Below are 121896 nucleotides of genomic sequence, written 5' to 3'. Positions count from 1 at the left end.
CTACTTTACCAAGTCTTGGCAGTTATCTCCCACGCAGTTGCAGGAATTCACAAAACATCACAACACTCTTCAGTGATCGTTACACTCTCTTTTTTTTAATTGAGCAAGTGAAGGTTACAGTTTAAAGCAGCAGGGTCGCATGGGATGTCTTAGTACTTGGGAAGACATCACTTGTCTTAGTGCATTTACAGCAGATCCAGGCAACAGGTAATCGTGAAACTCGGCTGTCACGCAGCTCTTCTTTATCCTCCTAGGACCTGGCATCCACATTTTGGGTTGTCTAGACCACAATACTAAATTTCGCTCTACAAGGGCCTGATATCCACTTATGAGGACAGTAGGTGGATATCAGGCCCTTGAAGAGCAAAATCAGGTAAAAAGATAATTCTTTGTTTTACATTCATCAGGTCTCAATCAGCCCAAATAGCAAAGAGAAATTAAAAAAGCATGCCATGAAAGAGTTCAGGTCTTAGGAGGTTTAAGTTCATTAAATATAAAATTTTTGGTGAAGGGTTCTCATTAGGGTCATGAAGGGAGTTTGAAAAGGACTTGGTGTTTGTGGAGTAAAAGTTGTGTAAAAAATTATTCACATGGACCTTTATTAAGGTAATGTCAATAAACAAATACGTAGAGTATTTATAGTAAAACTGTACATACATATCACATTGCAAAAGGTACAACTTATATCACAAGTTTCAAGCAAAGTCATACTTGATGGTATCTTTAACCACAGAAGAAGAAGAAGAAGAAGAAGATGATGACTTTAAAATTATATAAATATATACCAAACTGAGACTGTGACACTTGGTATTTCATGTTCTCTTTGCTGTTGTAAACTCGTCATTTATCGAAATTTGTTTCCTAAACAAAAAGACAAACAAGTATGTACTGATGTATTTCACTGACATGCTTGATTGAAAATTTTTTGATTTTGTGGCCATTTTAACTACTCCTAATGGAAAAAACCCCTCTGTGCTGTCTCACATTGTTGCATGAAGAAAATCTTTCATTTGTCTGACATTATTAACTGTTATTAAACAGAGCAACTTTGAACTGGTGCGGCTTTAAATGAAGAAGTAGCTCTCTGAAGTGTCTCCACTTTGTGCCATTTCACTCAGCTGTTTGTTTATTGAATCCTGGAGCGAGCCGAGAGAGAGTTCTAATACTGGGCTGCTGTCTGTGCTCGGAGACGCTTGTGACATCTCCAGAAGAACATCAGATGGCTCTGCATCGACTAACTGCTCCCCATCGCTAAGGCTTAGTCTATATGCGCCTTCCGCCTCTGCGGCGGCTGTTTCCTTGGCAACAGTTTCTAGGGCAACCTCCTCAGTAGGTGTGTCCTGCTCAGGTGCATCGTCCCCTGCTTTGGAGGCCTTGAGCGCGACCAGTTTCTCAATTTCCTTGAACAGTTCCTCGTTGTTCTCCTTCCAGTGACGGTACTTTGAAGGTGTCAGATCAGAGTCGTCCAGGATCTTGTTGATCTGCTGCAACTCTGCTTCTTTGGCCTGCGGAGAAAAAGCAAGTCCAGTCAGCAAACATGCACATGAATTTTAATATCACCCTCTGACCATTTGAACACAAAAATCTTTCTGAGCAAGACAGTTTCTTGATAAAGTTTCATTCATGCGTCAAGATATTTCATAAAACTTCCACAAACACTTTACTTAATCAAGGAGTCTCTGTATGCATAGATATGTAATATTCTTTTCCTATATTTAGACTTCTGCAGTGAATATTTGTATAGCCGACGCATAAGTGGCCAACACTGCTATGTCTCAGTTACCTTGTGGTTATGTGGACAGTTTTACATGTAGTGCCAGCCACAATAGAAACACATAAAATGCTGGGACTTTTTTCCCCTCCTGGGTTCCCACAGTTTGATTTAAAAACTGAAAAAACAGCAGGAAATGAACATGAAATGTGTAGTTTTTTTCCAGGGAGGTGCATGTCAGGTTACGGCGTAGGGTTTCAGAGAGGTTTGCAGTTACAATCTACCTACGGCATAGACTTACTAGAAGTATAAATCACCCGTGATACTGAGTAAGAGCAGTGTTGAGTTTGAAGGTGTTTGGATGAGACCTTCACATTTCACAACATGTGAGGCGTTTAGGGAATATCTGTCATGCATACACCATCCATCACCACCGAGTGAATTTCAAGCTGTGGGAAACAGTGTGGTGCAGTTTTAAATAGGAGTGGTTCTACCCATGTCGTCCATGTTCCCTGCGGCCAAAGCGAGTTACTAAAAGTTGAGTTTTTAATTTAGTTATATAGCTCCTGCCAGAGCAACTTCCGATAATTAAGTTGCTTGGTTAATTCACCAGCTGAGCCATTTGTCATGCACTCAGTGATAAATTTACCTGCTACTTTCACAGCAGTCGTGTGGTGTTGTGAGAAAGGACCCAAAACGTGGGCACTGGCTGTGATGCGAAGGAGCTTTGTTGTAGAAGGTGAAAACAACAAAAGCGAGGACAGAACTAAACATAAACATAAACTGGGAAAACTAAAACAAAACCCGAAACCATAACTAACGGAATGACACGCAGGGAAAAACATACGGAGGTTACACGGGGGATGGTGAGCGGCGATGACACCGAGATTCCCCAAATAACACAGACAGAGCGATAATGACCACAGCTGAAACCACACTATATAAACACACAAGGTAACAAGGGAATGACACACCAGAGGAGGACACAGCTGAACCTAATTAGACATGAGAGACACAGACCTTCAAAGTAAAACAGGAAATTTACAAACTGTTTTACAAACACAAACTCAGGGACACGAACAGAGCACCAGGGGAGGACACAGGTAGATATAACAAAACACTAAACACAAGAACCAAAACCCTAAGAACTAACAAAGACACATCAAGAAATCAAAGATTAATAATACAAAACAGAAAACACTGGGTCACCGACCCAGGACCATGACAGCTTTGTGTATCAGTTGCTGGAGTTAATGCTGAATCGCATGGCTTTCCATGCAGACACAAGGAAAGGTAAGACTGGATAAGACCTTTCCTCACCTTTAGAGTGCTTTGCAGCGCTCGGAGCGTGAGTGCCTTTTCATTGATGATGGGATTCTTGTTGCGCCGAATGAATGACTTCCTGAAGTGGTCGTGCGTGAACGGCTGCTCGTGGCCGATCAGAGAAACTCCCCCTTCCTTTAGATTGTTTAGCATCATGCCCATCTCATCTACCTGACCAGGTTCTAAGAGAAGTGAGGAAACGCACAGGAAAAAAACACCCAGTTGTTGTGAACCATCTATCCAAAACAGGATTAAAGGTGAGTAAACAACACGATTAATCTTATTTACTCTCTGAGAATATTAAAACTTAATGAGCCTTAAAATATTAACACTCATTACGCTGTGATTAAAGACATTTTTTATTACTGAGAGAGCAAGAGAGAGGCAGTGTGACATAACAAATACCTGTTCCTTTGCTGCCCTCTGTTGTAGGTCTGGGTAATGGCGCCCTGTTTTTACCCTTAGGGAGAGGCAGGGTGCTGGACTGTACCTTCTGAGACAGATAATCAAGATAAATATGAAATGAATGCAATCTGGATGTGTATGTGCACGCTTTAATGATTATTTGTGAAATATTTAACTCTCTAACCGAGCTAACCTTGTTTTTCCTGCGGGGTGAAGGAGATGCTTCGCTCTCTGATTCAGTTTCACTGTAACACTCTGTTTAAAAATGAACACAGCTGTCAGTGTAATGCCATTACCTCAAATGTGAAGTACCATGACTGCCATTTGTAAATGGGCAAAGCTACAGTAATTAACAATAATGCTCTGTGTTACTAGATAATTATGAGACTACAATTTGCTTTTTTGCTCTTATTTTTTATGGCGAAAATATCATTATATCTACCATTTATTTGCTCAAGCAGGACACATCACGATGCATTATTGCTAATACCGTAGGAAATATATGGGAAAACATGACTTGTATTGTGCACATACAATTAAGTGATTTAGAGTAAACATTTTAAAGCATAAGAGAAATGTTTCCACACCTTCCTCCCTATCTGGGCCTTTGTTGAACTTCTTGTGCTTCTGTATGGCTGTAATCAGACAGTTTATCCATCTGATGAAAAAAAAGGGATAAGCTATGTCAGCAATAGTCATGCACATTTACCTAAACACTTTATTATTAAGTACTGTACTGGTCTGTGACGAGGTTCACAGCACTCACAACTGGCCTCCAACAGTCACCTGATCTCAATTCAATAGAGCACCTTTGGGATGTAAAAAGTAAAAGGGAGTCCAGCTTGATACTTGCAGCATCTATCTAATAAAGTGTCTCGTGACAGTATGTTGAGGATAACATCTTTACACAATGCATAACAGTCTCACTAGAGGAGCCTGAAAAAAGCAACCAGCAGGGGGCAGTGAACACCACCACCTGTTACAGCTTTACCACCTCTAACATAGACTTTTAGCAAAAGATGAATGAATGACTGCATTGTGTTAGAGCTGGTGCCCGACACAACCAGCCGATTGTGACATTGTTATATCATTACACAGTATGAACTTACTTGCTCATGTCACTGACATTATCCGCTGCGAAAATAAAGTTCTGAAATTTCGGGTGGCACATTTGGAATACGCTGGTAGGGAGAAAACAGAGAGAAGGAGGGGGGGTGTCACAAACATGAAGACCTAAATATGCAGAAACACATATTCACTTGAGAAATTTGCTTTCCCTTCATGTAAGTACCAATGAGACTGCTTTACACCTTTTCTTTAAGAAATTGTACAGTTTCCTGCATAAATATAAGACAAATGCCCCACTGTGTGCATACATAATATAATTGCAGTTTTAAACCATGGCTTTCCATTATGGCACCATTATGTGACTCATCACTGGGTTCACTCTTACTATTTTCTCTTGTGCTCTCCAGCGCTCTCTATGCCATAGCTGGATATATTAAGCAACCCCTCTGCCTTCTCCTCCTGAAATACAATTGAAGAGAATTAGACATACTGACAATTAGTTGAATGCAAAATATTTTGATAGTTAATACTGCATGTGGCACTAACTCAGATAGATCATGTGCTTCAGGTATTATACGAACTAACAGCAATGACGACCTTTTTCTTGATTTTTTGCTCACCTGTTGGCTCTTGTACCAGTAAATGTGAGGCCCGTTGAGCACGAACCAGAACCGTTGCCACTTCTGTGCAATGAAGACACTGCTCTCCTTTCTTTTCTTCCAGAGCCAACCGTCGCAGTCAGGGTGACTCAAGTCACGGCAGGACACACGACGCCGACTCATAGCCGTCGTCTTTCCTGAAAGACAAATAAGGAAGAGGAGGGAGATAAGGATCATGATAAGTGAACTCAATTTTTGGGGATTTCTTGGCTTTTTTGGGACTTTTGCGATGTCTGCAGTATTAGATTCTTTTAAAACTATTCCAGGAAATATAAAAGGACAGAAAATGTAAGATTTAATATTTAAGTTGATGCAGTTTTTATTTTGGGGGAATTCGACTTGATCTTTCTTTGCAATTCCAAGCACTGAATTCATGTTATTCTTTACTGCTACATTATTGCCACAGCAACTGAACCCTCTTAATCTCTGTATCGCACAGCTGAGTTGACTTAGTATCATCCATAAAGCTTCCAACAAACTCACATTGCTTCTCACATTTGAAACTGTGTTACACAGTTCAGTAACTGCTTAACCTTACATACTGTCCGCATCAGGTTTTCCAGTAACCTTTGCAGGACAAGTTTCAGGCACTCTACAGCTTTTAAGTGGAATAAATCATCCTCAGTCAGGACTTTTTTGTTAAAGCATCATTATATTTTACCTCTTGTATCTGTTTAGGCATGTATTTCTTGGCTATTTATCTCTTCTTTCTTTTGCACTGCTTCATTTTCATTGTTTTTATTTAGTCTTAGTTGTGTTTTGGACATGCTTATCATTCTGTGACTATTTCATGTGGCACAAAATGGCAACAACAGTTGCCTCGAGGCACTTTATATTGTGAGCTAAAGATACTATAATAATAATAATAATAGAGAGAAAAACCCAGTAATTAGATGGCCCTTTGTTAGCATGTGGTTGACGACAGTGGAAAGGAAAAACTCCTTTTTAACAGGCAGAAACCTGGCACAACCAGTCCATCTGCCACGCCTGGTGAGGGAGATTTGCTGTGCTCCTGGTCTTACAGACACTCTTCTATAAGCCATAAATTACAGAAGACTTATCAGTTTGGGGCTGACTTTGGCATTACAAAGACACTCCAGTGTTTTGTTTATTTTATTGCCCTATGATAAAGAAAATCGTACCTTTAGTGGAGGTCTTCTTACCATCCTTGTTCCCCTGAAAACATAACCAGACAGCGATCATTCAGTGTTTAAAAGCTTACTTTAATAAAATCACCATTAATTGCCTGGATTGTAACAAAAACAACTGTTAGTGAATGTTCTCCATTTCCCCTCACCGTGTGTCCCACCATGTCAGGGCAGGAACTGATGCTAGATCTATCCTGTTTGGTTCTTACAGGCGAGGGCGAGCGGTCTCTCAGGCGATTTAGTGAGAGCCTTGAACCTGTCAAGCTCTCTGACCCTGCTGGGAAACAGAATGAAGTTTCTAAATAAACCCACATCTTTGCGCCTCAGTTACATTGTGGTTTCTGTGCAGAAGGTCAAACGATAGTGAAACTATTACAGTGAAACATGCCATGATAATACACTTTGTGCGTTGTAATCAACAGTTTAAAATCCTTCTGAAAAGAAAAACACAAAGTAACTAAAATATAATCAATTATAAGAAAAGGTAAAATCTTGCAAATTTGTCTTACCTGGTGCCAAAAGCGTCCCCTGTCGGCTTTGATATGAAGTGAGCCTCAGATTTTCCTCAAGCTCCTTGTCTGAGGATATTTCAGATTCTTCCTGTCCCATGGGCTGCTGTTGCACCTCTGGCGCCTGAACAGCTCGTCTGTAACAAAATATATAGAAATATCAGTCAAAGCATTTGGGTTCCACTGATGCAGCATCTGGTATTATAAAATTAAAAGTCCAAATGCATGACGGTTTACAGAAAACAAAGGTTGAGCAAAGAATAAGCAGCGAAGAAATTAACCATGTCTCAAAAATGAAGATTTTTATCTTACTTTATATTCACAGTTGCCACATGTTGCTGATATAAAGTGAAACCTCTAGCTGGAAAACACTAACAGCACATTACAAAACTACAAGTCCTTAAAGAGAGTAATTTAAAGAGATAAAATATGACTGTATTTGCCAGTTTCTCCCTTTTTTCTTAGAAGCTGTTGTATATTAGAATGTGTCTGAATTATTTACAACCACAAGGCACCATCACCGCCCACTCCATCCATTTGCTAGAGTCCGCCTGCTCTTCATCAGCTCTCGCTGTCCCTGTTTGCCTCTTCATCACTCTTTTTCCTCCCATCTACTAATTTTTTCATGCGTTTTTTAATCTTTCTTCTCATCTCTTTTTTTTAACTCATTTCCAGTCAGTCGTGTGTTGCGAGCGCGCAGTGGAATTTGTGGCATTTGCAGTGTGACCTCATGGGAAACCTGCCGGGTGCTGGCAGATGAACAAGGTCAAAAGGGTTTCAGGGATGTTCAGCTCTGCTGAGTAAATGCTGTGTAACCAGATCAGTATTCAACTTGTTCTTACTGCTTTTCTCATGCATGTATGCAAACAAAGTGATTGACAATTTAAAAAAAAACGAAAAAGAATATTTAAATTCAGAAAATATTAGACACTTGGTAAAAAATTATTATTTTTTTTAAATCAGTTTTAGACATCTGTCTACAATTTTGCATATTTTATTCAATTTTGCGTTGTTTGCATTCTTGTTTATTTATTTTTTTAATCTTTTATTCTTGTTCTCACGCATTTAGGTGATGCAATGATACCTTTCTTAAAGCATTCTCACTTGTTGGGTTGTTAAATATGGCCAAACTATTTGTGGATTGTGCCTCAGGTGTATGCACAAAACCTTTTCTTTCCATAGAGAAAAATCAGGCCCCAGGAAACAGTTTAACACATACTGGAAACCACCGAGATGTTAATGTTTAAAACATGTTTTCATGTACATCATATCTGAAAACAAAAGTTTGGATTCTTTATCCTTTTGGGGCCCTGTGCCTTAATAAAGTGTTTTAAACTTTGTTGAGCAGTGGTGACATTATTGTGTTATGCTCTAAAATAAACCCAGAAAGGTCAAACGTAGTGCAATGTCAGAAAACACCTTCAAAAACACCAAAAACAGTTGTTAAGCTGAATAAAACACAAAGAAAGTAGGAAAAAACTAAATCCCACAAAACACAGTCGAAGTGTTTTTGGCGAGACAATAATGTGACAAAAAAACAAAACGCAACAAAAACAATGCTGAAGGAAAAAGAGCCACCCGTCTGGGAGCCATTGTTACTCTGCTGACTAATGTTACAGCAATTCTTCTAAGCGATTCCTTTTTAATGTTTACTGAGGGGGCAAATGCACATGTTCTAAATAGGGAGGGAGGAAGGTTTATATTTCAGGTGGGATTCCCCATGCATCCCCTCGGAAATCTACATCTATTACTCTAACTTTAAATGGAGCTTGGATTTCTTCTTGATGTTTATTTTAGAGACAAACCCAGGTGCTGCTGTATGGTTTAGAGTATTAAACATAAGTAGCAGTTATGATCAGTTCTATCTTATTAAAGGACAAGCAAATGAACGCCCTCACCTGAAAGACAAGGACCTGACAGATGCTGCCACTCTCTCGAGTAATGAGTGCCGTGGACCCTCTTCCTCGTCCTTTTCTTCCTCCTCTGACTTCTCCTCCTTGTCCTCTTCTTCTTTCTGAAAACACAACAGCGTGTGAGTGTGTAGGTTGAACTGTCTGCATTTAGGGGTCGGCGGAGGGTTAAGAAGCTGGATGTCACGGTAGACTCTAATTGCAACCTTCTCCTAGGCTCCTCTGTGGCTTAGCAGACGAGACGGCAACGCAAACAAACACACACACAGAGACACCGCGTGCACACAATTCTACACACACAGCCGGCGAAGCTCTTGGAAAAAAAGCAGGGCATCTTCTGAGCACAATATGGAGTTTATACACTCAGCTGATTCACATCTTTTAAATGTTTTTCTCACCCTATGCCGCCAGCTAGATCTGAGATTAGCACGGTGATGGTCACAAGGGGGGTGTGAAATGCTCACAGTGCGTGCGTGCTCGTTTGTATCAGATGCAGTGTGTAATTCAGGGTGTTGTTCAAAGACAAACAACAGTTGGCATAGTGACTATTGAGAGTGTGCGAGTGTTTATGGAAACAGATCCCAAATGAGGTTAAACGGAAATCAAAGAGGGGATTCTCATAAAAGAATCCCCCTGATATAAAACAATCAGGTTTCTAAGAGAGGATTTGACGCTCGACTCTCACCCCTGGATGTAATTATCCGAAAATGAACACAGACAGCAGACGGTTGAAAGCAGAATATTGCTGCCTTTGAGGTTTCTTCTATTTAGCTTCACAAATGATTAAAAGTATGAGCATGACAGAGAGGAGAAAAATGTAATTTATTAAAAATCTTCTAGTCACCGTGAGGGCGTAAAATGTGTCATAATAAATGCTGGCATCCAGTGATTACAGACAACCTTTTCCAAGCTTCTGAGAAGATTTGCTATAAAAATGGGAAGGTTTCATGAACATGAGATTTCCCCCATGATATATCTATAGTGTATTTGCCATAAATTTCACAGCTTTAATTTTGAGACTACGTGAGGAGAATGAAATCGTGACATTTTGTGGGGTTGAGCTTTCTCACGTGTGGCAAACAAACGGCAGGGTCAGACACATTCTCCCTACTGGAAATACTCTTGTCTCATTTAGGTGAAGCTAGCGCCCGGGTAGAGCGTACAGCTGGCAGGACACGGTGACACTCGCTGGCTGTGCATTCACAGGACAATTACCTTCTCTTTTCTCGCAGAGGCTCAATCAGACCTCACACAGACTTTGTACCAGAGAGCTTGCAGGGTAAAGACCATTAAAAATATTAGATCCAACTGAGCTGGACATTTGTGTTCTCACATACAGCTTCCGCAGATGTCTAGAGACGTTCAGGGCCACTGTGTGAGTGTGAAAGTAGCTTGAGACGCCATTGTTATAGATTTTGAAGTGTTATTCACAGGCCTTAGCATCATTTTCCTGTGAAGTCTGTTTTCCAAATTTTGTGGAAAGTACAAGCATTGTATAATATATAAAAAGGTAAATACATTGTTTTTTTGAAATTCACTGACTATTTTGAAGAAAGTTAGTGAGTGGAGGAGGATTTTAATGAGCCCGGACCTGTGTAGAGATGAGCGGGACTGAGTTGTTGCGTCGCACTGATCCAGGGATCTTCTTCAAGACGAGAGTCACTCCACTGGGATTCTCACGCAGCTTCTTCACAAGGTTAACTCTGCTCCAGCCCACCTGAGGCAGCAACACCGATGGTTATTTCACCGTGAAGGTTATTGTATAAGACACTCACAGCCTTTGCAGGAGGAGAACTGTCTCAGACTAACAGGACCACACACACACACACACACAAATATATATATAGTGCACAGCAATAGGCCCTTAAGTGCTGTATGTACGGTATCACTCACCACTATCTGATCATTGACTTGGATCACTTCATCTCCAGCCAAGACCTTCACGTTGGCATCAGTAGAGGGCTGCAGAAACAGAGAAAATCAACACAATCAACACATCTATATTTGATTTTAAACAAACCAGATATAGATTTCAGCAATTACATGATTTGTTTTTCACAGACAGCAGCATAAATTTGTAATTTGCGCTTAAAGTAGTTTATTTTGTTTTTTTGTTGTGTGATTTTATTCAGCCTTTGTGAGTAGACAGTCGGGGATAGGGAGAGTTCTTTTCTTTGTTTGGATGTTAGATTAGATACAATATAGTATTATATTCTATTCTAAACTATATTATTATAGTATATATATTATACAGGTGCAGCGACACAGTGTGCATTTCTATTAATGCTTGTACTTTTATTACATATTCCCCTATCCCCCTCCCACTTTTTTATTTTGTTTTTTTTTCTGCCTGTCCTGCTTTAGGCATTGTCAGACTGTACACCCCATATAACATAATAACTTTAATAAAAGTTATAAGAAATAAACAGATAAATGCTGAATACATAATTTAAAAAAAAAAAAAGATATAAAAGATACATTTTAGTGCAAAAGTCTTAAGTTTTACAATTCTTCAACACAGCTTGTAATTTCTTCAAGCAGCCTTCTTGAAGGACATTCAAAGCTCATCTTTGGATGTTTGGATGTTTTAGTTAACTTTTCACAAATTATTTTGTGAACTAAAAAAATTAAAAAATAAAATAAAATAAAAATATAGAGGTACTATCTTTACTTTTAGTACTTGTTTATCTCGTAAAGAAATCGCAGATGAAGCTTTGACGGACCTGTTTATTGAGACTATTGAGAGTCAACTTCTTTCAAAAGGTTTAGTTTTTATTAGAATATCTGTACTAACTCAAACTAAACTGTGCCTCCTGCATATGTGCCTTCATGGAATAAAAGGCTAAAACGAACATCGAAATTAATAAAAACTCAACAAAAATTAAACATTTTCAAGCAATAAAAACTGAACTGAAACAAGCAATGCAACTCTGGAAACTAAGTCAAAGTAGAATAATAAAAACTAATTAGAAAATACAAAACCATTAAAGCTCTGATCCACAATCACAGTTGACCTGTTAACCTAATCTCCTTCTCCATAAATTTCAAACTTGCATTTATCACTCCTTAAAACCGTTGATACTGATGTTCAATCCAGCTCTTGTGTATTATGGTTTACTGTAACTTTGAAAGACCTTCAGAAAACCTAGAGAACTATTGATCAAAACCACTTTAAAAATTAGTCTGGCTCCTTGGAAGCAATCTATAAAGTACTGTATATAGTAGTTTATTTCTATTTTACCTCATCATTAGAAGAGTACCAAAATAGCAAAGTGATCATCTATGTTTCTCCTCTAACATGTGTTCAAGTAACCAGACAGAAGTTGTGTTCATGGTCTCCTATCCTGGTACATTTAATTCAATATGATGCTATCAGTTTGTGAGGAATATTTCAACAAATTTCCATAAAATAATGTTTAAGGGTGAAACAACTAGACAGAAATCTCTATATCTGGACAACCCAATAAATTAAATGCATACAGCATCATATCTGTGCAAAAATCAAGCATTGCTCACTATGACTGAATAAAACTATAAATATTGTATGTGACTGCATTCATAATATAGCAAATCTGACACTAAATTCGACATCAGACAGTCTGCTGATATTGTGAAGGTCGATATTGTGATTATAAGCCAAGGCTCTGACTGTGCAAGGCAGTGCATGGATCCTTCCCACATTCATGCAGTTTATCTGTATTTGTGGACAGTGGCCATATCTCTTATTAACCGTCAGCCACAGCAATGTTACTAGTAGCAGGGGAGCCTTTGAGGTTGACATCATGGAAAAATAACATCTTCATCTTTCTGCCCCACTGGAGATCTCTCCTCCTCATCCTTTCACAAGCCCTTCTTATTTTCACTCATAAACACTCCCTCATACATTTTATAAGCCCCCGATACAAGGGATCTTTGGCTTTCTCAGAAATTCGTTCATCTGCGGCGCATCCATTAGATGATTTCATTTTTCTCAGAGAAGCTTTTATCCACATCAAAAGCCAAATGGTTACAAAGTAAAGCTAATGAAGTCCACTTTTGTAATGTAATGCACCACATGTACCAGATCTCCCTGTTCTTGTCTCCAGTTTCCCGCTCAGCTACAGACGGTATTTAACTGAATAAATGGGAGATGACAAATACATCTGACACACATAGGAAAATCCTGTGAGTCACAATGTGTTATAAACTTGTTTACATCCAGTCTTACTTATGGTTGGAACAAGCAGCCTTGTAGAGATTTAAAAATAAACAGTATGCCAGTATTTGCAGCACGAGGACTGATATTGGTGTCAGTTTTGGCGACAGTGAAGCAAGGAAAGATAAGCCAGCAGCTAAAAATAATACCTCACACAAAGTACTTCCAAGGGGATTTCTGGCTGGTAGAGAACTAATGTTTCCACAAGAAATCGATGAAAATCTTAATTTTATACTTTAACTGTGCAGATGAGAGGATAGCCCGATTTAGCAGATTCTGCATGTGACTTAAAAAAAGGAAAAAGAGGATGGTGTAGTTTTATGAAAAAAGATAAAAGTTGATTTTTAAAAGAAGAATCAAAAACAAGAAATCAGATGACACTCATGTTTTATTTTTGCTTTTTCACAATTGGAAATATACTTCCAGTTCCTTCTAGATAAGAAAGTCAGACAGAATTGTGCTATTCTGTCCTAAGCAGAACAAAACCTTCTGATAGAAGAAGTGTAAATGAGTATGAAAGTGTCAGCTCCTGCAAAAATATCTGGCAGAGCTCAGCATAACATGACGCTAGCATAACGATCCTTTTAAAGCAATAAATCACATCTGCTAGATTTTCCTGCACTTCTAGCCAATCAGTGAGTACATATATACATGAGTACATGTTAACAGAGCTGGTTAAGAAATATAGAGGAATTGTAAAGAATCTGCACGGGGCTCTTGTAAAGAGACAAACTGTTGACAGGTTGGTTTGAAGTTCACGGTAAGTGGCTTGCTTATGAGCACTTGTGAGCCAGTGATGGTTAACAGTGTGTGGTTTGATGGCTGAGTCAACAATGAGGAAAGAAAAATAAAGGCAAGAGTCTGACCTCAGCGGCAGTTCCAGTCACGTAGTGGTTGATGGAGTTGGTGGATGTTATCTCGATGCCCTGAAAGAAAGCAAAAAAAATTTATCACTTTTCCGAGTGATAAATTTATGAACTTTGCCACACAGAATGTCAATTTTGCACATCGCTGAATCAGAATGATTCACCGTAATGGACAGATAAATTTACTGCGTCTTCTTGCCGTCATTATCAGATTATGTACATAGAGATATTGGTGTCAGCCTCCACCTGTCATCCTGCTCTGACTGATCATTTTAATATAATGGGCGTAGGGAGAGACAAATAACTGCATTCCAGAAGGCCCTGATCACATAATAAATACTTATCACGACAGAAACTGTGGAAACATGAATGGAGTTGATCCATTTTTGACTAAAAAGCTCAAAAGTGATTTAATAATTGAAAGGCACATTGGTGCTCACATAGCCCTCTTCTACTCGGTTTGAGCTTTATTACTGCAAACCTCATTCACCCATTCACTTACACATTCATAAATGTGCTTTTTTTTTAAAGCCTGTGCACTTTGAACACACTCACATGGATGCATATGGGAAAATTCTTGGTTCAGTATCTTGCAGGCTGGAAGAGGAAGGAATCAAACCACCAACCTTCTGATTGGAAGACAACCTCCTGAGTCACAACCACCCATCAATAAATCAAATTATTACATTTATAGATACATTTAATAATTAAACACACTGTAGTTGTCAGTAAATACGCTCTAAGTGTGGATGAGAGCGATGACTAAAGTATAATGAAAGTGAGAATTGCAAAACGCAGCAGTAATTACGCGCCTTTATAATCAATGAAAGCTGCAAACAGCTTCATTGTTTAATAAATGTTTTCAGTGCTTATAAGTAAATAGTCCATTTTAATAATAAGCTTTTTTAGAAAAAGCCATATTTAGTTTCTTTCTAAAGTCCAAAAAATATAAATCTACCTATAATGAACACTAGGAGCCAGACTGAGTCACTTTCTCTTAGTCATGTACTGCAAACAGTCCCCACCTGAAATGCTTTTGCGCATCTTCTTTTTATCTTCACTTCGTAACTCACGACTCGCTCTCACCTTATCTCCTTTGTGACTGACAGAAATGTGAATTTGAGAATTTATTTTTTTGTGTGTTTTGGACTCGTGCGCATGTCATGACTTGAGCGGGTATACGTCATGCTGGCTACACTGAAAGTGCACAAATCATCATTCTTCCTGTCCCTCACTTCCCCTGGTTTCTCTTTTTAGTTCTCGTTACTCTTAATCTGTCGACAGGCAGAAAGCACCATTGCTGACGTGCTCCAATCAATTTCCCTCCGCCGAGGACAATCAGTTTTTGACGCTGGCTGTTAAGCACAAATCACAAAAGGGAAGGAAATTGGTTAAACGCATTTCTCTGTAGGGATTAAAATGAAACTAAAGGGACACAAGATTACGTAAATCACAAACAAAGACGAAAGCTGCAATTTTACTACTTGACTTTGAGGAAAAAAGAGGAGAAGCAGCACAAAAAGTACACAACTGAGATAAGGGTTCTCGTGAATCTAATGGGAACAGGTACAAGGAGAACCTTGAGTTAGATGGAAGAAGTGGTGATGATGATGGAAAGCACCGGCAATGATGAAGACAGGAAATGAATACTGAAAATAAAACTGCAAGAAAAAAGTAGGACAAAAAAGTGAAGTGAAGAAATAGAGAGATGAAGTTTGAAAAGTAGGAGACATGGATGATTAGGAAAATGGACCAGAGGAAGAACTTTAGTGAGTGAGGTTTAAATTCAAGAATGAGTATAAATAACTGGATTTAATGCACTAAATCTAAAAGTCGCTCATAACTCCTTAACCCTTTTTAAACACGTACACAGAGATGTTTTCCTTTGTGTGCCATTAGAAACAATACGTCTTCTCAGGAGTTCTAAATTCAATGAAGGCAAAAATTATAAAGTTATAAAGCGAAAGATGTCTTTACCAGCTGATCACCGGGTGACACGGGGATCAGTTCGACACTCTCCAGCTGAGCGGTGTGATTGAGGAGCTCTTCGGGGCAGCAGTTCAGGATCTCGTCACAAACCGCCACCAACTGACGGCACTGAGGAAAGAAACACGATGTATAGCGTGCCATTCAGAATATCTCATTTACTTCATATAAAACAAAGGAAAGCAAAACAGGTGAAATTACTCCGAGGCACAATGAAACGGACGAACATACAAATAAGTGAGAAACTTACGACAGAGATGATGTCCTTTTCTTTTTCGTAGCCAGTGCTGTTCTGTTGGATGAAATAAAAAAAATGACATGAGCAGAAGGCTGACCGAATGACACCCTGTAGCCTATGTACGACATGCTAATGTTATTGATTTGTGGAAATGGGACAGTTTGACTAAAAACCCATGTCCCATTTCCTCTTCACAGCATGAGTCAGGAAGTGAAAGGCCTCAGGTTTCTAGAGGACACAGAAGCATCTCTGGAGATCTTTAGTGTGTTTTTTCTGGCTTTCTAAAATGAATGAATGTTTGCTCTTCACATACAGACGCGTCAGTTATCTTTGGATCAGATCTGCACAATATTCTTGAGGATTTCTTTTAGAGTCCACCTATTCTGTTGTGTCATCCAGTTTTAAGCTTTATCTAATTTTTTTCCCGTAATTTTATCCTTGAACTTGATACCACGATGGCAAACAGGCCCAAAAAGGCCCCACACTGTATACATAAATGGCACATTTTTACCACAGCAGTCTTTATGATGTATTTCTCATTCACCTATTCAGCCATACTTGGGGCTGTGATTGGTGGACAACCCGCTGAACCACATGAGCCACAGCTGCCCTGTGCCCGTGCTGATATTCAGTTCCCCTTTCTTATACTAAACGAAATGAGTTTTTTCAATATAACTGAGACTTAACAATTTAAAAGGTCCAGTACTCGTGGGTGCACAGGATGTTTTTTTTTTATTATATTATAAAATTTGTAAATGGCAGACTTACAAAAAGAGATATTAGTCAACTCCAGCTATTTATTCGGTTCACGTCAGCAGATACTTTTTGTGAGGAGAAAATTGAAAATCTCTGACAAACATCAAAGTGGCCTTGGCCTTGTTTGCACTGTTTCATTTTTCAGATTTCTTGGCGTTATTACCCAGGAGTTCACATACTGTACTAAACAGTACACATTAATACATTTCTATCCAGAGTTGGTAACACACAGATTTGTAGCTCACAACTGTCACGCAAGATGAACCCATCTTTTAAGACAAATGCTGTCGTTTACTGTACACTGAAAAAAGAAAATAGGTGAACCAACTTAATTGAATTATTTCAATTGGTAACACCTAATTTAATTAAGTTCTTTGAAATGAAGTTAATACATAGAGTAACACAACTGATTCATCTAATGTATTAACTTCATTTCAAAGGACTTAATTAAATTAGGTGTTACCAATTGAAATAATTCAATTAAGTTGGTTCTTTTTTCAGTGTACATGAAACATTGCAAACATTATAATGTTAATGTTGCAAACAGATCATCTAAACACGCAAACATGCACGCACAGACATACACACAGTCAGTGTCACAGTTACTAGAATTCATGCGATAGATGTATGTTGCCTAATCTCTGGTTTCTGGGAGGAGGGTGTTAATAACGCCTTCCTATGAGCGTTCCTGCGAGGCAGCTGAGTAGTCCCGGGAGCTAAAGAAACAAGCAGAGGCTTTGAACGACGGAGGATGATGAGGGGTTAAAGGAGAATATGGCATATGTTTGCACACCATATAATATTCACTGAATCGACTAATGCCACACACTATTACTGCCCTAAGCTAATTTGCAATGGCCAGCAATGTGATGGGTTACATAAAGGATTGCAAGGGGAAACTAATCCCTGTGAAATGTAGTAAGGGATCAACAGTGAACACGGCTGGATTTCTGGGCTAATTAAAGGCTGTGACACAAGGCTGCAGGGAGAGGTACGACGTGATTACTGGCCAGTTCAACTGGTCCGCTTGTGCTTGTGTTCTCTGTCTGCTGCTATTCCCCATGGGGATTATATATACACCAAAACAAACCTAAAAAGATTTAGATATTCAGATCTTTATTTTGATCCCTACAGAGTCTTGTTATGGCACATTGCTTGTGAGTTAGGGTGCTTAATGTGTAATAAGCTTTTAAGTTGCTCAGGCTTAAATCACAACATAAACCAAAGAAAAGATGCATAAAGCAGAACATCAATGAGCGCCTTGTCCTAAAGCACAAAAGCGGCATCATGTGTAAGTAAGATGCGAACCAAAGCATTATGATTACCATAAAAAGGCATGATAGAAGCATTAGGAAAAAATAGATGCAGCGCTAATTTAAGCCATTTGCAGAAGTTTTACATGTCCCTCAATACCATCGCAAGAGGCATCTACAGCCATGCTAGCAGGCTTGATACTTTCTGCAGAGACATTTTACAATAATCTGTATAGCATCATTATTAACAATTATATTTAAATAGTTAGAGTATTTAAAAGTAGAATGGGAGGCAGAGCCTTCAGTTTTCAGGCCCCTCTTCTGTGGAACCAGCTTCCAGTTTGGATTCAGGAGACAGACACTATCTCTACTTTCAAGATTAGGCTTAAAACTTTCCTTTTTGCTAAAGCATATAGTTAGGGCTGGACCAGGTGACCCTGAATCCTCCCTTAGTTATGCTGCAATAGACGTAGGCTGCCGGGGATTCCCATGATGCATTGAGTTTTTCCTTTCCAGTCACCTTTCTCACTCACTATGTGCTAATAGACCTCTCTGCATTGAATCATATCTGTTATTAATCTCGGTCTCTCTTCCACAGCATGTCTTTATCCTGTTTTCCTTCTTTCACCCCAACCGGTCGCAGCAGATGGCCGCCCCTCCCTGAGCCTGGTTCTGCCGGAGGTTTCTTCCTGTTAAAAGGGAGTTTTTCCTTCCCACTGTCGCCAAAGTGCTTGCTCATAGGGGGTCATATGATTGTTGGGTTTTTCTCTGTATGTATTATTGTGCGATCTACTGTACAATATAAAGCGCCTTGAGGCGACTTCTGTTGTGATTTGGCGCTATATAAATAAAATTGAATTGAATTGAATTGGCTTCAAACAAACAGACACAGCTGAGTTTTTCAGATGCTGCCTGGTCGCTCCCTTCACACTGATGCTTTCAGTTTTGTAGGTATGCTCACAAAATATGTAATATTTTACCAAAACACATCCTTATTACAAACACAAGGACTCACCACTGCATTAGCTATGATGTGGTTGGCTGGAGATTGTTCACCTTATCTCTCTAAGCTCCAATAGTTACCAGCTACGCTCCTCCAAACAGCTTTTTCATGACCAGCAGGTTTAGATGGATTTGGGGAAAACAACATTTTCTTTGCATCTTTGAAATGGGATGCTCTGCACATAGACCTAACCTTAAACAAACCTTTATCTACTGCGGAACTTAAAAGCATCATACGAAAGAATGTAGGAGGTGTGGCTGCTTTAAAAAGCTATGTGTTTTTCTTTGTTGTGGGTACTGGTACAGGATATTGTATATTGGGCAGCAAATGTTTTACATTTTTAATGTTATCTATATTCTTTCTAATTTCTCTAAGTCGTCTTCAGGAATATTTCTCCAGGCTTTTTGAAGTACATTCAAATCTCTTCTCTGGATGTTGGCTGCCTTTTTGTTTCATAACAGAGCATCCACTGTGTTTTCCAGGTGACTAGAGACTGTCTGTCTGTCTGTCTGTCTGTCTGTCTGTCTGTTGTCACTGATTTTTCTTATTTCTTAAGGACATGGTTTTCAGATATTGTTCATCTGCTGTAGATACTATAGTTTTTAAGGCCTGTCTTTTCCTCCACTTCTTGAGTTTCCTTAGATTTTTAAGGACACACAGCACACCATGCTGATCCTGATAAGCCAGATTTTCAGATAATAGCTGTGAGGGAATAACTTTGTTGGTGTAAAAATACCAAGTACAAGTACATTTCATTTGACAAGATTCCATTAAGTTTAACATTGTAAATTGTGCTTAGGTCAGCATAAATATTTTTTGTGCATATAAAGTGCATATAAATTAATGTGATTTTGCAACAAGCTGCTTGTAACAAAGTACCTAAAGATGCGATTATAAACTGATTCTCTGTTAAGTTGTCTGTATTGTGTAGACACAACATTGTCTTATCCCCTAAGTTAGGTGTCATTTTATGCTTGAATGACTTTTATGTCCATGTTGCCCAACAAAACAACACAAAACAAAGAAAAATCCTCTGAAAATCCTAGAGAACTGTTGCTCAAGAAATGCAAGAAAGTCTGCTCCTTGGAAGCAAAATATAAAGGCATTATGGATGGCTTAAGACTTTAACTTAACATATTTGGGACCCTGAGGGTCTTGACTATGTTGGTAGTGGCTTGCTGTGTAGTTGATCGTACTAACAGACAAGTCTTCACATGCTTTTTTGTTTCTACGAGTGAATTTTTAGAATGGAACAGAATAGAATAGCTCTTTATTTTCATTGTACATGTACAACAAAATTATGGTATTAGTATTGATATTATATGGTTTTGGTGTTAGTAAATCATTATTGTTTTATTGATATAATTAGCAGATATCAAGCAGATACCTGTGTCTGCGCATATACTCATAGGATTAATGAATGCACCTTTCAAATCAACCTGGCTGGCTTAGCTAGTAACCTGTAACCCAAATTGATGCTTCAACATGGTGCAGACCAGTAGATAATCGAACTTTGGCTGCATCCATCTTTAGTATGACAGCCTTAAATTTAGTGTAAACTCAGGACAGGAACTTAATTTTATTTTGTACAAAGCAATGGTGTAAATAGCAACAGTATGCGGTTCTAATTTGGTGCCACCTTTTACCACACATTATTGGTTCTGCATTTGGTTCTTTCCTGTAAAAAAAATCTCACCATAGCTTTATAGAAATGTGGTAAAAATAAAGCCAAACCCACGCCTCTGCTTTCTGTTGTATTTAAAGTCACGCCACAGGTTATTTCCCTTCAGCAATGCAGTCTGTTCTGCATTCTTTTCTAGCTCTGCCAGAATAGGAAATGACACACATCTTAGGTGGGCGACAGGTACAGTGCTGTGAAACTCAGCTGGGCGTGGTGGGAAAACAAAGACCACAAACTAACATTTCTCACTGCTGGTATCACACTACGAATCAATTACAGGCACCAAAACTGTATGCATGGGCGTGTTTGTGCGTATAGAAACAATGAATCATCCTTTCTAACATAAGTAAAGTGAGCATTGAAATGACGAATAATTATTACACATGTATAAAAAGAATATGAGAGCATGTCTGTGACCTGACAAAGAAAGAAGCAGAGGAGAGGAAATGAGATAAGAGGGAAGGGGTGAAAACATCAACGAAAACAGAACAAGATGCCCTGAAACAATGAAATTGATGCAGGTCTATAAACTGAAAGTTTGCCAACAAAACACAGCAATGGCACTCACTAACTTTTGAGCAACAACAAGTTTATTCTGCAGCCAGATTCTCAAGCCTGACCTTTAACATTACTCCAACTATAATAGTTACAGATTAGCCACAGTGTAGACATCAATAAATGGTAGACAATCCCAGTTAGGAAGAGCAGCAAACTTTAAAAAAAAGAGACACAAATCTTTCTTCATCTCACCTTTAATGAATGAGAAGAGTAGTTTGTAGCACGGACAAAAAAAGATGAAAATTACTCATTTCAATACGCCGCCGCACTGTTCTGCTGCAATACTGCGCTTAGTGCTGAGCTGTCTTGTCTTGTGGATCATGGTGTGTGTGGCCCGATCAGGTGCTGAGCTAACTTTGGAGCAACATCCTGTGCCTTAAAGCTGTTTGCTCCATAGTTGTCTAGGAAACAATGACACGCTTTTATGTGGGTGTAACATTCAGAAAAACAAGAATGGGCACAGCCATGCATGGGCACACACAATACGGGAGGCTAAAACCAACACACAAACGACAAATGAGATGACAGGAATGTACAGTATGCTCAACATGGACTGTTGATTGGAGCCTGTGTGCAACCTATTACAGATCCTTGAAATCTACCAAACTTTACATCAAAAGTCTACTCAAGATCTCTTGAGACAGACCTTTGCTGCCTCAGCGTGCATGTTTACATACTTGGACTACCCCTGTGTTAACCACCGGCTCACAGACTTGCTATAAAAAGACTGGAAGACAACTAGATTAGATCTCTTTTACTCCTGCTGCTCTTTTCCTTGTTTCTGTTTTTTTCCATACCTTTTTCCAATTCTGGTCTTTTTGGGATTTCTCTTCTACTCTTGTTTTTTAACCATAAAAATACCACAAGCTATAGTTTGACAGCTCTCATGGATGATGACTTTTCCATCCTCTTGCCAATTCATCCTGAGTCTAATTCCGGTGAGCAATACGATCCCATTGCTAATTTTAAAGATGAAGTAGTTGCGTTCTACAATTCGTTTTATATTATTATGTGCCTGCTTTAAAACACAAGAATAAAAAATAAAAATAATTAAATAGATAAAAACAAAAGGGTGTACTCTGCCTCTCGTCCTTTGACAGCTCGATAGGCTCCAGCCACCCTGCGACCCTAATAAGGGTAAGCGGAAAAGGATGGCTTAAATATCACTTAAGCAAAGATGTTTATCTGAGAAGTGCATAGTCCTTCAATGGTTAAACATTAAAATCTCTTGAGTAACACCTTCACCTTGATGTTCTCATGTGAAAGGCACTATTAAAAATCTGACTGTTGTTTTTCCAGCAGAAATGGAATTCCAGTTATATTCACGTACCTTTTTATAATGAATTTCCCCAGTTCATCGCCACCAATTTCAACTTCTCTGTCCCTCTCTCTTTGCTTGCTGCTTGGCTGCTTCAAAGCAAACTGAGCCTGTGCTACTGTGAAAATCAGACCTGACAACTTTAGTGCGGCATCTTCAATGACACCAGCTGACTACTGACCCCAAGCACCCTCAGGGTGAGAGAAAAGAAACACGTACACACTTAAATATACACAAGCACACAGGAAATAAGACTTTTTTTGGTGCGAAGGATGTGGTTTGGCTTCTTTAAAAGCCCTTCTTTAGAACAGACGTCATGCTAAAGTGTGGCCTCCTGACAGGACAGTAAATGCCACGGGGTGGGGTGTGTGATACCAGCCGAGCCTGAAGCAAAATCTTTGGAAATGCTAGTCTGTATGGATGCTTTTAGCGATGCTATGCTGCTAATGCGATTGCAGCAGTACAAGAACCTTACAATTAATCTCCCAAGAGTTTTCTATCAAAACAGTTGATATTCAGCATTTATACAGTAGATGTGGCTGATATTTAAGAAGAGGAACCTGAAACATATGTCATCCTGTTTTCTGGTTAACACATAAGCCCACTAATAATTTCCTCACATGCGTCTGACCTTACTTCACAAATTACTCTCAGCAGCTCTGAGCAGTTTTATATAAAATAACACCTAGCTTCAAAACACCTGATTATATTCAAAATTTAAAAACAGGAACAAACAAAAGCCCATCGATAACAAACGGTGATCAACCGGACAATGAAAGAAAACAACAGGGGACGACGCTGATTCACCTCATAGGATCAAAAACATCCTTTCAGAGTCAAGAATAAAAATCAATCCTAAATCCATGCTTCCTTCCTTGCCTTCTGCTCAATGAAGCCCATTAGGGCAATGTCCTGTTTTCTTCACCCCAGACATTGATTTTTAACTACACCAGCAGAAAATACACTTGCTTTTATATTTAAGCATATGAAGAAGGTATTTTAAGCATTCAAGCAGAGAAAAAAACACAAGAAAAAAGGATCAACATGTGGAGAGTTATCCAGTTAAAGAGATGAGAACTCTACCTGTCGTGATGGCCAGGTGTCCAGGAGCTTTAAATAAACCTCTCTAAATACTCAGAGTCCTCTTTCAGCCACAGCTTCTCTCTACTGCTTACTGTCTCTGTATCTCTCAAATTATCTTCCATTCATGTTATCTCTGGAGCTCCATTTTCTTTTTCTCCTCTTCTCTTCTCAACTTCTGCCAGGCTATTTATCTCTAATGTCACCACAGTGCCCAGCTAATAACTTTTCTCTGCTTGTTGCTCTTTGTAGCGCGTTTATCAATACACACTCCCTCAGGAGTCAAAAGTCATTTAGCAGCGGTGGTGCAATCCCTCTCTCAGTCTCCTCCCCTTTCTCTCCCATACCCTTTGCTTCCCACTCAGCTCTTCCCTCCCTCCTTCCTTCCCTCCCACAGGCACAACAACATATCCAGGCCTGCCTTCCCTCTACCTGCGAGCACATTTCACCCACCTTTACATGTATCCTATTCTAAATATTCCTTCTCCCCACCGCCTTTTCTCTCAATAGCACCCTGCCGGGGTAAACACAGACCAAACCAAGCCGTTCATTTTGCCAGCCCTTTTAACCTAAGCGTCTTCAAGTCACAGCTGCCTCCAAATATGCCAGGAATGTAAAGATAAAAATTGCATTACTCGGGCTAAACTGAGGAACAGGGAGTGTGTTTGTGCTTCTGGCTTTCTCGTTTGGGCTTTAGGGGCTGATTTGAAAAAATAAATAAATAAATCACACAACAGGTTACAGTTCCCCTTTGGAGGTTTATAGTGTGCATGAGAGTGCTGTTGGAAACATTGTTCAGTAGTGTTTGGTTCCTCTTAAAAGTAAACACCTTGTGTGGACTCACGAGCACATGTGCTGTGAAGTACTTGTGTTCAGTTCTCTGTATTGTAAGAGCAGACAGCTGATAAAAATATAAATTGTTTTTTTGTTTAGTTTGTTTGGTTTCTTTTACTGCAATAATGCCGTTGTAAGCCACTCACAAGCTCATGCTGAGACTTTGATGCAGTTATTTAGAAAAAATGGGCCTACCTTGTGCACAATGTCTCCCAGCTCTTTGCAGTAACTGAATATGTTCTTGGTGGTGGTGTATGAATTGAGCTGGGAAAATTGATATCTGAAAAGAAAATGATTGCAGTTTAAATAGAAAAGACTCTAAAAACCAGAATATGCTTAAGAAACAGCAGGGGACATTCCTGATTTGCAATAACTTTAAAACTTAAAAATAAAAAAAGGTTAGCTTGCTTTCTGTTTACAGACCTGTTGAGCAAAGAGAAGAGGCCTTTGGCTGAGGCGATGAGTTCCACTACGAGATGCAGAATGGTGGGAGTCAGCTTGATAGTGCGCCGTCCGTCGTAGCTGTTGAGGCGCCAGCGGCCCTGGATGCCCATCTGTAGGCTGTGAGCAACAGCGCGGAGCTTCTCTATCAGACCACGTAGGTTCTCACCGCCCATACCATAAGTCTGGACATGCACAAAAAACACACATCCAACTAGTACAGGGCCTTTTTCACTCAAAAATACACTGTGTTACATTGATGATGATATTGGATGTTTAATTCTTCGTTCCGACTGTCCCGTTACAGTTAACACAATATATTGCTTAAGATACATTTGATATAGTGTTCACAACATGTCCCTTTGACTCTGAACTGGAACCTGCTGTGTGTAGCACATCGGCCCCCCGCTCTCTCTTCATTTCCTGTCGCTTCTATTCGGTGTACTTTTGAACAAAGCCAAAAAAAATGCATCTAAAATCCTTAGAACTCAATCCCCAGCATGTCATTTCAATATAGCTGTGGGGAGAGAGTTCAGAGAATTCATTATACAGACTTTTTTCTTGGTATTGTAGCATGAATAATCAGCAAAGGCTGTGCAACCTGCACAAAATACAGCATTTCTTGTTGATGGAAAAATGTGTGTTGTTTCCTACTTTGTCTTAAGATATGTGAAAAAGTGAACATATAAATTACTGCTGCTTAACATTTACTACCAGCAGGACAATTGAATTGTTTATAACCCAATCAGACCTCTCAGGTCATCAGGTGCAGAACCTTTGACTATTCCCAGAATTAGATCCAAGTGTGGGTGCTTTCAGTTTCTGTGGTTTTGTTCTTTGGAACAAGCTGCCCGCTCATCTGACCTGAGGTCAATTACAACAGTATCTACATTCAAAGACAAACTTCAAACCTTTTATTCTCACAGGGTTACACTTCATGACTCTGTGTGTGTATATTTTATATGTAATCTTTTGTCATGGTATTGATATTGTGTTATAGCAGTTATGAAAAAATGCATAATGCAATGTCTGTTTTAGCTATTTTAGCAATTGTCTGAGCGATTATAAAGAACCATAATGAGTAATAAAAAAAAATTCCATTAAACACCTGTTTTTCATAAACTGCCCACATGGATCTAATCCACCCAGAGCAATTAAAAAGAAGCACATTATTTTATAAACAGTCTATCCTGAACCCTTAACTGCATAAATGATAAATCCTCACAGTACAATGCAATACAAGTGAAAGGGGGAAAAAACCAAATAGATTCAACTGTAACTAAGAGTAAAATCAATACATACTAACACAATCACTTTCATATGCTTGTCATCACAGTTTGCTGGCCAGCAGCATGAGACGTGACTCTTTAAAATCACTGAAGGAGGAGCATGCGATTGTTGTGACCCACTCATTGGTGGTCAAGAGGTTTGTACCGGTCAGGCTTTGTTGGTACACAACCAGCCGGAACACCGGGCCTGTCAACAAGTGGCCATGAATTTTTCATGGCCTTTTCAACACTGTAGCTGGTAATTATCTAACCGTGCGCGTGAATCTGTTTGGTCTACTCCATGTGAGTATCTGATGGGTGTTTTTATGAATGAGCGCAGTGTTAGCGCTTCACGGAGCATTAAGTCATGGAGGGAGGAGAGGAAGTGAGCACATGAAGTCACATGCACACTATAATGGAAGCTTGAAAAGTAAAGCTTTTACTAAACTGTTGCACCCTCATTCGCGCAGACTTTGGGTTTGAACTGTTCATGCTGTAATGACTAATCAGTATTAGTTATTTCAGCAGTTTAAGCAGCCTGAGTCTTAGGCTGATGTTTACAGGCTGTTACGCCACAAGAGCTGGAACCCGGCCTGGTACTGTCCTCCTCAATTAGTCCTAAGGCCATTCTGGAGTCCCCTCCACACACACACACACACACACACACACACACACACACACACACACACACACACACACACACAGAATTTAAGTCTCCTAAAACTTGCTCTTAAAATTGGACAAGCAGGGAAAATAATTATGCAGCAGAAAAAATGGGACAGAGAATCAAAGGGAATGCATAAGTGTTTTTTTTTTAGTTGACTGCACGATTTCCCTAAAATTTGCATGCAAACTATTAGGGCCAAGCTTTTGTATTCTAAATCTGCTTTGCTTACAGCTGATGCATGACTAGTCTTTTGATCTTAGCTAGAAAACCAAAGTAAGTATTTTACTGTGATATGTTGGATTGTTGTAAAAGTGACAGAAAAGTCAAGTACTGGCTGTATGTTCTGGCTAGATTTGCAACCGATTGACCGACAGCTGCTCATTCCACTGTGCAAACAAAAATAAGGTGTAAAAAACACAGCAGTGAGGCAAAATTATATCTCTGTGCTGCTGTATCAGAACATACGCACCAGAACATGATAGCATGATTACTGCACCGTTACAATCCATAGCACAGCAAAAACATGACAAAAGATACTCTGAGACACACTCAGCATCACTGTCTACATGTATTATAATATGTAATTCTCATTGCTCGCTCACCAGAGAGCACAGTTTCTCCACAGCCTCCAGTATAAGCTCCTGGTGTCCAATCTTATGGACTCCCAACTCCTCCAGGTCCTGAGAAGTCAACTGGAGCAGGTCCACACCTGATAGATGCCACTGTGCAACTGGATACTGATGCAGGGGAGCATCCAAACCTTGCCGAAGGGCACAAAAAACAACAGGCTTTAGCTGCACACATGGCAAAAGTATAAGTGGAAAAGTCCACATACTCATAAAGTCCTGTGCATGTGCAGGCTTGAAAATGGTCTTCTCCTTCTTCTCTACCACATGTTGAGTAATTAAGTGTGAAAAAGTAAAGACATGACTGTGAAACACGAGTAGTTTACTGATATCTGAACGATACACTGGCACCAAAGTAATACCAGTATTATGTGTATTAACTGTGCTATTAACTGTGTATTAAATTAAGCTATGATTTATGATCAAAACCACATCAGTAAAAAGCACAAGTCAAAAACATGACATTTAGAATTATCTCTAAAGCATGGAAATCATTGACACTTCTGTATATATATCACTATAATATATCAGTAATATGTAAGAATACTTTAATCTGCTTTTAAATACTCAAATACTGCTTTTAAATTAACACTAAAATGAAAGTATTTACAGCAAAATGTACTTTTGCTGTTAAAGCTGTATAATATATAGAGTGACTCCTTGTCAACTGTAATCCATTAAAAAAGTAATGTTTATAATTACAAAAAAAGGAGCCTACCATAAAATCAAAATATTAAAGTTAATCAATGACCTTAAAGCTGTGCTCAGTTACTTTCCACCACTACTTTAACACGTTTTAACAAACCAAATGGGTAAGCCTGTTTATATGACGAGATCTAAATAATATAAGTAGATGACAGGCATTCATGTAAACTATTGTTTCTACTTTAGTTGTTGACACTGATCAGAGCTACACTGTTTTGGCTTCTCCCTCTGCACGGGCCACTTCCTCATTCCACCTCCACCTTCCACTTCCAAGAGGATTTGTGTGGCGATTCTATTTCTAACATTACCGTGCGAGCCAATGTACCTGTGAAGTGATCAAGGCGTTAGACAAGGAAAAGCAATATGTGTCTCACCTTGGAGCCACTTGCTCACTCTCTCCTCGCTCCACGACGGTATAGGCTCCATGCTCGGAGTCCTGTTGCAGTCGCTCGTTCAGTTCCCAGCGGTCCTGGCCGATTTCTACCTCTCCGGGTGGCTGGAAGAAGAAAAAGTAGATCCTGATTCGGAATCAGACGACGACGACGACTGGCACTCCTTCTCTCAGGTACAGGTAAGAGTCTCCCACCTGCTGTCAGCCAATAACACGGAACTGTCAGCCTGCACCAGGAGCAAGACCCCTCCCACCTATCCCCCACCCCTTCCTTACCTGAAGGAATAGTGTGTTTACTGCGGCTTTAAGATTTCAGAACTTCCCTCATACTTTACTTTCATGCGCAGCTCACGTCGTCGCTCAAAAAAAAGGCGCACGACTCATGCAGCAATGTGGAAGTATGTATTGCACACAACACCTCAACAAAGGTACAATGCAATATAATAACAATGCGATAATCCTGTAATAGCCCTGCGCTACTTTTGGCTGGACCTGATTCAACCTTTTGATTTTCCACAGAAAAAAACAGCAGTTGCTGTGTAGAAAATTAGGTTTATAGAAATATTATGACACACCATTGCTGATTTCCTTTTTCTTAAAGCTCCTAAATTGCTGAAATACACAGAAACTGTAACTTGTTCACTGAGCAGCAGACTTAATCCTCTCTTCCAAGAATAACTGTTAGCCGGTTCTCCCGGGAATTTTCCGGAAATGTTTCCTTTTTTATCATTTGAACTCAGCTGACTAGTTATTTTTAGCTATGGATAGGTTTACGTGACATTGCTATAACTTTATAAATATTGTAATAATGTCCAGTAGTTTTACAGTGTCAGACATTTTCCGCTTGCTCATTTATTTATGGTATAAATAAATATATTAGAATCATCCTCCTGGAGGAAGAAATATCTTAGCTTATTTGTAAACACATTTTTGACCCACATGAAACCGCACAGATTATTATAATGCATCAAGCTGAATATATGATGCAGTTATCTATTTTAATATGGCCCCTTTGGCTTCTTATTTCTTCACCATAGGCTTCAATTCTACAGTAAATAATCTCTTACAGAAAACCGTGAGGACAAAACAGCACTGTGAGAATGTGTGCTCTAAATCAAAATGTACTTTGATCAAGTGTGCTAAAGGGCAACACCTGATGGAAAGGCTACTGGCCTCAAAGAACTGCCCTCTGATATCTGGCACCCCCTGCTGTTATGCTCTTTGAACCAAGAGAAAGAGGCAGAGGCAGAGGGAAAGCTGACCTCATATGTCAGTAGGCAAAATGGCATTGTGCCCATATCCATGTGGCATATATGATCAGTGGCCACTCAGTTAGGTACACATGTTCATCTTCTTGTTAATGCAAATATCTAATCAGCCAAAGACATGGCAACAACTAAGTGCATTTAGGTATGCAGACGTGGTCAAGAAGACCTGCTGATGTTCAAAAGCATCTAAGGATGACGAAGAAAAGTCACTGAAGTGACTTTAAAAATGACAAGTTTGTTGGTGCCAGACAGGCGGGTGTGAGTATTTCAGAAACTGCTGATTGACTGGGATGTTCCCCACACGACCATGTCTACAGTTAACAGACAATGATTTGAAGAAGAGAAAATATCCAGTGAGCATCTTGATGCATTCTCAATCATCCAGGAAAGTAAATCTCCAAAAGTTGATTCTGTTCATCTGGACGTTGCTTTTTCAGTGGGAGAAATGTTTCGTCACTCATCCAAGTGACTTCTTCAGTCTCAGCTGCCTGCAGGTTTCCCCAGTCTTTCCCCAGTCATTATGCAAATGTACTGTTTATAAGATTGGGGAAACCTGCATTCAGCTGAGACTGAAGAAGTCACTTGGATGAGTGACGAAACATTTCTCCCACTGAAAACGCAACGTCCAGATGAACAGAATCAACTTTTGGAGATATCCAGTGAGCAACAAATCTCTGGCTGAAAATGTCTTGCTGGAGAATGGCCACATCGTTTTGAAATGATAGAACAGTAATAGTAACTTAAATACCCAGTGGTTACAGCCACAGTATACCAAAGAGCATTTCCGAATGCACCAAAGTCTTGACTTTGGTAAATTTGGTTGAATTTGGCACAAATAAAAGCAAAGCAAAATGCACCCATCCTGCCTTGTATCAGCACTTCTGGCTGCTGGTGCAGCACATTTATGACCACAGTAAACCCATATTCTAATGACTGCTTCCAGGAGGATTGTCATAAAGCTCAAACCTATTGAATTAAGATCTTAAACTGGGTTCTTGAACATGACGGTGAGTTCGCTGTACTCAAATGGCCAGATAGTCACCAAATCTAATCCAATAGAGCACCTTTGGGATGGGGTAGTTTCAATCTGCAGCAACTGTGTGATCCTATCATGTCAATATGGATCAGAATTTCTTTCCTGCACCTTTCTATACCATGAATAATTAAAAGCAATTCTAAAGACAGTAGGGAATCAAATAGCAGCGTGTACCTAATAAAGTGGCCTACGGGTGTATGTTTTGTCAGTTTTTCTGGTTTTTGTATGTTTGGGGGGGTAGTAAATAAATACTTCTTCAATATGGACTCCTTATTTTAAACTGTAACTTATTACAACACCTGAAATAAATAGTTTTAAAGTAAAGGGGAAAAAAAAAAACTGCAGCCTCCCAGTGCAGCAGACATGTCGTCATTATTGCTGACTGAACCGCTGTTGTTACTGTCAGAACTGTCTGTTGTATATTCTATTACGTGCACTGATAGCAAAGAAATAACCAGAGCCAAACTACTTGTATGTGTAGACACACTTGGTCAGTACAGCTGATACAACTCTTGCTGGGTTAAGATGTTCTCAGCTGAAAATGTGAGAGGAAGAAGAAACAAACTTGTGTGTAACACATGACTCTACTAGCCTAACAAATCAAGTCTGAACTTGTCCCCAGTACTGCTCTGAGATCAAGTCCTGTAAAGGCTATCCTGTAGTGTTTTGGGGCTTTTTTATTATTATTTAGAAAGAGCACTTTTATTGGACATGGATCACTTAAGCTGTTCTTTGGCTTTCCTGTTTTCCAGTCTACAAAAACCTAATAATAGCCTTTAGCATCGTGACTTTTGACTTTAAGTGGGTTACTTGTCTCACTGAAACTGACTGACATCACAATCTTCGATAGTTGTTTGTTCGTGCTGATTTTGGTCTCTGGGATTGTTTTTGTTTATATATATATTTTTGTGAAGGCATGTCCTTGGCCCACCTACTGGCCCAGCCCAAATACCTGGGCTACAACTTCAAGCCTCAACATGCTGTTTTTTTACTCGACAGTGAAGATTTGCTGTTTGTAGACCGGAGAGGTGTACAAGCTGTTAGTGTAAAACAAAGTGTCTGTGTCATTTAACTCTATAACCTGTCTTCTCTTCTTTACTCCTCACTCTTTTCTTGGAGTAACCGTAACCCACATTATTTAGTTAGGGATTATTAAAGTATTTTGACTCTGCTTGATTCTCTTTTATACATTTCTATGTCCAATCAGTATTGCCAGTGGGCTTTATCCTTAGTCATTCTGTCCTTTTAGCTATTTCTTAATGGAAATTCCACAGATGTTTGAAATATAATAACTCTTTCTTCTCTTTGTTCATACGGCACAAAGCCAGGATGTATTTTCAGTCATTACAACTGCATCTTGTCCTTCTATAGTCATTCTGCAGAGATTGGATAATTACCCTTGCTTCACTATTGAGCAGCTAATTAATTTGTTCAGTGCTGGGCTCCTTGCACTAGCAGCTTGGTTAAAAGAAAGGAATTATTATCTCAGATTTCATGAGTACCTCGACTGAAATCTGACAGACCCGGAGTGTTACATTTAGACCTGTATATAGTGGATGCTGCTAGCAGGAATAGCAGTGTCGTTTATTGCTGCTGTGTTGTGCACTGCTGTAACACTAGTGTGCTCCTGTCTTAAAGTAATTTCCTGGTGTCTCTGTTGCACAAGCAAATGAATCGTTTGGATTAACTACCCATAAACAGAATTATACTTAACCTTAGATTGTTGCAGATCTACTCATTGTTATAAAGCTGAGCAGGAAATAAAATATAAAACGTAACTGTTTAAAATGTATTAATCTTACATATATATTGTTTGGTTATATGTAAGGTTGTTCCAACATACACACATATACAAATACAAATATACTAATACTGCTACTAATAATCTGTTGCTAACCATTTTTCCTGTGTACCTCCATGGTTTAAGAATAAAGGAGTTGTTAGAAACCCATGTGGTGTCAGTCTTGTGTAAATTAAAATAGGCTATGTCTACTGTTTAATTTATTATATGTCACATTTCGCCCTCTCCGTGAATCGCTACCTTATCGTGGTGGAGGGGTTTGTGTGTCACAGGGATCCCAGGGGCTATGTTGTCTGGGGGCTTTTGCCCCCTGGTAGGGTCTCCCATGGCAAATTGGTCCTGGGTGAGGGACCAGACAAAGAGCGATTCAGAAGACCCGTATGAAAAGAACATCGAGGGAACAGTTTACCCTGCCCGGGATAGGGTTACCGGGGCCCCGCCCTGGAGCCAGGCCCGGGAGGGTGCCCGAGGGCGAGCGGCCTGGTGGCCGGGCCTTAGTCCATGGGGCCCGGCCGGGCACAGCCCAAGAGGAGACATGGGCCCATCCTCCCGCAGGCCCACCACCCGCAGGAGGCGCCATAGGGGTCGGGTGCATTGTGTGTCGGGCGGCGGCCAGGAGCGGAGGCCCTGGCGGACCGATCCCGGCTGCCAAGACTGGCAATAGGGACATGGAATGTCACCTCTGGTGGGGAAGGAGCCTGAGTTAGTGCGTGAGGTTGAGAAGTACCGGCTAGATATAGTCGGGCTCGCCTCACGCATGGCTTGGGCTCTGGAACTAGTCTCCTGGAGAGGGCTGGACTCTGTCTCAGTCTGGAGTTGCCCCTGGTGAGAGGCGGCGGGCTGGGGTGGGTATTCTAATATCCCCGGCTTGCTGCCGGTGCGCTGGGGTTTTTCCCGGTGGATGAGAGGGTTTGTTCCCTGCGCCTCAGGGTCGGGAACGGGTCCTGACTGTCATCTGCGCTTATGCGCCGAGTGGCAGTTCAGAGTACCCAGCCTTCTTAGAGTCCCTGGGGGGTGCTGGAAGGTGCCCCACCTGGAGACTCTGTTGTCCTGCTGGGAGACTTCAATGCTCACGTGGTAACGACAGCGAGACCTGGAGGGGCGTGATTGGGAGGAACGGCCTCCCTGATCTGAACCCGAGTGGTGTTTTGTTATTGGACTTCTGTGCAAATCACAGTTTGGCCATAACGAACACCTTGTTCGAACATAAGAGTGTCCATAAGTGCACGTGGCACCAGGATGCTCTAGGGCCGCAGGTCGATGATCGATTTTGTAATCGTATCACCAGACCTGCGACCATATGTTCTGGACACTGGGTAAAGAGAGGGGCTGAGCTGTCAACTGATCACCACCTGGTGGTGAGTTGGATCAGGTGGCGGGGAAGACGCTGGACAGACCCGGTGCACCTAAACGCGTGAGTGAGGGTGTGCTGGGAACGTCTAGCAGAGGCCCCAGTCATGAGATCTTCAACGCACACCTCCGGCAGAGCTTCAACAACATTCCGAGGGAGACTGGGGACATTGAGTCCGAATGGACCATGTTCAGCGTCTCCATTGCCGGGCTGCTGCATTGAGCTGCGGCCGCAAGGTGGTTGGTGCCTGCCGTGGTGGTAATCCCCAACCAAATGGTGGACACCAGAGGTGAAGGGAGCCACCAGGCTGAAGAAGGAGTCCTATCGGGCTTGGTTAGCCTGTGGGACTCCAGAGGCAGCTGACAGGTATCGACAGGCCAAGCGGAATGCGGCTCGGGCAGTGGCTGAAGCAAAAACTCGGGTGTGGGAGGAGTTCGGAGAGGCCATGGAAAAAGACTTTCGGACTGCCTCGAAGAGATTCTGGCAAACCGTCAGGCGTCTCGGGAGGGGAAAGCGGTGCTCTACCTGCACTGTGTATAGTGCTGGCGGTGCGCTGCTGACGCCGACTGAGAAAATTGTCAGACGGTGGAAGGAATACTGAGGACCTCCTTAATCCCACTGACACGTCTTCCGAGGAGGAAGCAGAGTCTGGGGATGAGGGAATGACCCGCCAATTTCTGGGGTCGAGGTCACTGAGGCAGTTAAACAACTCCTCGGTGGCAGAGCCCCTGGTGTTGATGAGGTCCGCCCGAGTTCCTGAAGGCTCTGGACGCTGTAGGGCTGTCCTGGCTGACACGCCTCTACAATGTTGCGTGGAGATCAGGGCAGTACCCTGGACTGGCAGACCGGGGTGGTGGTCCCCATCTTTAAGAAGGGAGACCGGAGGGTGTGTTCCAACTACAGGGGATCACACTCCTCAGCCTCCCTGTTAAAGTCTATGCCAGGGTGTTGGAAAGGAGAGTTCGTCCGTTAGTCGAACCTCGGATACAGGAGGAACAATGCGGTTTTCGTCCTGGTCGCGGAACACTGGACCAGCTCTTTATCCTCTCAAGGATACTTGAGGGTGCATGGGAGTTTGCCCAACCAGTCTACATGTGTTTTGTGGACTTGGAGAAGGCATTCACCGTGTCCCTCGGGTGTCCTGTGGGAGGTGTTGCAGGAGTATGGGGTGTCTGGCCCATTGCTACGGGCCATTCGATCCCTATACAACCGCTGTAAGAGTTTGGTTCGCATTGCCGGCAATAAGTCGGACTCGCTTCCGGTGGGTGATGGGCTCCGCCAGGGCTGCCCTTTATCACCGATTCTGTTCATAATTTTATGGACAGGATTTCTAGGCGCAGCCAAGTGGCGGAGGGCTTTCACTTGTGGCCTCAGAATCTCATCTCTGCTTTTTGCGGATGATGTGGTTCTGTTGGCTTCATCGGGTGAGGGCCTCCAGCTCGCACTGGAACGGTTCGCAGCCGAGTGTGAAGCAGCGGGAATGAGGATCAGCACCTCCAAATCTGAGGCCATGGTTCTCAGCCGGAAAAGGGTGGAGTGCCCACTCCGGTCGGGATGAGTTCCTGCCCCAATGGAGGAGTTTAAGTATCTCGGGGTCTTGTTCGCGAGTGATGGGAGAAGGGAGCCGGAGATCGACAGACGGATTGGTGCTGCGGCTGCAGTGATGCGGACGCTGCACCGGTCCGTCAGGTGAAGAGGGAGCTGAGTGTAAAAGCGAAGCTCCCAATTTACCGGTCGATCTACGTCCCGACCCTCACCTATGGCCACGAGCTGTGGGTAGTGACCGAAAGAACGAGATCGCGGATACAAGCGGCAGAAATGAGCTTCCTCCGAAGGGTGGCTGGCCTCTCCCTTAGATATAGGGTGAGAAGTTCGGCCATCCGGGAGGGGCTCAGAGTAGAGCCGCTGCTCCTCCACATCGAAAGGAGCCAGTTGAGGTGGTTCGGGCATCTGATAAGGATGCCCCTGGGCGCCTCCTGGGTGAGGTGTTCGGCATGTCCCACCGGGAGGAGGCCCCGGGGCAGACCCAGGACGCGCTGGAGAGATTATATCTCTCGGCTGGCCTGGGAACGCCTTGGTGTTCCCCCGGATGAGCTGGAGGAGGTGGCTGGGGAGAGGGAGGTCTGGGCTTCTCTGCTTAGGCTGCTGCCCCCGACCCGATCTCGGATAAAGCGGATGAGGATGGATGGATGGAGGGACATTTCGACAGCAGAAAAAAAGTTTAATAAATGCTGAAATACAGTAAACACAGACAAAGTGCTTGATTCACTCAGCTGATGTTAAAGAAGCACAACTGTACACTGGGAAATACAGATGAAAAATTGATATACATCTATGGCACAATAATAATGTAAACAATACGTAAAAGTAAAAGAGCAATAGAAATAATAAATCAGAGAAAAGCAAAGGCAATAGATAAGCAGATTTATTTTGAGACGCTTTTTCGAGACCGACTGCCACTTCACAATTGGAGTATCCATGTATTTGCATTTTAATTGCCCTGTTTACAGGGACTTACATAACACGATTCATTGTTTCTCCTTCTGCACGCTCGGTCTCGCTCTCTCTCCTTTTTACCTCTGTGATTTCAGCTCAAAATGAAAATGAGGTTAATCAACAAGGTCAGGTTTGCATCCGTTTGTCTACTTTGCAGGCAGCCCTTTAGGGGGACTGAACAAGCCATCTACTTTGCTGCTTCTTGGCTTCAACAGCTCAACAAACACACTTTAGTCATCTTTCCAATACACTAGTCTTGCTCCGCACGTCTGTCTGCACGTGCATATGAAGCTGTATAGAGTCATATTGCCCATTTCCCGTTGAAGGTGGGGGTAGGGCATCCCCAGAGTCACTGGATGGGAATGGGAAACACCTCTGAGTCATCTGTGTAAGATGTGATGTCACCAGAGCATCATGAACAGAATAAGAGATTCCTTCTAGTTAGTATAGCAGTGGACTGCACTTCTAACACAAAGACAGCCTCGACTTTCATTTGTTAGGTTATTTATTTTATCAGGTTTGCCTCCTTTGTGGCTTATAATTTGCACTTTACATTGTATTGATTTTTGGTGAGCCGCACTCTTCCTAAATCTCTTGATTTGACCTTTCAACCCTCTAAATAATCACTTTATTTCCTCCTATAAATTGCCTTTATTTACACCCCTCGCTTCCACTGAAGGCTTACACCAAAAATGTCATATAACACAGGATGAGCCTTGCACAGTGGCAAACCATCAGCATCATTCGACTGGTATCCTTGTAGAGGTGCAGAGAGAGAAAGAGGAGAGAGCGACACTTGCCCAGCACATAATGGACAAGGAATAATGAGGAGAGGGAGGATGAGAGATGATGAAAAGAAAAGGATGGTCTGTCATATGGCTTCACTGACAAACACCATTACGAGGTGCCATGAGCTTTCCCTTAGCAGCTCTTTTTTACCACGGGAGACAAATCAATGGGTTAATGCAATCTCTGGGTGAGCTGTGACTTTCTATAGTGCATACAATGTGAGCATGATGCATAATACTCCACTTAGGAAGGGTGATGTCAGCCTTTGGTCACCCAGTGATGGTATGAATTTGTTACAGGATAAATAGGCTACACATAAACACTGTGATATTTGAAGGGAAAAGGAAAGTCAGCATATTCCCTCCCCCCCCTTTCAAACCCCTGTGTGTGGCAATGTTCGTCTGGGTATATGCATGTGTATTTTTTTGTCGTAGTTGTTGTTTTATAGTATGAATATTAATACAAAACTGCAGTAACCCTTGAGACATTAATTAGTGTGGCAGTTTTTCTTGAGTAAACAGAAGAGGTGCTGCCAACAGGTTAGAAACAAAGTGCGGCTACACAAGAGAAGAAGCGCTTCCCTCTCTAGTTCATTTCTTTTGTGTTTAACATCTTACAGCGCTCAGATAAACAGGCTACATCAATGCAGCAGTAGAATTTTAGACCTAGATAACACCGCCACTGAAAGAAAGGTGCCAAATTGTGAGCAATTTTCCATTCCACTTAGTTTTTCATTTGTGTTTCTGTGAATGCAATGCCTTCCCCATCTTGGGTTGAATCAAAAATTTATCAGATCCACAACACAAGGCGTTTTTTATGCCCTCCAGTTGCCAATAGTAACCAAAGCTGGCCAAGAGCAAAATCCACTTAGCAGTGAATGAAGCGGAGAAGTGTTGAGGGTGGAGGGCTGTATTATATCGCTGAAGATTACAAGGACCTTCACAAGAGCTGTTGTCAATGAAGAGAATGCTGCATCAGAGTAACGTCCGGAAAGAATAAAACACGACCTTTGATTCTAGTCTCTTCTGCTCCCTTCTCTTGAATTCTTTACATCATTGTGTAATCACAAATGTTATGTAATGTTTGCAATGGTGCATGTCATTTTTAGACCCAGAGGAAGTGATGATGCAGGGCCAAAAGCCAGTGTGCACTAAATATAATTTCATTGAATTAAAAATTTGAGAGGCCTGGCTGAGGAAAGCAGTGCCATTCTGGGTAGGAGAACTCTATTGGACTCTGCACTGGCTAGTCCATCTGTGATCAGTATATTGTGCTATCCAATATTCCTCCAATGCTTTTAGCTGATGGTGATTTAAAGGTTCCTCTTTGAAAGGCCAAGGATCTTTACTCCTCTGATGCACCTGCTGCACCACTTCATCAAAGAAAAGAGGCCGTTCCATGGGCAGCAGGCTCCCGGTACGCATTACGTAGTTGCAGACCCATTCTCTACCAGATGATGGCGCGATCAGACGGGCGGAACAAGCACAGAAGGGGGCTGGATAAAATCCTGCCGGAGCCTGCCAATAACAGCTCAAGTTGCATCCCCGCTCGTACTACAGAGCCACACTGAGGTCTCTGCGCGTATCGCATAGCGTTGGGAAGCTGGCGGACAGAGAGAAGTCTTCCCGTTCTGACTGGATGAATTCACGAGCGCACAAGAAGACGTAAATAAAGATCCGATACGGCGTCGATTGCAAGGACAGCCCGGGCTCTGGCTAATTCCTTTAGGTGGCATTAGACTCCCGCACAGCCTCATTAAAGGAGCTTGGATCAGTGTTGCTCTCTGCGCTCTTCTCTCCCGCTTGTCAAACCAAAATCCCGAGCAAGCCAACGCGCTTACCTGAAAGGACACGCTTGCTTGGGGTGTGTGTTTGTGCTGTTTCCACCAGGATAATCACTTTCAACAAATACGCACGAGTGACCCACCGTCGCCGAAGTCAAATCACGGGGATTACGTTTGTTTGCAAAGCTCTTGACCGCAGAGACCGTATGTGTGTCCTCTCCGCTCTGTAGAGAGCAAAGTGCTGATAAATCTCCTGTGACTGGACTCGGGACCTGAGTGAGGAGCTTCTCGGAACTGCACTTGACAGGAGCGGTTCGGACGAACCAGGAGTGACCAAAATTCGCACTTGAGCAGCTGAGGGGGAAACTGAAAATCCGGCAAAAATGCCTCTTGCACAAATCGCGGAGCCATGGCCCACGATGGAACTAGTGCAGCTCGAAACGGAGGTAAAGAGAGGTGACAGTGTTGGCACTGGGTGCATGGCTTGGGCGGATTTTTTTGTGCGTTTTTGCGCATTTTGTTTTCAGATTAAAATAGCCAACATTGCATGTGCTTTTTCACGAACAACCCCACATCCACCAGTCACCACTTTCTAGAAAAAGTGATTGAGAGTAAAGTTACTTGAAACGACTGAGTAGGCGCCTTTTAGAAGCGACACCGGCTTGTTGTATAAATGATAATCTGTCAATCTACACAAATAAAACGTATATTTGTAATTGGGGTAACACAAGTTTTGCAATCAGACTGACTTGTCCATTCAAAAATCTTCACTGATATTCAGGTTTTGGGAGGGGTAAAAGAACCAATCCAAAGCTTTGCCGGGCTCCCTTAACCAATAGAAAAATGCTTCATTATTATCACTTCATTTGAGAGCTTTGAATTTCCCTAAAGGTAGCTTAAAGACCCCCCAGTTTAATTCACCTTCTAGCAGTCACTGAAGCTCACCATCAACTCATTTGCAAAGCTCAAAGCCACAGGGTAGACCAGTTTGTCATGTTGCGTAAAGGCTCACCATCACACTCTCTCACTGTTATCACGTCTATAGTGGCTTCTATAGATCGCTGTTTGTAGTATCATGTAAGGTAATCACAGTGGGAGAAGCTGCAGCCTGATTATGGGTGATAGATTTCAAGTCTAAGTTTGACTCTTATAATTTAATGCTAATGAGTTGCAGATTAAACTGTAAACATTTGTCAGGCACAGTTCACAGAAACAACCAGCTTACACGAAGGAGGATGCCTGGTATCAGATTTGAATGCTATCTGGTGTTCATCTGTAAGCCCTAGGGAGGTGCACCCAATATAAAACGAGCTAAAAAGTGCACAGTACACACCCAAGATGCATGTAAAGCAATATAATCAAAACTGCATGCATATCAGTGTTAAGCATGCTTTGCAATGTTTTTTCCTCATATTTCACTTCAGAACTTATAGAATTAGGGAAATAGTGAGAGAGATTTGTAGCCACAGTGTTGTCCACCCTCCCGTAATTGTGTTGTTGCATTATTATTCATGAGCACTTCAGGTGCTGCTTGCAAGCTACCACATTTATGGTTATGAAGGGAAAAAAAATCAGACTGCAATCTAGTCTAGTCTCTCTAGTTGCTGTGTTTTAAAACAAAACCTGGCTTGTAGTAATAATACTGACAGTAGGCGCTGTCTAGTTGTTAGGATTTGCTTTTTTTAATTACCCCTCCAATTAGGTGGGTAAAGTGAGCATGTGATGCTCCTGTTTCAGGTGCCTGATCTCTACAATGAATAGCTTTGTGCACACTACTGTAAGTCTCCTCAATCAGCTTTGCGAGATCTGTGATTTAGAAATGAAGTTCATTTTTCTACCTCCCAGCCTGCGTAATCATTCTGATGTGATAGCAGTGGGAATTTAACTTGGTTAGAGAAAATGTGAAATTGTCTAAATTTGCTCTATGAACGTAACCGTAACTCAAGAAATATCCCAGACAGCTTAACAAGTCTTCACAAATTAGACCCCTGCAGTTAATATGAAGATTTGGAAATTGAAACATCTCCGCCTACAGATTCAGTTGCGGCAGTTACTGTTGGAGGAGAGAAATGTGAGTCTAAGTGTATGATGAATGGAAAGAAAAGTCTTTGGTTAACATTCAAACAGAGTCATCTTGACATCGTTTGTTCAAGCAAGCTCCACTATTGACAGTATTCTGCAGCATGTGAGTTGGCTGAGTAGCATATCACAGCTGAACAGATGGTGGTGCAGAGCCTGTGAAGAGTGCTAAGTTTAACGCTGTGAAAATGCCCTGCCTTTGGAACGTGCAATAGTTACAACTCTGTGAATCAAATCTGTGCAATTCCTGGTTTAAAAAAAAAAAGTGTGTGTGTAAAATATCAGGATATATGATATTTATAAATTTGATATGTATATCTATATATTTTGTTTTGTTTTTTCTATTGTATGTCAGCGTTGGTTACTGAAATCCAAGATCTGTTATTGGTTAGATCAGACAAACACTGCCAGTCAGGATGGGATCTCTGCCATTTATCTCCACCAACCTACCAACCAGCTGCACACTTTGGTTTCAAATAGCTTTGGGATCAGATTGATTGAGCAGAAAGCTTGAGTTTTAGACAGGAGGCCGTGCCAGTGAACATGCGAGTCATATGGGCAGATGGAACAGACAGAGATACACACTTTTGGATGATTTAGAAAAAAAGAAAAGGGGGGAAAAAAACCACACAGAGAATGATGTGCTCTGATACACCAACTGATGGGAAGTCTGTTTTCCCCTCGTCACTCATAATGAAAGTACTTGTGTTTGGAGGCCATCACCGTGCCATAAATGGAAATCGGTTAAATTCGCTTTTGTGCTTTATTCTGCGACAAAGCAAGCAAGAGAGAAACGTCTAAAGTGAGCGATTTGGGGAAAAAAAGTGTTTGATTGAGACCTTTTATGCCATATCTGTTGTGAATGAACTTCAGTGATTCATCCCTGATAAAGGCACTTTAACAAATATGCTCATGCTGTCCCAGCTGAGTCACTAGCACCTGCATGAGCCCCTGTCACTACTACGTTGAGGCAGGTCCACCAAAAGTTCTGAGTCATGCTTATGTCAGTATTTAGTAATTGTAGATTTCAAATAGAGGAAAAACTACGCAGATCCAAATTAGTAAATTCCTCCACTCATATTCAACATTTTTTCCACATCAGCCTTTTGTTTCGTTTAATTTAAATTTTTATGTTCACAAGTTTTCCCTTTCGCTCCTGTGTCTGCTCAGGTTTAAAAGCTCATAAGTGCGGTGAGATGGTGGCAGAAAGCTGTCACATACAAGTTGGCCCTGTTAGGTTGGGTTAGAATGTATTTCAGTCCCGATCTGGGCCCACATCTGTTGGCTTAAAATTAAAATGTAAACATGCGTGGTTTATTTATAAGAACTACTCAAGCCTTGGCTTACAGAGCAGGATTCCACAAGCTTATGTGGCGAAGGAGGTTAAAATAAGTAAGATTGATAGATGGAATGTGTGCTGTTTCCCAGCAAGGTGTGGTCAGCAGTGTGCTGTCAGGTTCTTGAGTGTGCACGAGTTCATTTCACATTCATGCTTTGCTCTGTGGGTGTATATATGTGTGTGTGTGTATGTTCGCACTGGCAGGCTTGGCTGTAGCTAATCTGGGTGTGATCTGTGGAACACCTGAGCACCTGGGAGTGGAGGAAGGCATGTGATAACACAACCCTCAGCTTGATAGGTTCAAAGAAAGATTGAGTTCTAATACCTTTTTGGTTTTTAGAGGTAAATATTAATCTAAAGTCACTAAAGCTTGAAGTGTACATTGCACAGCCTCAGCCATACCTGTAGGCAGTAGTGCTGCTCTCTATCCTTTTAAGGTTGCCGACTTGTGAAAGGAGCTACTTGGCTCACAGTTAAAAGGAGAAACACCTATTGTCCTTTTTCTGGAACTGACTAGAAGCTGTCAATATTCACTGATGAGATTACGAGAAATTCTGTCAGATAGTATTACAGGCATAGAGAATAAGTGGTTATTGTATTTCTTAGTTGCCTAGTTACAGGGCCGTACTGCTCACACTGTAAAACGTGGACTTATCTATCAAACTCACACAGACCACCAGTGCTCTGAGATTGTTTAATTTGCCTAATCATACAGAGCCCTGTGAGGAAAATTTGAATTTCTGCTGTCTGGCTCAGACTTGCTTAACACGTTGGTCTTTAAATCTGTTTACAGCATGCTTGTGGTCTGAAAATTTCTCCCATTGTGCATTTTTTTGCTTCCATGTTTGTATTTAAACAGCACACTTTGAGCATATTTATATGCCCCTTTTTTTTGTGTGCCTGTGCTCTCGCTAAGGAAACCCACTGGGGGGGAAAAGCACCATTAACTGGGCCACTTGGATCAGCCATGCAGTGCTAATGAGGTTGAAATGTGTTGAGCAGCAACGTCAGAAAGACGATGTGAACCGCAGACACAAACTTGCACAGTTACATTCACACAAATAGAATCCCCACTCCTGGTACAAAAAAAGCTAGCCACACCGACACAGGGAATACCAGAGGGTAAAGTAAGGCTGGGAGAGGTGTCTATTGCACCAACAGACTCTGCACTTCCTCAGGATTTCCTTTATCATTCCTTAAACACATCTGGGCCTAACTTTAGACTGTACCTCGTCATTAAATTGCTTCCATTTTTCAGTTTTCTACCCCATCCCCTCACATTACGGCTGTTAAAACCTTTATGACTGGTGCAGTATGGCTAAATTAAATCCCCGGATCATGATTAAAGTTCAACTTGTAAAAGCGCCTGGAAGTGTACAGAGCTGTACTATCCCTGCAATTTAGAAGTACTACTAGAATAAAACTCAAAGCAGAAAATAAGCCAGTTCATACGGTCGGCAGGCACATCCAGTCTTACAGAACGGGAGCGAATGTGTTATGAGGTATTACAGCGACAGTAAACTAAATCCACAGTCTGCGTGCTTTCTGTCAGAGGGACTTTTTTTTTCCCCTTCAGCAAACGAGAGTAGCAAAGCTGCTCTGCTGTCGCTGCCTGTGCCTATGTCTATATCTTAAAATCAAGCTCTATTAATCAGCACACGCAAGAAATTTCCCCTACTGCACTCAACGTTTCTATACAGGAACAGCCAGAAGAGATAAGTAAAAGTAAAACAAAGCTGTAAGTTTTGTACTTTACTGTTAAGTATGTAAGGAATAATTGTCTGTTTTGTCCCCTTTTGCAGTTTTTTCTCTATCTTTAAAAGTCAACCAGTAGGAAGCAAATAAAGATTATTTGTCAAGCCCAAGAATAAAAACACCTAAATACCTAAATTGTCTAATGCATGTATACATATATGCTGTTTAAGTCTACAGTTAACAAAACAATGTATTTAAACATTATACAGTATTGGGCAAAAGTCCTGAGTCACTCCTAATTTTTTAATATTTTTCTAGGATACTGGTAAATATGTGTGTAGCCATACATGGAAATACAGTATATAAGACATAAGCAGTTTGCACAATTCTAATAAACTTGAAAGTAAATCTTTGTTATGACTGCCTTCATTCTTCAACCCAACGTGAACTTTCTTAGACAAGCTTTCTGGTACTTTCTTTAAGTAGTCTTCAGGAATAGTTCTCCAGGCTTCTTTAAGGATATATCAACACTGTCCTTTGGATGTTGGCTTTCTTTTCTTCTATTGCCTGTAAAGATGATCCCATACTGCCTCAATAATGTTGAGGTCTGGGCTCTGGGGAGGCCAATCCATGACTGATCTCCAGGTATGCTGTTACTGCATTGGCAATGTGTTTGAGATCATAGTCATGCTAAAACTCATCAAGCAATCACATGCTTTCCAGCTGGTATTGCATGGTGGATCAAAATCTTTTGGGACTTTTCTGTGTTCATAATTACATCATTTTTCATCAGGTCGCCACCACAGGCTGAAATGCAGGCCCAAACCATGTCAGAGCCTCTACATATGGCTGTAGACACTGTTGTACCTCTGTACAACAAAAAAAACCCAAACATATTTGGACTCGTGACTCTGACCGGTTTCCACTGATTTTCAGTGCAGTTTGTGTGTGATTTGGGATGACTCAGCATTGTTTTCCTGTTTCCCTTCCTTAAGAATGGCTTTTTGACAGCCACCCTTCCACTGAGATCATTTCTGATGAGGATTTGCAGAACAGATGGATGAACTGAAGGGCCAGGTGTATCTCTCAGGTTCTGTTTCAGGTCTGGGTTTTCAGGACTTAATCTTCAGTCCTGCTGTTGTGGCTCGAAATGAACATAAACCAACACAGCTTGGTGAGTAATTAGCTTGGGCTTAATTATAATGGGAGAAATGAAATTTGGTCTATAAACCAGCCCTGCACTAGATAATGAGTCAAATGATTATCAGAGTAGGCGCCTATAGAAAGAAACTCCCAGGGTTGTTCATTTCAATACTTTCTGTTTATTGCTTGTCATTGTGTTGACTCCCTGTTGAGTTTTCTGCAGTCTGAGGGAAGAGGAAGACAGCATCAAGGAAGTGAACAGTCTCATTCTGAAATGGGAAAAACAAAGCTTAAAACGGAAGGGGAGTGGGGAGTTTTTTTTAAGTCCTCACTCATGTGTTTCCTTAATCACTGAAAGCATTCAGTTATAAGGAATCTCAAAAAGTAGAGTTTAAAGTACACAGGCCCTGAGCATGAAGGGTGGATCTGATGAAAGAGTGGGATCATGCAAGAAACTGAAGTCAGGTTATTTGAACCTAGCAGTGCAGTGTCACATTAAACAGAACTTAACAGAACTTGCCTTTGAGATAGCCCTCGCTTTTAATGCAAAATGTAGAAGCTAGGAGACACATTTTCTGACGAGACAGCCTCTGATGAACATTAGTAATGCCAGAGTGCACCGTTAACTGCTTATGCCATTAAAATGAAGTTTGTGCCTATTGTGGGTTTTAAGCTATATCAAAACAGTTTTAAATAATAACCCATTTCATACGGGTCTTTCATTTTTGCTAAATTGCACTGACTTCTTCTAGAATGCAAAAAAATAATATGGACATATTTGTGTAGATATTGCCATAATGTCAAGATGTTATGAGTCGTAACTTTGCATTAATGCAGTTCAGTTGTTAAACTTGCATACAGTTGCAACAAATCTTAGACTGGTGTTGTGCACCTCAGGCCTGGATACCTGAGATAAAGATGAAAGAGTTTAAAAACACTATTCTGTGTTTTGAAGAGGTGTTTGAACCTCATGCAAGCTCTTATTAAATGTCTAAATGCTCTTAGCCGGCCAGACAGTCGGTCTTCGTCTGTCTGGCCTCTCTGACCCATGATCCTGATTTGGACTGACATCATCGCAGCCCCTGCTATGTAAAAATTACATCACTCGCCTCTTTTTATCGTTCTGCTGTTGCTTTTTCTGTCTCTTTTTTTGTTTAACCCTTTGTTTGCAGCGGAATGAGATCCACATCTAATCAACTAATCTGTCTGAAATCCCACCATATTTTCAAAGTTAGTCACTCACTTCTTCCGCGGGAACAGCATGTTGAGTTTCACAATAGCTACCATTGAATCATTGTTTTCCAAATACCAATGATTACCCTTTTCAGTGAGACTTACCTACTGAGGATATGCAATTGTGTGTTGGCTTTACATTATTAGGTTTGCTAGTGAAGGAGCAAAGTGCTGGATACAGTGGACTGCTGCCGCCCACACAGCCTTGCAAATATCGCCGTGCCTCGCTTTCTCCCTCCTTTAGACCCATCCAGACACATGTGATATATTCACTTAACATCCACACTGACCAACTTTTTCTCATCTGCTTTTCTTGACAGAATGGACAGAGCACTACAGAGGATGGAGTCACAACTGCTGTCAAGGTAGGTGGTGTTTCTGGAACAATGACACGCACTCGCACAAACATGCACAAATGTGACTCAATATTCATGCAGCTTAACGTCCAGTAAATTACAGCGAGAACTTGGACGCAAGTCTTGTTTTGAATTCTTGGCTTTTGCGCGCGCTCTTCTGTGAAGACGAGCAGCAGAAGGCGAAATTCCATCAAAGGGCAAATTTTTGTGCGAATCTTCATTTTGAACCGTTTCCATCTCTGTAGCAAAAAAGAAAGCCGTGGCGCTCTCTCACGTGTCAGGCTTTTGCAAGTGTGTGACTGTGCGTCGATTTATTCATTTAGCAGTTGCACTGACAGCCCTGAGAGGGTATTAGCTGGCTCAAGTTTGATGTGTTGAATATTCCCTGAGTGAGGCTGATTGAGCAGCAGTCTGGCTAATGGGTATAGTGATGAGTCTGGTTCACTAGAATAGAAAGGCCACGTAGTGTTACACATAGTGCACATCTTGATCTGGCCCGCATACATGCCAACATGTCATACAGGGACAAACGCACATCAGCTCGCACATACAGAAACTCGGTGAAAAACCACTGCGTCAGCCCTTTGTGCCTCCTGGTTGGCCTCTGCCCCGTATTGTCCGGCTCTGAAATATGATCCCGCTTCCCCCTGCACTCTTACTGTTCAGTCATGTAGCAGAGGACAAGGAAATGTTTGTTCTTGCGTAGCTAGCCTCTTTTTTGTGGCCTCACTCTCAAGGGGAAGAGCCTCTAAAGAGCGTGTCGTCTTTTCTTTCAGTGCAGAACAATGTGCTGTGACTGTGGAAGAGCTGAGTAAGAAAGGTTTTCTCTTTAGGAGTCCATGCACATATGCCACACTGGGCAAGGCAATTAACGTCTGAGGACAAGAATTTAAAAGAACAAAGGATTGTTCTTTTATCGATGAATTTTACTGCTACGTGAACAAGGATTGGGGATTTTTTTTGTGTGTGTGTTTATGAATACATTTAAATGGCAAATCTATGCAAATTTACCCCCCCAAAAATCATCTTTGTGCTCTAACCACTCTGTTCTGCTCCTGTGAACTACATGAGGACAGATTTGTCAAACCATTTTGTCAACTGATTTTTCATTTTATCTCCAACTTCCTTTAAATAATTAACTTGGAAATGATCATGCACACTGTGGATATTATCTTTGTACCTCACTGAACTTGTAATAATAGCAACCCAGACACCAAAAATGAAACCAGATTTGTCATGTCATAGCACATCTGGCCACATGAAGTCATTATTGGAAATTGTACCAATCCAGCATATTAGATTTCACATCCCTAATCATATAATGTCAATATGAGTCTCCAAAAAGTGGCTGATATTCAATTATGACTCAGTCCTGGTAAGCACTGTGATAATTTACATTACATGTTATGCTAATTAACCAGTGCATTCCAGTAATCTGATCAATTATGTAATCTCTTTAATTAGGCTGCTGGATTTTTCTCTCCTCTGACTCTGCAGCAGTGCTATCTTGTGGTTCTTACACACCATGATAGATGATCATGGGTTTTTGGTAATATGCTGAGAATAATGGACCACTATATTAGGAACTCAACCTGCACTCGCTCTTACCTAGGATGCCCAGCCGATACCTATTTGTCTCCTTGATGCCTTGAGCTGTCTTTGATGCTTCAGACATGGTTACATGTCTCATCCTCCTGGTGGCATAGTGAATTCGGGTCCTTGTCGAGCTCCTGATTGCCTTAGATAAGTGTTCATCTAAAGCTGGCGTAGTGCCTTCTGGATCTCTGGTTATTGTTAGTGTTCTCATTGTAGTTTTTCTAACTTGGTGGAGTATTTAGGAGATGGGTTTGTTAGCCCCATGTAGGGTTGGGCAGTATAGCCTCAAAATTATATCACGATATCTCATGATGTAGGGAAAAAAACAGCTTCTGAATGCAGCAGCATTTGCAAGTGTAAGGACGTAAAATACATTTTCCATCCTTTTCTCTAATGAGCTACTGTCAGCTGTCAGTGCTGACATACTACTTAATTAAAATGTTAATCTATTGGGGGCCAGAACAAGGGGCCAGAAATAGTGACCCAAGAGGAGTCAAATGTGAGTACAAAAGTATTTTAATTAAAAGTATAAACTGCTTAACACTGGAGTTCAACAATAACTAAATTAACTTGACCTTGTAGCTCGACAGGAACCTTAACAATGTTGTCCGATAATAAAACTGAAAAATATTTTTTTTTTTACCTAATTTAATATTTTCTTTATCTTGGGCTTTGGGGCTTGAGCTTTTTGTATCCACACAAGTAATTTCCATCCATGTTTGCTCTTCCTGTCATATGGAGTGTAACCAGCTGGTGCAGCTAGCGATGCCTGGCTGAGTCATTTGTGTACATTTAGGTTACACATCACAAGCTGCTAGTATCTCATCCTCCGTCAAGTATAAACAGGCTACGGTGTTCATTTTTTATCATTATTATTTTTCTTTTGAAACAAATGGGGGTTTTTTTCCCACGTTAGGTTTGTATTTCTTAGTAAACTCTGCTTTGTTGGAGCTTGTTGAAGTAGCTCTTTAAGTACTAATCATCATCAGAGGCACTCTTGCTCTCAGACGTGCCTGGGCTTGTCTTACTGTTACCCTTACTTGAGAATTGGTATATAGCGTTAGTATAGCAATGATATCGCTGTTTGCCTGCCGTGGTTGACCCTACCAGGGCTAAATCTCCACCAGTACGGCTTCCAGAATTCAAAGACTTTCCTCAAGCCTACCCACCATAACATGGTAACAGCACATGGCCAGGAACTAAAGATGAAGAGGCTAAAATGGCTTGGCTGTGTTTTATGGATTCAGAGAATTTCAAATGCTGTCTTGAGAAGGGGCAGTGTTGGAAAGTGAAAGAGGCCGAAGACCATCTGGTGAAGGATATAGATGGCAGAGTTGGAGGAGATTGGATTTTCACAAGGTGAAGTAAGTGCTCAAGCCCAAAACGGTTTCAAGTGGAGAAAAAATATTGCAGCCATATGCCCCACCAGGGATAACCTGATCTACTCCAGCATATTAGGAAGACTTGGAAAGCTTTTCCAGTTTCATGAATGATAGGATTGGGAAAATATTAGGAATGCTGTTTTATGTGATCATTTAGGTGATCATTTGACTAAAGGTTTTATTGCAGTCAACAAAGCTAAAAATGTAATTAGTATGTAAATAATGAATCACACCGTGAAATGCTAGATGTTGGTGGGGTTGAAGGTAGACCTCATACCCAGACTGTTGTAGCACCGCGCAGGCAGAGCAGTTGTAACCAGGCGCTACAGCGATCAATACTGAGCTGCTCTTTTAATGCTGGGAATCTGATAATGGTGGCTGTTATCTACTCTAGCCATGGGAGTTACCTGGCTCCAGCAGACCTAATAGAGGAATGGATGGTGTGAGAGAGGCAGGGTTTAGAGGCAACAACTGAGAAAGAGAGAGCACAGTGTTGGGAAAGAGAGCACCTGTCCTTGTCGTTCAATGATGTTAAAACCTAAAACAGGCTTTAAACAATAACGTGATGGTCCTCAGCATTAAGCCGTGAGTGTTTGGGTCTGGGGGTGGTGAGCTCAACTCAGTCCTCTCTCTAATGAGCGATCTGCTCTCTCCTTTGTCTCGTTGTGTAAAAGCTGAGCGACATATGATTCTTGCCTAGTAGAGCTTCCCAAGCTATTTTTGGACCTATTAAACTAATAGTAATGATGATCAATATCTGTCTCTCTTGTTGAAGTGAGATGAAACTCATTTCTTCTTCACACTGACACAGATAATCAGTTTCTTTATTTACAAGTGGAATGCTATTAAGTAGATTGAATTAATCCTGGAGGCCATAAGATGATTAATAATAGTTAATGAGAGCAAAGAAAATTGCGACGCACTTTTGTTCAACCATCAGTCTACAGTGTACCAGCGTAATGATATCAAGGAGAAAAGAAAGGAACGCAGCAAATCCTCATATCTGAGATTCCAAAGAGAAATAATATTTTGCTACCTAATTGACATAAACGATACATTATCTCAATTGCTACATTAGGGGAAAACAACTCTTATGAATAATGAATAGATTATTTAGCCTATAATATCAGCACTGGCCTTCTCTGTTTCATTACTTTCAGTCAAAGCAGTAGAAGATATTTCTTGTCTTATTGCATATGCTTTAGACCAGCTAAAACTAAGAATTCCAATACTTTGATGCGACATTAGAATGGCAGTTAAAAAGACAGCCTTTGTATTGGTGTGATGATATCAGACAGCTGTGGACAGTCACCTGAGAAAGGAGGGTACTTAGTCCTGTCGTCGCAAGGGGATGATCTTACCCAGCAATTTGGTGCCTGGCAGGGTGCCAGGCTTTCAGTGATCTGCTACCACAGAAGTGATGCATTTGGCCTATTTCTAGCAACAGATCACATCAACTCCATTGCCCTTGAGGATGCCATTGAGGAAGATTTGTTCGAAGAGCTGAAACAATGAATAAGACAATAACAACCTCAAACAGAGAAATTGAAAAAGGCATCACATACTGTGCCGTGAGTGATGAGAGGTCTGCCACAGGGCTGTCAAAAGAAGATGAAAACTAATTAGCCTGCTGGGCACACAATAGGTCACCAAATCCATTTCAAGGAAAAAACCAACCATGCTCTGTTTCCACCTTCTCCAGTGTGATATTTTGTTTTCTAGAAGTGTAAGGAAAGTAACAAGAATCTCCCGTTTTTAACGGCGTTCCTCTATTAGAGAAGCTGATTTACTTGCTGTGTGTGTGTGTGTCCGCTTAACCCTCCTAAGCTCATAACTGTTTTATCGGGGATTTGTGGGTGTGCTTTGATTGATAGGAGCCTGAAATTGTCAGCAAACAACCCACAGACTGCCATTAGATTTGGACTCCGATGTTGGGAAATCGTGATTGGTGCTGGGCATCATGATCTTTTCACAAACTTTATCTCAACTCTGCCGGCTTCAAACTAGTGACACAAAAAGGCCGTACTGCTTAATATTTTTCCAAATCAAACAACTTCAATTACAGGGGAAGCTTTTGGGGATATGCTGAAATACTTTAACAGTGACCTGTCATTAAAATATATTTATATGTATATTTAAAAAACCTTTTTTAGGTTTTATATTTTATTACCACGACAATAAATCACTCTGACCTCAAGAAGTTGTTATTCTCCACGAGTGTAACCCAAAGCAAATGACAGCCAGCCCAGCTGAGTGACAAGTGGATAACTCATAATTTTCTGCATTCTTCTAAATGGAGGACATGTTCTGAGATAGTTATTACAGCCACAGAATTTTTAATTATAACCAAAATCACAGTGGGAGTGACCTGGGGGGGTAAAAGATGAAAGGAAACTACTTCAAGGACGGAAAAAAATGTTACTGCCTGCAGCAAGGTGGGATGTCAGTGTCTTGTTGACATTTTGGGTCAGCGTGATTGAAGTGCAACAAAGGAGTGGCGTCGTCACACCTTAGTCGAAATTTGACTTGTAATTAAACTCGTGGGCATGACATTTAAATGTGCACATCTGAGGAATGCACTGTGTGGTTTTCTGTTTTCTGACATTCAAAATGAGCTGTTTGAAGATGTTTCCCGGGTGTTTTATTGAAACAGTCATGCGTGGGCAAATGCAGAGTAACATTCACTATATGGTCAGGTGTGTGTCTGTGTGTGCACTTTTTTTGTCTGACTTCCACTTCAGTATGAACTCCCACCTACCAAGCCCGAGGGCAGCAAAGCAGTAAAAGGTATTGCTTTTTCCATTGGTGTCAGTGACACTTTTTGTTGTCCCTAATGTAGGTAATGACTTTTTACTGCAGCTAGGCGCTGAGCGAGTGGTATTTGTGCTTCAGTGGCCGAGGGACAAGAGGACGTAGCGGAGCGCAAGCGGGAGCGAGGGAGATGTCAAGAGCGTGAGAAGAGAGGGAACGGAGGGAGGAGAAAACCGCATAGGACTGCAGAAGTGGAGTGCAGAGAGGAGAGGAAAGAGGGGAGGAAACAGGAGGCAGCTCCTGCATAGCTCTTCTTCCAGTCAGTCAGCTGTGGTTCCAGACACAGTCATAGTTCTGAGCTTTGCAACTAAAGAAAGACTCAGCGTGCAGTAAACTCAAAAGGAATCAGTGGCAGTAACTCGGCATATCAAACACACTCTCCGGGTCTTTTGGGAAATAAATGCACACACACTCAGACATCTCCTTGTTGCAGTGTGCATTGGTGCATTGCGATCCAGTGTACCTGCGGCTAATTTGCCCTTTGTTGGATAACCACAAGCGTGCACATGCAATGCTTCTTTGCTAATATAATTATTTGTGTCTTAATAAGATGGACATCATGTAGCAATGGTGTTAAAATGTGTTCAAGACTGATTAAATATTTACCAGTGAGAGTGTGTAGGCAGGGATTGCAGCTTACATGATTTGTATTTTGACCTCTGGGCTACTGTAGAGCTCAGCTGGGCTGGCGAGTCAGGAAATGGAAAGATGACTGATGGCTGCGTAGCCTTGTGGCATGTGTTTGTATAACTGTGAGACTCTGTTTGCACATGCATGTTGTAGGCATGGCAACTGCTCTCCCCATTTTTTTTTTTTTTTTTGCAAAGCTGACCTTGGACTTGATTTACGTGGCTCTGCCTGTCCCCCCGCATCGAAACACACCAAGCTCACCTCAACAATTCCTACACAATAAGTATAACAGATTTACTGCCGTATTTTAATTAACAATGAAATACTACAGGCAGTCAGACTGGTGAAGACTTAACCAAGATCCCAGAACTGCAGTGTATATGAACTGCATTGCACTGTGCTTGGATTTATGTAAGGGTAAAACATGTGCAAATCCCTGCCTCTTTGTTGTAGATGAATAGTTGTTGTTGCTACTGTCAGTCACATTAATTAAGACAATAGAAGATTCTTGTGGTAGTTGGAGCCATATATAAGCTTGGGTGCAGGGAAAAAAAGAGAGGAAGTGGGAAGGGAAGGAAACATAATGGGAGACAAAAAAAGAGGATGGAGAGACTAAACTATACCACTCTTTCCTTTTACAGCAAAGAAGGGAGTTCATTTTGTAGTGTGGCACTTAGAACTACAGAAAGGTTCAATTCTTTAAAATCTCACCAACACTTGTTCGTTATGGGTGGGAGAAATAGATTGAATGGGTTCAGCTGGTTCACTAAAAGTAAGAGCATATGTTGCAGTGTAGGATAAAACGAAACAAAAATGATAAGAACTATGGAATAGACTGCAGTAAGACCGTCATGACCACTTCCTCTTTATGCTAAATATGAAGCTATTATCAGCTCAAGTTAGCATAAAGATTATAAACAAGTAAACCACAATTGTTCGTTTTACTGTTTGATATTGAGATGTAAGGGTTTAATTAGCAAGCTGCTGCAGAGCCAGGCTGAATGCTGATTACCGTTTTTAGCCTCTAAGCTAAGATAAGATGAGATAAGCTATAATAAGCTAACCAGTTGTAAGCTAAAGCTTCATATTTCTGTGTTCTTTGAAAGTCTCAACACAAAAAGAGACTGGGCATATTTCGCAAATGCAAAACTGCTTTCACTTTAAGTGAAAAGTTTTCATATAGAGTTTCTCTTCTTGACTTCTTATTTATACTCTTTTATGGGGGACATTTTTAGTAGCCATGCCGTTCCTTTGAGGGCTTTCAGTCTGGAAAATTCACTTGACTCTCATCAGAGGGTGCAAATACAAAGGAGAAAGAAAAGGTAACAGCATTCCTTTTCTTAGTTGCTTGTCTGTTTCTATCTTGCTACTTTAGATGTCTCCCTTTCTCCTGGGATGGCATCCCTGCAGGGGCTGTCTGCATTATATTCTCTCATTGAGATGCATGCTATCTTTTTAAACTGCTCTACTTCCTTTGGGATTTGGTGACTGGGATTTATGTTAAGAAAAAAACAAAAAAAACACACATGGCCATGTGGTGTTTTGCAGAAGAGGTCTCAATTTTACCCCAGGCTCCTATTGGATTTTATTTTCACATCTGAATGCTGTGTTGCATTTCTGTTAAACTCCATGTAGTGCTAGATAGTGGAAAATTGCAACATGGAGCACATGTCAGTTTCCTTGTGTTAATTAATAACACAACCCTGTCTTCATAAAACTCTGCAACCATCTGTTCCATGTGTTCTTGTTTGCCAACTGATAATAAAGGCAAACAATTATTTGCAGATACAGCAGACCTCTCATCCTGCATTTGAAAATGTCTGATTTTTGAGCTCCTTATTTCTTTTTCCAACTCTGTGTTGTTAGCATGTCTTGTCTCGTCCCCTGTTACCCTTTTTACCTTGAGAAAGAGCAGTGCTTTATTCAGCTGTCCAATAAGAATGCAGAATTTTGACTTGCATAAGTCTGCTAAAAAAAAAAAAAAAAAAAAGGGGAAAAAGCCATGATGGTTTGTTATTTTTCTTGGCCTTTCCAGGTTTGGAACATAAACGCCATGAAATATGTAAGAAACACCATAAATACTTAATAAAATGGGCAATTAGGACAGCAGATGGCTACTGAGCTGTACCTCCAGCTAGAACCTGTGTTTGCTGTGTTAAATTTTTCAGAGCTCGAAATGCGCATCACAAAGAGATCGAAAAAACCTTTAATTTAGTGCTTTTCTATATGGGCAAAGTTTGACATTTCTTAGAAAACTTGAGCACCATCTTGCAGAGCGCATGAAATTTTGCCAGAGGAGCAATGCATTATACCGGCATCTGCTTGGCTATGATCCCCAGTGAGCAGAGGCCTGTATTAACAAGGTTTGGACAAGCCTTGGAGCTGCGCAGAACTAAACACTTCACATTCCACTGCAGGGTTTGAAGGAGGGGTTATTAACAGGGAAGTGTGGGTGGGTTGGGAGGGGGACTGGGACTGATTATATCACACTCTGCTTCGGGACGTAGCCTGAAATGCACACCTGATGCTTTAGTGTGGCTCTGTAGGTAAATTTGCGACACTTTAGTCCTGAAATCAGATGAACTTTACTGATATTTGCTTTTAAATCAACTATGTACTCTCATCTTCCTATTGCCAAATAAACCCTAAAATGTTGCAGCTTTCTGGATTTATTCCTTTCTGTTGAACTGTAAATCTACTTTGTGGGTATTTGTGCAAATGTGGGGTGTTAAGATGCGCATTTTCCAAAATTTGTGTTTCATCTGAAGGATGCGACAACGGAAAGAATAAAAATTGTCCAGGTTTACATTTTATTTGGAGAAACTGTTGATGGCAGCATTGTGACTCAGGCTCAGAGGTAACGTTGGTTCCCATCACAAATGTTGCTCAGGCACACACTATATGTACACACACACACACACACACACACACACACACACACACACACACACACACACACACACACACACACACACACACACACACACACTTAACAACCAGGGCTGTGTGTGCATATTTGGTTTGCATGTTTATAGCACTGTTTTGCTGACAGCTCTGTCATTACATCATTCAGTAGTTCGAGAGCACTGTCACACTTTGTGATAGGACATCTAGGTGGAAGCCTTCAGCCATGCACACACTCATACACATGCATTGATATAGCACAGGCACCGACACTGTGCTGTTTGTCTGCTTCTAGTGGAATATTTTATTCTTTTTGTTTGTTTCCGTTGGACTGCTCATCCTTTTCTTGTTTCTTGATGCCAGATTGTTTCCCGTTCATACGTGACTCACAGAGTTAACAGGCCTCTTGAGTGATTATTAGCTGACAGAACTTATTGCTCTTTCCAGTCCTGCTCTGCTTCACTTTATTTTATTTCCTTGAAATTATAATTTTTTACTCATCATATCTCCTCCCGCCTACACCAACAGTACAACATAGCACACCACCACTTAAACTGACTAGAATAAAGCACTCTCTGGGTGGGAAGCTCGCTTCCTTGACTCTCCTCTATCGAGATTTTTGCCTCCATACCCTAGCCATCTTAATTGCTTTCACTTCCAGCTTCTGCTACACCACTACTGATGATGTGCGACGTAGCAAAAACAGAATTGAAACATGGGATTGAAGTCAACAGACGGCCTCTGTAGATGGATCGTCTCTGGGGCCAGCTTTTCAAGTCAGGATACAATACTTCAATCTAAATACATAATCTCTACATCACTGTATGTAAAAAGCATGTGTAGAAACGTATATAAATATAACTAGCAGTTGAGAAGTGGTAGCACATAATTTGGGATTTTTAAAAAATATATATTTATATTTGTGTTTTATATGTGCAAGACCAAAATTAGAGGGAAAGGCCCAAATTTCTGTAAAATAAGCTAAGGCTTCTTGTCTTTACTGTACGCACACTGACTGTGTGTACCACCGTTTACCTGAGGCCCATTCAGCAAAACTCTCATATTATGTTAATTAGCCATGTGGTTGTTGCTTAGCTAATCCTTGTGAAGCTGTGGTGAATCAAGCATGGCTGAATCATGCTGATGTGGTAAAAGCTGTAATGTGTAACTGAATAGTGAACTGGAAATGCATATTATTAATAATGATGATGATGATGATGATGATAATAATACTACATCTGTCTCCTTTTTCAGTCAGTTAAAAATTAAATTAATGGGTATATAAGAAAAAGATTATTTTACTTAATAATCTTCAAATTGTAAACACTGCTGGTTTAGTAGTTGAACATGATTGGTGAGGATGGTGTCAGTATAAGATGTCCTGTCTTATACTGACAAGTATGAAATAGATGCTGAAATAAACAAAACTTCTACAGTATATGTTAAACATTAGTATCATTAGTGTACAGAGACTAATCTCCAGACTCTTTATTAGCTACGCCTTTCCAGTACCAGGTTGGATGCTCTTTTGCCTTCAGAATTGCTGTAATTTTTTGTGGCATGGATTCAACAAACTGGTTGAAACATCGCATCACACCACCACATAATTGCTGCAGATTTACCAGCTGCACATCCATGATGCGAGTCTCCTGTTCCATCACATCAGAAAAGTGCAATTTCATGTTCAAAAACCCACTTTGAGATGATTTGAGCTTTGTGGCATGGCATGTTATCCTGCTAGAAGCAGTCATCAAAATATGTATATGCTATAGTCATAAAGGTCATATACCATTGATAAAGGGCAATGTAGATTCATGGATTGAGACTCATCGTATTAGCAATATATTTAAAATCTTCTCCAAATTTTAGTGACTTCTTGCAATTTGTAGCCTCAGTTTCCTGTCCTGTCTGTCACCTGGTGTGCTCTTTAGCTGCTATAGCACATTTGCTTCAAGGTTCAACGTATTTTTCATTCAGCAATGCTCTTTTGCTAGGCATGGCTGAGTTACTGTTGCCTTCCTGTCAAGGTATTTTTACCCAGAGAACTTTACTCAGACCTACCCATCTGGCACCAACAACCAAAGTTACATAAATCACCTTTCGTTCCCCGTCTTGATGCTCAGTTTGAACAGCATGTGTCTTTTTTGTGTGTCTCTTCTTTTTTGTGTGTCTCTTCTTTTTTGTGTGTCTCTTCTTTTTTAGGCTTTTTAAAGCTTTTTATTTGGATTTCACCATAATTAGCTGTTGGTGAATAACAAGTGAAACAGCCAAATATTTGGGTGACATCAAAAGAATAAGCCATTAAGCTTACATTAGAGCAGTAGGAACTAGTCACATGAAGCACATAAAAATTAGATGAAGCCTCTTTTTTTTTTTTTTGTCATGTTTTGTTATTGTTGGCGATATGGTAGTTATGCATGGGCTATTGTGCTTTAAAAACACCATTTGATTTCCTTCAGTGTCGCTTGAACCTGTAGGTGTGAGGTCATCTCATGTAAATTAATAACGTAAAGTGCACTTGAGGAAATATATTCCAAAACTCCCATCAGTTTAATGTTATTTGGTTGTTTTTATTTTTTTATTTATTTTACCAGAAGGGGTTAAAATGCTGGACTTTGACTTTAATTTATGGTAGCTCTTTTAAAGGGCTTTTCGGCCAGAGACTGCATTGAGATGGAGGCATCACATACTGTGCTCCTTTCTGTTCCTGCTTTTAGCGACAAAATCAGCACACTCCCAAAAGATTTATGCATCCTGTCACCCTGCTTTGCCAAGGTCCTCAAATAAAACGAACCAGCCAGCATTTTCTAACTCGCTTTGAATATCCATAACTGAATATGATGAGGCTCGATAGGCTTCTGAATGGATGCAGAAGTCCCATTCAGTTTACCTTGTCGCATTGTTGTGACCTTTCGCAAAAGATTTGTTTGTTTGTAAGACGCTGAATGCTAACACTTCTTTTCTTTTTTTTCCTTTTTCTTTTTTCAGGCCAGCGTGTGATTGCTTTGTGTGTATTTGCATAAATGTGACAATAGGCCTGTGAATTTCTTTGCATACTTTCTATAACTTAGTTATTCTTTACTCATTCATTGTAACAACGCTTAGGTTGACCTGCTGTCCTTTCTGCTCTCACAGGACTCAGTGTGAATGAATGGAAACAATATTTCATTATGTTGTTGTTTCTCATCTATTCTTCTTTTTCATTTGGCTTATTTCTAGGTGTTTAATTACCTTGGTGATATGATTTCATGTCATCTGTTGTGTCACTGTAGAGTCGGTATAAAAATGCTGGCATAAAGTTGCACAGTAACGATGATACTCGTCAATAAACATCTTATTGATACTATAGAAATACTCTATACATAAATGACAACATCAGTATTATCAGCACATGATTTTTCAATTTTATCATTTTATTTCTGCAGTGGAAGTCACGAACACATGACTTCCATATCTTGCAACACCATTTTTCATATTCCATTTCATGCGTGATTATGATATGAGATTTCCGTCCTAATTGAACATTCATTTTAGACACAGCTGAAAGATAAAGGCGCAGCAGATAGATGAAACACCACAATACAGAAGCTTCAGTTAGTGTTGCTCAACTGTAAAGCGGCTCTGCCTAGACTCTGAAGTACGAAATACTGCAATTGCATAAAGGGGAAAGCTAAAAACCGAAGATTCAAATAATAAATTGGGTCTTTGAGGAGGGGAGTTTTGTGTGAGCGCTGGGATAGACTCGATGCGAAGACATTAAGATATATATGATGAGATATTTTCATGCGACGGCAATCGAGTAAGACGTCAAAATAAATATGCTGCAACAGTTTCTGTAATTATATCAACCTAATGTTACTCAGTTGCTGAAAAGCTCTAATCAACCTTTTCCGAACCATGAAATTAAGTCAACTTTATGCTGAAGAACCACTTCAGCTCGGGAAACCTCTTTAAAGGCGGTCGATATGATTGCTATTTTGTAGACGAGCGGAGCCGATGGCTCTGGCTGAGGTTCCGCAATTGTCTGTACTTCACAAGTAAGCCACATCCTGAAAGTTGATGTCAAAGTCTGAGACAAGACTTTAAGCAGTTGTTGTTCCTGTGTGTTAATAGAAAGTAGCTCGGGCCTATGAGAGGCACAACAAGTGACCTTTACGAGAAAAGAGGGGTTGAAAAGCCTGGATTATGGAATGGAAATTAAAGGATTAGTAAGTGAGCTGCATCTTGATTCTTTATTTTTGAAGTATTTAGTTCTGATTTATTCTTTAACTGTGTGTACACACAAATTATTTGATTAATTAAAATTAGTTGTGTTTTTTGGGGTTTTTTTCCCCTTTCTTGAAGAACACCCTTCAAGAAAGCAACTTCCTACTACTTTCATATACTATGTATAATATATAATTATGCATGCTATTGCTGGTATATTTAAGATAGGCGACCACAGACGTGCAATAAATTGCCGCAGTGTGCTGCAGATTCACTGTGGTCATGCGTGCAGGCAGCAGGCACACTGATTGCTCACTTTAAAACAGAAGGTACAGTGTTGCATGGTTTGGTGTCTTTATCTAAAGTGCATTGCTTCTCTGGAAGTTAATTACAGCTCCTCCTTCAAGCATCTGTTCTGCAGTCGATCCCATTAAACTGCGTGAAAAAGCTCTCTAAGTGGTTGGGAATAATGTAGCTCGAATTATGATTTGTCATTGTCCAGAAAGGAAACGCACATGTTTCCTTCTTGTTTTTTCCAGAAAACAATTGTGTAAAAACCTTCTTATCACAAAGACTTGATCTTATCAGGCTGCCCTTGTGGGTGTTGGCCTGGAAATGTCGACTTTCTTTTCTTTCCCGTGCTCTCAATCTGTTTGATTTTCCCTGTTTCCTATTTGTCTCTCCACCTCGTCACATCGCACATAGAAATGCGATTGTAGGTGTCATTTTCAGAGGCAACAAAGTCTGGCTTATTTGATTATTTCACCAGCAGGCTGACGTTGAACAACCAGACCTGTCAATTGCCTTCATTGCTAGTTTCGTCAGGCGATTTGAAAAGTCACTGTGACGATAACAAGTGGAAACAGCCTCTGGATTCTGTTAAAGTGGGCTCTGCTGTTCTAACGACGCTCTGGATGATATAAGGAAGGGAACCCTGATGACGCACACACACACGTGTGCGCATGGACAAACGCACACAGCCCTGCTAAATGAGAAAAGCACTGAGGCTTGAAGATGCCCTCCTTCATTCTCTCTCTTACTCTGCCCTTCATCATTTACCTGGTACATTCCAGTACATCATCCCCTTCCTCTCTTCCTCATCCCTGTCTTCCATCACTACTTCTCTGCACTCCTTAGCAAAGTGTAATTCATCATCATGCCTTGTAGTTCAGATAAAGGCCGACCCTAATGATTTGTTAAGCATTTGTCCTTGACTCATCTCCGTTTAATCCGACTTACTTTACGAAGTTTCTCAGTCTAACTTCTTCTCTATGAAGTTGGTTGTTTTCAAGGCTGTTTTTTTTTTTTTTTTTTTTTTTTTTTTTTTTAAGTGACTATGTCTAGAAGTCCTTTCTGTGACTATGAATCCTTTTTTTTTTTTTTCTTTCTCTCTCTTCTTGAACAAGGTCATCCAAAGTCTTACAGAAAGGATGTTTGGCATTGATGAGCCCGATTGAATAGGTTCAGGTAAACTTATAGCTTTCCGTGAGTGGTAAGAGCGACGTCTGGCTCATCTGTTATGCATAAACTACTCTTGGTGTTCCTTTTTTCATGGCAAGTTAGTCAGTTAACAAGATTCTTTAATGGAAAATCGACTTCATTACGCAAGATGGACTTTGTGTGCAAGGCTGTGTCTCAGCACAGTCTTCAGGTACAATAAAAAATGATCTATTAGCAAGGCTTATCCACACACAGGCCCACGCAGACAAAAGTAAACACGCAAAAACACACCATCATTCACGTCTTATCAAGTCCCAGTCATGCAGTTGTTTATGCAGCAGGTTAATTGAGCCTCTCCAGAAGGTTTTAATACAAATTAAAATGCCCCTCTATTCTTTGTAGTAGCTAACAGACGCTGTTATGATTGCATGTGCAGACCCAAGCGGGAGGTGTGGTTTGTGTGTGTGTGTACGTGTGTGTTTGTGTCAACCGGGTATCCTCTTATCTGAGTTTGTCATCAGCAGTAACAGATGTAGATTGCAGTTTCAGTTTAGGTGCGTTAGAGATCTGATGAGCATATAAACAGACACACACACACAAACAGAGACACTAGGAGATGTCATATGCAGTCCAATTACCCAGCCTGCCTCTGTTTTAAAAGGGGGCTCTAAATCTTTGGATTTTGTCATACACATGGTAATCTCTGTTACCCTCTCCCTCTTCTTGATTTGCAACTATATAGCTGATCTGATTGCTCGGTTTTCATAGGATAGTGTTACACAAAAGTGTTCAAGGTCCAATTTTGCCAAGAAAAAGAAGCCGTGAAAAACAGCTAAATGTTTTTGGAAGTTCAGCATATGTTACCTGAAAATTAATATTAAATATATATTAGAGGCCTCTGTCTGCCTAATGCCACAAAAAAGTTGTTTATGTACATGCATTGCAGCCTTGAACTTTTGTAGGCATTACCCGATGGAGGTGCAGGTGAGAAACCAAATGTGCGTTGCAGTCACATTAGGCATTAAACAGTAATTTGACCTGTATGATTCCAGGTGCAAGTCCACGTGATGTCTGATTGTGCCCATGAGGAAATAATCTATTCGACCAGTGAATTCATATCGAATGATTAGGCATTCTGTGCCTAAGTGAGAACGCGACCAACCTGGTGAACCACATGTCTAATGTGCAAAAATGGCTTAAAGTGCACTACTAACTTTGCAATCAATTTGAGAAGTGTAAATGTAGTGATTCATCAAAATCACTTGTTATTTTTTATGGAATTTATACTTATCTTTTGGCAACGTTATGTATGTGTTTTACTGGCACATTGTGTTACCTAATGCAAGTTTTTTTTTTTTTTATGATAAAGGATTAACTGATCATTTAAAAAAATGCAAGCCTGTTCTAAACTGTAAGGATGTGACAATTAGGCATCTAGATCTTTACAGTAGAACAATAGTTGGATAAGGGCTGGATTTCCTCAAAAGAGGGAGAAAAATCACATTTGATGTGTAGAGATGAGGAAGGGGCGATGAGATATTTTCAAAGGTAAGCACTGCTCAGAAAGAGATACTTGATTAAAATGGAAATCTACCTAAACTTTTAACGCCTTACATCCAATTTAGAGTTTAAAGTGTTTTTAGATGTGCATCTAATCTATATAGGTTGTCTTGCTGAAGTTGTGTTTTTTCTATATTGTGAAACCTCTTGAAAAGCAGTGTACCAATTTTGTTATTGGTTATTAAAAATTGCATGAAAATAAAGGCAGTCTTGGTGAGTTTAGTGCATGCTACACTGGTTAGTTTTCATTATTGTCGAGAAGTAATGCGACATGTTGGAATGAGCAGACTGTGGTGTTCATGGTCAACACACACACACACACACACACACACACACACACACACACACACACACACACACACACACACACACACACACACACACACACACACACACACACACACACACACAATGAAGAGAATAGACACCCCACATTTCCTCAGCTGGCTTCATTAAATGGTAGAGCAGGATCGTGCTGGTATGTGAAGAGTGTAGTACACTGTTTTTTGGCAGTTTCCCTCATGAAATCACATCTATTTCTTTAAACAAGGCATCCATCCATCTTTTCTGGTCCTTTTATCCAATTCAGGTTTGCGGGGGGATGGGGCTAGAGCCTATCCCAGTTATCATGGGACAAGAGGTGGGGTACACCCTGGACAGGTCACAAATATGATGCAGTTAACAATGGATTTTAGAAAAAACTTCCTTTTTCTATGGAGAGTATAAGCTTCTGTATATCTACAAGCATATTCTGCTAAAATCTTAAATGATTTCTGAATTAATTCATTCATCATGAACTGTTATTTAAAACATTTCTAATTATTTTTAGTGACGTATTAGATGTGCTTTCTTTCAAAAACAATGTCGTTTCTAACTTTTTGGTAGTGTAGGTCAAAGCTGAATCAGAATTTCCATTTCCTTATCTTTCAACTTGTTTCTCCCTCTTCAACAATCTTGCCTGACCTGAAAGGTTATCATGTATTGTTGCTGTTTCCCTCCCTGTTGATCTATACGAATGACAAAACAGATTTGGGGGGGGGGGGTTGTCTCAACTTGAAGCAGATGCCCCTCAGAAGCTTGAGCCATCCATCTATTCACTTCATCCCCTCTGCCATCCATTCATGTCTGCTATTGGCCTAGTCGTCATGGTTACTGTGCCCTCGGCGTCACTAAGCCGCGATTGTGACTTGTGCTGCCAGGAGGAGAATGATAATGCATATAAACACAAGATCAGACTCACACAAACGTATACTTTCATAAATTGTAATGGGTGTGCTCATTGGGATTTTCATTCATATACCAGTTGGGCTTTAAATGCACACACAGAGAGAAAGGGACAGTCTGTTTCTCTCTTTCTATCACATTCAGACATGGTCATGGTAATGATTACCCAGGGATGCTCTGACAGAAAGTCAGCTCCATTAATCATCCAGTCTGTGTGTGCACTCTGATAAGTCTGTGTGTTCTGAAAGGTCTCTGATATTAGAGTCTCAAGCTACATAACCTTTAAAGGCCATCATCATATATTACCTCCAAAATAAACATAGTATAATCCATTTCATGCTGCATGGGTGATAAGTAGAAGACATTTCTGGCATCAGATTCCAAACTGAAGTAGAGTGTGAACAGAAGTGCTCCATTTGTGAAGATGGAGGCTGGCAAGTGTTACCTGGAAGCACCATCTAAAAAAATGTTTCCTATGTGAATGGCCTTGCCTCTGAAACTACCTCTTGTCTTGCAAAGAGGATGCTGGGAGACGGAGACAGCAAAAACGCAGTTGCCATAGTTTCACACTTCTGCCTCTGAGGGTCGATTAAGGAAAACGTTCCGACCATTTCCACTCATCCTTTATAGTTCTCATTAATATGGATGCTGATTGTGTCGTCTCCATGCTCTGCCCTTTTGCTCCTCTCTCTCTATCAAGTTAACAAAAAACTATCCTTTTTTCTGTCAGTTTATCTTTTCAAGTTAAAGTCTTGTATTGGTGTCCCTCTGTTCCTGCATTCAATACCTACAATACAAAAAAAAAGGTTATATGCATTTGCTAGTATTTTATGTCTGTATGTGAATTTTGGGGGTTTATTTGGCATTTAGTTGAGCGGATTTCTAAAGGGGAAAAACCTGGGAGAAAAAGAGAGTAAGCAGGAAGAGCACATTGAGTAACACTTGAAGTTGCTATTTTAGATGTTGTGGAAATGTTTGTGTGTTGACACACAAATTATAGATGAGTGACAAAAGTACTCTTTATTTTTTACATATATATGCAACCGGCTCTAGAGTGCTACACATTTCCACCGCAGCCATGCAGCTTAGCTTTAACATCGATGACCTCATTGTGTATATTCACTCTTCCGTCTCTCATTTATCCTTCTATCCCGCCCCTTTGTTCTCTCTAAATCATTTCTGCCATTTCTTTTCATTCTTTTCTTAATGTATTTATTGACCAAAGCTCCCACTGTGGATATTACACAAGGCCATTTTAACCCGATGTCAACTGGCCCATTGAACTGCCAATCATCTTACGGCTATCCATGCTGCTGCTATAAATATTACAGATGCCATGACAGGATTTCCTGTAGTATCTGTGCTAATCCTATACTCCTGCTGGGCCATTTCCTCTGGCCTCAACATTCCACTTGTTCATGTGATTAGTTTTTTAAAAAGTCTATACAATGCTTCTCCTTTTTTTACACATTTGCTGTTCTATTGTTACAAAAACTGCATCCGTACAGGAAGCAACATGGCGACCTAAAACCACAAAAAGGGAAAGACATTCAGCGACTTCATTTGAGCTGAATTGATGATGAGCAATTGAAGAGACTACCAGTGAGATTGCAGGATACTATTGACTGACCTATAACCTGGTAGTAAATACGTTATAGGGTTACTTAGGCAACTGGAGGCTGGAATGTCCACAAGAGACTGATCGTCAGCTTGATAAGCAAATCGCCTTCAGTGTGGATGCAAATTTAATGATGCCATGATGTGTAGTGTACTCTGAATTTGGTTCCTAATTACAAATCTCTCTCGAGTAAATAAACAAATAAATACATAACTTAAATAAGTGCCTAATTTTGGTAAACTTTCCCTTTGTAGTAGGCTTCCTGGGCTGCGCTATGATTTTCTTGTGTTTTTAGCATGCACTGGATCTTGTCCACTTTATCAAAACTGCAACCCTTCAACTTCCTTTATGTGGACAGACTAACACTCGGGGACGATTCGCAGTGCAAAATCCAGTGGATTCCAGAAAAACAGATTCTTCTGGTAGCACTAATGACCTGATCTGCTGCCTTTAGGACTGAACACTTCTGCCTCTTTAACTAAGATCTGCTCTTTAGGCTCTAGAGACCTAACTCTCATCACTAATGATGATGCTGTGAAAATTTGATTAGTTTGCAGAAATTAATGTTCAGTCATGCAAAGTTTAAGACGCGTGCAAGTGGTCAGAATGGGCAGGACTTCACAGGGTCGCTATTTGTTTTTGTTTTTTTTAATTATTATTATCACTTTTATGAATGGAGTTGCAGAATGTCATTGCACTGTGTAAAAGTGTAAAAAGACAGTAACAATTTTCCAACTCCACAGTTAGGGTCATCGCTAATTAACCATCGCAGCTGTGCATTGCAAATAAACTTATCCTTACATGCATGCTTTCAAAATTGGTTTAAAGATTTTTTTTTTAAACTTCCTCAGAAAGCTTGGCTCAGCTAACACATAAGTAGTGTCCCTGCAGTTAGTTACAGTCAGTAAAGCAGTGCCTTCACTTGTCCGTCCTAGCTGTCACTTAATCCTCCTGATGTGGCTCCGTCACATAATCCTTCTCCTGTTTCTGTGTTTACAATGTGCGTCTCTAAAACATAATGTTAAAGCTTTGAATAGCAACATGATGAGATCTGAATAGTTGTGTAATGTGCACTTCAGAGTATGAATTCAGTGTCAACTTCTAGGCAGTTACTTACCTAAAAACCTAATGTATTTTGGATGTGGAAACAGATGGCTCAGTCTGCTAAGGGATGGATATTAACCCCGGAAGTCCCCTTCACCAGCAAAACAAATGTCAAAGCATGAAACATGTTGTGAAACACCCGATGGCTTTGTCATGCGTTCTTTTTTTTCTTTTCTTTTTTTTTTAAAGCAAGAAGAGGTCTTATGCAGCACAGATTTACTTATTTATTCTTTTTAAAGTGACAATTTTAATTAAGAATAAGTTATCCTTCTAAGATTGTTTCCCCTACCGATTTTCCCAGTGCGGGACTGTGGATGAAGGCTTGATCCTCCACCTTTCTGCTGGACAAAGGCAGAGATATTCATGTTAAGTGTTGAGGGTTTAAGGCTATTTACCTTATGTTGTCAATAAGCCTTTGGGTTCAACCAAGGAGACTAAACCAATCTTTTCTCCAGTGGTATCCTGTGGTGGTAGTGCCTGCCCCAGGCTCAGCTAGTATTAAAGCATCACGATGGGATGACTAAGGATTTGACTGGAGCCAGGTGAACGTCCATTTTCCAACCTTCCTTCACCCTCTTCCCTTTTTTGTACCAGCCTGTCAGTCTCGGCTGTTAGCAGGTGTTGGTGGAGGTCATAGAGAACAAATGGGACATGGGAGAGGACAAAATGAAGGAGAGCAGACGGAGAGGCTTAAAAATGTGAAAAGAAGGTGTGCTGAAGGAACAGCCTGTCCATCAAAGGTGTTAAATTGAAAGGAACTAGTTGAATGATTTCCCTGCCCTCCAAAATATAGTCCCGTTCTTTGGTGCCCACCTTCAGATATTAAAGAGGAGAAGGAAGATACTTTGGCTGATTTAAAAACAGAGAGCCACTTTCTAGCCCGAGTTCATGATGTGATTGTCGGATACAAAACTCTTTTAGACCTCCTGCATTGAAATCCCGCATGAGTGCATATGCATAGTTACACTGTAGAGCTCTGAATATCTCACTTTAAACAGTGTTTATGCATTTCTTCTTTCTCAAAACATGCCAGGCTATTGAACATCTGTAATTTTCGTGCAAAACAGTTGACAAACAGAAAACCACTTTTAAAAGTGGTTAATAATTCATTTATTAATGATATGTAATTCTCTTCAAGGCTATGGGCATGAAAACCAGTAATTGGTATAAAACAGTTGGGATTTGATGAAAAGGGAGCCATCGTCATCGTTTCGTATCATTTATCATTTTCAACACAAAAGTGCTGCTTAGCACTTAGGCAAGAGCCCTTTTATGGAAAAATGTGGAAGGAAAAATGAGTTTTGTGTAATCATTTGTGAAACCCAATATATCTGTTTGCAAGTCATGGGAAGTTGCTTATGAGGGTTAAAATTCGGGTCCAGATGAAAGTCAGAACAGACAGTATGTGTCGCACTTAAGGGGCGTTTTAAGTGGTCATGATTTTAGATTGTGGCTTGAATTCTGATGGTTTAAGTCTTCCTCCTTAAATAAGCAATAAATGATGAAGCGAGAGCAAAAAATGTCTTCTCATTAATGACCCATAGAGGGTTGTACACTAAGATTTGAACTGAATGATTAGTTAATCATGTGCAAGTGATGGGAATATTTGCCAATATTACTAAGACATGAGTTTTAAATGAAACTAGTTCTACATTCACATACATATTACTCAGCTTTAAGTACCAGTGTTTGACAATTTTTAGACATTTTATACATTAAAAGTTGATTTAATCTCAATCATAACTGATTATGCAGCTGCAGATTTAAATGAGGGTGCAACATTTCAGTATAGGGACTTTTATTAGACATTAATAAAAGTAGCAGTTCCTGCTTATAATAACCTTAAAGCATTTTTATTAGAAATGCCTAAAAATATGATCCATGCTGCCTACAGTCTCTTTTTGTCTTCTTATATAATCTCAGAATCTTTCGTCATTGTGAGGGTACCGCTGCAGTGTGTTTTTTACTCCTCTGAGTGCGTTTGCTCTTGCAGGCAAAGTCTAGTGTGGGTATTTGTTTTTACAGATGAATGTTTAGACTGCTCTGTCTCCCTCTCTGGACCTTCCCGCTTTCACTCGTCATCCTCTGTCCGAGCAGTCGGAGCTGTCTTGCAGTTGAAAACGTACAGGTGCTTGCGCTTCATTTTCCAGGAAGGAGGAGAAGCTACAGTGCAAGACACAAACACTAAGAGAGCAACAGCCTAAATTAACTCCTTCTTCCAGGCTCAAGCACCATTTGACCAGTGACTTCTCTTTTCCTCTTGTCTCTTCCTCTTGTCTTATTTTTTGTAATGATTCTCTCCTCTGAACTTTGCCATCATTTCGAGCTTTGGTGCGTTGCTTTGATGCAAGACGTGACTGTTGTAGGGTTTAAACTGGTGTGACCTCTGCTGCTGTGAATGGACAGTGTTTGGACAGCACTCCAGCCTATCACCTCCCACATGTTTCCTTTCTGTCCCACTTTGTCTCCCTTACTGTAATTGGTGTCAGAGCCAACACTGGGATTTGGATGAGGCATGAGCTAACAATGTGAGCATGCCCTTACTTGGCTAAAGCTCCTTCTTATGACATCCTTCTTTGGAACACCTACCAGTGGACCGACTGCAGACCTGCACTGGCCCCTTGTGTTAATGAAAGGGCATTACACCATATCTGTCTCTCACAGTCGATGCATCTGTTCTCTAGCAGTCTGAAAAGGTTATCAAATGTTGCATAAGCGGACTCAGAGAAGCATTTGTGTTAGCTCGTTTAAGCTTTGATTCAACCAAAGATTATCATGACTGTAGGATTCTCTTATTGTTAAACTTTTACTCTGCCCTTTTTCAGGCTTTGTTGGACTGTTAGTCAGATGAGGTGTCAACGGAAATTGAAAACCTTGCATGATTGCTATCTTGAATCTCAAACTGAAGCAAAAGCATGAAGTCGGTTTCCCCACTTTTTGCCTAAAATGACACAGAAGATTCAAGTTCTTCTCATTGTCTCCATAAACCTGTCCTTGTAGCTGTTGTATAGACTTGTGATTCATTTTCCCATTGAGAAAGAGCTATTGCCTGCTTGAGTTGAGCCTTTTCCTTCTATGCTGTCCACAGCTAATCGGTCCCCTGCTCGTATGCATTTTTTTATAACTTCACTTCCCATTTTGCTTAGCATACAGGAAGGTTGTATCTGTTGCGGTATTGCATACAGAGTTGTTGGCTAACTGACACAAGCTGACACAGAAGCAAGTGTCTAAGTGTGACTGTCACAGAGGTTCACTGACACCCAGTGACAGCATCAGTGACATGGAAGTATCTGGACACAGACATGTGGAGGTTCTTATTCCGCACCAAAAACCGCATGCCAGAGGCAAGTAGATGCTTTTATTTCATGTGTGCATGTTATAAACCTCCGCTTGTTGTGAAGTGGGCAGCTGCGTGTGAGTGTGGTTGGGTGAAGAATGTGCTGGGGACTTGCCGAAAGCTTTAGGGAGTGCTTGGCGTGTGTGTGCGCGCGTGCGTGCGAGTGTGTTGTGTGATATTTTGGGAGGGGATGAAGGGGTTTCCTCTGTGAGGGTGGATGTGAGAGTTTGCATCTTCCCAGCTGTGAAATGACAGGAAACAAAGGAGGATGTGAATGGAGGATCTTCCACCTCCTCCACCCTCAAAAATCGTAAAAAATGTTATTTTTAATGCTGCTTCACGGAAGATCCTGCCTTTTCACTCAACCGGTGTTGCAAATTTAAAAGGTAGATGCTCTGTTTTTCCGTCTTTGCGTTTTGGCAAAGTCATGGTATTAATGCAATCAAACTGAAACTGATCTGCAAAACCACAAAAAATGAGTGTGAGGCCATGAAGTGTGAATACTCTTTTCTTTTTAATTTTTTTAATCTCCCACACACCATGTGACTTACTTTCAAAAGACAGCTGTTCCTGAGTACTCTAGATTCCAGATAACACGAGAACCTTTATATATATAGTTAGTCATAACGCTGAATTTCAGCTTCTTCTCTGCAACAGCTGTCATGCTTGTAAACTCAGCTCTCCTGTGTAGTTGGTTATCTAGTTATCGAGCAGGAAGGATGTGAGATCAGTTCAAGAAAAGAGGAAGTGAGAAGTAGGAGGGAAGAGAAGTTTCCTGTCACTAATGTGGCCCTATTCTACCCTCTTCTCTGTGTGTGTGTGATTGTGTGTTAATGAGGTGTACCTGCAGCAAATCTGTATGAACAGGTACGAATGTACCTGTTGCAAAACCCGTCATGTTTTATGTAACTCATGTTAACTGCTCCATTCAAACACTTCCTAGAACGAGTCTCATATCTCCTGGATAGAGAGGGACTATGCCACTATTAGAGCCCAGGTAAGCTCTCCCCACCTGTGTACTGTTGCTTTTAAATCGATTCATTCTGCAGCTCCTCCCTCGCTAAACAAACATTACTTCTGCATCCTGCTTCATCCATGTCAGATTGTATGTTCTTTTTCTTTTTTTTCTCGTCTCCCCACCCTCTGGAAAATGTACTCTCATCACAAAATTGTTAAGCAAATAACCTTTTCTGAGCACAGGCTGCAGTGCAGGTTCGCTGCCAGCCAAGTAACGCTGCTCTTTGGTCAAGAGGAGTTGACTCATGCTCTATATACAGGCGCGTAATGGCTTATTCTCTCAGGTTAAAGAAGTATTTGCCGTATAAACAGCAATAAAGTGAGCAATGGAGGAAAGTAAGAGGATCTCAAGACCACTTTTCGAGCAGCGAGAGCTGTGTTAGGAGACAGGATGAGCAGGAACGGGACTGTTAAGAGGGGGAAGAGAGGAACATGCCTGGCCACAGACAGGAAAATCTCTGTCATCCAGAGGCAGTGAGTTGTCTGAATCCTCTCTGGTGTGTTGACACCGAGAGGGGACACATCATCCTCTCTCTGCCATCCTCCTCCACGCTGGCCTCTGTGTTGAATTATGGGTAAAGGGAAGTGGCACAGAGTTGGGTTCTTAAGTCTGTGAAATTACTGATAATGCAAGCAAATAAAGCATTGGGTTATTTTAATCACATTTATTCAGGAAAGCATTTAATCGGCATTTTCTTTTTTCCTTTTTCTTTATCTCTTTCTCTGTTTTGTGCGTCTTTTGAGTTTCAGTGTACTCCTGTTGCTCGCTTGCTCTCTCTCTTTTTCTCTCTCGTTCTCGCTCTCTCTCTCTTTCAGCCGCACACATGTGTGTGTTTGTGTGAGTGTGACAAGAAGTTGGGTGCAGGACTGTGAGAATACAGCAGGCTCTTCCTTCCTGCTCGCTTCGGTTCCAGTTCATTTCAGCTGCAGTCATTCACCGAAGGCACACCGGTCTAATCAGACAGACACAGAGGCAGGGAGAGAGCAAGGACCGGAGACAGAATGGAAGAGAACATGAAGATGAAGCACTGAAAGAAATGTAGCAGAAGGCCTCTGCAGTCGACAAAAGGGCAGAGGCTGAGAGACTTTTCTATATTTACCTGCAGTCCACACAACGAATCCTAACATGAAAGCACAAACGAGCCTAAAGTGTGCTCTCGGTGAGATGAGGTGAGATTTGAGATGATTATATGAGAGGTAGAAGAGTGTGTACCTTGTTATGGATGAAGGTAGGATGATACAACACTCTGGGAAATGCTGAGATGGAGAAGGACAAGAGAAAGTTCAACCTGACTCGCATGCTGTCCATCTACCTATTCAAAAAGAACAAATCCTTGACTGGCAGCCCTGCTCACTGTAACACCTACAGACCCACGGCGGCAACGGACAAGGACACTGGCACTTTACCTCCACCGCGGAACCACTGGACGGTAAAGTGACACCTCCTGATATTGACATCTCGATCAACTTTGAGTAGTTAAGTCGTCGACAGAGCGTTCAGTGGCATCGTCTTAATGAAACTGAGTTTTAAGAAAATGAGGAGAAAAGAGGGATTCATCAGCACAGCAAAGTGCAAACGAGGTTTTGTATTCGCTCTTGTCGTGGTTGCTCAGAAAACAAGGTGCAACTGAAAGCCTGCTGTGTTCAGCCAACTCTGGTTTCCTGTTGTCAAATAAAGTCCCGGGCTGCAGTGGTCTGTGGTGATGGCGGTGGCTGTTGTTTTGTAGAAACTTTTAAAAAGCTGAAAGAAGAGACTGCTGAAAATATATATCTTTCGTCACTTCTTTGAAATATTGATTATGCAACGGTCAGCTGATTGCGCTTTATTATTTTTTGTTTGCTTTTCAAATAACTTGTAATTACCAAATGTAGCTTTATTCAGGATCCATGGTAATAGTGTAAACCTGAACATGCCTATAAAGGAGAAATTAGGAGCAGGAGAGCCCGGATGTTCTGCTTTCTGATCCCTGAGATTTGGATTTCATAGGCAGAAGTGGGGAAAAAGTCTTTCCCCTGAAACTGCACTGGTGAGTCTAAAATTCTCCCAGCAGGGTACCTACTGTACTTTGCTTCATCACAGGGCCCGAGGTGTGAAATTAAAGGAAGATTATCAAGGGAGGGGAAAACTCTTCTCTGCATCGTTGTTGTTGTTGTTGAGTTTTGGGTGAGGCTGACACCAGGTCAGCTGCGCGTGTTCATGTGGTGGAGCTGTGAGCGGTGCCAGCTGGGCTCCACCCAGTTGTAAGAGTGCGCTTGCTGTGAACTTGCTTTTACACAGATCTACTTCCACTGAACGTTTACACCACCAGTTCCAGTATGCTAAAAGCACATAAACGCATCGATAAGCAATTGTTTGTGCTCACATGCACATCTCACTTCTTACCATGCTTCCTCTTTTTTTGAAATGTTTTGAATTGATGTGGTGCTATTTACAGCAGGAGGCACCTCCACAGGACAACTGTTATCTTTGCATAAGCAAGCGGCTTGTGACATTTTCTGAGGTTTTTTTGCAGCTGTGCAGCATTGCTGTCGTTCTGTGATCACTGACTGCTCTCCCTCCATCCGTTTTTTTTTTCACTCTTTAGGAAGATGGAGACATCAAAGAGATCAACATCACCCATGTGGTCAAGGAGGGCTCAGAGAAAGCTGATGCCTCTCAGTTTGAACTGCTCAAAGTCCTGGGACAGGGATCCTTTGGCAAGGTAATTCGCTTTTACTCTTTCGGTTTCTTTCTATTTTGACTGCATGTCTATTTTTCTCTTCCTCCTTTGCTACTCTTACTCCCCAACCTATAAAAATCGTTGCATCTTTAACAGTGTTTTTGGTGTTTATGTTTTTGGGGGGGAAATTAAAAAAAAAAAAAAATTTTCTTTTGCAGGTGTTCCTGGTACGAAAGGTGACTCCTCCCGATGCCAACCAGCTCTATGCCATGAAGGTCCTTAAGAAGGCCACACTAAAAGGTACAGCAGCGTCGGGCTTGGATGTGGTCGTGAAATTTTAATTGCTGCTTTTTTCTGTTTTGGCTTTTGGCTTCATTGACAGGAAAAAAACCCCCAAAGAAAAGTGAGTGAGGTTTTTTTTTTTTTTTTTGTAGAGCTGCACCTTTCACCTTTCCGGTAATGTTGATTTGAAAAGGCTTCGTGTTTGGCAACTTCATTTTTCAAGTGGTTGTTTAGTTTCATATAAAAGGGTGTATGAATTTCCTGTAACACAAAGACAGCTATGACATGCAGTGGTATGTGTGCATAGTAAGACCACCACTGCTTTCAGTGGGTTCCTATGAACAGGTGCTGTGGTCTCACCTTCTGCAAACATCGGGGCATCAGATTTCTTCTCATCGTCTCCCAAAATCACGTGGGTGGTTCTGTGCAGCTTTGCAAATTTAATGGGGACCTTTTACTCTCATTTAAAGCTCCGCGTTTTTATTCTTTAACAGCTTTTCATGACTCACAGGTCAAATTCGTCATTACTCGCCTTATTCTGGGTGCAGCTCCTAAGGTCACCCTCTGTCTGAAAATTGCTATTTTACATTCCTTCCCTTTTGCTTGAAGTCAGCTTTCTTCTGATTGGCTGCCCATGGTGAACAGAAGTTTTTAAGCAGCAGCTGAGTTAATCTACTGTGCTCAGAGTCGCAGTTGCATGCACAAAATCCCCAAATTTAGGTCATCATTAACATTCAGCACTGACCCCATTATTTAAAAGTTTGGCTATGCTTTAATTTGAGGATCCTCTCCTATTGCAGCCTAATGAGTCCAAGTTGAATTGTACTCTCATCAGTACCAGCATTTGGTGTGTTGTAGTACATTTACCATACTCTGTGCTTATGTACAGTATGCAGTATGACACAGTATGCATTAAAGATTCATAGCATCACACTAACCCTCAATCATTGGCCTTCAGTCAGAGACCGTGTGAGGACCAAGATGGAGCGAGACATCCTGGCAGACGTCAATCACCCATTTGTTGTCAAACTGCACTATGGTGAGTCAGCCTGATGCTTTTATAAGACTCTGCTTCCCTTGCTTCCCTTCCCTCTTATTAATGCTATTTGATGTACTGACTTGATTTACTGTTTTATTACTTCACATTCCAGAAACTTTACTCATGCTTCCTGATTTACAGTTGAACTAAATGTGAATTTATGCATCTGTAGCATTCCAGACTGAAGGGAAGTTGTACTTGATCCTGGACTTTCTCAGAGGAGGGGATCTTTTTACTAGACTCTCCAAAGAGGTAAAAAAAAAAAAAAAGAAAAGAGGAAAAAAAAAGAAGTGACTACTTAGATTGTGTTGTTATGCTGACCTGAGGTCAGGCTCAGTCCTATGACCACTAATTTATCCTTTAAACTGCTATGTGCTTACCCATTTATTCTACATTGTGTCGCTCTGCGGTGTTATGCTCTCTTATTGTCTCATTTTCCTTTTCTCTGTGTGTCACATCCTCTCTCTTCTTTGTCTCCTTTGCCCCTCAGGTGATGTTCACAGAGGAGGATGTGAAGTTTTACCTAGCAGAACTGGCATTAGGACTGGACCACCTTCATAGCTTGGGTATCATTTACAGGGACCTCAAACCTGAAAAGTAAGAGAGGAAAACCAAGCGTTTTGCATGCCATGCTGCAGGAAATGTATAATGACAAATGTATATAAAAAATATACACACAGTGCATCAGTCATAAACGTCTCCTCGTTGGATAAATCCAGAAGAACAACATGCATTTCAGTGAGTGTGGGAAAAGTGTCTTCCCTGCTGCAGACCTGTAGCCACAACCCCAGACAGCAGTGATGACTTCAAAGTGCAACAATTTCCTCCTCTCATATTTCTATTGCACTCACTGCAAAGTATTTTTTACTTGTTGAACCCTGCACCGTTTTCATTAGCTTGTGTTCCCTGACTCTCTGCCGTAATTGGCACATCGGTACTTGTTATGGTACATTGCTGCCACCAGCTGTCGATGTTTGTTCCTCAGCGTGTGCTGTGCACAACACTCGATCTCATAGTATGCATGTAAGACCCTACACCGCCGCTAATTTAAAGAACCGGTGATTCATTTATGTGTTGCTTTTTTAAATTTTGGTGCTTTTGAATGCTAACATGTTGTATTGAAACTGAAACATGTTTTTATAACTTTGACCACCACATACGGACTGCTATGTTAGACTTCAGTTGTTTTTAATGGTACCTAATGATCCGGCAGCCGAATGTACTTTGACACCAAGACATAATACAACTGAGCAAAGCATACAGCAAAGGAAAGTTGGGTAAAATGTTCAGACCCTGTAAGATTTTAGTTTCTCTGATATGTGACATTGTTTTCTCCTAGCATTCTTCTGGATGAGGAGGGACACATCAAACTCACAGGTGAGCCTCCTTGTTTCTTCTTTTACATCTACCTCTCACTATTCATTTTACACACACACTTTCCTTTCCTCTACCACATTGACCTTGATTCACAGCAGTGACGGCTTTATCTCGCTGACTCATGTCTCCATAACATCCTGTATATGTTCCCCAAGTTAATTCTAATACTTTATCGTGAATATCTGTGATAAACCTCTTTAGAATCTCTTAACCTCAACCAGAGTAAACTAATGATAACTAAGAAGTCGCCTTAACAGAGCTCTTGGGGGGAAACTGCTTCATGTTAAAGCTTTTTGTAGCTATTGTGCAGCTCTATAATGTGTATGATGCGGGTCAGTGGTTAATGTCTTGTTGTGTGTTTTCAGATTTCGGCCTGTGTAAAGAAGCCATTGATCATGAGAAGAAAGCTTATTCCTTCTGTGGTACTGTGGAGTACATGGCACCAGAGGTCGTGAACAGGCAGGGACACACCCACAGCGCCGACTGGTGGTCGTTCGGGGTACTAATGGTAAGGAGGAAAAAACGTACTGGCTGAGCGCAAATATTACGCACTGATTTAGTCAAGTATGCTGATTACATTTTTTGTGTTTTCCCTCACAGTTTGAGATGCTGACAGGAGCGTTGCCATTTCAAGGGAAGGACCGCAAAGAAACCATGAATCTCATTCTGAAGTGAGTACCACCTGGATTCAAGAACATCCATTCATTTTTTTTCCCCTTTTAACTGCTTACTCAAGTCCATCGACAAAAGCGTGTGAGGGGGCTAGAGCCTATTCCAGCTCACTTTGGGCGAGAGATGTGGGCTACACCTTGGACAGGAAGCCGGTAAATTACAGGGCTAACACAGTTAGACAGCTGAGCAGGCACATTCACAACTACATCTGAAGTCAATTTACAATTACCAGCTAAGTTGCTCTCAAACGTTTTCTTGCCCCATTTGTAGGCTGAAAAAAGTTTTGTTTTTTTTGGTTTTTTTTTCCCCTCGCTCAGGAATCCCTTTTACCAACTTATTTTAATTCAGTTGTTTTCCCAGATTGTCCATGCCCAACCTGCATAGGCGGTCAGGTGGGGCATGACGTCCTAAACAGGCCCACAGCTTAGGAACTAACCCAGAGAGTAAATTTGCAGGCACATGGAGATCATGGAAAAACTCAATTCAACACAAAAACCTGTTGCCAAATGTACTTATTCCAACATATTCCTACTGCCTCATTCTATATCCAGTGCAATAATTAAAGCTGGAAGCCTTCTTTGTGTGTTTGTGCAGGGCTCGTCTTGGAATGCCTCAGTTCCTGAGTGCAGAGGCCCAATCTTTGCTCAGGGCTTTGTTCAAAAGGAACCCTGCCAACAGACTGGGTTAGTATCAGCTCTGGAACATGACTTTGACAAACGACGGTACACACTCTATCTGATTTCATAGGGAAGGGCTGTGCTTTATGTTTGTTTGTAGTTTTTTATTGTGATTGATTCTGTTTGATGTTTTGCAGGATCTGGTGCCGATGGCGCTGAGGAAATAAAGCGGCACGGTTTCTTCTCCACCATAGACTGGAATGTGAGTTCTGTTTGATTACATGTGTTTTTGAATTTATAGCAACTATCACAGGTGGCATTAACTTCAACTGCACCTCGCGAGTTAAGCTTCTTTATTCCTTTTTAGAAACTCTTCCGAAAAGAAGTAAAGCCTCCGTTCAGACCAGCGGTCGCACGTCCGGATGACACTTTCTACTTCGACTCCGAGTTCACTTCCCGCACACCTAAAGGTCGGAAATCAAAGCTGAAGATTCACCCGGTGTTTTTCCTGTGTGGCTTCCTCTGTAGTATTTTTATTTTCCTCTCTCAACTGTGGAAATAAAAAAATCAATGCACATATTTTTTTATTTAAAGGAGATACAGCAACATTGGGATGCACTAACATATTTATGATTAGCTGTGCTTGTCAATAATACATCAATGTGAAGTTTTTATAGCAGTGCCTTTTTGTTTTCTAACATTACTGCAATAAACCTGTCTGTTTTTCCGAGGCCTTTATTCTTCTTTATTATCCTGCAGACTCCCCTGGTGTACCCCCCAGTGCTGGAGCTCACCAGCTCTTCAGAGGCTTCAGCTTTGTTGCATCAACTCTGTTAGAGGAGGATGGTTCATCAGAGCCAGTTCAGGCCCCACCACATCCAGTGGTTCAGGTCAGTAGCTATTCACTCTTGGGATAGATAAATACTGGATACTGGAGCCTGTTCTGGCTGGACACAAAGAAAACAGAGAAATTGCCCCTATGACCCCTTTGGCGACAGTGGGAGGGAAAAAAAATCTCCCTTTTAACAGGAAGAAGCCTCCAACAGAACCGGGCTCAGGGAGGGGCAGCCATCTGCTGCGACTGGTTGGAGGTGATGGGAGGAATTTAGGTTAACTGGTCATTTAGAATGGCCAGTCAACTAAGCGCATGTCTTTGGACGCTGGGAGGAAGTCGGAGTACCTGGAAAGAACAAACACATGACATGAGGAGAAAATGCAAACCCCACACAGAAATTCCCCGGCTAGATGGTGGTGAGGCAACCGTGCCAACCACCACACACTGTGCTGCCCGCAACATGATCAACAGTAACTCGACACACTAAAACTGAACAATGGACGATTATAATAACATTGGCTGGTGTGATGAGTGTGAATTCAAATAGTAGGGTTTGGCACACTTCAGGCCCCTTAGTTATTCTCACATTGTATCCATCTTCTGATGGCTGTTTCCAGCAGGAAAACACACCACATCACAAAGCTCAAATCATCTCAAACTGGTTTTCTGAACATGACAGTGAGTTCACTGTACTCAAATGGCCTCCACTGTCATCAGATCTCAATCCAATAGAGCATCTGTGCACTCGAAAATTTGCAACATGGGTGTGCAGCTGAAAAATGCACAGCAGCTGTGAGATGCTTTCATGTCACTATGAACTAAAACCGCTGAGGAATGTTTTCAGTTCCTTGTTGACTCTATGCTATGAAGAACTACAGCATTTCTGAAAGTAAAAGGGAAGTGAGCCTAGTAATTAGTACCTGATAAAGTGGTCGGTGAATATGCCCATGTACTGTAATCTAAAGGTGTGGACAAAGTTATTTCAGTGTGTTATATTTCTGTCGAGTTCTGACTGGGGATGGCATGAAAGAAAGACAGATTCAGTGTGTACGGTGTGCGAAAGGCAGACAGGAACAAGATGAGTATGAAGCGGCTCAAATGAGGTACACGGCTTCAAATCTTGTGTAATGCCTGGCAAAAGCTGTTTTTCTACTGCGTGTGTGGTAGATTTGAAGAGACACTTTGACAAAGAGGAAGAAATTGACTCCAGAAATAGATTTCAGCCCCTTCCCCAACATCATCAACCTCCCCCCACATCAGCTCTTGTCAGTCCGTCACTCCTCCAACGCTCATCACAATTTCAAATCTTCCTCTGCAGCAACTACACGGGAAAAACGTCCTTTTCAGCGATGGCTACGTACTGAAGGAAGATATAGGGATGGGCTCTTTCTCCGTCTGTAAACGTTGTATCCACAAAGCCACCAACACTGAATACGCTGTCAAGGTATGAACACAAACACACACAGGGAAAAGTTAGCTTGTGGATACAGGACAGCAAAATCTAACAAATGTTTTTCAGTAGTGCTTCAGTAAAAGGAGGAGGAAAATATGTAGTGTTTTAAAAACATGACCTTAATGCCGCTGTTGTGCTTTTGATTTCCAGATGATTGACAAGACTAGCACAGACCCCTCTGAGGAAATAGAGATTCTGCTTCGATATGGACAGCACCCTAACATCATAACACTCAAGGATGTGGGTCTAAACACGCATTCTGTCTGACAACTTTTGTTCGCCTTGGGTGTTGAGTGTAATAAGACTCGCTGATGTTTGTTTGTCTTTCTGTCGCAGGTGTACGACAACGGTAAGCAGGTGTTCATGGTGACGGAGCTGATGCGTGGAGGAGAGCTGCTGGATCGGATCCTCAAGCAGAAGTTCTTTTCAGAGAGAGAGGCCAGCGCTGTGCTGCACACTATCACCAAGACTGTAGAGTACCTCCACTCACAAGGGGTGAGGACCACTAAGACCACTAGGACTTTTAGTCCTGTTTTATATGTATGTTTTGTCTAAGGAGCTTGGAAAGAAAAGCGTCTGGGCTTCTTTGAGTTGCTTGGAGACGTTTCACCTCTCACCCGAGAAGCTTCTTCATTTCTAAGGTCAATTAGTGGAGAGTCCCAGATTTAAGTCCTAGGGGAGTGTCCCCCCAAGAGGGTCATGAACCCCCTTGTTGATCCTCTACCTAATCACACGAGCCAAGGTGTGAAAATGGGTGTAGGTCACAAACAGCCAAGGTTTCGGTTGAACCCGCTGTGAAACCTAGCCCCACCCTTTCGTGTGATTTTCTGAGGTCAAATAGAAATCTATTGAACCTGTTCTTTTATTCTGAAATGGCAAAGCTGTGAAGCACACAATGTTTGTTTTTTTTAATTAATTTCTGGAGCTGTATTTTAGCAATAGTGTTTTATCAAAATAACTACTGTGAAATAGCTCAGTTTTTTACAAATATTAGTTAAGGTGCTATTAGAGTTTAGTTATTTGATGTTTATTTTGCATTTTAAGAAAACTGTTGAATAGTAGTGCCTTTGAAAACCAGGCTTAAGTCTTTAATTTTCTTTTTCTTTTTACTTTTTCCTGATGTTTAAAAATTTGCAACACATGTCTACTTTTGTTTACTTTTTATAAATTCTTAACTTGAAGATGTCAAACTGTGTTCGTCCTTTTAATTATTTTGGTTTAGTAACAACACATAGGGGAATACTCACGTCTAGCACCTCGGTAAATAATTAAACTTCTGATTAGTGTTACAAGAAACCTTAACCTTGTGTGGATTGCGATAGAGTTATCGCCACAGCCTAAAGACAGAAAGTTTCCCAGGTTGTGTCACACTATTTTGGCTGATTGTTGGATTTTCTCTGTATTATTTTAGGGTCTTTATCTTACAATACAAAACACCTTGAGGCGATTGTTGTTGGTGTTATATAAATAAAACTGACACTTTCCTTTTTTTTTTTTCTTTTTTTTTTAATCCTAATCATCTTCCTCCCTCCCACTCTTACCCTCTTGTGTTTCAGGTAGTGCACAGAGACCTGAAGCCCAGCAACATCCTCTATGTCGACGAGTCGGGGAATCCCGAGTCAATCAGAATCTGTGACTTTGGCTTCGCTAAGCAACTGCGTGCCAACAATGGCCTGCTAATGACCCCGTGCTATACTGCTAACTTTGTAGCTCCTGAGGTGAGCAGGTCACATTTGCGCTCGCGTGTCAATGTTCCCCCAGTTAGAACCTTTAATATGTGATTCCCTCCGACTTGGCTATAGGTGTTGAAGCGTCAGGGCTATGATGAAGGATGTGACATCTGGAGCCTCGGGGTTTTGCTGTACACCATGCTGGCTGGGTAAGTAGCAACACTTGAACTCATTCTTTGAACTTTGTTCTCTCTCATTATCCTTTTCATTAACCTTACCATCTGTCTACTTTTGTGCTCATCAGTTTCACTCCATTTGCCAACGGACCTGAAGACACTCCAAATGAAATCCTGAACAGGATAGGCCACGGCCACTTCAGTCTGACTGGTGGTAACTGGGACTCTGTGTCTGATGCCGCCAAGGTAGGAGTCCATATTTGTCAGACAACTCTTTTACTCCCTTGAAATGATTTTGCTTTGTATTTCCGTCAACCTACAAGCTTTCCATAATATTATATTTGGCTTTTTCTAGGACCTGGTGTCCAAGATGCTTCACGTTGACCCCCATCAGAGACTGACTGCTAAGCAGGTTCTCAAACACCCATGGATTGTCCGCAGAGACAAGCTGCCCAACAGCCAGCTCCCACACCAGGACCCCAAACTGGTCAAGGTAACAGAACTGAATATATTTATATATTTCTCACCTGGAATCAGGTTAAAGGAATTCATTGATTCATTGAAGTTTTAGTAGTTGAAACTCAACATGTAGAATGGTTTTATATCATATCAGTTGCTTTTAGTGTCGCCAAAATACCAATATGATTGCACACTGCAGTATGCTTGCATCATGTGTTGCATTGTTGATTAGAAAACACAAGACGAGCGTTTTTTTTGCATTGCAGTAAATCAGACAATATATTCATACTCACATCTGCAATCATGATGTTGCTCTTTATGCGCAGGGTGCAATGGCAGCCACCTACTCCGCCCTGAAGAACTCTCAACCTCCTCCAGAGCTCAAGCCCATTGAGAGCTCCTTCCTTGCTCAGAGGCGTGTCAAGAAACTTCCCTCCACCTCTCTGTAGAGACTCTGAACAGCCAATCAGGTCACAGGAGTCTGATCAAAACCACACCTCCTGGCTCCAAACCACCCAGTCAGCTTGCTCGGGGACTTGGTGTCGACCCGCCAATACCAGCCAAGGAACACCGACTGTGGTCCTGCCCCCGTCTTGTGACATCAGTTGTCCCGCTCTAGCTATCATCCTCCTTGTGTGGGCTCGCCAGCTGCAGCTGTTAGCCAATCTCCTTGACTATCAAAATATGACGATGGATGGGGGCAATGAGGGCGAAAAAAAATACAAAAAAATGTAAAAAATGGGTGCAGGTTTTTTGGCAGATGTGTTGGCGCCGTGCGGGTGTTTGTGCGAGTGTGTGAGCGTGTTTGTGCATGACCCGCTACAGAGTCGATGCAGCCATGTTTTTGATAGTGACAATGAAAGTTTTCTCTTCTCATCTTTGCTGTAATTGGTTGTCATTCTCGCTGCACGCCTATCCATCTGCCTGTTTTTTTTTGTTTTTTTGCCGTCTGTCCGTTCTTTTTGTAGAGTTTTTGAGCTTCGTATTAGCGGTTGTGCTGCCAAATCAACCTGTGCCGACAGCACAAAACCACAGTACAGTCCAAACTGCTGTTAAATGTTTCTCAGAGAACGTTATTGATATGAATATTAAAACATTTCTGCCATAAATGCCTCTTTGGCTTTGGTACAGCCAGAATATGTGCATTCTAGAAAATGTCAGTTGCTGATGTTTTGGTTAGTGTCAATCTATGCTTGCGTTTTGTTTTATGGAGAGTGTGTGCGGACGCGTGCGTGTGTGGGCGTGTGTGTCAGTTGCATGACTTGCAGTGTGTGTCTGTACTGTCTCGCGGGATGCTGCAGAGTCATGTGCATGGTCCGGTGATGTGGCTTTCTCGTTTCGCTCCTAGTCCTCTTCTCTGCTTGGTCAATCTGCTGGCAACCATTTGAGATGTCTGTTATTTTTATTACTATAAAAACTAGTAACATAGATGGCTTTCTGTGAAAGAAACCCTGCCCAAGGAACAATGTGGCATGTTAAAAATTCTATATTTGCATTGTTTTCTTTTTTTTAGTTGTTTTCACTGTGTTTCTTGGATAATGCCTATTGAATACTGTTTCCTGTGTTGGTTGTTTTTGTTGTCGATTGTTTTGTTTTTTTCTCTTTATCCAAAGAAAGTCGTGATTTAAAATAGTGAAAGACATGCTGAGCACATCACAGCCTGTGGACTTGATGCCGCACAGGTCTCTTCTTCTGGTTAATAAGTCAGGGCTGGCTGCTGTCTTTATGGAAATAAGCACTTGTTAAAATCTCTGTCAAATCACTGGTTATAATGTCACACAGACTTCCCCTTATTGTGGATTATCTTTTTTTCATTCATTATATTGGAATTCCATTTGTTGATTATCCGACTCGTTGGTATTTTATTGACACTGAATACGAGGCCTAGATTAAAGGTGTCTCAGTGTAAGCTTCTCCACGGAGTAGGTCCTGCTTTTAGCTCAGTGCCTAGGCCTACAGGTGAGGCAGAATGTCTTGCATGGAAAGCACACCGTAAGGATAAGAAGATGCTGTGCATGTGTAGAAAAAAAGACCTGTGTGGCTTAAGAATCTATGAAGCAGCTGTCTTACCTCAAAAGAAATCAAAGTTATATTATAATTCTTGTTTGGTGGCAAAAATCTCCCTCCTTTGTCAAAATTTATGGTAAGATGTTATTGTATGATAAAGATGAAGATTTTTATATCTTACAATATTAAAAATTGAGTTGCTATGACAAAGTGTCTGTCTTGCTTTATTGTTTTTTTTTATAACTGTGGACCTGTGGAACCTACAAAAACCTACAAAGAACACATACGTAAGATCAGTAGTACTTCTTATAACTAATAATTCTTTATGCATACAGTTTTTGGTGAGTAGCTGTTTTTCATCCACTGAAAAACAAGTATTGGTGCTGGTTTGGTCTTATTTTCCTGGGTTGGATCCAGGAACCATCACTTAGTTATGCTGCTGTTGGCTCAGGCTGCTGACTTCCTTACACTGAGTACTTCTCCACTCCCGTCTTCTCACTCCCCAGTTGTTTATACAAGAAAACTGCACCCAATTAAAATGTCATCTTTCTCTCATTATTTGTGCCCTGAACCATCCCTCACTTATGCTGCAAAAGGCCTAGGCCGCTGGGGGGGGGCCTCCCATGATGCACTGAGTGTTTCTTCTTCACTCATCTCTTTTCACTCTTTGTGTGTTTATCCACCATTTTGCATTTAATTATCAGTAATTATTAAAGTCTGGCTCTCTCTCCTATAGTTCGCCTTTTTTCCTGTCTCCCTCTGTTCTTTTCTCATTTCCCTCACCCCCATCTGGTCGCGCTGGACGGCCGGACCTTCCACGAGCCTTGCTCTGCCAGAGGTTTCTTCCTGTTAAAAGGGAGTTTTTCCTTCCCATTGTCATCATGTGGTTATTCATAGGGGGTTATGTGATTGTTGGGGGTTTCTTTCTAATGTTATAGATGCCTTACAGTATAAAGGGCATTGAGGAGACTAATGTGAATTGGTGCGCCTTACAAATAAAATTAAACTGAATTGTCTGTCTAAGGCTTCCTTTTCCCCCTCTTCTTTTTATCCTCATACCCCGAGTGACCACGACAAATGGCTGCCCCCCACTCTCTGAGCATGGTTCTGCCGATGTCTCTTCCTGTTCAAAGGGGTTCTTTCTTCCCTCTGTCACCATCTGCTTGATTGTTGTGAATCTAATTAAGGATGTTGTCCCTGCTTGTGAAAAACTGGACTCGATTGGGCTGGGTTGGTGCATTGTTGTGCGCCTTTAATGACCTTCACTTCCTGTCTCAGCAGACCAAAGCCTGGTGTATTTCCACAGATGGTCACTGGAGGGAGATAAAGTGCAAAAATACAAACATAGGTTAAATCCATCCATGCCTGCATAAGTAGATGGATTGAGGCAAAGGTCAAGGCTGGTCAGCATGAATACTGTACTATACTTCTTTATTTTTTTATTAATCCACTATGTTTAATTATTCAAACCTCATGTTTAAAACTGCTGCTGTCACTTTTTTCCCTGTAATGAAAAGCATCATTTGGTAGACCAAATTAAAGCCACATTAAATATTGTGATTCATATTTATGCATTCACTTGGAGATGATATCTGTGTGTGAACGACTTTCTTCTGCAGCCTCTCTCCATCTGTTCTTGCTTGTAGCATTTTAACTGTCGTGTCCCGGCTTTCCCTCCTTCAGCAATATGGCAGATTCAGCTTTATTAGTATCAGCTCTTAGTATCGCCTTGTGCTTGTACTTGATGTTACCTGCTTCTGTATGCACAGCAGCATTCACTTACATAACAGCCACTGCTGCTCAGGTTGTGGGGGAGGATGATTTATGCTGACACGGTGTGCACCATCATGTCAGAGACAAATGCAGCTATTTATTTGCAGACACACATACATAGTGTGATATGTTCCCACTGGCCTGTGTTTGACGTCATCTTACCAGTAAGTCACACTGCGACGAATGACTTCCTGCTCTTTTACACTTACACACTTACAAACACACACACACAGACAGACTGACTGACTCAGCCTGCAGCAGCAGAAAGAAGCCACTGATATTGATTACAAAAAAGCAGAAAAACAGCACCATCACCATCATCTGTCTCCCATCTCAGTAGAGAATAAAGTGGTGCTGTTTTTTATCCCCATCCTGTCTCCTTAGTTTACAGCAGCTGTCAGCTGGAGCGGCTCGTCTTAGATGCTGAATTTTCCCGGGTTTTTACAACAGTGGAAGTGTCTGTGGGTGTATGTGACGGTGCATTCTTGTCTGATCTGAGCTGTAAAAGAGGACACTCTATGGATGAATATTTTAGGTGAAATTCCTCGCTATTTTTGGATGTCTTTCTGCCTGTGTTTTTGTTTTATTCTGTTTGATGCAAGTTGGTTGTGAAGTGCTGCTTCAAGCATCTCCAGAGGTTAAAATAAATACAAAATCTATTATTGAATCCTAATCTTATCTTTTCTATTCTACACAACAGCCTCCAGGGTTAATTTAAAATTTTATGTATGTGTATGTCTCATCTCAGTGACTTATCAATAACAGGAGTACAGTGATTAAGTGCATGTTCAAGGAACCTGAAATGACTTGAGTTTTATGATTTGGTATATTATCCTCAAATGATGCGTACACTTTCATCATAAAGGAATGGAGATGGTCATGTCAGATCTAACCCTACCATCCAAGTGTCGCAGCAGAAATTGGGAGTAAGACTTTTTTCTTTCTATATTCTGTTGTCCAGTTTCAGTGAGCTTGTGCAAACTGCAGCCTCAGCACTTGGTGTGTTCTTCTGCTGCAACCTATTTAATCTCCCAAAATACTCTTTTGCTTTCCTTGGCTTTAACGAGTGGTTATTTGAATTACTGACCAGCCTGTCTGGCAACAACAACCATGCCATAGCTGCTCAGTTTGAACCTCAGCAGGTCTTGATTATGCCTAAATGCATTCAGTTTCTGCCAATTGGTAGATTAAATATTTATTTTAACAAGCAGCTGAACAGGTGTACCTAATAAAGTGTCTGGCATTACAATGATGTCTGTGACAATGAGTGCGCCAGCTATAAAGGCACTAACCACCACTGCTGCAGTTGTAGAGACCTAAGAGTCACCATTACAGTAGTTAAATATAAAAATAAATAAAACTGAGAATCCAGTACTTCAAATCTGCGTTCCATGTATAACCATATCCAACATTTTTGCCTTATAATATTTCCAATATCCTTAGGATCCATGTTCCAGTAAAATACTGCTACATACCCCAGTACAGATAACTTGTCCTTAAGACAAACAGCAAAAAGAAGCTCACAATACTCGTTATACAATTCTAATACTAGTTAATTTGACCCAAATGGATTCAGCAATCAGAAGGGAGCACTCCTCACACTTGCAGGCATCAAATACAAACACAGCTCACAGATTAAAGTAATCTGGAACACAGATTGAGAACGAACGTTAATCGCAATTTTAGTTTCACGGGCAGAGGAGAGACATTGGTGAAATGGGGTGAGAGATAATTGTTTCTGAGAAGGATTTTGCACTTAGACTCAATTAATTCTGCATATTCTGTGACAGAACGACTTGTTTTTCTGAGTGTGAAAAATGTGTGAGTACATGAGGCTTTTTTTAAAGCGGAACTTTAAAAAAAAAATTTTTAAAGCATCCTCTTGTTTTCAAACAGGCCCCATCTTGCCAGTCAAATTGTTTGCCAGTGATGATGGCAAAGTGCATGTACAGCTGTGTATTCAACATTCGGGATTAGTGTGGAGTGAGTGGTTTTTAACTGGAATGTTACACAACCAGTAGAGTCTTCCAAAAACGGGAATAATGTTGGAGAAAAAATAAGAAAACTCCACTGAGGAATCTTGTCTTGATCCCTAAAGGATTTACTCACACAAGCCATCATGCTTATTTTAACACCATGTATATCTAAAAGAAATTGTAAAGCATGTATTAGCTCCATATAGTGTTTCATGTGGACAATTTAACAGCATGCAACATTTCCATAATAACAAAGTTTTAGCCCGAACCTTTAAATTTCTCTCAGCTCTTTCATCTCTTCCTGAAAATCACGTTGTCTTCTTCAGAACTGCAATCTCTGTCATGTTGTTGTTTCTGATGTTTTTTTAAATAGCAGGATAAAAGCCTGAAGAGCATCTTTGGGGTTTTCTGTCATTTAATCTTCCTATAAGCACTTATAATCCTGCCTCCACTCTAGCTTCTTGTTTGCTTCATTATCTGTGTAATTTTCTGTGTTGGATCCTTCTCTGTCTTCTCTCTAGAGATCAGTAAAGCTAAGAGCAGGAAGAGAGCAGTTGGTGTTACCGCTAATGCAATGTCAATCCTCAGATAAAAGCAAAGAGCAGAGTGAACACTGAAATATGCATGCACGTAGATGCTCGCAGACATGCAAGTCAACCTCTGACCTGCTAAAAGCTTCAGTTGTTGATTCAATCTAGCAGAGGGCAGTTATTTAAAGCATCACTTCGTACTGTCAGGCTCCGAATGCAGCAGTGTTACCCTTTCAAACTGTCTGAGTATGCGTGTCCTTTCAGGTGTGTTTGAGTGAACTCACCCCGTGTCTTACTTTACATACACTGATCATATCACTTGCAACCACAGGATGAAGCAGTCAATACTTGTCTAGACAGAGAGGGTGTGCACTGGGGATCACAGCAAGATGGGCTGAAAAGTCAGGGTACTCTATCACGATGATGTAACCAGATCATACTGACTAAAATGGTTAGACTAGTCATTAGTTTACATACAATACAGCTCGGAAATATGAGAGTATTTTTTAGTATTTAATGTTGCTGCATTGCAGTAAAAAGGTGAAACTTGTAGAACGTTCAATTCAATCCAATTCAATGTGCTCGGTTTGCAGAATTCAGTTCAATTCAATTTTATTTATAAAGCACCAAATCATCTCTTTATATTGTAAGGTACATCCTACAATAATACTTGCAGAGAAAAACTCAACAATCATATGACCCCCTATGAGCAAGCGCTTTGGCTACAGTGGGAAGGAAAAACTCCCTTTTAACAGGAAGAAACCTCCGGCAGAACCAGGCTCAGGGAGGGGCGGGGCCATCTGCTGCGACTGGTTGGGGTGAGAGAAGGAAGACAGGATAAAGGACATGCTGTGGAAGAGAGCCAAAGATTAATAACAAGTGTGATTCAGCAGAGAGGTCTATTAACACATTTTGAGTGAGAAAGGTGACTGAAAAGGAAATACTCAATGCATCATGGGAATCCCCCAGCAGTCTGCACTTGCAGCTAAGGGAGGATTCAGGGTCACCTGATCCAGCCCTAACTATATGCTTTAGCAAAAAGGAAAGTTTTAAGCCTAATCTTGAAAGTAGAGATAGTGTCTGTCTCCCGAATCCAAACTGGAAGCTGGTTCCACAGAAGAGGGGCCTGAAAACTGAAGGCTCTGCCTCCCATTCTACTTTTAAATACTCTAGGAACAACAAGTAAGCCTGCAGAGCGAGAGCGAAGTGCTCTAATAGGGTGATATGGTACTACAAGGTCATTAAGATAAGATGGAGCTTGATTATTTAAGACCTTGTATGTGAGGAGCAGGATTTTGAATTCAATTGTGGATTTAACAGGAAGCCAATGAAGGGAAGCCAAAACAGGAGAAATATGCTCTCTCTTTCTAGTCCCTGTCAGGACTCTTGCTGCAGCATTTTGGATTAACTGAAGGCTTTTTAGGACTTCCTGATAATAATGAATTACAGTAGTCCAGCCTAGAAGTAATAAATGCATGAACTAGTTTTTCAGCATCACCCTGAGACAGGATATTTCTAATTTTGAAGATATTGCGCAAATGGAAGAAAGCAGTCTTACATATTTGTTTAATATGAATTTAATAAGAATGAAGTATTTAAAATGAGGATTACATCACTGCAGCAACAGTTTAGTTTAAATACTAAAAAACAAGAAGACTCTGGCACTCTGAATGTTAGATCCTGGCTTTCAGTTCTCTTTGTTTTTCTACTTACATTTTTTTTTCAACTTTATTTTTGTTTATAAAGCACCTTTCCAAAAAAAAAAAAAAAAAAAGACTAATTAAGGCTAATTAACATTTGGTGCCAAAGCATCTCAATCAGATGTAAAGATTTAAGTGTACTTGAACTTAAGGGCAGAAACTGATGGCCAGACATTTTCTTTCTGGGTTTTCTGGTGTAGAGCAGAATTCATGGTTCCATCAATTACAGCAAGTCATTCAGGTCCTGAAAGAGCAAAGCAGGCTCAGACTAACACACAGTCTATGATGTTCTTTTCATGAAGTGTGCTAGTTTTATGTCAGATGGGTCAAATCTTCTACACAGAATATTTCTTGGGGATCATCAAGATATTGGCAAATGTGCAACAAGCCTCTATTTCTTCAATGCTCAGCAGTGGTTTTACCCAGTCTCTTTTTTATGGTCGAATCATGAACTTTGAACTTAACTGAGGCAAATTAGTGCCTTCGGTTTTCCTGGGTTCTTTTGTGATCTCCTGGATGATGCTGTTGGATGTTGTTGATGGTCTTGGAATAATTTTGGTAGGCTGGTCACTCTGTTCCAAGCTTTTCCATTTGTAGATAATGACTCTCCTTACGGTTCATTGGAGCTCTAAAGCCTAACGAATGGCTTTGTAACCCTTTTCAGACTGATGGATGTTAATGACTTTGGCATGATTTCTTGGTTCAACAGTTCTGGCACTAATCAGGCCTGGGTGCGGCTACTGAAATTGAACTCAGCTTTCTAAAAAATGAGGTTTACTGGGGTTATCTTTGTATAATATTAAAAGGTGTTTGATGAAACATCCACGTGCAACAAATGTGCAACTAAGAGATCAGAAAGGAAGCAAATATTTTTTAGTACTGTATCATAGTGCTTCATTGTGATTTCTGTCAATTACTGCATTAAATCTTTGAAGGAGACCTATAAGTGGTGAAATTCACAAAAGTGTTAGTTCTCAAATTCATCTTTTATGGACATGAAGGTGAAGCAATTTAACAGACAAAGTTATGCAATTTGCAGGAAGGACTGCACATTCACATATGAGTCAAACAAGAGTCAGGGTGTGAGGGAGAAGTGATGCTGAGCAGCAGGCAATAAAGGAAGGGAGAAACTGAAACATAACCCCCTCCCTCCTGTTTTTGCCATTTTATGTCAAGGCGGTGTTGCTAGGGGTAACCATCCGAGCAAGAAAGGAAAAAAAGGAAAATGGAGAGACCAGCTTGTAAGAGGGATGGCAGCAGAGAGGCGGGAAGAATAGGAAGCAAGTGAAAAAGTGCAGAAAAAAAGAGAGCGACCTGATACTACTGCATCTCTCGCTTGAGTGAGCAGAGCGGATCAAAGCTGTGCTCCAGATGATGATGATGACGACGAAGCAAAATAGTCAAGCAGAGGACGAAACAGCCTGCCAGCATCAGCAGTAGAGCGGGAGGCTGCCCAATCATCAGCTGACATGCTCATGAGTTCAGCAGCCAATGAAATGCCAGGAGGCACCCCTCTCCAGCACAACCACTCAGATGCAGAGACGGCACAAGCCTGGCTCAGATCTCTTATTAATGAATGGAGCCATTCCCAGGCTGCATCACAGCACACCTCTGCACTCGCTGCTCGGCTGCTCTCTCATCTGACACAGGAAAAGTGGGGGAAAACATCAACAGTGACAACAAGGACAGCAGCAGCACAGGAAGAGTCAAAAACTGGCTATGAAGAGACGACAAAAGAACACAGAAACCCACAATGAAGACACAACTGAGGACATGACGGAAGCCATTAAAAGCCCGGATTCAGAGCCTGATCTCGAGCCACCGGATTCTCCATCGTCATCATCATCATCTTCTCCCCCTCTTCCTCCGTTAGCCATGCCACCTTCTGGATCTGCCTCAGCTCTCCTGGCTCTTGCATCTCCAGCCACCAGGCGCTCCATTTCCATGGGAGACTTCCGGAGGGTGACAGGGGCTCTGCTAGCAGGTTCGGAACCCCCATCCACCTCTGCCACGGCCCCCTCCTCCAAACTTGTCACCCCCAGCTCCAGCATGGAGTTCGAGGCAGCTCGGCGGCGCCTCCTGGAGGTAGAGGAGCGCCAACGTGTCATCAGAGAGATGGAAAAGCGACTGGAAGAGCTCAGGGAGGTGTTTGTGCGCTCCGAGCAGGAGGTGGTGCTTCACGGGGAACTGGTGTCGCGGATATCAAGTGCAGCCCAGCAGGGGGAGCTGTACGTGGCGGAGAACAGCCAACGGCTCAAGAAAGGCCTGAAGTTCAAGAAGCATCGGCCTACCATCGTCTTTTCCTCCATGCTTGGACTTCGCACGTGCCTCCCCTGGTCTATGAAGCTAAAATAGCTAACATTTCATCCATAACTTTAGAAGTGTGCTTTAAATAACTGGGAAGACAGACTTCCGTTCTTTAGCTATCACTCATTGACACGGCTGCTCTCTAGTTTCCACCTTTTCTTTTCTTGTTTCCTGAGGCTGGTCCTCGGGGGGCTTTAGAGTGCCTACAATAATCACAGTTGCTAGTAAAGAGCTTTCCTTTCAGTGTATTACTGAGGAAATTTTTTGATTAGGAAACTAATCAAGCCAGTACCAGTGCAATGTGTACAGGATGTCATTAGTTCTCTATTTTTTCCGCACATAGTTTGCTGCTTGCAGTTTGTTGTGGGGCTGGAGTTGCACAGGAGAGATTCAGATAGAATCTATCTGTGGTGCATGGATGAGTCATATTTCAGGTGATGTGCGAGGAGAGGTTCAGACTGGCCCGTGAGGTACTGAGAGCTTCTGTCTATATGGCTTAAGTTGTTCAGCTATGAGAATTATGTAATATTAACCCATTCACAAAATGGAAAAGAAACAACTCTGGGAATTGATTTAGGAAAAAAAAAGATGAAGAAAGGATGAAAGCATCTGCCTTTTCGGCCTCGTTGTGAGGGCAGTGAAGGGCAGTGAAAGAGCAAGCTAAAGATTGCTGCAGTGTTATGTAAAACCAAGTATGCAGGAACGGGAGATGTAAGAACCAGAAAAATAGAAAAGGAACAATTTTTAGAACTTAGATGGCTTTTACCTACAAAGAAAACGTGCCTTGGCTTCTCTGAGACCACTCGTCCACTACCACAGCATCTGCTTCTGGCAGCATAAACAAGGAAAGACAGCAGGAAAGAAATTCGGGCTGGAAGAGTTCCACCTGTGGCCTCTTTTTATCCAGTCACCTAGCAACCAGTCGTCTCTCTATCCTAAATCCTCTTGCGCAAACATACAGAATGTATCCAGCCGAGAGCTGTAACTACAACACTATGATTTGGCTTTAGAGATCCACTGAAGGATTTAGGAGCTAATAATTCTACTTACTTATTTAAAAATCTACTAGAACTGCCTGCGTAGGAGGAAATACTATTGATAAAAGCTTGTTGCTAACACTGTTTATCTGATGATTTGGGGCTACACCCATGCATGCATCGTTTAGAAAACTAGAGCATCACCATTTGCTGATTGTGTCTTGGTGCTGCATGTGACTGTAAGAGTTGCAGCGGCTCCCCCTGTGATTGCACTCTTAAGTTAGATAAGTAGTTCACATTCAGGGTTTGTTTGTGAGATGTGTATGAACATCCAGAATATACATATATATTTTTTTTTTCTCATTATACTAAGCGATCAACGTGTAATTACATTGTAATACTTAATGCACTGCAAAGCGTTGTCCCATGTGCGGAAGGTGACCTAATTTTTACATATAGATTGCTCTCATTTTTTGCCCCAGTTCTTCATTTCATTCCACCCATTTCTTTTGTCTTTGGATTAAACAATGACAAAGTATCTCTTGTATTCATCTGATCCACCAATCCCTTGCTTCAGCTAGGTCTGAGTGTCCAGAATTCACAGCCAGTACACCAGGGACATCTATTTCTGGCATTTGAAGGTTATAGCAAAGAAGCAAGCACTCAATTTCAGTGCAGCATATGTTGAAAAAAAGCATGTATAGAGCGGTGAGTTCGTGCTGGTTTCCATCTATGTGTGCTACTTTCCAAAAGAATCAAAAAAGGGTTTTCACAATCCCTGATGGTGCTTTGTTTGCTCTCCTATTATAAACGACCTCTCCGAAGAACAAAGGAGCAGGGCTGCTTACAAAACAGGCTCGTCATGTGACGGTGTAATTGCTTTCTGTAGGTTTCTACAAAATCCCGTGAGCTTAGATATTCCTGTTGTAAATGTTTCAGAGATGATGCATCACAGAGTCTGTGACTCTGTAAAGTAAGGCATTTCAAAAGAAACTAGTAAAGTGTTCACTTTCAGAATCATGCAGTCAATGTGAGGAAAAAACACAAACAAAAAAAACCAAGATGCATGTTAAAGTAGATGTGACAACTAAAGCATGAGCTTAAATTTTATAGGGTTGAAAGCAGTGAGAGAAATAGTTGGGGTATTTTCTAACTTTCATTTTAAGGGCTTAAATGGTCTGTTTGTCTAAGTTTCTTTTCAGCACAATATAAAGGGGGTACTCCATAAATTTTACACATAAATTTCAGTTTGCTTGTACATAGAAAACCACTAGGACTGTGAAAACTGATGCAAAATGGAGGGATTATTCAAAAGTCTGATTTAGAAGTCAAAGAGGTCTTTATGTGTCGAGAAAGCTCCTCAACTTTGTTACCTTACAGAATCACTGGAGTACCCCTTCAAGCAAAGGAAACAGCATCTTCAGTGTTACCGCTGAGCAACCGACAGACATGATGACCTTATCATTGAATGTTGACTAACTCTATTTAAGCATTCCACATGGCCAAGGTATTTATCTACTGCTTGCTTGTGCACATATACCAAACGATATTCAGCTCTGCTAGTTGATAGCAAAATGCTTTGCAGAACAAAACGGTCTCATAGGCCTTAAACGTGTATTCATGGTCCTATGTATATAGCTTGAGTTATAACTGATCATCCAGCTGGCCTATACTGTAGATTGCTTTCAATATGCCTTATCCAGTATGTGTGCATTGGCAGTTCCTATACCGATGGTGATGATATATGAACAGGTTAACTCACGGCCATCATAGACCTCATCCTGAAGCATCTTTGTCTGAACAGGAAAAAAACCCACACTAGTCATGCACTGCTGTGGGACTGCACTTTTTGTGTTTTCTATGAATGAAAAAAACAACAACTATGTTTCCCAAAGATCTCTGGGCCCACTTGCAGAATGAATGTAATGTTTATTGCTATAATTTTTTTGCTGTTTGTTATGTTTTTTCTTCCACTATAATAATTACATGTATCTTTTTTGGACCTGTGGTTTGCAAAAAACAAAACAGAAAAATGCTCTTGTGTTCATTCCGTACTGCTGGAATTACTTTTAAGGTGATAAACTTGATACGAGTGATTTTAACTCTTTTTGAAGATGTGGAAACTATTACCACAATTGCATCTCTTTACAGCCCTTTACTGACTCAGACGCTGGCCGACCACAGATCCAAAACTCCTTTTCTGATTGCTATTTATCCTTAGAACGTTTTTAATATTTTGTGTTTGTTATTGTGTGAAGTGGTATAATATATATAGATATATATATATATAAATACATTTATGTTGTAAGCTTTTCATTTTCGGTAAATCAGGTGTCGAATATTCACAGTACAATATTTTTACTGATTGAGAGCTGTATATTCTACTATAGTATGAATGTTAAGTCAGATTTTAGTCAATGTTAAATGCTTTACTGCAGGGTTGTGGCCACTGATTTTCTCTCAGAGTTAAAAATTGAGCTGAAATGGAAGTTAATTATCTCCTGAACCTTGATGTAACTGATGTACTTTTGAAAAACAGGCTTGTGGTTTTTGCTGGAAAGTGAAATACTGAATGTTCTGCCCTGTTTTCTTATTTTGCTTGAATTTGCTACTACTTCTTTTTGCTCTCTTGACACTGTTACAAACTTGAGGCACAGAGCCACATTGTGCAAGGCTAGTATGATTTCATTTTAAGCATTATAGGGTGTTTTTTTGTAAAATAGCCTGAATTATTAGAATAAATGGACTTAATGATTCAAATGCTGCAGAAATAAGCTGCTTTTTTCCCTCCTTCCCCAGAACCTGCTAATATAAAGCGCTCAAATTTCAGATGGAATCTCTAAATTTAATCTGTGTTCTAGTTGCGTGGGAGGTTTAAGAACTATTAGGGTCACCTTGCAGCAGCTTGCAGTAGCTCACAGCAGTGTAGGCCCAGGTCAGCAGAAAACTGCTTTTTTGACGTAACTGCTGCAGGCCAGAAAGGAACAAACTGTGAAAGCATCATCCAGCAAATACATTTAGCATGTCTTACCGGTGAGTGTGCCATTTAGCCATTTGCTTTTCCATTAGAGTCCTTTCTCAGCTCATTATGCAGTTAAGTGGAAGCTTGATAACCCTGTGTTCAGGGAAATTGCATAATTACTCAAATATATCCCACTTCTAAGTGCTCATTATTGCAAACAAGTATGTCTTATATCACTTTAAGCCAGTGATTTTACTGCTTCTCACTTAATAAGAAGCATTAACATGTGTATGGGTTTTACACAGATTTCACTGTCTTGAGTATTAGGAAGTTAGTATAATCTCCACTACATTTTATTAATTTTAAGAGTTTGCAAACTTATATTCAAACCTATTATATTTACAAAAAATTGCTTTGGAATCATAAAGCTTTACTTCACATTTTATAGATGCCTATAATATTTCAGTGTGTGTATTACATTAAATTATATTTGTACATTCTTGTATTCGTGTATATAATGATAAAATAGATAAGCCTATCAGCGAACGGCTGTTTGTTATTTAAAAGGTTTTATGAAAATAATATTTTACAGCTGACATTTATATACTCTGGGTGTACTAGTACAGCCAGACAGGACTGACGGGTATGGGTTTACATATGGGCTGCTCAGCCAGCAGAACAGACTAGTATGTGGTAGAGTGAGTTATTCTCCTGGCTGCTAGTTAAGTGTTATGTAAGTGACAGGTTGGAATTTGGTCATCCTGGCTCTGGGACAGAGGGTTGGGGATAAATAACATCTGGATGGAGAATAAGTGAAGCTGGAATAACACAGAACTGCGGAGAACACCACCAAGAGAGATGGCTGAAGAGATTTAGCTGTAGGAAAGCATTTAAGAATAAAACGGGGGGTAATATCAGAAAAAGAAAGAAAGGTGGAAAAGCAAATGTCAAAATTAAAATTCAATTTATTCTTTTTTTAAAGAGGTTTTAACCTGTTGATTAGAACAAAGTAATTTGCAGGTCTTATATTGGACTCTATTTGAAGATCTTAAATGAGTTCAGGTTTTCAGAATATGGATTATTGGGGATTAGTGTATTCTTAAGTATTATAAGTCACACATTTCGTAATCTGGCAGTGGCGAGCCTAGATTATACTCTGTCGCAGCCACAGGCAGCTGGAGACAAGACAGTAAAGTGCATTTTAATCTCCCTGATTGCTGTCTCGAGTTACCACCCCACCAACTTTACTTTTAATAATGTGCTGAAATAAATGGACTGGTTTGTATATAGCACTCCCCTACTACACTTAAGCACTCAAAGCACTTTATGCAACTCATGTCTTATATCACTCACACACTGATTAACACATCCAGAGCGAATTGGGCTTCAGAATCTCACCCAGTAACAGTTTGGCACAAACACTCAATCAGCCAGGGATCGAACCACCAACCTTCTGATTAGTAGATGACCTCCTTGGTACCAAAACATCTGACCTTATTTAAAAGTATAAAAGACATCAAAGGACTTAAACAAGTTTAATGTGTATGTGCCAAATACACACAAAATTAGCTAATCTGCTAGTTCCTACTACAGATGCAGTAAACTGTTGTCATCTTTAAATAACCTGCTTCTGTCATGATTTATTTGCCAGAAGAAACTGTGACAAGTTTTTAGTTTAATGAGAAAGAATGCTTTATGAATACATTATGCATCTGTGTCCATCCGCTCCCATCCACAGTCATTTAACAACTAACAAAACACCAGAAGACAAAAGATGTCAAATGAGAGGACATCAAATTCGTGACATGAAGTAACATTATCTGTAATGATATCGTCCTTTATGATACATAAAATGTAAAAATTAAAAAATTGTGTTATATACTCTGGATGAGTACACATATATAGACATTTCAGACACGTATGTACAAGAAGTTGTGTGTTAAATTCTGTGAAATGTGTTAAGATTTGAAGATTTACGTCTGGCAGTGAAAGCTCTCCCATTCTCTGCTTTCCTATCCTTTCTTTCCTAAAGGATCCTGAAGACCACTGTGTGTATGAAAAGATGTGTTCACTGAACAAATTACTGCAGTGGGGTGCTATTCTTAACAAGCCCTCTTAAAGTGCCATTTCCTGGTAGTACAGAAGAGTCTTTTTTTTTCTTAACGCCATCGTTACTCCAGGTTCTCCAGAGAATAGTGCCTACAGCCAAAAGAAACTGGATCCTCCGCTCTCCATGCCGCCAGAGAGCTATGCAGAGAGTCAACATGGCTGGGGTAAAGTTTCTGATCTCTCCTTGGGGTGTCCAGACGCCTGCAGGAGGCAGACTGGCTGGCAGGTTCCCAGGCAGGCGGCACTGAGACACTGAGCAGGTTTGAACCTTATATCCAAGTCACAGTTTACTGCGATTCCTAACAGTTTAACAGTTTCCACTAAGAACAAAGGAAAAGGGGGGAAAAAAGCTACATCCCAATTCAGTAGCTGGCTATGTACACACTTACAGCTGTGCCAGCTTTTCTGAAGATTCCTTCAGAGTTTAAAGTGCCTTACAGGGTTTCTGCCCTACAAGTAAATATTGACTCTATGTACAAGTCCTTGATCAGTATAAGCAACTTCAGCATTTGCTATACAAATATATGATTAATGGTCAAATGAACATTAGACATTAAATGCACAACATGTTCCTTTTAATAGCTGTTTAGGGTTTTAGAAAGGGTGGCAAGAAAGCTTTCAGTTCTTGTTATTGCCTTCTAGGGATACTAAATGTTTAAAATCCTAAAGTCGCAATGTTCACATATCCCTTTGCCAAGAAATCGTTGTGTGGGAATGTTGTCAGTTCCAGTTGTATCCAAGAAAAATAATACAGTCCACTCCTGGATAAATTCCAACTTGTGATGATCAACTTCCAAGGATCAAATGGTTGAGTTTTGCCATTTTGAAGAATATTCTGTTCCCTCTTCAGTCTGTTAGTTTGTGTACATAGTTTACAGGAAAGGTCCCACTCCTGGATGGATCCCCCTCTATGTGACCAGTCTGTTAGGAAAAATATATGTCTGTCAATCAAATCCCTCTATGTACTATTTCCAGTCAATTTATTTTAACTTTTTTTAACTTTGGTAATTTATTTTACTGTACTTTATTCTGAGTTTCTAAATATACAAATCCACACAAATGCCAAATCGTAATAACTGTTGGATTGACTCCTGAGTAAACTACTGAAAGAAACAAAGTATGTAGTGGGTGAATGAACAAGGTTAGACTGATGGCTGGGCCTTCATGCAAAAAACTGCTACTGAGTGGAAAATAGGTCGTAATGAATCTGTAGTTACACTTACCCACCAGTGGGGGTCATTAGTGGCTGTGACCACAATAATTTCATCTTTGAAAAAGGCGAGCTGCTCAGAACTGACGGCTCGGCAGTCCACCAAAGCCTTGACGCGCTTCTGATGTGGCCTGCTGTTAGAAACCTGGAAAGGACATATGCTTCTGTAAGCTACGCTTCTCAGTGTGCCACCAGCAAATTCATACACTGACTGTGAAATCTCTTAAGTGTTTTTAACCCAGTGAAAAACTCCTGAAATGGAAGCGTGTGACATGGAGAACTTGAATTAAAAAAGATAAAAATAATACAAAAAGGTTTCTTTGTCGTTTGTACCATAGCATTCCTGCGAGGACGTGGGATACAGGTCAAATCAGGTGAGGACGAAGGGGCGGGGGCTGGAGCAGTAGCTGGGTTAAAGGCTTTACTATTCCCTCCTGGGGTGGAGTACAGATCCTCCTGGCTGCCCACACAGGCCGGAGACAAAACGCTACACTTTCCCTGGCTGCCTCCTCCACCGCTCGTGCGGCGGTATGACGTGGTCTTCTCCGAACTGGAAAATAACCCAGAAATAACAAGATCAAACTATACTAAACTGTGTAGTATTAAAACAACAGGAGCTAGATTCACATTCTTCTTCCTCACCTGACAGGCCCTATGTGATTCTGAGAAAATCCTGATGTGGCACCACTTTGAGATCCAGAACTCAAACCAGGATGACCATCCCATGTCTGCCTATGCGCCCTGAGCAGGCTTGCTTGTCCATTTGGAGACCTAGGGGGTCTCCCACCTTGGCCTTGGTTTTCTGTATTTCCTGAAGGAGGACTGTGTCGTGCCTGCATCTGGGGACTGGATGAGTGATAGGATGGGTTCGAGCAGCGTCGTGGAATTTGGTTTCCTTCATGTGGTGTGACTGAGATCTGTGGGTCTGAGCGGCCTGTGGAGGGCAAAAAAAGAAGAAAAAGAGCAACAATGTATATTAATAAAAACAGCATTGGCTTATATAACTCATTAATTGTTCATTTATTTTTAATCTAGCGAATCTGTATAACGTAGCTTACCTCTTTGGATGGATTTAGCTGGCAGTGGTGGAGGCATTGAAGCTCCAGAGGGGGCGCTATTGACTGGTGGATTTTTATATAGAAATTCTATATTCTCGTAAGCCTGACAAGGTCTGCTACTTGTACTAGCAGCGGAAGAACTGACACTCCAGTGGGCAAATGAAGGTCCGCCACTTCCATTTGATGACAGAGGAGATCGGTTTTTGGGTAATGGGCTCATCTGGAGTTAGGAGATAATAAACAAAACATTAATTTCTAAAGTGCCGCCTCATCTTTCTTCGTTTAATTTTATTCAGAAACTTTCCAAAATGGATAATGTAAAATGAAAGGAAAAAGTCCAAGCTTTTCACAGTCTATTTTGACTTAAAGGTAAGGTCAGTAATGACTGTGGTTAGTGTGTGTGTCATTTACCCTCTCATCTAGGTCATCTTCACTGTCATAGAATTCCTGAGACTGCGTCTCCCACGTGAACTCTACGTGTATCTGAGAGTTAAACTTCCCACTCTGCGCCAGCTCCAACTAAAAAACACAAACACAAAAGAGCACAAACAGAATATTTGACTATCTACATTAGTACACACGACTTTATTTGACCAGTTAACTTTGTTATATCAAACCTAAATTATTTCACTCCTATGCTGACTTGATTGCCGTCTTCTCTTTATTTTGCTTGCTAATGTTTTGTAGTTTTGTTTGTTTGAAAAATACAAAATACAAAAAATACAGCTAGCAGGAAAAAAGGCATGAAGGGGAAGTTTGACTCTTGGGTCAACATTTTTCACCAAAGTGAAACCAAAAGTCCAAAGAGTCAGTCTACATCCGAAGGCGCCTTCCACATAAACAGTCGTGTGTGATTGCAAGCTAAAAGTGGTACAGCCGATTATGCAACGCAAGAATTTTGCAGTTTACTCGTCTAAGTTTTTTTTTTTAATTGTTCCACAAAGGATTCTTTTCAACTACGATTTCTCACAATCAAACAGGATGTTACTCAAGGCAGGTCTGATTCAGCAGGGCAGATGGCCGGTAAGAAAATAAAACCTGTTTATGAATGATACACACTGGGACCCAATGAGGATAGGGTTCCCTAGCTGAGCTCTGCTGCACAGGGAGTTATTTCAAGGTAGTGTTTCCAGCTGTGGAAATTGGGTCATTTTGTTTCTGGAGTTGGATTTCTGGTAGGTATTATAATGTTGCAACTTGATTCCTCAGCTGAACTTACTTCCTGCCAGTGTGTGTTCTGAGTATTATGAATTAAAAACTTTAAAAGCTAAAGGGGAAGTGAGATCTCACCAGCTCGACACACTGTTTATGCTGCAATCTCCTGGCAGTATCCAAGGCCGTCTCTCCTGCCGAGTTCACTACAGGAGAAAGAAAGAATAGCGGCTTTCTACTTGTGACACTATGCAAAAGAGAAATACAATTAACAGAGTAAAATGTACCTGTTTGAAGCGCTGCTTTCGCTTTGAGGAGTAACTTAAGAGATTCAGGCTTATGATACAAGACGCTGTAGTGAAGGGCCGTGTTCCCCTCTGCAGTTCTCTTCTCCAGACAGTTACTGTAGGATGAATGTATAGATTTGATAGATGGCATAAAACTGTACTAAAGCAAAAACCAAACTGCCCATGCAAAGTAAGTAAAACATGCTACACATCAATGTCTGACCTGTTCTGACAAAGGAAATCCACAAGTGCCAGAGAGCTTTTATCCTCCAGACGCACAGCAAGATGGAGCGCTGTCTCCTTGAGTCCCTTAATGAAAGCAAAGATAAACAAAGTCGAATTGGTGACATTTAAAGAGATCTTCCTTTTGTACTACATATTTTTTTTGCATAGCTACTTCAGTCAATCACCTGAAGTGGCCACACATTATATGTTAAAAATCAGTCTTACAAATATGATAACACTAAAGCTTAAGTCAGAGGTTGACCATGCAACAACAGTTTCATGTTGGTGTGTTAAAAACTGCTAAAAGCTTCAGGCCTTATCTGTTTATATGAAGGGCAAACAGGAGGGGCAGAAGAAAGACAGAACAGCCTGCATAATTCAATGAGCCTGGCTTATTTGTTCTCCAGAGACATGAGCTCTGACCTAAGAGCTGAAATAATAAATGAAAGCCAACCAACACAAACAAGCACACACACGCGCACGCGCGCACATGCGATGACTAGGAAGTGCATAACAGGAGGGCAGAATATGATTAAAGACTTGAAGGCGAGGCGTTGGAGAGAGACAACAGAGGAGGGTAAAGACTAAATTAAAGGTTAAAAGAGATGGGAGGGCCTCTCATGACACACCCACCTTAAATATATTTCACATACTGCAACTGTTTACTTGCATTATATGAACACTGTGTCATATAGATATTTTTTTTAAAAACATTAGGTGGATTTCTGTCTTTACTTCTGTCAACTTTTCTAGAGTGAAAACAACAAAGCAACATTTTAAAACCTCTCCCTTTAAACCTGTAAACAAACTGGATGGGCGTGTAATAAGGGTTTATTACAAGCTTTCCCCACCCTAACAGGGCAGTTTTCAGGAGGAAATGAATGTGTGGAAATCCACTTGTGGCTTTAAGTTATCTTTACCTGTCCTTCGGGGAGTGTGAGTGGTTTGGCCAGATCTGCTCTCTCAGCATAGAGCTGCAGAAGCAAAGCGAGGTCACGGCTCCTCACGGCTTCATAAAGCAGGCTAGGATTTGCTTCTTCTCTGCGTAGGACGTACCGACGCTCAGCGTACTTTGCCACAATGTATTCCTTCCTGGCATTCCTGGTTGTTAAGCAAATGCAATTCAATAAAATAAACTAATAAGCTGGGATTGTTGAAGTTATTCTTAATGTCAAAGGCAGTGTGTATTTATAACTCATTTTCATGATCACTTAAATTATAAATCAGAGACTCACATGTCACTTTGTGGCAATGGTTTGACAGAGTCATTTGGAAGGCCTGCCTCCATGATGTCATTGAATCGAGTGTTGCCAATACTGACGGCCAGCTGGAGGGACACACAATAGATCCACAAATATGTGACGTGAAGACATTTCAAAGAATAGCACATTGTTGCATAATGTCTGCAAGTAGGATATGCAGACCAAAAAATGAAAAAAAAAATGTCTGTCAAGTTTCCTGCAGACTGTCTGTTCCCATGTGTCTATTTAGTACCAGAAGTTCGGAGGTGCTCAGTAGGTCCAGAGTGAGGGACTGGATCCTGGAGTAGTGGACCCCTAGCTCTCTGTGGATGCCGGAGCACTCAATACACGTCAGGATGCCCAGATTGGTCGACAGCCATGTTGGATCTGCGATACACAGCTGGTGATTATTCATTATGCTCATAAAACAAATGTAATTACATACTGAATTCTGTAACCATATATAAGAATGACTGGCCAACCTGGAGCTCCACAGTCTGCGCAGGCCTCATTGCCAGGCATGTGTCGAAGCTCAGCAATAATGGCTTTGGAAAGTTCCTGAAGCCCACTGTCCTGGAGGTGAAGCTGATCCCCACCCAGCGCTGTATTCAGGGCCTCCTCCTTACTGTTCTGCAGCACGGACACCCAACTAAAGTGCAGAGAGATATACATTTAGAACATTGTTATTAAATTTCATATATTGTAACAATTAATTTTGAAGTTTAAGCCACAGAGAGTCGGTGACACCATGGGAAATGAGAAGACTCTTTCACTAAAACATCAAAAAATGCTAAACAATTTTTTTTATGCATGTTTTTTGTTGTTGAATTATGACTAATTCAACTTTAATCCACCTAGAGTTATTGTGATTCTCACATCTGTCATTTCTGAAGCTTGGGTACTTTTCCATTTAAACCACTTCTCATTGTACCCCTAAACTTACATAGCTCATCACATCAAAGAAACAGCCTGGAGGCCCACACAGAAGGGAAGGACAGCGGACGAAGAACCCCACTTGCAATCCCATCCAAAACCACATCAGAACACACAAAGTTCCCCTGCTTGCTGCCTGTGGCTACCAAGAAAATTCCCACCCAGAACCGACTAGGTTTCTCTCAGACTCAAACAGTCTTTCTGCATCATTTAGTTTGTCTTACTTTTTGTAAATTGTCGGCTCAGCTTGTTCTTTACTGCATAAGCCATCAAATTATAGCCTTTCTTCTTTCATGAAAACATGTTTAACCCTTTCCTTACAGGAACGAATTATTGTCTCTGACTGGAGTCCTGGCTGTTCATGTGTACATTGCAAAGATTCTTTCTTATACATACCTCCACTGACATAAAAAGGGTATGGCATGCTTTATAATGAGAAAACACACAAAAATACCAGCATGCAGCCTACAGGACTTTCAAAGCTTACATCAAACATTCCTGCTCGTCTTCTGCCTGGAAATGATATGTCCGGTTATCTATGGAGAGGGAAAAAAAAAAAGTTAAATATTATCTTGGAAACTAAATTACACAGTAGAAATTGGAGCAGAGAGGGTTGAAAGATAACCGTGAATATAAAGCTTGCGCAACTAGATATGGCATGAAACAAGCATGAAGCACACAACCACCCCTGTTTTACCGCGCAGCAGTTCATATTAATCACTGAGAATGTCTGCCATTTACGCCAAAATGAAATGTCTCAGATCCTGATTTCAAATGCGAGGACCAAAGAGGCAAGTTTCCAAGTCATCTGTGCTGCAGATGACTCTTTACAGTCTTTAATGATCATATGTTGAGGGGAAAGCTTGAAGGTCAAAAGTTAAAAATAAACCTACGAGTGACAAGGTCAAAGGTCCTCCTGTCCTCGGGGTTCGGTCGCACCTGACAGGTCAGCAGGTTCAGCTTGGCTGGGGGTCGATTGATCTGAAGACAAACACATTTGTATCAGTATGTATCAGAGAATCTGGGCAGAATTCAGTGTCCGATGAACTTTTATCTTAATATTTGCTGTATCCCTCCTGACAGTTTACCTCATGTGGCATTTATTGTCTAAAAGCACAATATCAATCATGAGTCCTCACCGTACTGTGGGAAATAGTCAGGCAGCCGAATTTGACTCCACACTTTCTCTTCTGCCAAACCTTCCTTATCCTTTGAGATGAAACACAAATAAAGAAGAAAAAGTCCAATTATTATTTAAAAAAAACAAACAAAAAAAAAAACAATGAATATATTCTTCATGTATTTGATTATCTCTCTGTATGATGTGTGCAGTGCATTAAGTGAAAGCCATGTTAACAGATACCATTAGATACACTCTGCTGGCCCAGATTATTCCTATTCACAGTACTCCTGTTTTCATCATCTTGATTGAATCAGGTAAAACTGCTAAGCACATGTTCTGTTTTTTGTCAGTGGCCTGAGAAAAGTTTACTCCCCCAAAGCCTTCTATTTGCCCTACTGAACCACATCCCCTCTCTTTATCACACACTAATCTAGGACTGTGTGTGTCTGTCTGTGTGTGTTCGTGCATGCGCATGACGCAAAAGTTGGATCAGCTAGCTAGCCAGTCTGCCAATAAGTTCCACAGGAGGGGCCCCTGCTTGAATGTTCATCTCACAATAATGAAGACCAGCTGGGGCAGACAAAGTTTGCACTAGCCCTTCTCTCTCTGTGCCATACTTACTTAATTTTCACCCAGCTGAGATCATTTCTGTCTTTTACAATGTTAGTGAGCACCATTTACTGCATTCTCCTTATTTTGCATGTACTTGCAATTCCTGCAAAATGCTTGTGTTCCAACTTCATACGTGACACCAGCTAATGCCTTTACACACCCGTCACTCTTCTTAAGCAGGAAACCGGATTTCTCCGTTCCGTACTTCTTGTTTCCCTGCGGTTGGTGAATGCTATACCCATTGCCAGAGTTTTTCCTGTTGAGGTACTCCTGGAATATAAACAGGGATTTAAGGATTTAACTTTAAAGCTTCAAACCAGTTCTCCAGATTATAAAAATTCAAAGCAATACAATAACAACGGTGGCAAAACACTACTGTTGTGATCAGCAGGAAACTTAAAGCCAGTGCACCTGGGCTTTTTATAGCGCTGATATTGGTTTTACACAGACAAATTAAAAGGTCTACAGTAAGTTAACTTACCAGACATAAATAAAGAGTCTAACATAAATAAACATACCTCTTTGCCCTCCACTTGTAGAAGTGATCTAAGAGAATCCCTCAACTGCGTGAGTTGTTTTACCTCTTCATCTTGGTCTAGGCGTACCTACAAAACACACCATGAAAATATTTTTACTAGAAAAAAGAAGAAAAAAAGTTGGAAGAAGAGAATATGTTCACTTGATCACATACATGTTTTTTTTCCATTTGTTCTGGGTGTGGAATGACAACACACAGCTTTGTGTAACGATCTAAATGATCTAGAACAGAGTTCAGTATTTGGGTGTGTAGTCTTCTGAGGTTTTCCATTTTGTATTAAGAAGCAGAATGACCACACTCACAAGCAACACAGGCCAGTTTAACTGGGAAGTTTAAGTATTTTATTTTCCTGGGGAACCATGACACAGATTCTATCTGAATTTCCTTCCTGAGACTGAGGTCTGGCATGTCTGAACGGCTCTGTGTTCTGCCCATGAAGAACCAGAAAAACCTCTAACGTTTCCAATATCACAGTTAACAGTCTGTTTCCAGCAGCTCCAACCAGAAAAACGGAGCACGGCAAATAGTGCGCAGGCAGAAACCCAGTTAAAGCGGTTGGAGAAATAGATGTGTACTAAGGAAAGTATGAAAATGAATGATACATTCATTTCCATCTATTGGAAAACGAGGGCAAGCATTTCTGGGAAGAGACTGCTTTAAACAGTCGCTGCTTGTGGATTCAGTGGGGAGGGGGTTGGCTGTTGTGAAAGACCAACATTGAAAAAGTAGATGCTAAAACATAACACAGGGTTTTACTGTAAAATTCTACATGTGCACAGTTTTTTCCCTCCCAAACATAAATGAATGAAGAAAAGTAGTCTGTTAGAATGATAGCATCAATATGTGGGGTATGTGCATATTTTGACCTCTTAGTCACTCAAATATTCTTTTAAAATAACAGCAACACTGTATAAAATAAAATGCATATAATCCAGGAGGAGTGAAAAACACAGAGCAGCTTTCATGTGTACCGTGTGAATAGATGAAGCAAGCTTCTCGATAAAGGGAGAGAGATTCTCTGCAGCTTTCAGCCCATCCTGAAAGAAACTGAGATCAGAAAAAGAACAAATGCTGAGTCAAGGACTTTACTTTAAACATCTGATTTCACACCAACTAAAACACCCCATACTGAAACTGTAACAACAGTTTCACTCCCACATTAAAAAAAAAGCCTAGGTAGGAATAAAAAGGGTAAATGGTTAACAAGAACCACAACAGGCTTTGCAAAAGACCGACTGCTGTGCAGAATCCCTTAAAACTCAACAAATCTGTGAAAGTAAATGCCAGCAGAGATACTGACCTCAGCTGAGCCTGGAAATATTTGATGAGGCTCTGGAGAAGATCAGGACCCTGACGCACCTTCAGCTCCTGGATCTTCAAAAGGTACTAAAAGAATAAACACAGACAGTTAAAAACACCTCTGAATCCACTCTCCATAGAAAGGACCGATGGGTCTGTAAAAACATGCAGCGAAGCATGACGCTACCGTTTTTCAGTAGCTTAAATTCCACCCTTGAGTGCACACCTTTAATGTGTTTATTGCATGTTTTAACTGTATGTCTCGAGTGTAAAGAGTCTTTATTGATAAACAAAAAACACACAAATTCACATTATGTAATGATGTAATGTAAAAAAAAGAGAGAGAGACTTTGAGTGCAAGCTATGGGGTTTTAGCTCTGTGTGGAATGAATGACTACATTGTACTTTAGTCTTTGCCCCATAAAACCTTCATCTGGATTCATCCATCACCCTCTACCTGAAGCAGCTCAGTGTTGCTCATTCGCGTGACATTTTGTGTGATTTACTGAGTTTACATATATGTAGGTGGAAAGAAAGATTAATAGACAGAGGGTTTGGGGTGAGCTGCAACAAGTGGAAATTTCATCTTCCCCTGCCTCTCCTCTTTGTCTCCACAGCTGGTCTCAGTCAAGATAAGACTACTTTTTTTCCTCAGGCTTTTCTCCAGCTGCATTTGCACCACCAAACTCGGTTAGGACTACACCACAAGTGCATTTTTCACCCATTTCCCCCAATCTGGTGATTGATTATGCATGATGATGCACAATTACCTGCGTTTGAATTTGGTTTGTGTGCTACTCTATAGGACCACCTATTCTGAAATTCAGTTTTGAGACTCAATAACTATGCTCATGTTTAAGCCTAATGAAATATATTTTTCCCTCAAAGGAATTGGAGTGAAGAGACACAAAAAGGAGTGACCACCAGTCCACCATGAATAGAATATGTAACCTACATAAGCAGACCACCCTGGTAAAATAAATGAAGCCCAGCTCAGGTATGCCAACGGAGTCTGGCGTATGGTATTTTGACTGGCACCAATTCCCCACCTCACACATTTGCAGCTGGAAGATCCGTCTCTCTCTCTCCATGTCCTCTGCTCCATCTGATCCCTCTGTCCTGATCAGTCCCAGCTGCCTGTTCTTTTCCCTCCTCTCCTTCTCTAGCTTCACTCTGGAGGGGGGAAGGGAATGGAAGAAAGAATGAAAAGAAGACATAAAGAAGGTTATCCGTCTTTACTTGCACACACGATGTGTGTCACAAAAGCTAAATCTGATCAGCTCTGTCTGTATGAACGTGCAGCTTTTACTCCATCACAAACTCCACCATCATGCTTCCCTTTCTTGTGTAGAGCGAGGAAGTTGGATGAAATGTAATCTCCTTACAGCATTATAAAACACTTTGAACCAGAGCTGGAATGAAATCAAATAACGGCTGTAAAGTGCAAATGCTTCGGCTTGATTTCTTTTTAAAGTAACTGGGAATGACCTTGGGATATGAATCATTATCTTATTAACTTATGCTGCCACACAAATTCCTAAACCCCACATGAGAAAGAAATATAATACATTATTCTTTTGAAGCAAACACATTCGTCACTATCTTCATCTATATTTCTGTCATGCATCAATGTGAGGCCTGTGCAAGTGGCTATGGATTTATGAGCATTTACACTTCGTGAACCATTGTGCCTGCATTATTTTGCAAATTCACTGGAAAAACACTTGCTGGAAATGGGTGTATATATCGTGTTTATCTGCTAACATCAGACAATGGCAACTAAAACTGCATATGAAGATGCAATAGAGCTGGAGTTAACAAATGTGAAACAAAAGTTACTTTTGCTTAAGTTGCTGCAATGCAGAGGACAAGGACACAGAGGGCTATACATGGATTAACCAAGCTATTAAAAAGGCATGAGGCTGCACTCCAAGATTACTGGCTTGCATTGGCATTATGAGCAAGCCAGATACAATTACAGCCTCTGACATACAAACATTTTCATTTCACGGCGCCGTTATCATCGCACAAATCAAAATGCCACATGAGGCTATGGCGTTACTACATCATATCTACAGTGCAGCTTTTAAAAGGTTGTTTACTCTCAGGAAAACAATGAGCCAATGATGAAGAACTCTACTGCAGTCTGACTCTTGCAGCTGAATGTGAAGTAACAGTATGGATAGAGTATGGATAATTACATTTTTACATCGTAATCCTTCCAGCTCTTCTCCATTTGTTTCTTGAGCTCCTGTTTGAGGGGAGAGGAGAGAAAACGATTAATAATATGTCCCCATTGCATTACACACAGTAATAACTGTATTTTACAGCTCTTCCTGGTTATTACTCAAGCGGGTGGAGCGAGACAGGTAACACACTGTGATGCAATTAGTCATGCAATTGTCCTGGCTAGTCTGCTATCTGGATGAACAGGATTTCAGTGGCATTGTGCCTTCTTTCACAGTTATAGTGAAGCAATATTCAGTTGCAGAGTCAGCTGTTTAAAAGACAGGGCAGAGATGGGAGATTGCAGAAGCACTGGCTGGTTATTACTCACTAGTCTGTTAGCATGGCAAATCAAAAGGTTAAATACTTGGCAAGACGGGTAAGTTCTGCGCTGGAACGTAGCAAACTCTTATTATTTAATTTGGATAAATAATCTTATATTACACAATACTTTAGTGGGCTCAACATTTAAGTGACTACAACTTCTGCCAGAGGAAATCTGCCCTAAAATAGAGTTTACACTGCAATAGTTTAATCATTCTTCCAGACAATGATATCACATATACAAACAGAACCTCAGATACAAAGCCCTGCATCTTGACTATATAAAGTCATCGTGAGGCTTTCGGATGGCTCATAGGAAGATTTCTGTGTGGACTGTAACATCTAAACATCTTGTTCTATTTTATAATATTGAGCTATCCTCACATATTTGGCAAAAAATGTGCACTTCTTTTTTTCAAAAATGGAATTACAATCCACATATGTGTTGCTAGATAAACAATAACGATAAAACTTTATCACACGTGAACCAGTTTAGGTAGCAGTAATTAAATGAGCATTTCATTTATTAGTAATAAAATCCAGACTCACTAATCTGCTGTCCCGAAGCTCAGACTTCAGCACATTTTCCAGAGGAAACGCCATGATGTTGTTAAGGTTTTGTACCTGAAGCATGTAAGAGAACAAAAAAAAAAAAAAAATCAGTGAAGAATGGAAAAATATTTCGTAAAATGCCACAGATGACCTTTAGCTGCTGTAGTATAAGCAGAAACAGATGCACTCGCATTGAGTTTTACGCACTCTGACTGTCTGTACGTGCATTTCTGGGAATGAGAAATTGATAACTCACAAGCACGGTGATATTGTTATTCTGAACTAACGAGTCATCAAAAACAAAACACTGCACCACTACAATGCTCGAATCCAAGTGGGAGGATGATGCAATGACTCTAGATGAAGTGTTTGTGCAAAGTAAAGTGAGATTCATTTGAGAGTTGGATGAGGTTTAGATTAACGCCATTGTGGATTTGGGAAGAATGAATCACAAAACAACCAGTATAACCCCAACACGTTGCTTTTTACTGTAATACAACCAGTTCTTCCATCTAAGTACATCACATGAGTATTTTGGCATGCATGGCAACATACATTCATCATGACTCACTGATACACATCCTCGGATCACTATCATCTATATTTCCTTTTTATGGCTTCTGGTGAATTACAACCAAGCTGAACCCTGCTCTTAACATAAATAATGTCCAACCACATCCTTGAGCCGACTGTAGAGCTAACCTTGATATATTGACACAGCAGCCTGAAGAGTGGCAAGTTTGTTTTGGTTGGCAGCCAAACACTGGGGTAACCGATAGATAACACATAGAGTTCTTACACAAGGAAATTCCGGCTTCCAATGTCAACACATGGACAGATGACACGAATCAATGGATTCATGTTTATATGCACACTGAGACAGTGGGGCACGTATGCTAACACTCAAACGAGGCATTAAGGGACATGCTCAGGCAGTTTTTTGCAGTACGACTCCTTAAATCACCCTCCTTTTAGGCTTTTGGGCCCACTTCCTTTTACATCTGTAAGCTGTAGTCTCCCCTGTGAGGCCCTGACACAGGGTGTGTGTGACACAGACACGTGTGTGTGTGTGTGTGTGTGTGTGTGTGTGTGTGTGCGCGCTGACTCACACGTAGAGGTCTGGGATGAATTATCATCACCAAAGAAACTATCAGAGGGAGGGTTCTGGACTGCCTCAAACAAAAGGCCCAAGTATTCAGCTGTTGAAAACCACCTTCGTTCATGCAACATGTAAGTATGCGAGCACACATATGTGCTTATGGGGACCAATAAAGTAAATTTGGTGCATTTCCTTTGAAAATTCTCCGATTATATGAATATTTGGGTATATTAGAGCCATTTCTTCCTCAGTCCTAGTTCTATGCACCTAGTGTAAATGATTTTAACTCTAGTAAAAGCAGCAGAATTTAAGCAAATGTCTCCTTTCCCTTGTATTCCCATCTTTTGTCCTCTTTAACCCACCAGATTTTTGAAGAGGGATGTGACCTCTCTGGTGAACACAGCCAAGTTGAGGAACCCTGTGGAGACTTCATTGTTGTCCTGAGTCAGATGGCTATTTCCCAAGTTCTCCAGCAGCTCAATATATTGCTCCTTGCTGTCCACATGTGCTGAAAAACAACACACAGAGTAAGTATTGATACAGACCGTAACAAGTGACTCAGAGTAATTTACAGGCACAGAAAATCTGACAAAGGCAGACTGACTTGTTGTCTTGGGAATAGCTTAACAAGGCGAGCATGTGGGACAAATTAGCACCGGTTTACACCCAGTGGAGGAGGAGGAGCAGAACACATAGAAATTCATGTTTGTCCATGAGGCTTATAGGTCCCTTTCTCAAAGGCCATGACTTTTGTGAGCTCTCGGTCTGTTGAATATTTATGAACAAGTGCTGATGGAGAAGAATCTGGGCACGACTTTTGTTTACATAGTATAAAACAAGGTTTCATTCTACAGGTTTTTTTAAAAGAGGATGAACAAACACGCGTTATAATGCAAGCTAGGAAATCTTGGATGCAAATCAACAAATATGGGCTCTTTATAACGTGGACCTGACATCTATAGAGGCACCCAGAGCTGACTAAACAGACAGAAGTAGACATGGGGAGGAAGCACAGCAAGTTTCTGCTCCACTTCCACTTCAAGACAAATATAAAATGGTAAACTGACTGCAGATGGGAGACAGGCTAACATTGGCTGAAAAGCAGAAATGGAACATTTTGTCTGACAGAAAAATTGTGAATTAAGGAAGGAATGCAGACACACTGCGGGATGGAGGAGACAAGATCCAGGGGTTTGCATGAAAACTGCAGAGTTTGTGGCTGCATGGCCGTTGAAAAGAAAAATTATTACAATAAACATACGTGCAACTATCAAAGAACAAACAGCTGAGTCGCTGAGTAGCTCAAAGGATGATGTTACAGCTGACCTTTAACTGACAGATACCACCGGGGCAACTCTGCTTTTTCACTGCTCTACCAGAACACACACAGACTCACAGGCCACAGCATCTTGGCATAAACAAGTACTGAGTACTTATGGGAATAGAGAAAGAAATAAAAGAATCTCTTAATTTGCACATACGTGTGACACAGTAACAGAGCATCAAACCAGCACGGGGGAGGAGTGGGAGTCAGGCTTTTTATCATTGTGAGTCACACTGTTGGTCACAACTAACATCAGGACTGTTAAATAGGTTCAATAGCATAATGAGTGAAAGGGAAGGGCCTCCCAGCCTCGGATTACTGGAACTAATCCACATGATTCCACTTAGAGAGACAGTGAAAAACTAGACAAAGCAAACAATAATGAAATATTTCTTTATAGATGCTATAGCACAGTTGAATGCATCTGGTTGCCTGACTCTGTGCAGCTAGCCTGCTGACTCATTTTACTAAAAAGTACAAGCCAATGCCTTAAAATGGGAAGCGAGGCTTGCAAGCAACTTTAGAAAAACAAACTCAGGATATGTTAAGCATTTTCTCTGTTTCTCCAACACGTTTTTGAGGTGAGCATTAATGTGTTATTCATGCCCACATCTGACGGCTCCGCGGCAAGCTACAGTGTCATAAATCTACACAACACACACACAAACTCAGAAAGCACTCACTTGGTGACCTTGTGGATACTGAGGTCAATGAAGAGGGCGCCTTGTAGTTGCCGAAACCACCAAAGCCATTTACTTTAAACACAGAATCCAACGCATACACAACCCATAACAATGGAGCGTGTTGTTTAAATAAACATCATCCCACGTACCTGGGTGCCAGAATAAGGGGCCTCACTCATAAACACAAGTCGGATGACGTCATCCATAGCAGAAATTATGTGAAGGGTCATTCGTAATTATTAAACTCTGGTTCTTTCTCTCATAGTGTGTCACTGCGCTTTTCTTTTTTCCCCTTCGCCCCCAGCTGCTTGTGGTAGATACCTGCCCCTCACTGAGCCTTGCTCTATTGGAGGTTTTCTTCCTGTTAAAGGGGAGTTTTTCCTTCCCACTGTCGCCAGGTGCTCGCTCTTAAGGGATCACATGTTTGTTGGGGTTTTCTTTCTAATATTGTAGGGTTTTTACCTTACAACATAAGGAAATGTTGTGACTGTTGTCGTGGCGCTGCATAAATAAAACTGAATTGAACTGAAGGCTCCCCTATGCACTAAGCAGATCATACAGTCAAAATAGAGGTTGACCTTTGATTGACAGCTGGCTAGCGAGAGATGGATTATTTTACTTTCTGTGTAGATGGAAATCATTATGTGGGGATTTTGTTTTTAAATTACCCTACTTTCTTCCCCTTTCTGTTGCTCCCTTTTGCACTGTAGCACTTTAAATACAAACTTTTGCGCAACTATAGCTTGTGTAAGCTAATTTATTGTGCTTCTGTTGCATTTTCTCCGGTATCACCTTTTTCATGTGCAAAAAAAAGAGAACTAAGGAGACTTTTCTAAGTAATAAGTGCAGGGAGAATTGTTTTCTTTAACTCATAATCTACTGAGTGAATAAGAATTGCATTTGAGACGCTGGCACTTACAGATTCCAGAAGTGTGTATAGCTTTGATTGTTTTCTTCATCCTCTGCAGGGCTATGTGGTCTGTCTCCAGAGACTGCAAAGAAAGAGAAATCAGGAATGAGATAAGGATGTTTGCACTTTCAGTAACTCAACATTTACAGCAAAAAGTATGCTTACTGAATGCTCTGTTACATCAGTTTGTTTGCTACACCAGTTCATCTGCTTGTTTATACACATATCTAAAACCAACAATTACATGGCAGCAACTTAATCCATTTAGGGATGTAGACATCATTAACATGACCTGCTTAAGTTCAAACTGAGCAACAGAATGGGGAAGAAAAGTGATTTAAGTTAATGTGAACTTTGCTTAATTGCTGGTGCCTGGTCTGGCTATTTCAAAACTGTTGATCTACTGGGATTTTCCCACCCATACGATGATCATCAACAACCAACATCCAATGAGCAGCTGTTCTCTGGGTGAAAATGCCTCGTTGATCTCAGAGAACAGACAGACTGCTTCAAGTAGATAGGAAGGCAAATTTAATTCAAATAACCATTCCTTTTAGCCAAGTACGCAGAAGAGCATCTAAGAATGCACAGCATGTTGAAACTTGAAACAGATGGGCTACAACAGCAGAAGACCACACCAGGTGCCACTCCTGTCAGCTAAGAACAGGAAATGAGGCTACAATTTCTCATGGTTTCACCAAAACCGGACAACACAAGATTGGAAAATGATTTCCTGGTCTGATGAGTCTTGATTTTGGCTATGAAATGTGAACGGTAGGGTCTGAACACGCAAGCATGGATCCATCCTGTCTTGTATCAACATGTTTTAGGCAGTGTAATGGTGTGGTAGATATTTTTTTGACATATATTCTCCCCCTTACTACCAACTGAGCATTGTTTAAATGCCAAAGGAGCCTTTGGCATTTAAACAATGCTCAGCAATGCTGACCATGTCCATTCCTTTATCACTACAGTGTATCCATCTTCTGATGCCTGCTTCCAGCAGGATAGCGTGCCACTTCACAATACTGAAATCATATCAAACTGCTTAAAGGGCCTCCACAGTCACCAGATCTTAGTCCAACAGAGCAACTTCGGGGTGTGGTAAAACAGGAGATTCACAATGTGGACATGCAGCCGACAAATCTTTAAAAACAACTATGAAGTTATCATGGTAATATAGACAAAATCTCTGAGGAATGTGTCCAGTAACTTGTAGAATCGATGCCACAATGAATTAAGGCACTTCTGAATGGGATTCAAATAGTAGAAAGGTGTACACAATAAAGTGCCAGCAAGTGTATTGGTACGCTTTTCAGAAATTACACTGAGAAACTGAGTTGGTTAAATTTCTCACGGTGTGTGACAAAGCCAAACAGATGAGTAAGCCTTCACCCAGCATATGATAGTCTGCGTTTCACTGTCGTGTACAGTCCCAAATGATGTCACAATATGGACTGCACCTGTCACTCTCTGCGTTGAAACAACACTTTTTCACTGTGAGACTAAAAAAAAACCCCATCACATAACAAAGACATGACACAGACATTAAAATGCCTTCGTTGTATCTGAACAATAACTCTTCAAAGCCCAAACTATTTGAAGCTACATATTGTTTATGCTCCTCTCGCGGGCCCTTGCTTAAATGAACTACACTTACGACACTCCACCTACACGTCACCAGAAATAGCTTTAATGAACCAGCAATCTAGACTTAACAGACACTCTCCCTCATCGGACGGTGTTGTTTACAAACCACAGGCCTTCTTGGTCGGGTCCACTCCCTAAATGTTAGTTCATTAATTAAAAGGCGGTGCGGGTGTGTTCTGTTATGTGACGCCATAGTCAAGAAGTGGGAAAGTGATTTAGTGGAGACTAGAGATGGGAGTTGCTGGAGTTTCCTCTGGTGAGTTGGTTGGCAGATGGCAATAAACAGTGGAAACAAGCTGAGGCAGGTCAGTGAAACAGGTTGCTTTTGATGAACTAAATGTGATAAATGCGAGAAAGAGCGCGCAAAAACTTTAGAGACAAGCCACCATTCAGCTGAAACAGACCAACAATGCATGTGTACTCATGTTGATATAATGCAGCGTCACTTACAGTTACTTTGCTTCATTATCCATGGCTGTGTATTCCCACTGTACGGGTGTGTGAGTAGACTTTAACATTGGATGACTTGACTGATATATGATCTGTACTCACCACATTAAGTTTGGCATGATGATTACACTTATCACTGAGAAAATTTACACAGCGTTACATTTCAACACATCAACCAATTGATCAAGATTAGATGTCTGGGAATGACATGGCCTAATGTTGCCTATTGCTAAAGAAAGTGAAACTGTTTATTTCTGCTTTTCTTCTTGTGGTTTACTCCTGCCACTAATCAACCTAGTCCTGGATGAGCTGACCGAACATGATAACTATAATCTGAGCATCTATGAAAAGAAATAACTGCCCTTACATCTGGTTGTGTTCACATGTGTAGGATTCCATGACCCTCCCTAAACAGCAATTCCAGCCATGTATTTTCCAGCGTGTCATGCTGATAAATAAGGACATGAGCCCAAGTTAAATGCATCACACAGCTGTTTAAAATACTCTTCTTTATTCTAGAGTCTCCACTTAGTCTCACTTTCAAGCCAGGGAACTCCTAAAGAACACCCTTCATCTCTCTCTGGCTTTGGTGAGGTTTCCTCTTATTAGAGGTGGGCATCAAGATATCCAGACTAGGAGCAGTGATTCAGACTGATGTGACTCTAACCAAAAACACAAATCCATCTGGACCACAGCAGAACCCTGATCCATAAGGTTTAGTCACAAAGAATATAGACAAGGAAGTACTGAGATGCACATTTGGAATATTTGTTTTATGGCCAAGTTCATAGTGGGCTCCCTCTGCTTCCTCGTTTGCCCGAGGAGCTTTGAGAAAAGAGATTTCAAACAAAACACCAATGTGCACACAGAGAAGCCTTAAACAAGTCTTCAAAGTACTAGTTATGAAGAGGGGCATGCAGACACACATGCTTGCAGCTATGGGCACGTGTGCATGCTTACCCTTACAAACACAATCCATCACTCTGTGTGACTCAGGCATGTTTCTGTGTCGTGTGTGCTCTGTTAGTGTCCCAGCACTCTGACTCCCACTGGACCGACGACAAGAACACTGTAACCTCATGTAACCTTCACTCATTTGCTGAATCAGCCACTGGGGTTTATACTGAACAGATCATATACGCACTCTAAGCCTGTCCTCTACAAGTGCAGCACCCATCAAGTTGCACAGTTTAGAAACATAACCTACTCCCATGTCCTAAACTGAGGAATCATGAAATTCCGAAATGAACGCACTGACATTCCCGTTTTCCTCACAGAAAGCCACTGCAATTGACATTTGTAAGTTCTACACCTTTTGGAATTAAATTACCGCCCCGTGAAAGAGAGCTAGTTTACTGCTGAAATCTGTGCTCACTTGCAAACTATGTTACAAAAAAATTTAAAGCTTGAGTTTTAGGACTAAAAAAACAAAAACAAAAACAAAAAACAAGCTACACGTAGGGATAAAACGTCAGGTAAACAACAAAGGTGTATGTCTTCTGCACACACCTCCCGCTTCCACAACTCTCACCTCCTCCACGGCTGAAACTGTGCTCCGACAGTCGCTCATTTTAGACTGAAACGTTGAAGTCCCCGGAGAAGACAAATCCTCGTTTGTCAGGACCACAAAGTCCGAAACGCTTATTCGCTCCGGCATGTTTCGGGCGAAGCGGGTCCGACAGTCAGTGAAGAGAAAAGTGAGGCAAAGTTACACGCGCGCATGTAATTCCCATTTGAAGTGGAAGAAGAAGAAAGGGAAGAGTACGGTCACTCCCTCCTTCCTTTGCGGAAACTGAAAAAATATATAATAAAAAAACACCGTATTACTCTGAGTTTGAGTTCCTTTTAACAAAGTCTTTAAGGTGGAAAGTTGAGTCGAACTAGACTTTTGAAGTCCCGAGAACGTGTGCGCGTGAAGGTGCACCAGCGCGCTACTGTGAGCGCATTCAGTAAGGGAGGGAGCAAACTCCACCGTCACGTGGGAATGTTTGTGCTTTCTGGCAAACCAGAAACAGAGTGAAAAGCGTGTGTATGTGTGTGTGTGTTCTTGTCACCACCTCTTTCATTAATACTTCTCATTTCTATGCAAACTATAGTCCGGTCGCCATGGATGCAGAATTCCTCATTCACAGACTTAACTGAAGGAGAGGAATTTCAATGGGATGGTGTGATAGGACTCAGTTTATCAACTGCCACTGTTTTTCAAAACTGCACTTTGCAGTTTTACCAAAACACTGGAAGGAGGAAAAGGTATTTCTTTAAACCCGAGAAAAAGATTCGGGTTTTTATGTGCGCTGCTCTTTAATTATATGGCTCATTGCGTCTTTGCACCTTGATCCTCTTGGCTGAGGCTCCAAAGCCTCCTTCTTCTTCCTTTTCATCTAATGAAAAGATATTTCACAAAGGGGGAGGATTTCTGATATCCCTCCCCACTGACATTTCCTGTAGTCGTTTGGGGAGAAAAGAAAGGGGAAAAAAGGGGAAAGAAAAGAAGACCTAGTGCATCAGAGAGGTGGGGGGAAAAGGCAAGGGTTGTGTGTCTTACATAAGTCCTGCATGCCTGCTATTGTTAAGCCTGTCAACTTGAAAAAAAGAGTTGTATCAGTGAACATTGCCTCAGGCTGAGCAGTGATAAAATACACTATGAAGTGCAGATGGCTGATTTTAGTGACTCCCTTTAGTGTTACCACAAAACCACATATTTGCCTACATTAGATACATGAAGGGAAAAACTGAATTGCAGCCAATTCAACAGGTAACCGCTTATCTCTACCATATTCAATCAGCAAAAATAGGATTGCTTTGTGTTTAAAGGATTTTATCTGTTCTCTTTTCCCGCTTATTACTGCCGCTCAGTGAACAAGCACAGAATGGATGCAGTGTCTTAAATGTGGGCGCTCACAGTGGTACTGTGTGTGTGCAGTCACAAAGATAGACAAGCTCCTTTTGAATTGCATGTCGTGTTATTAAGCCAATAACACAGACAGGCCAAAATGTACATGCATAGCAGTACAAGATATCATTGTTGTGTTGCACACACACCCACCCACAGGCACACACGCTCACTCACACACAGAGCTTAAACCGAAAGCTTGAAGGGGTGGTAATGGAAAAAAAAAAAAAGTTCCTCTGGAGTCCAAACAAACATATCTGTGGTTTTTCCTTATGAGATAAGACGCAACACAATTTAAAATGTGGACCAAAGTCTCCAGAGGAAAAGCTGTAAAACCCCACTCTTTAACCTTTCAATCATTGTGAAAAAATGTGCACTCTTGAAAGGAAGTGAGGGCACACATCACATAAATAGGGTTGGCGACCCACTTTAGCAGGGCCTCATTCAGTCATTGTTTGTTGCATGGCTCCAAGTGTGAGGACGCTAAGCAGGGAGAGACAGAAAACAGATATTGTATATTTGCAACTTGCATGAATACATGCTGGCATTTGTTATTGTGACATATGTGCAGCATGTGTGATTTCATGCTCACTGTGCATGCACTCATTTTTTTTTTAATGCACTTCTAGCTGATGTAATGCAGGGGCTTGCAGCGTTCAAACAATACCCTCCTTCAGTTTCTTTGCAGCACTCAGTAAAGAAGCAGAGCCTTTGTATGCCAGCCAGCCT

The 121896-nt window shown here is 41.0% G+C and overlaps 3 protein-coding genes across 9 annotated transcripts; 1 reads left to right on the top strand and 2 right to left on the bottom strand.

Annotated features, from left to right (window-relative positions):
- Window positions 1-579: 579 nt before the first annotated feature.
- cnksr1 (connector enhancer of kinase suppressor of Ras 1) lies at window positions 580-28844 on the bottom strand. 2 transcript variants are annotated; one of them, XM_031758257.2, is made up of 21 exons: window positions 28583-28844; window positions 27480-27637; window positions 24925-25127; window positions 24697-24781; window positions 16031-16072; window positions 15772-15891; window positions 13795-13854; window positions 10627-10695; window positions 10325-10450; window positions 8722-8837; window positions 6824-6960; window positions 6464-6591; window positions 6309-6342; window positions 5128-5303; window positions 4893-4966; window positions 4549-4620; window positions 4027-4097; window positions 3633-3694; window positions 3440-3527; window positions 3032-3216; window positions 580-1505 (listed from the first exon to the last, which is right to left on the bottom strand). In XM_031758257.2, exons 1-21 carry the CDS (start codon window positions 28632-28634, stop codon window positions 1065-1067), a joined length of 2499 nt encoding a protein of 832 aa, XP_031614117.1. In that variant the 5' UTR covers window positions 28635-28844; the 3' UTR covers window positions 580-1064. The 2 variants fall into 2 exon arrangements, with proteins under 2 accessions (XP_031614117.1, XP_031614118.1); XM_031758258.2 differs by having other exon boundaries at window positions 6464-6588.
- Window positions 28845-38882: 10038 nt separating this feature from the next.
- On the top strand, window positions 38883-85250 carry rps6ka1 (ribosomal protein S6 kinase a, polypeptide 1). Of its 5 annotated transcripts, none has more exons than XM_031758209.2 (22): window positions 38883-39569; window positions 46933-46977; window positions 74383-74499; window positions 74676-74757; window positions 75698-75778; window positions 75951-76030; window positions 76269-76375; window positions 77118-77155; window positions 77521-77663; window positions 77756-77826; window positions 78422-78510; window positions 78642-78706; window positions 78812-78914; window positions 79204-79334; window positions 80598-80723; window positions 80883-80972; window positions 81069-81227; window positions 82289-82450; window positions 82535-82611; window positions 82707-82824; window positions 82934-83071; window positions 83364-85250. In XM_031758209.2, exons 1-22 carry the CDS (start codon window positions 39507-39509, stop codon window positions 83484-83486), a joined length of 2208 nt encoding a protein of 735 aa, XP_031614069.1. In that variant the 5' UTR covers window positions 38883-39506; the 3' UTR covers window positions 83487-85250. The 5 variants fall into 5 exon arrangements, with proteins under 5 accessions (XP_031614069.1, XP_039459218.1, XP_031614070.1 ...); XM_031758211.2 differs by lacking the exons at window positions 38883-39569; window positions 46933-46977 and adding exons at window positions 70659-70787; window positions 71724-71777; XM_039603284.1 differs by lacking the exons at window positions 38883-39569; window positions 46933-46977 and adding an exon at window positions 49760-49928.
- Window positions 85251-98787: 13537 nt separating this feature from the next.
- On the bottom strand, window positions 98788-120224 carry asap3 (ArfGAP with SH3 domain, ankyrin repeat and PH domain 3). Of its 2 annotated transcripts, none has more exons than XM_031758235.2 (26): window positions 119806-120224; window positions 116184-116256; window positions 113620-113765; window positions 112156-112230; window positions 111258-111307; window positions 110106-110229; window positions 109058-109143; window positions 108729-108804; window positions 107738-107824; window positions 107380-107489; window positions 106624-106693; window positions 106378-106465; window positions 105972-106020; window positions 105034-105200; window positions 104805-104938; window positions 104546-104637; window positions 104231-104411; window positions 103309-103394; window positions 103086-103201; window positions 102937-103004; window positions 102058-102165; window positions 101647-101866; window positions 101231-101522; window positions 100922-101138; window positions 100606-100733; window positions 98788-100299 (listed from the first exon to the last, which is right to left on the bottom strand). In XM_031758235.2, coding segments are annotated over exons 1-26 (2970 nt in total). In that variant the 5' UTR covers window positions 119932-120224; the 3' UTR covers window positions 98788-100298. The 2 variants fall into 2 exon arrangements, with proteins under 2 accessions (XP_031614095.1, XP_031614094.1); XM_031758234.2 differs by having other exon boundaries at window positions 100602-100733; window positions 119806-120223.
- Window positions 120225-121896: the final 1672 nt, after the last annotated feature.

Source organism: Oreochromis aureus, linkage group 19 (assembly GCF_013358895.1).
Source record: "Oreochromis aureus strain Israel breed Guangdong linkage group 19, ZZ_aureus, whole genome shotgun sequence".
Taxonomy (NCBI): Eukaryota; Metazoa; Chordata; class Actinopteri; order Cichliformes; family Cichlidae; genus Oreochromis; species Oreochromis aureus.
The sequence above is the reverse complement of the archived record's forward strand: the minus strand, read 5'-3'. Positions and strand labels throughout refer to the sequence as shown.

Bases quoted from the DNA above. Each gene is read 5' to 3' on its own strand.
- asap3 (XM_031758234.2), bottom strand. From the start codon at position 119,931: ATGCCGGAGCGAATAAGCGTTTCGGACTTTGTGGTCCTGACAAACGAG. The intron at 113,766-116,183 runs GTAAGTGCCAGC...GTTGTTTTTCAG, and splicing joins TATACACACTTCTGGAATCT to CACATGTGGACAGCAAGGAG. The intron at 109,144-110,105 runs GTGGGGAATTGG...TTATTCTTTTAG, and splicing joins TCCAGCTGCAAATGTGTGAG to TACCTTTTGAAGATCCAGGA.
- cnksr1 (XM_031758257.2), bottom strand. From the start codon at position 28,634: ATGGAGCCTATACCGTCGTGGAGCGAGGAGAGAGTGAGCAAGTGGCTC. The intron at 8,838-10,324 runs GTCCGGGCTCAT...TTGTGTTTTCAG, and splicing joins TCCCGCTCATCTCTACACAG to AAAGAAGAAGAGGACAAGGA. The intron at 1,506-3,031 runs GTGAGGAAAGGT...TTTTCTCCGCAG, and splicing joins CGCTGCAAAGCACTCTAAAG to GCCAAAGAAGCAGAGTTGCA.
- rps6ka1 (XM_031758208.2), top strand. From the start codon at position 73,060: ATGGAGAAGGACAAGAGAAAGTTCAACCTGACTCGCATGCTGTCCATC. The intron at 79,335-80,597 runs GTCAGTAGCTAT...CTTCCTCTGCAG, and splicing joins CACCACATCCAGTGGTTCAG to CAACTACACGGGAAAAACGT. The intron at 82,825-82,933 runs GTAGGAGTCCAT...GGCTTTTTCTAG, and splicing joins CTGTGTCTGATGCCGCCAAG to GACCTGGTGTCCAAGATGCT.